General features: G+C 41.0%; 8 protein-coding genes across 25 annotated transcripts in view; 4 read left to right on the forward strand and 4 right to left on the reverse strand.

Moving 5' to 3' along the window:
* Positions 1–229: 229 nt before the first annotated feature.
* Positions 230–8,975, reverse strand: etsrp (ETS1-related protein). Of its 5 annotated transcripts, XM_061777195.1 has the most exons (8): positions 8,769–8,975; positions 8,600–8,681; positions 6,813–6,914; positions 6,649–6,723; positions 4,328–4,741; positions 4,118–4,236; positions 3,089–3,388; positions 230–370 (listed from the first exon to the last, which is right to left on the reverse strand). In XM_061777195.1, the coding sequence occupies exons 1-7, from the start codon at positions 8,808–8,810 to the stop codon at positions 3,131–3,133; spliced, it is 1,092 nt and encodes a 363-aa protein (XP_061633179.1). In that variant the 5' UTR covers positions 8,811–8,975; the 3' UTR covers positions 230–370; positions 3,089–3,130. The 5 variants fall into 5 exon arrangements, with proteins under 5 accessions (XP_061633179.1, XP_061633180.1, XP_061633178.1 ...); XM_061777196.1 differs by lacking the exon at positions 230–370 and having other exon boundaries at positions 1,512–3,388; positions 6,813–6,881; XM_061777194.1 differs by lacking the exon at positions 230–370 and having other exon boundaries at positions 1,512–3,388; positions 8,769–8,974.
* A 6,769-nt stretch (positions 8,976–15,744) lies between these two features.
* fli1rs (Fli-1 proto-oncogene, ETS transcription factor-related sequence) lies at positions 15,745–42,599 on the forward strand. Of its 4 annotated transcripts, none has more exons than XM_061776935.1 (10): positions 15,745–15,964; positions 28,436–28,620; positions 30,175–30,344; positions 33,302–33,505; positions 33,777–33,863; positions 36,179–36,247; positions 36,319–36,378; positions 38,791–38,838; positions 39,022–39,108; positions 41,508–42,599. In XM_061776935.1, exons 1-10 carry the CDS (start codon positions 15,947–15,949, stop codon positions 42,035–42,037), a joined length of 1,458 nt encoding a protein of 485 aa, XP_061632919.1. In that variant the 5' UTR covers positions 15,745–15,946; the 3' UTR covers positions 42,038–42,599. The 4 variants fall into 4 exon arrangements, with proteins under 4 accessions (XP_061632919.1, XP_061632921.1, XP_061632920.1 ...); XM_061776936.1 differs by lacking the exon at positions 15,745–15,964 and adding an exon at positions 16,099–16,467; XM_061776937.1 differs by lacking the exon at positions 39,022–39,108 and having other exon boundaries at positions 15,748–15,964.
* A 4-nt stretch (positions 42,600–42,603) lies between these two features.
* Positions 42,604–51,594, reverse strand: zp3d.2 (zona pellucida glycoprotein 3d tandem duplicate 2). Its single transcript, XM_061776933.1, has 9 exons — positions 50,955–51,594; positions 46,692–46,807; positions 46,506–46,609; positions 46,182–46,356; positions 45,992–46,097; positions 45,836–45,921; positions 44,175–44,248; positions 43,744–44,061; positions 42,604–42,823 (listed from the first exon to the last, which is right to left on the reverse strand). The coding sequence occupies exons 1-9, from the start codon at positions 51,456–51,458 to the stop codon at positions 42,609–42,611; spliced, it is 1,698 nt and encodes a 565-aa protein (XP_061632917.1). The 5' UTR covers positions 51,459–51,594; the 3' UTR covers positions 42,604–42,608.
* Positions 51,595–54,814: 3,220 nt separating this feature from the next.
* Positions 54,815–56,938, forward strand: LOC133479516 (transcription factor HES-7.1-like). Of its 4 annotated transcripts, none has more exons than XR_009788976.1 (4): positions 54,815–54,912; positions 55,075–55,173; positions 56,054–56,678; positions 56,764–56,938. XR_009788976.1 is itself a non-coding variant. In XM_061776626.1 (3 exons), the coding sequence occupies exons 1-3, from the start codon at positions 54,868–54,870 to the stop codon at positions 56,480–56,482; spliced, it is 573 nt and encodes a 190-aa protein (XP_061632610.1). In that variant the 5' UTR covers positions 54,847–54,867; the 3' UTR covers positions 56,483–56,938. The 4 variants fall into 4 exon arrangements, 1 of the variants encoding a protein (XP_061632610.1); XR_009788977.1 differs by having other exon boundaries at positions 54,825–54,907; XR_009788978.1 differs by lacking the exon at positions 55,075–55,173 and having other exon boundaries at positions 54,825–54,912.
* Positions 56,939–61,520: 4,582 nt separating this feature from the next.
* On the forward strand, positions 61,521–64,107 carry LOC133479969 (transcription factor HES-7.1-A-like). The gene is made up of 3 exons (XM_061777549.1): positions 61,521–61,877; positions 62,002–62,088; positions 63,597–64,107. Exons 1-3 carry the CDS (start codon positions 61,728–61,730, stop codon positions 63,936–63,938), a joined length of 579 nt encoding a protein of 192 aa, XP_061633533.1. The 5' UTR covers positions 61,521–61,727; the 3' UTR covers positions 63,939–64,107.
* Positions 64,108–68,480: 4,373 nt separating this feature from the next.
* rpp25l (ribonuclease P/MRP 25 subunit-like) lies at positions 68,481–71,643 on the reverse strand. 3 transcript variants are annotated; one of them, XM_061777547.1, is made up of 3 exons: positions 71,499–71,587; positions 70,807–70,874; positions 68,481–70,078 (listed from the first exon to the last, which is right to left on the reverse strand). In XM_061777547.1, the coding sequence occupies exon 3, from the start codon at positions 70,076–70,078 to the stop codon at positions 69,467–69,469; it is 612 nt and encodes a 203-aa protein (XP_061633531.1). In that variant the 5' UTR covers positions 70,807–70,874; positions 71,499–71,587; the 3' UTR covers positions 68,481–69,466. The 3 variants fall into 3 exon arrangements, with proteins under 3 accessions (XP_061633531.1, XP_061633529.1, XP_061633530.1); XM_061777545.1 differs by lacking the exon at positions 70,807–70,874 and having other exon boundaries at positions 71,499–71,643; XM_061777546.1 differs by lacking the exons at positions 70,807–70,874; positions 71,499–71,587 and adding an exon at positions 71,170–71,481.
* Positions 71,644–73,449: 1,806 nt separating this feature from the next.
* On the forward strand, positions 73,450–114,946 carry col6a4a (collagen, type VI, alpha 4a). Of its 4 annotated transcripts, none has more exons than XM_061775435.1 (41): positions 73,451–73,512; positions 85,213–85,303; positions 87,413–88,021; positions 90,298–90,885; positions 94,391–94,963; positions 96,643–97,263; positions 97,557–98,117; positions 98,486–99,043; positions 99,332–99,910; positions 101,547–102,125; positions 102,705–103,066; positions 103,775–103,853; positions 103,935–104,080; positions 104,185–104,277; positions 104,345–104,398; positions 105,313–105,384; positions 105,828–105,854; positions 105,930–105,974; positions 106,057–106,110; positions 106,250–106,312; positions 106,385–106,450; positions 106,980–107,033; positions 107,121–107,156; positions 107,275–107,337; positions 107,417–107,479; positions 107,569–107,631; positions 107,700–107,762; positions 108,010–108,060; positions 108,141–108,176; positions 108,272–108,334; positions 108,587–108,649; positions 109,183–109,218; positions 109,309–109,345; positions 109,450–109,461; positions 109,843–110,336; positions 111,567–111,657; positions 112,179–112,829; positions 112,974–113,058; positions 113,123–113,229; positions 114,125–114,169; positions 114,243–114,946. In XM_061775435.1, exons 2-41 carry the CDS (start codon positions 85,228–85,230, stop codon positions 114,416–114,418), a joined length of 8,094 nt encoding a protein of 2,697 aa, XP_061631419.1. In that variant the 5' UTR covers positions 73,451–73,512; positions 85,213–85,227; the 3' UTR covers positions 114,419–114,946. The 4 variants fall into 4 exon arrangements, with proteins under 4 accessions (XP_061631422.1, XP_061631419.1, XP_061631418.1 ...); XM_061775434.1 differs by lacking the exon at positions 73,451–73,512 and adding an exon at positions 80,092–81,918; XM_061775438.1 differs by lacking the exon at positions 87,413–88,021 and having other exon boundaries at positions 73,450–73,512.
* A 701-nt stretch (positions 114,947–115,647) lies between these two features.
* pik3r4 (phosphoinositide-3-kinase, regulatory subunit 4) overlaps positions 115,648–127,620 on the reverse strand; it is a 21,032-nt gene continuing 9,059 nt past the window's right edge. For 2 of the 3 annotated variants that reach the window (XM_061775440.1, XM_061775439.1), the window contains exons 9-20: positions 127,110–127,255; positions 126,841–127,044; positions 125,572–125,773; positions 125,091–125,200; positions 123,406–123,628; positions 121,840–122,170; positions 120,815–121,026; positions 119,245–119,376; positions 119,059–119,159; positions 117,592–117,680; positions 116,324–116,444; positions 115,648–116,105 (exon numbers count right to left, since the gene is read on the reverse strand). In XM_061775440.1, the coding sequence (XP_061631424.1) occupies positions 115,935–116,105; positions 116,324–116,444; positions 117,592–117,680; positions 119,059–119,159; positions 119,245–119,376; positions 120,815–121,026; positions 121,840–122,170; positions 123,406–123,628; positions 125,091–125,200; positions 125,572–125,773; positions 126,841–127,044; positions 127,110–127,255 (2,042 nt within the window). In that variant the 3' untranslated portion in view covers positions 115,648–115,934. Of the gene's footprint in view, positions 116,106–116,323; positions 116,445–117,591; positions 117,681–119,058; positions 119,160–119,244; positions 119,377–119,445; positions 119,520–120,814; positions 121,027–121,839; positions 122,171–123,405; positions 123,629–125,090; positions 125,201–125,571; positions 125,774–126,840; positions 127,045–127,109; positions 127,256–127,620 lie in introns of those variants that run through there. The other variant, XM_061775441.1, reaches the window with a different exon arrangement.

Here is a 127,620-nt window from a genome sequence, read left to right on the forward strand (position 1 = left end):
CTTCGTCTTCTTGACTTGGCGAAGCTCGTTTTCCTGCTTCCTCCACTTGCTAACCATGGATTCGTTGATCTTGAATTCTCTCGCGGCTGCTCGATTCCCATGTTCCTCCGCGTAACTGATAGCCTGCAGTTTAAACTGTGCTTCGTAAGCATGTCTCTTCGTAGGTGCCGTTTTCGGGGGGGGGGGGGGTCCTTAGCCAAACCGATGTTGTTTTGCACCATGCACATACCGGCGCTATATACCTACTGGGCGCGTGCCTTTCACGCGCACCCTTCCCCCTTTAACGTCCACATGCTGTCCTCAGTCACGTCCGCCTTTCCTCTATATAAGCAGTGTGTCGGCAGGAAATGCTCCCAGTCAGTCAAGCAGACTGCAATAAGCATGAAATATTATGGATTTAAAGCCATAACTAAAAAAATGTATTTCCACATTTTTTTATCAGTCAGAATACATACTTAGATCAATAGATTTGGTAATACTGTTGGAAAAAAGAAAGCACTTCCTGGTTACGTAAATGAGAAAAGAAGATGTCACTTTCGCAACAAACACGGTAAAATGAAAATATAAAACCAAGCATGATCATTTCTACTAAAGCAACAAATAAATATTTACCATGTTAGCTTCGTAAACTAGTAACTGGAGGATCTCAAAATTGACATTTTACATCACTTTATCACGTTTCCCCATGTCTTTAATTATTTCCGGGTTGTATAATCACGTGACATACACATTAAAGAAGAAATATTGTAATTTTTTTTTTTCAGTTCAAAACAATCCCCAGGTGTCTTAATAACATACCTGCGGTATGCTTTTGCCAAAGTACCCCAAAGATCCTATGTCGACAACTCAGCTGATCATTATTATAACGTTATCATCAGAGGCTAATGCTGGTAACACTGTTCCCAAACACTGCAGCGACTTTAACCTCGTAAAATCGAATTCGTTCACGTGAAATTGGATTTGTGATTTTTAATGTATTCCCACTTTTTAAAAAAATGGTCACATAAAATTGCGACTCATCTCAGAAAATAGCAACGCTACTCGTAAAATATATATTTTTTTAAATTTGTGTTGTTTTGTTGTTATAATGCGAATTAACAAACTTTTTGTGTTTTATTCAGACTTCATTTACAAAATGAGTTTTTTTTTCTCGGAAGAATTAAGGCTTTATTCTCGGAATATGGTGATTTTACTCACGTAGAATTACGTTATTGGTGGAGAAACTCGGTGTGGGGTGGCTATTATGCAAATTAGCTAAAATGCAGAAAGGCTCGCTCAGACAGACTTTCACAAATAGGCCGATGGCAAAAAATGTACTCGGTTGTGTGTTGTTACACAACCCCAACCATTTGTATGCACACAATATAAAGTTACTTTTACATACAACAGTTTGTCCCCTTCCAAAACAGTACATCTATTCACATTTCACCAAGTTTACAAAAATAACATTTCTAACCAATGGCAATCATAACTGGTGTTATTTGTTAACACATATTGTAAACTCACATAAGTGTTTGTTTATAGACATTTTATTGGCATGGAACAGTCATCACACAGGCTGGAAACTCACACAGCAAATGTGGGAAACGGTTCAATTTATTTACTGTAATTAGAAAACAGAGGTAGACCTGAGTTCTGTATATATATAAAAAAATATAATAAATGCACAAAACTCCACCGTATCAACACTATTTACAAAGACTTTTGTTTAGAGAAATACCAGTAAATTCTACGGAGTATTAGGGTCTTACATTAATAAGACTAAGTCAGACATTTATAAAAAAAAATTTTTTTTAAATAAATCTCAATTTTGCACGAATACAATCTTGAAAATTTCGTAAATTTGCAACTATTCTCGGAAAATAGAAAAATGTAAAATTGTAAAAAAAAAATTGTCATGTTTTGTCATGTTTGTTTATATTTTTGCCAAATTTCTAATTCTTGTCGTAATAAAATAACATATTTTCTTCCTTATAAAAATTGACAGTATATTCTCAGAATTCTCTTTTTTTTTCGTAAGAGTGCCAATTTTTGTCATGTTACTGTGAATGTATTCACAAAATTAAGTTTTTCTCATAAAATGTTTAGTTTTTGTCTCATTATTTCTAAATGTGTTCACTTTTTAAAATTATCCCTTTTCTAGTGAAATTACACCTTTATTTTTGGCAAACAGCAACATTTTTTATGACTTGTCATCTTATTGCAACTTTATTCACAAAATACCCCATTTTTGTCTCTTAACAGTAAAAAAAAAAAAAAAAAAAAGCATTCTCAGAATTTGATGACAATCCACTCACGTAATATTACACTTTTTTTTAGTTTCAGAAAATGACACTTTTTTCATAAAAATTAGACAATTCTTGGAAAAGGGCAATTTACAAACGTAAAAGAAATAGTGGAAAATTGTAACGTTGCAAATGTTTTTTGTAAAACTGCATTTTTTTTCATATTATTGCGATGTTATTCTAAAATAATATTCTTGTGACTTGTTGGAATTTATTTTGCATAGAATTGCAACTTTTTGTTATTGTGAATGTATTCATGAAAAAACAATCGTATTAGTTTTGGAAAATGACATTCTCCTGTAAAATTGACACTATTCTCTGAAAATTTCAAATTTACCCATGTGAAATGACATGTTTTTTTTGTGGAAATTTAAATTTTGGTTGTAGTTCATTAAAAATATAAAGTTGTTTTTTTTCCCTGGGAAATTAAAATTGTGGGAAATTGTGACTTTTGTTGCATTTTTTTTCTCATGAAATTGCAATTTTGTGTGTGTATGTGTTTTTTTAACCCTTTTTCTCATAAAATTCTGAATTTTCCTTGCAATATCCATCCACATAATTCTACTGTATGACTTCAACCCCATGGTCGAAGCATTTTTTTATCTTGGTCTTTTCGGTGTGGCCCTAATACTCATTGGTTATTTACCGTTGTTCGAGATGTGGCTTCACGTTCCTCTTTGTAGTGCTTCAAATGCCTCCTTGGCCCTGAGCTGGACATGCTGAACTTTCCCACCACAAATTCTCCTCGCCTCGTGGTGAATTTATACACAAATGTCACTTATTGTGTACATGACATTACTCACACGCTAAGCGGTCCATAGTACTCCATTTTGATTTGTTTTTTTTCACTCCCATCGCTCGCTGCTGAACTCCGACGCCGTCGACTCCGTGCTGCCGGCGGTGGGCAGAATGTTCAGGCTGCTCAGCACCTCCTGCGCCGTCTTTCCCAGCATGCCCTGCATGTCGCAGACGAAGCGGTAGACGTAGCGCTTGCCCGCTGTCTTGTGGATGATGTTCTTGTGGTAGTAGTAGCGAAGGCCCCGGCTCAGCTTCTCGTAGTTCATCTTGGGCTTGTTCTTACACTGGCCCCAGCGCTTGGCCACCTGTGGAGGGAAAGACAAGGTTGAGTCAAAAAACAAAAAACAAAAAAAACAAAACAAAAACAAAAACACCTCCCCTCAAAATGGACGCCTCGCTCCATCTGGATTTGAGTAACTAAACACCCCTGGACACCACGACGGAGTTGAGTAATGAATATTGCTTCATATTATTTCAAAAATGCTTTTGTAAAAATAAAGGCCTCCTCCGAATGGATGCCTACATTTGAGTAGATATATGAGGAAATACAGTAAATAATATGGTTTATCCATCCATCCATCCATTTTCTGAGCCGCTTCTCCTCACCAGGTTCGCGGGCGTGCTGGAGCCTATCCCAGCTGTCATCGGGCAGGAGGCGGGGTACACCCTGAACTGGTTGCCAGCCCATCGCAGGGCACATACAAACAAACAACCATTCGCACTCACAGTCATGCCTACGGGCAATTTACAGTCTTAATATGGTTTATATGATTTCAAAAACATTGTTTGTAAAAATAATGACCTCTCCTATAGTTGACGCCGCCCTCCATCCACATTTGAGTAAATAAACACCCATTATATGAGGAAACAGTGAAAGTAAGTAAACTCTGTCGTTATGACAAACAAAATGCTCGATAACCTTGTTTATTGATATTCCAAAAAGCATTTTGTAAAAAAAAAAATAATAATAATAAAGGCCTCCCCTGGAATTGATGTGTCCCTTTATGAGGTTATATATGAGTGACAAGTCTTACCTCAGTGGGGTCGGACATCTTAAACTCCCAGCCGTCCCCGGTCCAGGAGATGAAGGTGCGACAGGAGGAGTCCAGAAGAAGCTCCAGTAGAAACTGCCACAGCTGAATAGGGCCAGAACCTTTCGAAAATGGATGTCAAAATACTTCTATTACTGTTACCATGGCAACTACAAGCTTTGCATTAACCTCAAAAACCAAAGCAGTAGAAACCTGGGTAAGCGGCCATCGCGGCCATGTGACTGTCCCTCTCAGGCCGCTGCATGTTTTTGCGCTTGGCCACACGGGGGTAGTAGTGGTCTGACGGCTGAGGGTTGGCGGTGGCGGCAGCGTTGGTGGGGGCGGGGCAGATGGCAGTGGTGGGCGGGTGCGGCAGTGGGCCGCCGAAGCCGCCCGGGGAGTATTCGGACCAGAAGGCTCTCCTTTGGCCGTCCGAGTCCGGGTAGAGGTCGGCCGAGTGGCGAGAGTAGCCGGACTCTGCCTCGCTTTTCCCGCTCAGGAAGGGACTGTGGCTGCCCTCCACGGCCGGGCTGAACTGCCCGCTCTGGGGCACCAGGCTCTGGTAGCTCTGGGGGGCTCCTGGCTCCTGGTAGCCGCCCGCTTGGGGCTGCTCCACCAACAGCCCATCTACCAGAGACAAAACCATAGGTTAGTACCTTTGAAAACTTGACATAAACATCTTTACACGGTAGTGCCTTGACTTAAGAGTTGAATTCATTCCATGACCAGGCTTGTAACTCAAAACACCCATATTTCAAATCAGCTTTCCGCAACAAAATGAATGGGAATGCCATTAATGTGTTTTAGCCTCCTCAATAATCCCATAAATGTTTTAAATATGTTTTAATCAAGAAAATAGCACTCTATAAAATCAGATTGTTTTTAGCATACGTGTATTTTTTTAAATCAATAAAAAAATTAATGGGCACCCCCCCCCAAAAAATATATATATATTATTATTATTTTATTATTATTATTATTGGGGGGAACATCCATATATTTTTTTAGATATTGTTAGGACAAATCAATCTAAAGAAAAATGTACAACCCCAATTCCAATGAAGTTGGGATGTTGTGTTACAGAATACAATGAGTTGCAAATCATGTCCGACCTATGTTTAATTGAATACACTACAAAGACAAGATATTTAATGTTCAAACTGATAAACTTGATTGTTTTTAGCAAATAATCATTAACTTAGAATTTTATGGCTGCAACACCTTCCAAAATAGACTGAGAAAGTTGAGGAATGCTCATCAAACACCTGTTTGGAACATCCCACAGGTGAACAGGCTAATTGGGAACAGGTGGGTGCCATGATTGGGTGTAAAAGGAGCTTCCCTGAATTGCTCAGTCATTCACAAACAAAGATGGGGCGAGGTTCACCTCTTTGTGAACAAGTGCGTGAGAAAGTAGTCGCACAGTTTAAGGACAATGTTCCTCAACGTACAAATGCAAGGAATTTCTGGATTTCATCATCTACGGTCCATAATATCATCAAAAGGTTCAGCGAATCTGGAGAAATCCCTGCATGTAAGCGGCAAGGCCGAAAACCAACATTGAATGCCCGTGACCTTCGATCCCTCAGGTGGCACTGCATCAAAAACCGACATCAATGTGTAAAGGATATCACCACATGGGCTCAGGAACACTTCAGAAAAAAAATGTCAGTAAATACAGTTCGGCGCTACATCCGTAAGTGCAACTTGAAACTCTACTATGCAAAGCAAAAGCCATTTATCAACAACACCCAGAAATGCTGCCGGCTTCTCTGGGCCCAAGCTCATCTAAGATGGACTGATACAAAGTGGAAAAGTGTTCTGTGGTCCGACGAGTCCACATTTCAAATTGTTTTTGGAAATTGTGGACGTTGTGTCCTCCGGGCCAAAGAGGAAAAGAACCATCCGGACTGCTATGGAAGCAAAGTTCAAAAGCCAGCATCTGTGATGGTATGGGTCTGTGTTAGTGCCAATGGCATGGGTAACTTACACATCTGTGAAGGCACCATTAATGCTGAAATGCACATACAGGTTTTAGAGAAACATATGCTGCCATCCAAGCAACGTCTTTTTCACGAACGCCCCTGCTTATTTCACCAAGACAATGCCAAACCACATTCTGCATGTGGCTTTGTAGTAAAAGAGTGCGGGTACTAGACTGGCCTGCCTGCACTCCAGATCTCTCTCCCATTGAAAATGTGTGGCGCATTATGAAGCGTAAAATACGACAACGTATTCTAAAGCTGTACATCAAGCAAGAATGGGAAAGAATTCCACCTACAAAGCTCCAACAATTAGTGTCCTCAGTTCCCAAACATTTATTGAATGTTGTGAAAAGAAAAGGTGATGTAACACAGTGGTAAACATTCATTGTATTCTGTTTTTATTTATGTTTAACGCAACGTTCCAACTTCATTGGAATTGGGGTTGTAGGAAACAACAATATTTTTTATAGTAGTTCTGTTTTTGAGGTGTGGTGCAAGTCAAAATCCAATTTGATTTATTTATATATTTATATAGAAGCAAAAACTCACCTGGTGGATAAGACGTCCACCAGCTGAACTCCTGGAATGAGTCCAGGTTGAAGAGGCCCATGTCACTTGAGTTAACTGTGGGGATAAAAACAAAAACAGCTAATATGAATTTGAATGCATCATATATTACAAATTATATTTTTACATATATATTTCGTATTGACCTTTTTGCGGCTCCGCATAGCAGCTGTCGAGCGGATACTGCTGCGGCTGCGTGGACGCCTTGCTGCTGTCTAACAGAAAAGACACATCTTCACCAGGGTAGTCTAGAGGTTACACACACACACAAAAGTATTGTAAAAAAAATATATATATATATATTTGACAATAAAAACAATTTAAAAATTAGGGAAAAATTCATAAATGTAACAAAAAATACAAATATTTGAAGTGCACAGAAATGGAGGGTTAATGGGTGTGATGATAACCATAGAACAAGATATGCTAACAAGTACATGCTAATGTAAAGACACTTATTACACACTAGCTATAAAACACCACTAGGTGACAATACCACTCTGCAAACACATTCTGTGACAGCGTCAGAGGCTGAACAGTTTTTACTTCATTTGACATTTATTTAGTTCAATTTTGAGTGTTGCATGACCGTAAGGGATGTTCAAATGTAATATAAAACATGGCCTGTACAGTTAATAAAGCTTTGATCGATTGGAATGGCTTAACTGTGAGTATTTTTTACTTTATTTGACTTTTATTTAGTCATTTTATTAATTTTTTATTAATGTCATTTTCTTTTGACATCAAACATGGCCAGTACAGTTAATAAACGAATCCAACCGGCGTAACCAAGTATTTGACCTGTACTTCATTACATTTTGACAGTGTTTAGCTTACTTTTACACTGCTAAAGCCATCGGGGATGTTGAAGTGTGACTTAAAACATGGCCTGTACAGTTTAGAAAGCTTGTATTAATGCAACCAGTGTTACTGCAAGTATTTTCTTTCTTTATTTATTTTTTACCGAATTTTTTGTAATTTTTTTTTAACTTGTATGACCCTAAGGAATGGTAAAATGTGACCTAAAACATGGCCTGTAAAGTTAATAAAGCTTCTACGATGGCCACATAAAAAAACAAAGTCAACCAGCGAGTGATTTTTACTCTATTTTGCTTTTATTTAGTTGGGTTTTCACACCATTTAACTTCTCTTGACACTTTAATGACCATTAGGAGTAGACAAATGTGACTTTGAAACATATAGCCTGTACTGTCAATAAAGTGTTGAATGATCAAATGAATTCACTGTACGTTATTTCTTAGTTGGGGTAAAAAAGGGAAGAACTTCAAAATCGATGTCACTGAAGTCGTCGCGCTCCACTTTGGAGGTTCCGCTGCAAAGTGAAACTGTACCTAATGAAGTGTCCGGTGACCTTGCACTCAAACAACAATCCACGCGTGATGAGTAGGGGGCGAACCTGCTGTTAGAGCAATTAGACTAAACACTTATTAGTGAGGTTGGGCGGAAGAGGAATTTGTTTACCATCCAATCAGCCACTTTTTTTTTGTGTCTGTGTGCTTTTTTTCTTCTTTTTACAGCTCAATGGATGGAGGAAACTGGTGAGGAAAAGCGTGGAGGAAACGCCAGCGGAGGGAGTGTGACAGCGTAGTGATGGAGGGACGTGGGGGGGGGGGGGGCATGCACTCTAAATCTGTTGGAGGAGGAAGTCTGGAGGAAAGGATTAGCGAGGGGAGGGTATCTTTAACCTGACCACCCTGATTCACTCACACACACACACACACAACTACGTGTGTCAAGGCCTCGTCGCCAGAAAAACTGACAGATGTGATGACGATGCTGATGCTGACTGGGAAACGATTTCCTGTGTCCTTCAAGGCTCACAGGAAGCCGGCTGCATAAACAATTGGACCTTCATCATCCTCATTAAAAGCATCATCATCATCGTCATCCAAATCAACCCAAATAAACTCACCAAAAGATGCAAAGTCAAAGCCTGCCGGCACCTCCTGGGTCCTAAAGTCCTCCGAGTAAAAGCCACTCTGGCACACCTCCATCTGGCGGTAAAGCGAAAATTAAATAAAATACAAGTCCACATTTCTTACCTTTTAAAGGATCATTTGCGGGTATTAAAGACATCATGCCTTTATTTTTGCTTCAGGCTTGATGGCGGAGTCCCAGTACATGTTTGTCCGTGTCCCGGCGTGAAGTGAAGTGAAGGCTCCTCCGTGGTGGGACGGGTCCGTTATAAGAGCAGGGGTGCGAGGGGAGGGGCAGCCAGAGTCGTGACCACCGCAGCCGTGACGTCACAGACAGCCAACCAACCCCACCCCCGCTCCACAGCCCCCAAAAAACTTTCATTCATAAACATTGTAGAGATGACGAGAGTAAACATTGCTGTCTGTCATTTTTAAAAAAAATCATTTTCAAAACAAAGATGGTATACATTTGTAGGAGACAACTATTAAAAGTTTGAAAGAGAATTTTTTTTTTTTTAAATAGAATGTATGTGACTCTTTTACAATTACTTTGAGATGATTAAGAATAGTTTCTCAGGACAAAACTAGATATATATTTTGGGCTTAGATATATGTACTTATCTATATCTGAAGTTATTTTATTGGTGGAAAAGCCACGATATTTTTTCTTCTAAATACTGGGTAATATTTATTTATTATTATATATGTTTTCAATTGTTGGGACGTTTTTTGTTTTTTTTAATTCAAACGTGTGGTAATTTCATATCGTTTGGACAAATATGTTTGAATTCAATCAAAACAATATATAATATTTATATTAAATTGTGGTTAAAACTAGATAATTATTTATATATTTTGTAATAATATACAATCCGTTTATCACATTACATAGATTTTCACTGTAATCTAATCTAAATGTGTTTATAGAGCACATTTAAAACACGAGGGTTTTTTAAAACACACATGGGCTATAAAGTTCCAATTAAAACTAATAAAACACTGAATATGAATAAATAAAACACCAAGCTCACACCTATTTAGGATAGCTTTAACTGAGAATACTTTTTTTTTTCGTTTTATATGCTTGGTGAAAACCTATATATAAATTAAAAAAACAAATCACTTGTTCGTTGTTGCCTTTAATGTATTGGACAAACGAAATTTTGGGGGGAAAGAGTTGGGTAAGAACTTAGTTCCAGAATTATGGTGAGAAATTATTTTGATTCAGTTTGGAAAACTTTATTTTGTCACATTTTCTTTCTCGACTTGCTACGAATGTCTCTCAATTGCGCTAGAAAAATTCAAGTTGACCACAATATCCCACAATAAACCCAGATAGTCAGTAGTAATAAACGCCGTGTAGTCAATTCAAATCCTAACCAGTTGAAAAAGTTTATTTATTTATTTTGTATTTTTTTAAATGACAAGCCCAACGACTGCGCCATAATAAGAGTGTGTGCGGATATGAAGTGCGGCCTTTTCAAATCAGAGATCGTTTTTTTCTAATGAGGTGGAAAACAAAGAGAGAGAGAGAGAGAGAGAGAGAGAGAAAGAGAAAAAAAATCAGGGTGTATCTTTAGGAGTCATTGGGCTGAAACAATGGCCCGTATAACACACACGCACACACAGCGACTGGTTGATGAAGAAAGTCTTGAAATCACAGCGTGAGTGGACGCTGCAGATAAGGCCTGCTCCAGGGTCTTGTGTAAACAAACAGCACTCTGCTATTCTCTCGCGCACGCACGCACGCACGCACACACACACACACTCCATCTGGAAAAGTGGACTCTCGGGTGAAATCGTGCGCGTCGCTGAGTCGTGATTGGGGAGCCCCACCTCGGCCTGCCTGCCGGCGGGGGCAACCTGCCGGCTAAGGTTACACAAGAGGCGGCCGCTGATTAACTGCCGTCTGCCGGCGACTATCAGCTCAGGAATCCGAGCAGAGTACCGACACGGACGGACCAAGCAAAATTGGACTTTGGGGCCCCTCCGTTTCTCCCAATACTATTCATTATTGAATATTATTATTTGAATTTCCCTTTGGGAAACTATAATGAGTATAAATTAAACAATAAGAATTAAAAAAAAAAATAATAATAATAATAATGACGCTACAAGTGTGGACTGGCGTTGGTTTACAGTACATGCAGCGTAACAAGAGATACACAGGATAACGAATATCATCTAAAACCTTTCACACCAAGTGCCACCTTAAAAATAAATAAGTAAAGAAACTGAGCTCTCCAAGTACCTCATTACCAACATATAGTGTAGTAGGCCTAAGTGTTTATAAAATAAAATAAAAAAAGGAAGGTTTTCGTATATGTCCCTGTAGGGTGGAAAGCTCCTGTCCCAATTTGTTCAGTTCCATATTTTGCGGGTCTGTTATTCAAAAACTGGAGCTAGCTTGACAACTTTAACAATACAATGTTCAATAACTCGTAAGATGTTCTTTTTCAAAAATTTCCTGAAAAATAGTTTTGGAGATGAGAGGATTCCGCCCGACAGCGACCATATTTAATATTATTGTAAGCCACTGTAACATTAAACCCAGTTTGAACAATAATGCTGCACTAAATTAAAGAAACATTTAAAATTATAGTTACAAATAATTCAATTTAAAGATATTGCCCACAAGTAAATGTTTAACTGTTTGAAAATAAAATAAAAACAATCTAAAACATTACATATAAATGTATTAAACTAAAAAGTTAAATACAACCGAATGGTACTGAACAAATATACAGTACTGGATTTATAAAAAAAAAAAAAAAAAAAAAAAAGTTTAAGCCTCTGTGGAGGGAGTTATGCACAATTTGAACATGAACACTGTACTTAATTAAGGAAAAATAAAAATAAAAAATATTGAAATGATTAAAATAAAATGGAATCCACAAAAGTCAAACTTTTTCCTGTTTGAAAACAAACAGTTTAAAAAGGTTGAATGCAACTGTCTTCTACTTTAAAGTTAAGTATAATTGAACTGCAACCAGTTCAGGGTGTACCCCGCCTCCTGCCCGATGATAGCTGGGATAGGCTCCAGCACTCCCGCGACCCTTGTGATGATACACGGCTCAGAGATAATTGAACTGTACTTAACAAATCAACAGGATTAAGAAAAATGTAACACGCCCAGTTGAAATGTTCATTCACGTTTTGTTTCTCAATACATATATACGTTTGAAGGTAAGAACTGAAAACGTGCAAAGACTGAGACGAATTTAGGCCTGAATTATTGAGATATACTGTACCTTAAAACTCTTTTGCATCTCTTTTGGACATATTGTTTTGGGTGCGGCTAAAGCTAGCCTTGTGACGACAATAGCCTGAGCTTGGCAAGCTAATGTGCTAGCCCTCGAGATAACGAGCTGGCTCGACCATGGCGGTATCGCAGACTACAGACACTGAGCCCATACCAACAGACGTATTTGACTGACAGGTGAAGCATTAGTTTCCAGCGGTTCCAGAGGTTACACACTGATGTTGGACGAGAAGGCCTGGCTTTTAGTCTCTGCTCTAATTGATCCAAAAGTGTTCTACAGGCTTGAGGTCAGGATTGTGCAGGCCAGTCAAGTTCATCCATATCAAACTCTCTCATCCGTGTCTTTATAAACCTTGATTTATGCACTGACACACAAAGGAGGGGCCATCTCCAAACTTCCCACATTGTTGGAAATGTCCAAAATATTAGCCCCTGAGCTCCAGTGAAAGGAACTCAGAATGCTTCAGCATACCAAGGGATTTTGGACAGTCAAACCGTTTGGGAATGACCCCTTCCTGTTCCAACATGTCTGTGCACCAGTGCATAAAAGCAATTTTGGAAGGCCGTCCAGTTCTGGGTAATGTCACTGTTGTGCCATATTTTCTCCACTTGATCATGACTGTCTTCAGTGAGTTCCATGGTTTATTTAATGCCTTGGAAATACTTTTGTACCCTCTGATGCTGTGGAAGTAACATGCAACATGCAACAACAAAATTGTCAGGAAAAGCCTACGAGAACATCTGAGCTTTATTTGGGGTCAACCAGAGGCACTTTACAAGGTGGCGGGTGTGTGCTGACTCCCATTTAACATGACTTTCAATGTGAGTGGTTAATTCTGAACACAGCCACATCCCCAGTTAAAAGGGTGTGCACACTTGTGCAACCACATCTCAGTTTATTTTTTTTTCCCTCTCACAAATTTTTTTTTCATTTAAGTTGTAGAGTTTAAAGGTACATTAATGGTGGAGAAAAGTGTGTGAAAGAGGGTATAGGTCAATAGATGCAACATCCCGTCTTCGCTGTGTTATGTGTGAACGGCTAAGGTGGCTAAGTGCAGAATCTTCTGTTACAGCTACCAATTTGGCACAATCTCCGTGTGAATGAGGATTTTGATAGCTAGATAGCCAGCTAGCATCAATATGTCACCTTCACTGTAATATATGTAGAATGTCGGATCGTCTGTCACAGCTGTGATTTGGAACACTTGCTTGCTTGTGTGAAAGTGGCTATCGCTAGCAAGCTAGTGGCAAAATGCCTCCTTCACTGCATTAAATGTAAATGAGTTATCGCTCTGATTTGGAAATTCTGCAGGGTCTCTATGTGAAAAAGGCTATTGATACCTATCTTGCTACAAAATGCTGCCTTCACTGGATTATGTGAAAATGAGCTGTGTCTGCAATTCTGCAATTTTTCAGCATCTTTATGTGAAAAAGGTCATAGGTCGATGCACTATCCGGCCTTCACTGTGTTATATGTAAAAGGCAAAGCGTGAATGCCAGATGTTCAGTAACAGCGGCTAATTTTACAGCCTCTCTGCGTCAAAGATACTATTGATACTGTAGATAGATCATTCTCCTGATTATGTGTAAAAGGCGGCTAAAAGCCGTATCTCCTGTTACAGCCGTCCATTTTTGAAGGACTTCCATGTGAAAAAGCCTGTAGACAGACAGATGGACAGAGGGCATGAGTCAGTGGAGTCAAGAGGATCACAAAGCAAAAGAAGTTGCTCGGGAATGTTCCTTCATTGTGTCTGACAGGAAAGCTGGGATCAACACAAGGCAACAAAAGCGATCACCTGGAAAAAGACGACGCACATAAACATCCAACGAGCTATTCTGGGAACACTCAAGATATATTTTATCATGACCAGTCAGTTGTGTGCTTTGATACACGGCCAGAAATTTTGGTTACTTACCTATCAAAGTTTAGAGTCACAAATATTATTTGGAAAAACAATCATTTGTAATTTGCACATCCTTTGGGGAGCTGGTTGGCCTGGGTGCGGGTGACGTTTACGTGTCATCATTGCCCTGTGACCGTCTCACCTCACCTCCACCAGTCTCCCCAATTTTAATGCACAACACCCCACCACACACGATCACACTACAGGGATAATGGTTGCCAGTCGGGGGCCTGGTAACCATAGTAATCGGGTGTGTAGTGCGTCTTCACATTTCTCTTGGCTTGACTCCTGGGGCCTGCCCCCTTCGATTGTTGGGCCGCGGAGGGATGGGGATGGCTTCCAACCCCGCCCCGGCTCAGCAACTCCGTACACCAGTTGACTAACATGCATGTGATATGGTGTTCATTCACTAATAAGTTTGATAGACATGCTATAGGCTTTAATTGCTTGTGCTGGGACCACTAGCAACAACACAGGTTATAGTAACATATCAACTCACAGGTTCTTACAGGTGTTTAGACACGAAAAAGAATCCCATCACACCACTCATCAGTAACACTGCCTTGCTCATTTCCCACACCCTGTCCTGTACGATTCTGTCCTGTCTCATTTTGTTCTCTTGGTTAGTTATTGCATGTCCTCACCGGGTCTCGCCCCCCCCAGTCCCCTCCCATCCACAAATAAGAACACAATTTGACTGTTGCAAATTTGCTTGTGCTCAAATATCTACAGGGTGATTGAAAAGTAACTCCCTATTTTAAAAGACTTATAATTTATTCATATGTTGTAATATTTTTCTCAATTTTTTTTGGTGCATGAGTGGCCAGCCTGACTGAAGACCCTGCGACTTTTTTTTCTGTGGGGTTGGTTAAAGGAGCAAGTCTATTCTACCAAACCAACAACTTTGGAAGAACTTGAAGGGCGAATTACGACAGATCAGCTAATGCGATTCCCAGCCGGCTTGAGAAACTGGTGGTTAATGCTGGCGCCCATATCGAATTTTAAATAAAACTACATTTTCTTCTCATGTTCATTTCTTGTAAGAATTATAGTTCAGAAATAAATTACAAGTACTTAAAAATAGGCAGTTACTTTTCAATCACCCTGTAGACTTTCGCACTATTGTTCTACTGTGGTTCGTACCCCTATTCCCCTTGTCCACTCTGTCCCTCTGTCTGTCCCCTACAACCCTTTTATGTCCAGCTGCATTTTCAATAAACATCAGAATAACTTAAAAATTAAAAAAATAAGCACAGGGAGTGTTTCAAACTCCCCCGTTGCACAGCAAAAGTGTTCCACCACAAAAGGCATACAGACCCACCATTCTACGAGGCCATGCAGCTGAACAGGACAGGTTTAAAAAAAATAAAAAATAATAATAAATATTACAGGGAAAAGTAATTTTATGAGAATTACGTTAAAATATTACAAGAAATACGATGTTTTTGCTATATGGATATTTTCATAACGATTTTGTTTTCCTTGTATCTATTTTTTTTAAATGTATTTAATACGTTTTACATACAAAAGACAGCTGACCCAGGATGAGCGGTACAGAAAATGGGTGAATCGATTTATTTATTCCTGTACACATCTTACATTTAAAAATATATATATATATTTGCTCTGCACAAATTTTAAAAACTGCGATGGCTGGCAAGTAGTCCAAGGTGTACCCAGCCTGTCCCCAAAAGTCAGCTGTTATAGGCTTCAGCTTACCTGTGTATAGAAAATGGATGAATGACATTTTTTTTTTAACTCATAAAACTACGCTTTTTTTTGGTCTAATTTTATTCCGAAGATTTGTCATACCATTTTGATTTGAATCCTACTACTGTAATTTCATTGTCGTAGATTTCACTGACTCATCGCGACAATAATGTTCAATCTAAATGTGGAAATGTGGAGATCACGTGGCTTCTTGCCCTAAAAAGTGCTGTTTGAATGCAAGGGTGACTTCACTTCCCACTTTAAAGAGAGAGCGAGAGAGAAAGAGAGAGAGCGCTTGTCATCCGGTTTATGGTGTGCGAGAAAAAAAAAAAAAAACTAGAAAAAAAAAGAAGAGCACTACAATGGTTTGCGCCATCGAGCCAATGCACCTCGACGAGAATTGAAGTCCGCAATTAATTGAACAGCAAAAACGACCAGACGCGTTCAATGAGCAAGCTGCTTCCAATATGGACTGCACCATAAAGGTAAGTACCTGGAAGTGCTCGTTGTTGTGGACTTTCCACGCGCGCGACTCGAAGGCTTCTTCCACCCACACCGCGAGTGAGAGAGTCCCCTGCACTCTTTCCTTCTTGTACAAAATTTCCTCTTCCTTCCCGTTCGTGGTTGTATGTCGACTCTCGAATAACACAACTTAACCGCCGCATCTTTTTCTTTCCCTTCACGCTCTCCGTGAAAAAGGCGTACTAATTAGCGGGCGCAAAGAAACAAACAGCCGTTTCCCCCCCCACTCTTCTTTCTCTCTGCGCGTCGATATATTTAGTCATTTTTGTTTGTGGTTTTTGCCACATCGCAACCGAACCGAGCCACAGGCAAGGACACCACGCGTGGACTTCTTTTTTTTTCTTCTTTTTTTTTTTTTTTAGGCGCACAATTTAGAAAGACGCGTCTAAGCTGCGCGCATCGGAGCGGCAGGTGTCCCTGAAGGCACCATGGATGGGCACCGGGAGGTGATTCATTTGCAAAACCGGTATTTTACAGATTTGTATCATTCTATTTTCTTATCTGATGACTATTTGACGAATATGTGAGGTTAAAACTATCTTGAATTTTGCTTATTCTACATTAAAAACAAAAAAAGGACGCTTGATTTATAAAAAATATCCTTTGAATGCGTTAACTGATTTAAAAAACGACACTAACTTAAGAGTGCTCTTATCCAACGACCATTTTAGACGCCATTTGAACGCAAAAACAACAAAATGGACGCTTGATGATTAAAAATATCCCTCGAATAAATGTTAATTCATTATAAACGACACCAAATCAAAAGTGGTGATTTCTAACGAAAATGTTCTGTATTTGATTTTAAGTGTAAAACGACTTCTGGTTTTACAAAAAAAAGCCTCTGTCTAGATTGAGGAAGTCATATTTGGGATATATTCAAATTATAGGCGGGTCTCGTGTGATAAAGTATGACATAAATGTGACAAATTCATGTTATTATATTAACGAATATAACGGTGGAAGAACCGTTTTAATTATAACGGGTCTTCGTGTTAACCAAGTAAGTGTCACATGCACATTCTCTTGCACACAATGGCCTGCACACAGTTATTTCTCGTGTCGATTGTGTGCGTGTGTGCGTGTGTTTCGTGGAGTTTATTTTAAGTCTAATTTATAGCTGCAAACGGGAGCGCTCGTCAGGTGTCGTTATCTCAACTCTGCAGGCTTCCTGTCTCAAACCTCAGACTTTCCGCACATATTTCCGGCTGCCTGGACCATAGAGACAGAGAGTTTAAAACATACCCCAAAAAAAGGGCAAAAAGAAGCAACAAATATATATATATAATATTATAATGTTCTCCAGCAAAATAAAAATGTTTGGTCCACTACTGCAGGAAAAGTTTCAGCAGAGTGGGGGGCGGGGGGAACACACTGTTTGCAAAATCAGCTCAAGTTAACTTTTACTTCTGCTTTTTGGTGGGCCTCAGACATGCTCACAACCTTTGCACAACTTCATCTACTTGCAAAAAAAAAAAAAAAAAAAAACAACAGCAGCTCATTATATGGATAGCGTGGCTATAATAAAAAAAAAAAACACAAAAGGATGTGGATTTCGTAATGTTAAAGTAAGATTCTACAACTAAAATATAGGCTCCTCACAGCTAAGAATTGAGCAGAATTTCAACTTTCAACTTCATTATTCATTTTGGGAATGAGTAAAATCAAAACGACCAATATGGTGAAATCTCAACAAAAAGTAGCAAAATAGCAAAAATAGAAACAACTTTTTTTTTTGGATGATTGTGTCATGTTGCTAAAAAGAATAACTGTTCATATTTTGTAAAAATGTCCCACTTCTTTTTATTCTCACAAATTTGCAAAGTCTTTTTTAAGTCTTTTTTTCCCCCTAAGTGTGCAACTATGCTGTTATTCTGGTAATAGTTCGACATTATTCTTGTGAAAATACACCTTTATTCTCATAATGTGTCAAATGTATTGCGAAAATAAAAAAATAAAGATTTTTCGAGTATGATACAGTTTTAACTGACTATTTTTGTTACAAAAAACTCAATTACCTCTTTATTCTTGTTAAATGTTTATATAGCATGCAGTTACAAATATTTTTGCAACCTTTTGACTTCTCGTGGAAATTTTATTTTTGTCCAATTGTCTTTATTCCCATAGTTTTAAAAGTACAATTATGTCTTTTTTGTAAAAAAAAAAAAAAAGTGTGCACAATTATGTCATCCTCGTAATGTTTTGACTTCATTCTTATGAAAAGACGTCTTTATTCTCATAATGTTTCAAATTATTGCCTCGAATGAAATTAGAAAAATATCTGGTACAATAAAGTTTTAATTCTCTCATCATTTTCACTATTGTTGTTACAAACAGTTGTGACAATTACGCCTACTTGTAAATAAAAAAAGAAATTTTATCTTTTCTTTTTCTTAAATTAATTTACAACTTTATTCTCCCAACTTATTGTATGTTACCATTTTCTACACAACTTTAACACAATTTTGTATAACATCTTTATTTTATTTTTGTAAAATATAAGACTATTGTAATGTTTGATTTTTCTTCTTGTACGATTACATCGATTTTTTTTTATCATTTTCAACTTAATTCTGTTAAAATCTGTATTTTTCATAAAATTATCATTCTTGAAAAATATTTTTGGAATATAGCACATATATTTTGTAAAATTATAGCATTTTCACTTCATGTTCAAACTTTTTTTTTTAATTCTGACTATTGACGTAAAAATAGTTTTTTTTCCTCATAAATTTACAAGTTTCGAGTACTTTTTTTCCCCACGTTACCTCCAAAAGTAATTCCTGTGAAAAATATCACAAAAGTTTTCCTTGCAGAAGTGTACATTTATAGCCACAATGCCCCATGTTGCTGTTATGTATAAACAAGACCACGATTTTCCACCTTGGGAGGTGGAATTCAGACGTGGGAATTCCGGAAAGGCGGAACAGGGGTGTGAATTTTAACACCTGACAATCACTTCTCCCGCCCTGTTGTGTCGAAAGCGATAGCTGCTGTCAACAACTATTTTGTAAGTCATCTCAGAACGCTGGCTCTGACGTCATCTGACTACAGTGGTAACTTGACTTACAAGTTAAATTTGTTACATCAAGTAACTCGTATATCAAATAACGTGACATCAGCTGCTGAAGACAGGTTGGCGGATTAGTCTGCGTGCGAGCGTTTGTGCGTGAGTTGTGGCCTACAGCAGCTCCTTGCAAATTGTCTCGTTTTGTAATTGTGTGTTTGACTTTTTGTCCCTTTCAACAGTGTACATGCGGAAGCAACTTCGGCATTCTGCAAAACTGGTGAAAGCACTTACTTCCGGCACGGGTAAATGCCGGAACCCTATAGCAGGAGAACGGGAATGTCTTTTGTTTAACACGAGATGTCACCACAGAGCAACCAAAAATCACAATGTCCGATGTTTCGGCTTCGTTCGTGTTTGCATAAATAAACGATTTACATGTGAGACTGAGTCTTTGGCCTTCGGTGTCCAAGCTCTTCAGTTTTGGGCAAGTCTGCGTGATGCAATGCATAGCTGCTGACTTGTGTGGAAGTTGCGCTCTCACAGAACAACACGCAACGCTCGTCACAGATTTTTAGAGCTCAAAAAGGCGGTCCCAGCTCCACTCGGTCTTGGAAGCCGTTGCATTAGCTGTGGTTTTTGTGCAGCTTTGTGGTTTAAGCGAGAGAGTGATGTGCGGCTGACGATCGAAAAACAACTGCTGTCTCTCCTCTTGAGAATTAGCGGCCTCGCTAGCCGTTTGGTGCCACTTTCAGGCCGCTGTTTCACTTCTGCACATTAAAATTCGTCTGATGTAATCACTATGAGTGAGAGAGATAGAGAGAGAGAGAGAGCGGGAGAGAGAGTCAGCTGAGGGAGCAAAGAGGATATAAAGGCCTGCTTTGCTGTATGCCATTTTTTCTTAGATTAGTAAATTAACACTTGTTCGTGTAAGTCACAAAACGATATCGTAATATTTCACTAACGATAAGATCAGAGTGCAACTCTAATCCACATCAGGGGAAAACATTTACGTAACATTGCGATATGCATCTTCCACTTTATTCTGATAAAAATGCTTTTCTCATCTAATTATGTGTCTAGTTTTGACTTTATTCTAAAAAAAAAAAAATGCATGTTTTTAAAATATAATTGAGTCTATCTTCTTGTAACTTGTCACTTTATACTCGTAATGCTTCGACTCAATTGTTAAAACGAAAAAGAATTCTCATACAATGTCTGTACATCTTTATTTTCATAATGTTTCGACCTTATTCTCAAAATAAGACTCTCGCACCATTACGTCTTTACTCTCCTAACATATCAACTTTACACGTAAAAATAAATAAATAAATAAATAATTGTCACCCAATTTCATACAACCCCGATTCCAATGAAGTTGGGACGTTGTGTTAAGCAGAAATAAAAACAGAATACAATGATTTGCAAATCCTATTCGACCTATATTTAATTGAATACACTACATAGACAAGATATTTAATGTTCAAACTGATAAACTGTATTGTTTTTAGGAAATAATCATTAACTTAGAATTTTATGGCTGCAACACGTTCCAAAAAAGCTGGGACAGGGGGCGAAAAAGACTGAGAAAGTTGAGGAATGCTCATCAAACACCTGTTTGGAACCTCCCACAGGTGAACAGGCTAATTGGGAAAAGGTGGGTGCCATGATTGGGTATCAAAGGAGCTTCCCTGAATTGGCTATTGTGTCATTCACAAGCAAAGATGGGGCGGGGTTCACCTCTTTATGAACAAGTGCATGTGAAAATAGTCGAACAGTTTAAGGACAATGTTCCTCAACGTACAAGTGCAAGGAATTTAGGGATTTCATCATCTACGGTCCATAATATCATCAAAAGGTTCAGAGAATCTGGAGAAATCACTGCATGTAAGCGGCAAGGCCGAAAACCAACATTGAATGCCCGTGGCCTTCGATCCCTCAGGTGGCACTGCATCAAAAACCGACATCAATGTGTAAAGGATATCACCACATGGGCTCAGGAACACTTCAGAAAAAAAATGTCAGTAAATACAGTTCGGCACTACATCTGTAAGTGCAACTTGAAACTCTACTATGCAAAGCAAAAGCCATTTATCAACAACACCCAGAAACGCCGCCGGCTTCTCTGGGCCCGAGCTCATCTATGATGGACTGATGAAAAGGGGAAAAGTGTTTTGTGGTCCAACGAGTCCACATTTCAAATTGTTTTTGGAAATTGTGGACATCGTCTCCTCCGGGCCAGAGAAGAAAAGAACCAACCGGACTGTTATGGACGCAAAGTTCAAAAGCCAGCATCTGTGATGGTATGGGGCTGTGTTAGTGCCAATGGCATGGGTAACTTACGCATCTGTGAAGGCACCAGTAATGCTGAAAGGTACATACAGGTTTTGGAGAAACATATGCTGCCATCCAAGCAAAGTCGTTTTCATGGACGCCCCTGCTTATTTTAGCAAAACAATGCCAAACCACATTCTACACATGTTACAACAGCGTAGCTTCGTAGTAAAAGAGTGCGGGTAGTAGACTGGCCTGCCTGCAGTCCAGACCTGTCTCCCGTTGAAAATGTGTGGCGCATTATGAAGCGTAAAATACGACAATGAAGACCCCGGACTGTTGAACAGCTGAAGCTGTACATCAAGCAAGAATGGGAAAGAATTCCACCTACAAAGCTTCAACAATTAGTGTCCTCAGTTCCCAAACGTTTATTGAATGTTGTTAAAAGAAAAGGTGATCTAACACAGTGGTAAACATGACCCTGTCTCAGCTTTTTTTGGAACGCGTTGCAGCCATAAAATTCAAAGTTAATTATTATTTGCTATAATTAAATATAGGTCGAACATGATTTGCAAATCATTGCATTCTGTTTTTATTTATGTTTAACACAACGTCCCAACTTCATTGGAATTAGGGTTGTATTTATTGTTGTAATGTTTTGAGCTGAGAAGAATGGAGCGGGAGATCGAAAGACGGATCGGTGCAGCATCTGCATTGATGCAAACTCTGTATCGGTCTGTCATGGTGAAGAAGGATTCGATTTACCGGTCGATCTACGTTCCCACCCTCAAGAGTTGCGGGTCGTGACCGAAAGAACATGATCGCGAATGCAAGCGGCCGAAATGAGTTTCCTCAGTAGTGTGTCCGGGCTCTCCCTTAGCGATAGGGTGAGAAGCTCGGTCATCCAGGAGGGCGTCAGAGTCTAGCCGCTGCTCCTCAGCATCGAGAAGAGCCAGATGAGGTGGTTCGGGCATCTGGTTAGGATGCCTCCCCGGAAGAGCTGGACGTAGTGGTTGGGGAGAGGGAAGTCTGGGCTTTCCTACTTAAGCTACTGCCCCCGCAACCCAACACTGGATAAGCAGAAGAAAATGGATGGATGGATGTTTTGAGTTATTCTCGTGAAAATATATAATATTTTCTTGTATAGTTATGGCTTTACTCACATTTTAACGTTATACTCGTAAGAAAGACTTTTCGTACAATTACATTTTTATCTTAACGTCTCAACATTATCGTTAGATTGCAACTTTTTTTCTGCATAAAAGGTTATAAGTCTCGTAATGCTTTGACTTAATTTTTGTAAAAAGTTTTGACCAGTATATTTTTACAACACAGCTACAATCAACAAACTGGGACAAACACATCACAATATTCTTGTGTAAAAAAAACAAAAAACAAAAAACAAAAAAACACTTTCTTGTACAATTGCATCGTTATTCTCAATACCTATTTGTTTGTCAATGTTTGAACATCCCCAAAAAAATTCTCAGATAACTAACTAACTAGCTAGCTAGCTTGCCAACTAATGAGCTATCTAACTAAAATGCCACTTGTTTTGCATTTTCGTGCCTGTTAACAAACCAACTCACTAATGTTGATTAAAACCATACTGCTTGGCCTTGATGTTCAAATTGTTGATGATATTTTATGTTATAATCGGCATAATTCAAAGTTTTGCGATCAATTTACCCACATAGATTATCAAAGGTTGTCAGCCATGTGTATTAGAAGAAAGTAACGACCAGCTCTGTTCTTGACTGTGGGTTGCGATTCCTTCTTCATCGTAGCTGACTTACAGAACAGTCGTCGTTGTAAAGCATGCTTTTCTTGCTCGTTTTGATGCAATGTGTTGACAGTATGCTGTGAATAGCAAGATTTCTTCAAGTTGTGTGTTTTTATGGCATATTTGAATCGGGTGCTTATTCTGTGAGAGTGCGAGACTGAATTTTAGTTGTGGATGACTTGAATAACAAACTTCCTTCTTTCAAGGTGATGGATGACGATAGTGGTGTAAGAATATGTGGTACGTGGAAAGCAAGTTCAGTTACTGCTGTACTTACTTTTCTTTCATTCGGTTATAGTTATGGCCTACAGGGGTTTTTTGTACAAATATTTACTGACTTAGCGTAGGTTAGTGATGGACTACGACGGGGCATTCTGAATTGCGTACAAACAGAATTCCATTGTAAACCGAGGACCCCCCCCCCAATCAAAATTTGGTTCCAAACCGACTTAAGAGTGCATAAGCTGACAATGGTAAAGTTTATTTAAGGAGCTAATATTGGATGCGAAAACAAAAATTAGGAATGTTAGCAAACGGACACCTTTTGCTTGGGATTTCTTGAATCAGCATCAAAGCTAAAATCCGAAACGTTTCTTGTTTAAAGAGTTAAGCTAGCGTTTTTTTTTGTTTTTTTTTAAGTTTCCAAAGTGATTTTTAGCAAACAATTGTTTGTTTGTGATCATGTGTTGGCTCCAGATCGAGGACAGGTGCAACAACTGCTGCAGTGTTAGAGGACGTTGTTTCTTGCATTCTGTGCGTCTGCCCTTGGGCTGGACATCCATCCATCCATTTTCTGAGCCGCTTATCCTCACAAGGGTCGCGGGAGTGCTGGAGCCTATCCAAGCTATCATCTTTTGGGGGGTTAGAAAGTCAATATTTATATATTTTTTGGTTCTGTAAAATATTTAGCAAAGGTCGCTTTGGCTCACCTATACAACTACATTAGAAAATAGTGTTTCGGTGTTACTTTAAAATGTGAGGCGTATGTATGGTTAAATTGTTTAACATTTAAAATGTAAATTTATTAAGGATCTGCTGAATGTTTTGACAAAAGGGATTTTTTTTCCCCAAAAGGAAGCACTTAGTTTCATCTTATCTGTAAAATAAACTATATTCATTTCCATTATTTCTGTGGAAGTTGAAGGTTAATGCTGGAGAGGTTGGGGTGGGTGGGACTGTTTCAAAGCTGTTTTAATATCAGGAGAAATAAAGGAAATCGAACCATGCATTTTATTTTCCTTATTAGGGTCACAGGTGAGCTAGACCCCATCCCAGCTGACTTTGAGAGGCGGGTACATCCTGGACTGGTCGCCAGTCATTTGCAAGGCTAAAGCAAATCCCAGAATGGAAGAAAAAAAACAATAAGCAAATCCAGTACCATTTGCCTTTTCTATAAGTGAGGGGTGGGTGGGGGTGGGGTCCATTAAAATCATCATCATAAAACAACCTTGAAAGATAACGCTTGGTGTTTTCCCAGTGTTTTTTATGTTATCACAATAGAAGGCATTATTAGTCGTCGCAATAGAGCTACAAGACAAGCGAAATCAACAACAACAATCGTTTTGCTGTCCAATGACCTTGCCTTCCCACTACCGCCACCACCCTTGACCACGGGGTGTTTTGCAGATTTCAAATGACCCACATCTTTTCAACTTCCTCTCCGTGGGCCCGTGCCAAAAGGTTTTGCCGCACATGGCGGCCAGGTTTCCTGTCGGCCGCTGAAAAAGCACAGCGCTGACGTACGAGGCCCAAAAGACAATGCTCGGCTCCTCTAAACAAACACGCTTCTCAGGCTCCGGATGTCGTCGTAGTTGTTGTGGTCTCCGCGCAGGCGCATCAACACGCCGTGCCATCTTAAGCTTGGTCAGCAAGCGCTGAAGGGACTGAAATCCACCGCAAACCCAACCTTATCGACAACGCGCCTAAAGCGCCAAATCAACTTTTCTAGTATTTGGGATGTAACATTGTCTCTTTGGTGCCTCAGTAAACATGTGAAATATGAATTAAAATCATCCACGCATTCCTGAGTTTCAGACGCTTTTTTGCAGAGAGGCCTTAAATCAGGTCATTCAAATTTCTTGAGCTTATCTACGTCACTAGCGAAGCTCACCGCCTTTCCGCTCGCGAGCTAGCGCCGTCAACATAAACACGTGTGCTCTCACAAGTGGGTCTTCTAGACGGAGACAACCAATCAGTGGAAGGGGGGGCGGGCTTAGCCAAATATGGACAAAACTGGATCAAACAGAAGTAGGTTTCAAAGGGGCCTTTTCTGGACACTTGTACATGACAAAACCGAGGTGTTTTTTTTTTTTTTTTTTAATTAAATTGACACTTTTATAGTAAGTCCATGTTAGCGAGTTACTCTAAGGAAGTCTAAATAGCCAAAATACGGGACCTTTAAAATGCGGTCAAAGACTACTGATGCTTTTCAAAGACTATGTCATCTCACACCTTGACACGTCTTCAGATCTTTTCTGACATCAGTTTAGTAGGAAATCTTGAGGGGAAAAAAACAAAAACCGAGTTGCTAAGATTGTGGAGTAAGCATTTTATATATATATTTTTAAAAGAATATGCTTTTTTTTTTTAACCAGCAACATTTTTATATTGATCACAGCATAGACATGATTGCACAAAATCCTACTGAACTGAAAGTGCAAAAAGTGTTTTTTGTTATTGCAAGCCTGATTTACTCATTTATTTCTTCGTTATTGACTTTCTATTGATGGCCAGGACTCTACAATTTGTATTATGAAGGCAGGGATGAGATCCATAGAGGCAAAAATAAAGGTGTAGATATTGTACTGCGGGCGTCACGGTGGACGACTGATTAGCACATCTGCCTCACAGTTCTGAGAACCGGGTTCAAATCCGGCCTCGTCTGTGTGGAGTTTGCACGTTCTCCCCGTGCCTGCGTGGGTTTTCTCTGGCTACTCTGGTTTCCTCCCATATCCCCAAAACACGCATGGTAGGTTAATTGAAGACTCTAAATTGCCTGTAGGTGTGAATCTGAGTGTGAATGGTTGTCTGTTTATATGTGACCTGCGATTGGTAGGCGACCAGTTCAGGGTGTACCCTGCCTCTTGCCCAAAGATAGCTGGGATAGGTTCCACCGTTTGTGATTAAATATCCGTTGAGATTAAATATCCGTTGCTTAAAGGCTTACAATACCGCAATACTGATGCCATTCTTAAACCGGTCTAAGGCATTTTGCATTATTTGTTAGCATGAAGCTAAACACACTTTCTAAGGCAAAGCTACGTGTTTGTTTTAAATACACAACATGTAATTCTTTGTTTTATGTTTAGTATGACAGTAAACTTCAGCTGGAAGTGACAAATAGCTTGAAGTCTCTTTAAAAAGAAAATAAAACAATTCTGCCAAACTGCTACTTGTTGTAAAGTGAGTTGAGCTGAATTCACTTCCGAATACAGTGTTCGTATCTCATTTTTGTTTTCGCAAGTCAAAGCAAACAAAATCGGCCGGACAACGGCTCTTATCTCGAAAAACCTGTTCGTCGGGTCACTCGTATCTCAAGGCACCACTGTAAGAAGAAAAAAAAACATTCTACTAAATTCTCATGAAAACACGCACAAAACACAAATAGATTTTTCAGGTGGTTTAACAAGCCACTTCCTGGTGCAGAAGATAAGGCCATGGGACAGTACCATTTTTGATGGGTGGCAAGCTGGTTAGAGCGTCAGCCTCACAGTTCTGAGGATTTTGTTATCCTCCTTGTCATGTGCACAATTTTTTCAGCAATTTTTTGCAGCAATTAGTGGTGGTTACTTGAACAAAAGTGTGTGTGTGTGTGTGTGTGTGTGTGTGTGTGTGTGGAGGGTGGGGTCATATTTGTCCTTTTGTAGATTAGCAGGTCACTTTCTGGTTCATAGACAATGAGATGCCGGGATCGTACATTTTTTATTCTGGGGCGGGGAGGTGGTTACCTGAACAAAATTGGGGGGGAAAAAATCATAGCGCACCATATAAGACTATCATTTGCTCCCTGGGGCATGGACAAAATCCCAATGCCTGTTTAGCAAAGGATTGTACTGGGACTGTACCAGTTTTTATTCTGGGCTGAAAAAATTTTGGAGCTCCATATTTGTCATCCATTTTTTAACGTAACTTTCTGGTTCATGTTTTGACAGGATGAAAACTGCAAAAAGTGAAAATTAATGTGAGAAACATTATGACCAATGAAATAATTGTAACATAATTAGATTTTTATGTATTAATTTTAAGGATAAATAAATACATTTTATTACTTCTTAATTTTAATAACATTGATGATATTCGGGGTGAGTATTCGTCTGACCAACTATAGGCAAAATGAATGATCAATCAATACATTTGTAAACATTTTTGTAGTTTACTATTAATGAATTTTGGGTAATTTACTATAAATACTAGGGATAACCATTTGATTATGATCAACAATGAAGAAAATATGTACTTTTCCATTGAGTAATTTTAGCTTACTTAATACTAGGGATACACATTTGATAAGATCAACTACAGGAAAATGATATTTGATTTTTGTTAAGTTAGCAATATGAGCATTTGACTATGATCAACTATGGGGAATATTACTGATATTTTTATTAAATAATTTTAGTTAAGTTACTTTACTCATACTATGGATAAGTATTTGACAATGATCTACTGTGGCGGAAAACTAATGACCAAGTAATTTGTTTATGTATTTTTTATTGATCAATTTTAATTAAAGACTATTAATTCTTACTTTTTTAATGAAGACAATTTGAACAAGCCCACAACCCTAGTGAGGATAAACAGTAAGGAAAATGGATGGATGGAAAATTCTAACAAAATAAACTGTTCTTCGAATGACAAAGTCATTACGACCAACTCAGCAGTGCCTCTGCTGGTTGTGGCCGAGAAGTGCAGCTCCATTTTTCCTCAGCATTGTTGTTCTTGTCGCAACTTTTGGCTTCTCCTATTAGAGGTCGCCACAGCGAGTCACTCGCATGTTTGAGTTTCACAGTTTTACAGATTCACACAATTCATAATTTACACAATTGACAGGATTCTTTACAATCAATCACTATATAGTGCCTTCTAGTTCATTAAAAGTATTGTAATAAATGTGAAATGGGATCCTACCATTTCTGGGATTGGGTGAAAACTGTGAAAAGTTAAAAATAATTCCTGAACTCACAACTTTGAGAGTCTTAGCAAGAATGTAATGCTTCCTCCTTGGTGGATGCCACACATCCTTGTGGAAATTGGTGGTGTTGCTTTGGTGAAACCCTGCTAACAAACCAACAAATGGCAATCAAAACAATACTTGAAGGTAACCAGGAAGCACATTAAAATAGCCACTGACCCAGCGGCCGTGTTGCACAGGAAGCGCTGTCTGTGGTGAGTGAGGACCAGCCCATATACGAGCCGCCCTACACCGCCACCATGCACATGAAGGCGGAGATGACGTCGCCAGGCGGATTCAAGCAGAGTCCAGAGCCCGCCGAGTCCAACTGGCTGCCCGCCGCCCTCACCGCGCAGAAGAGGAGCGAACACGTCAACGGAACTAAGTGAGTCAGGGCGGGCCATGGGGGAACCCGACAAGGACGGGAGAGGGGGCTTTGTCACAGTCCAGGGTTTTTCCATTGACTAAAACATTCCCTGATCCTGTTCCGAATGCATTACTATTACGGCACAACTTGCCCATTTAGTTTAAAATTGGAGTCATTGCATTCCAAAGAAAATACATCTCCAGAATTTGAATTAAATTACGAACAGTGCAGAAAAGCTTTTGACTCTGAAGGACTAAGACAAAATCTTTTTTAAAATTATTAATCTTAATTTACTGTGTATTGTCTATAAATATATCTGTTATTAGAAACAAGTAATATTTTCTATGTACTAAATTTGCTACATTTATTTTATGAAGACTGAAGATAAGCATTTAAATACATTTGACCATGGGGAAATAAATGAATAGATTTTTTGAATAGATTTTTTTAACATACAGTATTTAAAATAATTTTAGCCAAAAATCAATGATCAATGACCCATTTTTAAAACCCATTTTTTAAGGGTTTTACATTTGTTATGTATTCATTTTGATAAAATAATTTTATCAATAATGACAAACTTGACTATGATTGACGAGTGAAAATGAATGATCAAAGAATAATGTTTTTCAAATAATTTTTATTTCATTTATGACACTCTTTTGCGATTAAGGACCATACAAACAAACCTGACTTGACATTAATTCATTTTAAATAATGACATTAAATATTTTAAAATTTTTTAAATAAATTAAAATTATTAATTGTAATAACATAGTCATACTTGGGATGAGAATTTGACAATAATCCACAAGGGGGGAAATGAATGATTAATCATTAAAAAAAAATATATATATATATACACTATTTTTTTTCATTGTAAATTTCCTGGATATTTACCTGTATACAACTTAACTATAAAAAAAAGTACAAATATGTATTTATTATTTATTTAAGATAATAGTTTGTTTTTTGTCCACCAAGATAACATTTGCAATCAAAAATTAAAAACCTTCGGCAAACTAAACTGTTCACCAATTACAACTTTCATTACAACTGACTCAACAGCACCTCTGCTGGCTGCAGCCAAGAAGTACAGCTCTATCTTGCCTCACTGTCGTTGTTGTGACTTTCCCATCAGTGGTCGCCACAGTGAGTCACTCGAGTGATTTTTACAGTTTCTTGTCTATGTATTTTTATTTACTTTTATTTTGCTTTGTCTTAATCTATCAGCTGCCCTTTCGGCATGGGAATTGAGAAGCTGTTCTCTATTGCCTAAATAATACATTTGTTTGGCATAGATTTACAGCTTCACACAATTGACACTCCCTACAATCAATTAATCAACTAATATCTTATAATGTCCATCCCTACTAAACTGAACTGAACTTAATGTACTGTATACGGTGGGTTGACATGCTAAAAAGAGGTACAGGCAACCTACGGCCTGTGGACCATATCTGGCCTTCAAGAGCATTTGATTCAGCCCTAGAGGAAAAAAAATAAAATAAAAATTATTTAGTATGGCACTGATGCTAAAACATAATTCCAGTGTCCCTCCATGTGTTGTAGCCACGAGTCCCCAGTGGACTGCAGCGTCACAAAGCGCTCCCGGCACATGAGCAACGACGGTGTCCCGATGGCATACCAGTCTTCGTACCCGGAACCCCGCGTCAGCCCGCCGAACGTCACCTCGCCCAGCATTACCACCACGGAGGAGAAGCGTGTCATTGTACCTGCAGGTGAGCAGACCACCCGCAGTCACTCTCCAACCCAGAATACCAGAAGTTAGATGCCTTCCTAAAGTACATGGATCCAGACCAACAATGGATACAAGAAGTCTCCACACCCCTGTTCAAATGCCAGGTGTTTGTGATGATGATGATGATTAAAAAAATTAAAATAAAAAATACCAAGCTAAATCATTTCAAAACTTTTGGGATGTGGTTGTGTTAAAAATTAGCCAATCACATTTAAATTCATGTAAAATGGGGGTCAGCACACACCTGCTACCAGTTAAAGTACCTCTGATTAACCCCAAATAAAGTTCAGATGTTCTAGTAGGCTCTTTCTTACATTTCTGTAGTCACATCTTGCATCACAAGCCATGGTCCACAAAGAGAGCTTCCATAGCAACAGGGACGTCATTATTTAAAGGTATCAGTCAGGAGAAGGGTAGAAAAGAATTCCCAAGGAATTAAATGTACCATGGAAAGACAGTCAACATCAAGTGGAGAAAATATGGCACATCAGTGGAATTACCAAGAATCTGATATCCCCCCAAAATGAAATGAAAACTGATCAGGGAGTCTGCCAAGAGGCTGACAGAAAAATCGAAGGAACTGCGCCAATATCTGGCAAGTGCTGACTGTTTAGTATGTCTGACAACAATCTTCCGTCTTCATCATACGCCTGGGCAAGGGGGGTAGGGTGGGAAGACGGAAGCCTTACAAAGAAAAACATGCAAGCCTGGCTACATTTTGCAAAAACAATTAAAATCTCCCAAACGCATGTGGGAAAATGTGTTATGGTCCGAGGGGAGACAGGGGAGGGAAAATGAATTTAAAAAAAAAATACAAATAAAAAAAAAGTGGAACTTTTTGGCCATAATTCCGAAAGGTATGTTTGGCACAAGCAGCATGGTGGGCGACTGGTTAGAGCGTCTGCCTCGCAGTTCCGAGGACCGGGATTTTGGGCTGATTATCTTCAGCTGGAACTGGGGCCAGCTCCGTACACCTCCACTAATAAGAGGGTGTGCACACATGTGAAACCACATTATTTCAGTTGGTTATTTTTACTTCCACTTGAAAAGATAAACAAACAATAATAAAGTTGAACAGTATAACTGCTGTGGCGGCACGGTGACGACTGGTTAGCACATCTGCCTCACAGTTCTGAGGAACTGCGTTCAAACCCAGCCTTGCCTGTGTGGAGTTTGCATGTTCTCCCCGTGCCAGCGTAGGTTTTCTCCAGGTACTCCGCTTTCCTCCCACATCCCAAAAACATGCATTTTGATTATACACCATTTTGATATGATTTACCTTAAACCTTTTTTAATACCTATGACACCTGGTGTTAATGTGGGGCCATTAACATTGCATCGTCAAAGAGAGCAAGCCATTTTAAACACTTTATTTTGGTGAATAACTAAAAATAAATATCAATAAAAAATACATACCCACATGAGGACTGACCAATAGTATCGATTTGTGAAAAAATATTACATTTGCCAAATTTGGACCTAGGAGGCGTCGGCCCGACGCAAGCAATTCGTTTATTATGCAGAGTTCAAAAAACATTTTATAATTTGATAAATGTTAGTTTGTATCCTTCCAGCTCAGTGTGAAAATCAAAAGCAAATACCAAAAAATGTTATTTTATTCGATAGTAAATTTACAACCAAATCCTAAAATACCACAGTATGTTTTAGGTTATTGAGACTGTTTGAGCTCATTCAGTAATTCTATAATTTTTTGATACCGCTCTTGCATTGGACCTAACAGACTGTGCAGAGATGGTTGCTGGTGCGCATTTCAGTGAGTCAGTCGGATTTTCCCCCATTCAAGTCTTGAGGAATCTGACGAGACTCGCCAGGGAGTCAGCAATTGCGTTATAATACGTGGATATTGCCTCAGAGCGGTGTGTATTTGAACAATTGGGAACACCTAAAAGATTTGTGAGGACGGCATCTCCAGCACATTATTACGGGCACCGCAAAGGTGCGCTCATTGTTTTGCTACTGGAAATGACTCACCCTTTCCTGAGGTGACACATTTTGTTTGGGGACATCATCAATTCATTAGGTTTCTGTCTGACATATTAACAGATTACTATGCACAAGACTCGTGTAGCTGCCACTACAACTAAACTTTGTTAAAAGGCTACATACTGTACTTTTCCCTATTGTTTATACTGGGCTAAGTAGCATAGAATGATGTCACCATAAAATAGAGTCAAATTTGAAATAGATATGACCTTTAACATGGACACGTAACATTCAACATGCTCAGAAACTTGAGGGAATCTGCAGTTTTGAGGAAACCACATTTGAGACTAAAAAAATAAATTTAAGCCCACTTTGATAAAGTTTAAGATGTATCATTCACTAAATATGAGTGGGCGACATGGGCTCAATAATAAAGTATATGACAATATAAGACCTTCGAAACATTAGATTTAAGGATGATGTGTCATTTTTAAAAATAATTAAGGCCTTAATTTTGTAAAATAATAATTATATCCACTATCAAATCCTCATAAGTATCTGATATTTAGTACCCTTTTATTAAACTTTAGAAATAGGCAAAGCCCAAAATGTCCTAAATTGATTAATTTTGAAAATTAATGATTGATTGTTTTGTTTTTTGAAAAAATCCTCATCATTATAATGATCCCTGGGGGAGTTTTGTAAAAGCAGTTGTCTGTCTGGCTGTAGCGCAACTTCCCGAGGTTGACCACTTGCTGTCCTGCTTTATATCGCAAACTAGTTTAAACTGAAACAACAGTGCCTCTGCTGGTTACAGCCAAGTACCGCACTCTATTTCACCTCAATTTCTTCAATCAACAATCAATTCCACACAAAAGCTCAAACCTTAATGAGCCGTTTACACTGTCTATCCCAACTTTGGCTGTCACTGACAGTTGAGAAATATGCGGTATTTGCCCTTTATCAATGCTTCACTATCATCCTCCCTGTCAGATCCCGAGGTGTGGACACAGGACCACGTGCGTCAGTGGCTGGACTGGGCCATCAAAGAGTACGTCTTGGAGGAAGTGGACGTCATGCTCTTCCAAGCGCTGGACGGCAAGGCCCTGTGCAAGTTGACAAAAGAGGACATGATGCACCTCACCTCCGCCTACAATGCCGACATCCTGCTCTCGCACCTCAATTACCTCCGGCAGAGTATGGCCTCGCCCTTCCTCCCTCCTGCTATTTTTTTATTTTTACTTGAAATTGGACAGCCAAATAATTTCATGCTTCCAATAAATAAGGCGATAATGATTATATTGGTTGCGGCCAAGGAGTGGACTCCATTGTGCCTCAATTGTTTCAAGAGAGAATTGAATCAACAATTAACCAATTACTTTGCACATTCCTAGCAGCAATTTCATATGTATTGACTATATTTGTATCACACCGAACATAAAACTGACAGTCTTGATCTTGTCTTCAGGTAGTCCGACTTTCTCGTACTCCTCAAATGCCTCCACCAACACGCCGCAACCACCCCCACCGCAGCCTCGGCTTCAGGTCAAAACAGGTGAGACGCCAAATTTTACATGTAATCAATAAAATTTACTACCTACCTATTTAAAAGCCTCAAAAACTTGACCATTGAGATTTTAAGATGGCAACATGTTAATCAAAGGTTTGCCTCATCGGTTTGCACAAATTGGCTTAATTGTTTAAATGTGAGTAAACACCTCTCCAAATGTTCTTTCAATCCATCAAGCTAGCATTTATAGACAATCTTATGAAGTCAATACTTGAAGTTAGGTTTCAGTCAGTACATTTACATGTGCTGGCGAAAACCCTAACTTTTACATTAAATTGATTCAAACTCGAATTATTTCAAATTAGGGGTTGTAACGGGAGACAAAAATATTGCGATTCGACAGTGTAAACAAACTCACTTTATTGTAGTTCATGCAGACATAGTAGACATACTTCCAATAGCATAATCACCCCTGACCTCCACCCCCAAAGACTGAACTGCACTGTTCGTTTACAATGTAGATCTTTATCTAATCTGTTCATTGTGATCACTCGGTGCGCCTCTATATCATATCCCAAAAAAAATTTAAAACACATGTATCGTTAACATACTGTGAAAGCTGTAAATTTTACTGCGATAGATTTTCTACGTACTAAAAGCCGTAAAACCACACACAGACTATTCGATTGGATAATGCACGCAACATTTCCGCGTTTGGGGTACGTCCGCGTGCTAACATCCGGGCACCAGGAAAATGCATAGCGATAACAATGACAGCATCAAACCCGTCGAAGTACACTCGCTTTCGGCTGGAGCTACATAAAGTTACTGTGAATGAGGCATTAGTTGTATAATTGCTATAGTTCTCCAATCAAAAGGTTCCAAAGCCGTTCGCAGTTTCACAGTACATGCAACGTACTTTTGTACGTGTGTACTTAAGACTTGCATGGCTTAACCACGGCTTAAGAACAATCACAACCGTAACAAAGTGCTGTAAATAAAGATTGAACATAAACAGAATATAAAGCCTTTATTGTCATTGTATGGTGCAGATACAACGAAATCGGGGTTATGAAGACATAAAACAATAAATAAAATAATATTGACAAGCATATACCACGGGCAGCATCAATGTTCTCGCGGCTCGAATATTTCTTGATCTCTCTTTGTAGCGGGAGCGGCTGGCAGTGGATCAGCCAGCCAATGTGGGTTTCTCCATTAAAATAATACGATGTGTGGTGATGAGCGCCAATTGTTTTCAACCCAAAGGTGTGTGGGCAGTGAGTCTTGAAGCTAAAATTCTCACTCTGGTCGCAGCTGGTGGTGTTGCGCCTCTGATGTGTCGGAAGCCGGTAAATGGCCAGGTCAATTTCGTCTCCCCATCCCGCATTCGGAAGTAGGCTTCAGATATGCCACCACTAGATGGCGGCAGCGAATGTCACAACATCCGCCCAGAAGATGTAACTGTCGTAAGATCAAAGACGGGCTGCGATGGGCATCGAGCAGTGTCCAAAATGGAGAGAAAGCCTGCCTCTTTGCCGATGGTTTCTAGAATTTTGACCCGATAGTGGTAGTGTTCAGAGGTGCATTGAATCGGGTAAATTCCCACTAAAGGCCTTGGCACCAAATGCACGGCCCGCCACTGTAACTACATCCCGTCAGTCTAGATTAGAACAGCATTTTGTACACAAATTTGAATGAAAATAAGTGTTCATACATGACAATTTCAGTACATAAGTCAGCTAAAGTGTGGTGTTTTTCAACTCTTGTTCACCAACTAAAGTCACACCCTGAACAAACGGTAACCTTTAGAGGTTTTGAGCTGTTTTTTCCAACCATGGTTCTACATCGCATCAGTCACATCCAGTCTCAGTTTAAACTCCAAATTCTCATCTTATCGCAAACAAACAAGAGAGCGGGAACGACAGAGGCGTCTCGAAACAATGTGCTGAGAGTTCAGAGCCGTGTTACATAGTTTCACGAGTCTAAAGAGGTTCCTTGGCACAACACTGGCCTCAACTGATGAATCCCAAACTCAACAGGCCGTTTCAGGCAGGAAGCAGCTGCAATGGCACAGGAAGTGGGGGTGGGGGGGTTGGCAGTGGGTGGGGTATAGGTCGCACTGCTGGGACACAACTCACAATCTGGTGGAGACAGAGGTGGCCTAAACAAAAGAACGCTCACCCAAGAAACTACGGGGTCATCGCAAGACCTCTCGACTTCTTATCGTCTTACACGTCCATTTACGGGCTTCCTTCCCACTGCAGCTTCAATGGTCACTTCAAAAGATTTTGCTGATGCTTAACAACCACAAGTCTCGTTCCTCGTACTCATCAGTCTCATTGTCTTGTTCTGCGCAGAGAGCAGTTTTGATGAGATCGGCCGCAGGAACAGCTGGACTACCAACAGCATGACGGTAGTGCCCAAAGGTAAGAAAAGACATCGGACTCGTGTATGGACAAGATTCATTTCAACACCGCTGCGGTCTTCTTCTTGGTAGGTTCCACCATGGAGCACCAACACAGCAGAGTGACGGAACCAGCGCCAAGAATCGGCCAAGGTGTGATTTGTCACAAGCCATTTAAACCTACTGAAAGGAACGCATAATGAAGTGCAGCCAATGCTAACATAGCCATGATAAAATGGAAACTAAGATGGCACCAGCTGGTATGAAAGCTTACACATAACCTAACAGCGGAACCTCCAAGACCAAACCATCCATTCAGTGACACTGTTGACTGTCAAGTTGTTCCAATTTCCAAACTATTTTACCAAAAGGAAATAATGTAAAGTGAATTCTGTTTCCATCGTAAAAACCTTCATTAAGTCTACAGCCGTGTTTTACAGCCCTGTAAAGTGAAAACATCTGCAGAATTCGACACACTACAGAGAAGAGTGTTGTTAACAACCCTGTTACATTTTAATATTGGGAGGGGAAAAAAATAAATTTAAAAAATCTAAATAAATTAATAAAATCAAGCCATTGTCTCTGCTCTCAAATGCTGTGGGTGTATCCACTGAATATGTGAAACCACGCACCACTGAAAAAAATAGTCGTGCATCTTTCTTATGGCTATCCATCCCTACATGTTTGAGCCGTGAAAATATATCCTCTTACAGCCTCCAGTGGCTGGATTATATATCACGTTTGCATTGCGGGGCTTTTCCATGCAACGATGAGAGGCGCTAGCCACCAGCTAGCTTGTAAACTAACAGGTTAGTGCCTAGTAATAACAACTAGAGGTCTATTCACAAATTCTATCTAAAGGCCATTACCCTACTCTGAAAGTGCGAGTGATCAGAGAGGAAATTTTGAGTTGAATTGTGTGAGATACTGTATTACAGTGGCGGCTGGTGTTTTCTACAGGGGGCGCTACATACACACACATAAACACATATCCATCCATCCATTTTCTCTACTGCTTATCCTCAGTATTGTCGCGGGCGTGCTGGAGTCTATCCCAGCTATCTTCGGGTGAGAAGGGGGGTACACCCTGAACTGGTCGCCAGCTAATTGCAGGGCTCATATAAACAAACAACCAGTCGCACTCACATTCACACCTACGGGCAATTTAGAGTCCTCAATCAACCTACCACGCATGTTTTTGGGATGTAGGAGGAAACCGGAGTACCCGGCGAAACCCACGCAGGCACAGGGAGAACATGCAAACTCCACACAGGCGAGATGTATATATAATTATTTAACTTTTTTTCTTATTCAAGGTAGTGACTCACCTGACCGGTAGGGCGGCGCCCCTAGTGCTCTTATTGACCAGCCGCCACTGCTGTATTATAAAACTACAATACAGTCAAACTTAACCCTTTGAAGACATCTGACAAACATTTAACAGGGAGAAGGTGCAATACTGACACCTACTGGAGTTTTTCAGTACTGCTGGAATTAATAGATCTTAATCAGTAGCAAGCCCACGATTTTTGTTTCGTTTGACTTTTGATGCCTCTTTTTCCCACAAAATTTGATAGACCCGCAAATTTTACAGCTATTTCAATGTTTAAATTTGAATGTGTATATAAGCACCATTGGCACAGTTGATTCAATCTCAACTAATTTGCTGTCAAAAGACAACATGATGTCAGCTATGGGAAGTTGAAATACTGTACATCTGTAGGTATCCTCAGGGCATTATTCTCAACACAACTTTATTTATAGAGCACTTTAAAAAACAGCAGCTGCAACAAAGTGCAGTACATAATCGAAAACAGAAAAATTAATGAAAAATAATGAATACATTAAAAAATATTGACTGGTTAGCACATCTGCCTCACAGTTCTGAGGACCGGGGTTCAAATCCCAGCCCCGCCTGTGTGGAGTTTGGATGTTCTCCCCGTGCCTGCGTGGGTTTTCTCCGGGTTCTCCGGTTTCCTCACACATCCCAAAAACATGCATGCTAGTTTGATCGGAAACTCAAAATTGCCCTAAAGTGTGAATGCGTGTGCGAATGGTTGGTTATTTATATGTGCCCTGCAATTGGCGGGCGACCAGTTTAGGGTGCACCCCGCCTCTCGCCCGAAGACAGCTGGGATAGGCTCCAGCACGACCGTGACCCTTGTGAGAATAAAGCGGTACAGAAAATTGATGGATAGAAATTTTCCCGAGTAAATAAACAAACTCCTGCAGTGCCTCCTGTGTGCCTTTAGGCCAAACTGTCACAGTCCTAATGTCGCCACCTGCTGTTCTGCCAGCGGCCCTGTTGGTGGTCTCAAGGCTTATGAAGAAGTTGTCAGAATCCCAAGAGGAGGAAGGGAAGAGCCATATGCTCCCTAAACATTGGCCTGAGAGAGTGGCAAATATTCTCCCAGCCCATCAAATATGATAACAGACACAACGTCTAGGCTAGCACTATGCATTCTCCACTGTACTTTTGTATTTACCACAGTGGTTTTTAAAAGTCAACACAGTGTACACCTGCTTCCTCCACTGTTAACTTTGTCTTTTTCGTCTTCTCTACAGACCCTTATCAGACATTAGGGCCCATAAGCAGCCGGCTAGCAAACCCAGGTAAGGAGATGATTGCAGAATAAGACAGACAAAAGTAAGTGGGTGACACAAATGAGGCCTTAGCACTGTCTGTGTTGGCAAAGCGAGAAGAAACAAAACAAAACACAAAAAAAAAGAGCCTGGCATAAAAGTGATCGGCGGAGGTGATGTCTGTGACCGTTTGCCTTGCTGTTTTCCTCACAGAAGGCCAAGCCGTCCGCTCGTCCAAGAACCGAACAGGCAGGCAAAGTTCGTACAAGCTGCCTGACCTCAGCGCCCAAAGGCCTGTGGGTAGGTCACTGTCCAGAAATACTGTATATCCCCTTACTCCAAGCCACACAGTGAAAAGGTCCCATTTGTTTACTCAAAGTTTGTGTCGAAAAAGTCTAATTTTTTGGGCCTCCTTCATAATGTGCTCCAAAATCCAATTTTCAAGGTAATATTGTGTATTTACGAATAAGAAAAGGACATAAGTATGTTTTTTGAAATGCTATTTTTGACGAGTGTGCTTTTTTTTTTTTTTTACTTTCTCAGGTGCCAAGGCAGAAACCCTTAGAGATTCTCTGTTTGAAAACATGTTTTGCACCCTGACACAATTACTAGGATTGGAAACCACATTTTTCAGTGGCCATTTAGTCATGACCCACTTTTATACATCACTCCAAGGAAATGTAAGCTACTGTATGTCAAACATAGCTTTGGAAAACACATTTTCAACATTTTAACAAATGAAAAATTAGGACATAAAACTGAGGAGGAAAATAATGAATGAATAAATAAGGCTGCATGCAGCAATGCACAGGCCCTCGAAATGATCCAACTTTGACACCATGCACCTACCACATTCATACCAAAACAGCTGACTTCCCGTTCAATTTTGGACAAAGGTGCTTGAGACTATTTTGTGCGGCTTGTTATGATAAACATGTTCACCCATTTTCATGTCCATCGATTAAAACTAGTGTCAGGGGCTGTTTTTCTCATATGAATGGACAAATTGACCCCTAAAGGGCTGCTTCAAAGAAAAATGGCCAACTTCATGTTCAATTTTGGGAATGGGTTCTTGTGACTTTTTCCATCCAACCAGTTACGATAGGCATGTCCACCCAATTTCGTTTCCATCGGTGAAAGTGGTGTTCGGGCCTGATTTTTCAAATTTGAATGAATGGACAAATTGATCTTAAATGCCTGCTTCATACCAAAATGGTCAACTTCCTGTTAAATTTTGGACGTGGGTCACTGAGCGTTTTTCATGACTCCTGTTACAATCGACATGTCCTCCCAATTTCAAGTCCATCGGTGAAACGTGACGGTGGCTAATTTTATTTTAGTTTTTACTTTTCCTTGCGGCAGGGGGCATTACTGAGTGAGTCATGCTCAGGACACCACAATAGCCCCTGAAAAGACCATTCATTTGTTGGAAGAAGAGTAGTAAACACAATGATTTCAAGAGGGCCTGTGCCTGGTGTTCAGGGCCAATTACTAAAGTGTACCCAAAATAATTAGTGTCTTTTGGATGCTCAAGGGGCACATTTGATTTTTAAAACAAACCCATGGGCCAGGTCATTCATAGATGTTTAACTTTTTATTTTATTTTTTGAAGGTGTATATATAAAATATGGAAAACAAATTGATCAATTACATATGTAATGTAATCAATTTAATTATAACCAATTTACCATCCATCTATTTTCTATATTGCTTACCCTCATTAGTATCTTGGGTGGGCTGGAGCCAATCCCAGCTGACTTTGGGCAAGAGGCGGGCGACACACTGAACTGGTCACCAGTCAATCGTAGGGCACATATACACAAACAAGGATTCACACTCGCATTCTCACCTGAGGAAATTAAATTGACCTAAAAAGCATGTTTTTGGAATGTGGGAGAAGCCAAGGTCCCGGAGAAAACTGTGTACTCCAGCAAACATGCAAACTCCACACAGGAGTGAGACGTGTTTTAATAAGGAAAATAGCACTATAATATTGTACATCATAAAAAAAGTAATAGTTAAAAAGGATTAGAGTTAAACAGTCTGTGCAACATGATAAATTCATTCATCTCCTTCTGGTGTGTGCGATTTGGCCACCAGGGGGCATTATAATACAGTCATGCAAACAAACTGGGCAGTGTTTCATAACACCTCTTAAGTGACTCAATAAGCTGCTGTAATAGTCGTTTTTCCATAGAGGAAAAAGAATATACGCCTGCGAGTGACGTTACAGATGTGTTAATACAGCATTAGTGTTCAAACATCAGTTGCTTAAAACGTTTAAACACTGTCACACAGATGCTATACGTTAACCCGTCCATGGCGTTTTGCATTGTTTGTTAGGATTAACCTCAAGGACATTCCTAAGGCAAAGCTATGTGGTTGTTTTAACTCTACACTATGTATTTCTCTTTGCTTTGTTTATTTTGACAGTAAACCTAAACTGGGCGTGGCAATAAACAGCTAGAAACCTCTTATTTTGAAGAATTATTCACTTTCTGCCAAACTGCTGCTTGTTGTGTGTCGAGTTGAGTTCAACGCCCTCATACAGCGCTCGTATCTCTCAGCGAGTCATATCTCAAAAAGCTTAAGTCGGGTCACGGGTTATTCGTATCTCAAGGCACCACTGTATTTTGTTGACAATCACTTGTGTTTAAAGTCCACAGCGTGATACTTATACACAAACTGTCTCCGGACAGGCTCGGGCCAGATCCAACTGTGGCAGTTCCTGCTGGAGCTGCTGTCGGATAGCAACAACGCCAGCATCATCACCTGGGAGGGCACAAACGGCGAGTTCAAGATGACCGACCCTGACGAGGTGGCCAAGCGCTGGGGCGAGCGCAAGAGCAAGCCCAACATGAACTACGACAAGCTGAGTCGCGCCCTGCGCTACTACTACGACAAGAACATCATGACCAAGGTGCACGGCAAACGCTACGCCTACAAGTTTGACTTCCAGGGCATCTCTCAGACGCATCAGAGCCACCAGGCGGCCGACGGCGGCGGTGTGGTCAAGTATCAGACGGAGATGTCCTATATGCAGCCATATCACAGCCACCAGCCCAAAATGAACTTCATGGCGGGCCACCCGCCACCCATGCCCGTCTCACCCGGGAACTTTTTTGGCCCGCCGTCCACGTACTGGAACTCACCCAGCAGCCCCATCTACCCCGGGGCGGCCATGAACAGACATCCCGCCACCCACTCCCACCTCAGCTCGTACTACTGAGTACACACACACACACAAACACCCCCACACACACACACACAAAGGGGATGATGATTTTATTATTATTTTTTATTTCTTTTTAAAGGGCATTATGATGTAGGCTGCACAAACAGAAGAGATGGACAGATTGATGTATACGCTTCCCAGGATATTACGAATATACTGATGACACGTATTTACTGTATTCCGTTGTTTTGGAACCAAGTTTCTCGTCCCAATGTATGGTGGTTATAAAGACCCTCGGAATCTTTTTTCCAATTGAGATGTACAGGTTATAGTTCACATAAACTGTGGAGAAAAAAATGTTTTAAATGATTTAACTTGGTCTCATTTTTTCATATCACAAAAACTTAGCATTTGAAAAGGGGTGTGTAGACTTTTAATACCCACTGTAAGTATCATGTTTGATAGTTGGCGGAAACTTTTTGTAAGTGAAAGAAACTTGACTTCAAAGACATTTGTAAAAGAAATTGTACAGAATGTTCCATTATGTAGCAACGCGACATTTACTCATGTTAATAAATGTTCCCTGTAACTAACAATGGGACTCCTGTGGTAGAGACCTTAGGCTTTATTCGTCAAACTCAAAGATATCTTCAAAAGTTCGGCGATGTTCTTTGACCTCCTCCACCACAGCAGAACCCTTCTTCTCCCATTCCCAGTCCACCACCTTACCCATTATTTCAGGCTTCGTTGTCTCTGTGGTGGTCTTCTGTGTTGGCGGCAGCACTGTGGAGGTGGAGGGCATCTTCATCTTGGATTTTTTGACAGTTTGCACTTCAGGCTCTGGAAAAGAACAGGAACATCACAATATTTATTGTCTAAACCAAGAGTGTCCAAAGTCTGTCCAGCCAGCTGCATGTTTTAGTGGCTCGCCACATATTCTAATAATACGATTTACACGTCCCACATCAAAAGGTTGTGAAAATAAGTACAAATGTTCAAAGATAGCACATCGTTTTCTTAAATAAAAAATTAAAATGCAACAGTTCAACGTTGCAAATACCACACCTTTAATTTTGATGGAAAAATTGTCAGTTGTAAATACATTTTCCATGTTAGATATCACACTTGTTTAAAAAATTCAAAAAAAAAAAAATGTTTTAATGGCAAATGTATCTTAATGTTAAAAGATATACCCTTTAATTTTAAATTGTTTAATTAAGAACTGTGGCACAGTTTTTTTATTTCAAACTTTTTAAGCAGATAAACCTTTTAAATTAGTATTATTTTTTAGTTTAATAAAAAAAAATACAATTATTACATTTAAAATTGGAAATACAAGATATCACACTATTTGAAAATATTTTTAAATTGAATGTTTCAAGCTACCCCACTTTTTTTTTAACGTAACCTTTTCACTTTGTCACAGATAATTGATATTTAGACAGCTGTTTTCTCTATGAACACGTGCTTAACATATGTTAACCTGCAGCATATTAACTTGGTTTTAGCATGTTACATGACCACAAAGTGTGAAATGATCCCAAACTTTGAACATTTTCTGTCTTTTACAGACTCTTTCCTCCTGGCTCGCAGCCATCGCGCCATCTTATTTCTATACAAAGTTGTCCATACGACTAGTAAAATCAGTCCGTGTGGAAAAAGATCAGTGCTTTGAGGCAGAGATTTTCCTTAAACCTTTTTTTTTTTATGATGGAATTATTTTAGTTCTTCAATGAATCGTTGCAGCCCTAGTTTGATACCTTCAAAGGCTAGATGAGCTTCCAGGACGTCCTCCTCCACAACAGCATTGCCTTTCACCTGCTGCTCCTCTTCCTCTTCCACCCACTCCACTCCTCTGCCTCCAAACGGCCACTTCAACTCAGTGGTATCATCTGTGTCTACAACTGGATCAGGCCACGGTGTGGTCGGGCTTTGAATGGCCTCAGTGGTGGTCTTCACTGCTGATGCAGCTGCTGCTGTTGTTTTGGCAGAGGAGAACAATCTCTTCCTCTTGTGGTTTTTGAAGAATTGCCCCCTGGGCTGCACTTTCCACCCTCTGCTGCTGGTTATTTCACTCACTGAAAATTGAGAAGAAATGTATCAATGATATTGTGTAATTGTTTTAATGAGGAAGGGGAAACACGACAGATATTAAAAGTAAGTAATAAATAGGTGTAGTGATATTTCTCACATGGAGCAGTAGCAGAGCCACAGTTGGAGTCGCAGCAGGCGCACACCCAGTCCCAGCCATGCAGCTCCACCCATCTTAAGGAGGAAAAAAAGACAAGCGAGATAGTTGGTTTTAAAATCAAACATGTTTTAAAATGTATCCCTATTGATTTCTGTGATCATTCTACAATTTTTATCATAAAATTATGACTCAAATTTTACTCACAATTTTGTGAATTAAATCTTTCATTAATTCATTCATTTTCCGTACCGCTAATCCTCACTAGGGTCGCGGGCCTTCTGGAACCTATCCCAGCTATCTTTGGGCGAGAGGCAGGGTACACCCTGAACTGGTCGCCACCCAATCGCAGGGCACATATAAAGAAACAACCATTCGCACTCACATTCACACCTACGGGCAATTGAGAGTCTTCAATTAACCTACCATGCATGTTTTTGGGATGTGAGCCGAAACCAGAGTACCCGAAGCCACACAGGCAAGCGGGAGAGAACATGAAAACTCCACACAGGTGATGCCAGATTTGAACCCGGGTCCTCAGAAATGTGTGGCGGATGTGCTAACCAGTCGTCCACCATGCCGCTGAATTAAATCTTTTAAAAAATATATATATATATTTTTTTTTTTTTTTAAACATAATTTGACTTCTCTCTTAAAATGTGGATTCCCCCCCCCACTATAGGGACGGAGTCCAGTCATGAATCGTGAAAAGTCGCTGACTCCCACTCAAAAAGGTTTGTAATTGCCTATAGTTTCCACAAGGGAGCAAGCACTTTTTCTATTAGGCAAGGCTGCGGCCTGAATATATTCAGCTCCCCTCCTCAGTTAAATACCAAGTTGCCACCAGATGGTGCCAAACCAATATTTATATATTAGAAATGGCTTTGGCCTGAGTATAAAAATAACTAATAGGTTTGTTTTTCACCAAATAACAGAGGTTAGCTTCCAGCAAAAAAACAAAACAAAAAAAAAAACAAAAAAACAAAAAAAACTGCCAAAACACGCACATAAAATTTGTTTTTGCACTTCAATTATGACTTTTTTCAGAAGGCAATATTTTTCCTCAAAGAAATCATAAAATTCATCATAAATATTTTCGGTCACACTGTGACTACATTTTCTGCCTTATAAAACAGTTTTTTTTTAACACGTGCAACTTGAATTAGAGACCTTTGCTAGTAATATTAAAACTTTATTCCCATATCAATTTTTAAAATATATCCCCAATTATTCATTTCATATCATATCAATTTGTAATATTTAAATGTATTTATTTATTTATTTTTATTTATTTTTTTTAAGTATTTTATTCCTCAGATTACAACTGTATCCTTATGCTAATATTTTTTCTCATATTCAGAATGGCTCAGACTTTTTTCCCACACCTGTTTACTGTTCAATTAACTAATTTTCCTGTTTGTAAAATTAACTTTTCTCCACATGAATTATGAATTGAATGAACTGACCTTGTACAACTTTGTCATAAAATTTAGACTATCTTGTAAATTACCTTTTATTGTTATTTTTTTTCCTTGAAGCTGTTTTGTAATTTTCAAAATGTTCAAATTTTTTCTATTACGATTTGCTTTTCTCCCCCCAATATGTCTCAAGTGATCCTAGTAAATTGTTTAAAAAATAAATAAAATAAACAAATAAACACTGACCTTCCCATGTTTGTGTCATAGTTGCAGGACTTTGCCGTGGGAGTGGGAACATCACTTTCTACCGACATGGTGCAGTGCATGTAGAGCTGCAGTGAATGAAAGTCAGTGTTGGTTTAGTAGTTGCCTTCCTGGCAGAGGTAACCAAATGTTACTCACTTGGGCCGGCATTCCTTGGAACAAGAAAGCATCCACAGAAAATCGGACAATGTTGTTCTTGTAGGGGATGAATCTAGAGCGACTGTACTTGCTTTCAATCATGCACCTTCATCATTGGAGAAAGATGTGTTAAAAAGTACACATCCATTTCTGCTTTACAAAATCAGTATATTTCTTTGTTTCCTTTTACCCAAAGTCTTTCACGACCAGAAATTGAGGCGTGGAGGTGCGTGACTTATTAGGTGTGGCGTAACACAAGTGGACGTACAGCCTCATGTCTTGGGGAATGGACGGACCCTCAGCCTCGAAAAACATGGGCTCGCCGAGTACGTACTGATCCAATGGGGCAAGCCTTTGCCACTGAGCTGTTGATTACAACACAAGGAAATTCACCTTTAGAGGAATCCCATCTCTAGTTCACACAGCAACCTTGTCCCCTCACCCAACCCCCCATGTTTATGTACTTTTCAAAGTCATTTAAAATGGTAAAATACATTATTTCCTCAGAATTTACCGTTCCTTGGCGTCAGAATGAAATTGGCTCTGTTCCTCATTGGTTTGAAGATGTGGCGCATGCGCATCTTCGGAAGATATCCGATTTTGTAGGAATATTGATACCTACGAAGACCAAAGAAAGTCACACTTTTTAATAACACCGCGCATAATGTCACTGGATCTAGACACGTCTTGTGGCAGTCACCTGGTGTAATTGCAGGCAACGGCCAACGCAAAGGGCACAGATCTCCTTATGGGGCCTTGAACCATCCCCGGGTCATACTGCAGTGTGTTTGAATAGGTCATCTGACCATTAATCATCTGTAAAGAAATAGGTTAGCGATTAGGAACAAGAGACATGCTAAATATACACACCAACATTGTATCAAAAAAGGTAAAGTACTTAAGGACCCCGGGAGACAACATGAATGCGTTTTGTATTTTATGTCGCACCTCACGAAGCTTGTGTGCGAGCGCGTTATACGAAGCACCGAAGCGTTAGCAGTCAGAGGACAAAGATGTCATGGGGTCAGTTAATATTAATTTGCATTGTTTGGATGTTATGTAATACAAGCACGTTATTTCTAGTTGTCAACCACAATTTAGCTAAAGATGAGGTTTTTGCGTAAGGCTTGGGTTAGATTACACTGAGTTCAATGTAAAATATGAATAAATCTTAACTTTAGCTCCAGTGGGCATAAAACAAGTACTGATCATTAAAAGGAGCAGGAGAGAGGGAGAGAAATCAGTAAAGGGTATTGCAATTTACCAAGTTGCGCTCCCGAATTACATAAAGCTTACGTACACGACATGAAAAAATAAAACAAATGCCTGTCACAAGGCTGCATATTTTCCTGTAGCTGCAAGACCAGGAAAGATGTTAGATCTCTATGTGGTGCCATGCAAAATACAACCATAATATTTAAAGGTCCAATGCCATTAAAATCCTCTTTTTTTGACTATTTCATGCATAACATAGGTCAAAATTAGTCTGTGACAAGGTTCAAGTTTGACATCCAAGCAGTTTTCCGATTGAATGCAAAAGACAATAAACAGCATAAGGCTTGCAAAATGGGTGGATTTGAAATTGCCGTCATTCTGATGCAGTTTCGTCAATTAATGTATAAGTGGCTGCCAACTTCGTGGTTGGTACCCACCCACTCAATTCTGCTGAACGGAACTGCATTTCCGGATTTTAAGATATTTTCACGACCATAAGGCACACCGTATTAAAAGGCGCAGTCTCAGTTACGGGGGCTATTTCTGTATTTAACACATACATAAGGCGCACCGTATTATTGGGCGCAGGCATGGTAAAACATACGCTAGCTCAAAACATACGGTAGCATGCATGCATGCTAAAACAATGTTTTTGAAAAGGCAGCGGGAGCAAAACTGTGTTCGGTTGTACTTTATTGAAGTATTTAACAATGTACTCACGTTATTTTTTGATCAATCCTCATCCACAAATCCATCAAAGTCCTCATCTTCTGTATCCGAAATGAACAGCTGGGCAAGTTCTCAATCAAATACGCCAGGTGCCCTCTGGTCATTGTCGGAGTCAGTCTCATTGTCGTGCGGCTCCTCAGAAATGATGCCGGCTTTTGCAAAGACTCGAACAACAGTGCAAGCAGACACGTTAGCCCAAGCATCCACAACCCATTCACAAATTGTGGCGCAACTCTCCCAGCGCTGCCTCCGAGTCTTCGTAAAGCTGTGTTCGCCATCTGTCATCCATCACTCCCACGCCACTCACAACTTCACTGTGAACCCCCCGTTTACACGGATGTCCAGCGGTTCGTCAAGCCTCCCGGAATGATGCAAGCTCCGAGTTATTGCACTCAGTCGAATGTTGACTGTAGAGACGCTTCTCCCGGCTGTTCTTTGCTCATTAATCCATTGGTCTTCCAACTCGGGCCACCTCGCCTTGTTTCCGCGGAAACTCAGCTTCGCTTTCTTGACTTGGCGATGCTCGTTTTCCTGCTTCCTCCACTTGCGAACCATGGATTAGTTGATCCTGAATTCTCTCGCGGCTGCTCGATTCCCATGTTCCTCTGTGTAACTGATAGCCTGCAGTTTAAACTGTGCTTCGTAAGAGTGTGTCTTCGTTGGTGCCGTTTTCGGCTGCGGTCAAGCCAGCCGTAAAGTAACAGTCAAGCCAGCCACCCCTTATTTTGTTCATACTAGGCATTACGGTAATAGGTCGCCAACTCGTGGCGAAAGCCACCTTCAAAATAAAAGCTTCCCAATAATACGGACGTCAGTGCTCTTCGGTTAAGGAATGCAACCAGCAAAGTTAATTTGAATCTTGAGATACATTAAAAAATGTAGTTTATTTGATATCTTAGGAAAAATAAATGGTAAATGGACTGCACTTACATAGCACTTTATCTACATCATCACAGTGCCCAAAGCGCTTTACAAAGCCTCACATTCACACACACATTCATAAACCAATGGGCGACTGCTGCCATGCGAGGCGCTGCCAAGCCCACTGGGAGCAAATTAGGGTTCAGTGTCTTGCCCAAGGACACTTTGACACGCGGACAGTCGTAGCAGGGATTCGAACCTGTTCTACCTACTGAGCCAAAGTCACCCCAACATAATCCCATTGGTATCGCAAGACAAGTCCAGATCTGTGTGACAGACCACCAAGGACTCCACTAAAAGAGGTTTGATGAAGATCTGATATTGTATTTCAAAATAAAAGTCTCCGAAAACTAATAAACTACATTTTTTAATGCATCTCGAGATTCAAATTGACCTTGCTGGTTGCATTCCTTAACCGAAGAGCATTGACGTCCGTATTATTGGAAATCTTTTATTTTGAAGGTGGCTTTCGCCGCGAGTGGGGGACTTATTACCGTAATGCCTAGTATTAACAAAATTAGGGGCGGTTGGCTTGATTGCTACTTTACGAGTGGAGGCTGGCTTGACCGCAGTCGTTTTCGGGGGTCCTTAGCCAAACCGATGTTTTACACAATGCACATACCGGCGCTATATACCTACTGGGGGCGTGCCTTTAGTGTTCTCCTTCACGCGCACCATTCCCCCTTTAACGGCCGCATGCTGTCCTCAGCCACGTCCGCTTTTCCTCTGTATAAGCAGTGTGTCGGCAAGAAATGCTCCCAGTCAGTCAAGCGAAGCACTCATCACACAACATTTATAGATTTTGGAACTCTGTGCACACGAGGCGCGCCGCATTATAAGGCGCCCCGTCCATTTTGGAGAAAATGTAAGACTTTTAAGTGCGGCTTATGGTCGTGAAAATACGGTAATTATATTTATTATTTTAATCTAACTGCATGAAATAGCGACGCTTGCATATATTATCGCCAGCGATAAACATCACTCGCAGGTTCAACTCAAGTGAAGTGGAACGGATGACGAGCCTAACCTCAAAATATCCCCCTCTCTTTTTATTTTCACCCACATCCTCTTTCAGCTCACGTTCCTTACACAAAAAGTGGGCCAACAATCCAACGCTTGGGGAATTCTGCTTCACAATGATAGTAAGACCCCGTATCGAAGAATTCAAACGCAACATCGCAAGGTCGCCACAAGATGCCGTGATATCGTATCGCCAAGAACCAATCAGAGCAAAGCTGTTTTCCATATGTAATTAAGACAAAAAGCAATCCAATCAGAGCAAAGATTACTTGCATATCAAATATTAAGAAATCCAGCCATCTCAACTGCCAGGCTTAAAAGACCAACTAGAATATCTTTCCAACCCAAATTATTTTGCAAACCTGATAATAGGTCATCACAGATAAATGGGGAAAAAAAATCAGAGACCTTGAACACATCCTTAAATTTAAACAATGAAAAATGTGAAATTATGTATCCTCGTAAAGGTAGAATGCTTGATACAGCTCTTGTACAGCACCACACACAAAAGACTTGTATAAAGAAAAATATGGATGAATACAAAAAAAGTAAATGTACAGTTTTTTTGTCATTAAAATTGTATACAATTGTGATTTCAAGTAGTCCAGTTGATAAAAATTAATAAAAGTTGTGTTTTAAGATTGCTTTTGGAGCACAGGTGTATCTAATGATGTAGGCAAGTGAGTGTGTTGTGTCGCACATACTGTAGATGACAGAGTTCCATAATTAATCCAGGAAAATATTAGTCAAAAATCACAAATATCATACTTAGTCTCGAGACCGACTATTACGATACATACAGTACATATTGTGTGAGCTATAAAAGCCACATCGAACGAAGAGCAAAGAAAGAAAAAAAGTGAACCTTCTGTAAGATTTGTGTCTTCACCTGCCTTTTGTGAGCTTGTTAGCTAATTGGGAGTGATGCTAGTCGTTAGCAATTTGCTCCAAGTTGAAACATGTGATACAATTACATTTGCCCATTTATGCACTATGTGATCAACTGTGGTCAAAATAAATGAATGTACAATGATACATGGGGTCCCATACGTCACAAATGAAAGGTTTACTAGCTTACCTGGCGTTTGGTTCCACACTGGTCGAGACCATTTAGAAAATAAACGTAATTCTTCGACGACTTTTTAGCTCGACATGTTCCCAGTTTGAGCCGATAATTGATTTCACCATCGCCCAGAATGCTCTTGGACACCCGGACGAGCATTTTGTCCATTTTGCACGCCGTCCTCACGGAGTCATCATCCGACGGGCCCGGTGGCCTCCAGCCAGGCCGCGCCGGGAGCAGGCGCTCTCGGACGGGCCCGGGGAGAGGCTCCAGGCCGCTGCCCCTGGCCGGGGACAAGTGGCGCTTCTCCAGCGGTGGCAGCTTGGAGTGGACGACCACGGGTAGTTTGAGGTAAGCCTGCGGCAAAGTCGAGCTTTCTCTTCGGAAAATCTTCGCCATGCTACGGTTTGCCAGGGTTAAAGCCCTCGGGAATGGGGGAAAGGCACTCTGTAATGGCGGCTTCTCTCCTTGGTAGGAGGCAAACAGCAACCAAAAGGTAAGGAATGAGAAATAAACCATATCGAGGGCGCTGAGAATGTTGTAAATTAGTTTAACTCTTGAAATAAGGGACAGTTTTGCTGATGAGCAGCTTGCTGGCGGCCCTCAAATTACACTCAGGTAGAAGTTGAATAGCGCCATCCTCTGCTTGCTTCTTGTACGACAGCTAAGCCTCCGTTCAAAAAACGCAAACCTCGATATAATGGTCTTTTGATCAATTTAAAACAAATTTGTCATTTTAATCTAACAAAATTATTATTTTGTTAATTCCACCGTTTTATTGTGTATAAAATGAACAGGCCAACAATTTCTTAGCAAAATTATGTTACGATTATTTTGATTTCGCGTTTTATTTTTTTAAATTTAATAATTGAAAATAACCTGTTCCATTATATAATAATATAACAATGATATTTACTCAACTAACTTTTTTGCGTAAATTACTCTTTTTCAGCCTCTTAACAAATGAAAGCATTGTTTTAATTGAAATTGTTTATAAAGAATAATAACATATACATGCATATACAGTTTGACTTTCCTTTAAAGAATTGTTGTTGTTTTTACATTTTTATGCTTCCAGACAGCTAGCGAATCCTTAAAATAGCTGCAGTGTGCTCTTTCCTGCATAATGTGTATAGTAATACATAAGAATGAAGGTTAAATACAAGGCAAAATATAATCCAATTAGAAAACGTGATAAAAGTGTATACAAACATTTTGAGAACACCAACAGGCCAAAATTAGGACTTTGACAGTTTGGTCTAAAGACCGATGCGGCGATGCAGGTGTTGGTTTTTAAATACATTTATTTTTTTATTTTAAAAAAGAATATTTCATGTATTTCTAATAATAACTATTATAATTATTACTACTATTATTATTATATTCATGTAAATATAATAATAATTATTGTTATTTTATTATTATTATTTCATTATTTATGTTGTAAAAGCTGCAGGTTTTTTTTTTATCTTAGAGAAATAAAGTTGAATTTAGTATTCACAGTTCTTATAAATCATTAGATTTAGTTCTAAAACATTTAATACATGTTTTAACATAAACAGTACAACTACACTTTTTATATTAAAGCTAATAGGTGGAGGATGCTACGGAGCATCCGGTGCAGGACCACCAGGCTGGGGAACAACATCTTTCTGGAAGCTGTTAAACTGTAGCACCAATATCAGCCCCCCTTTTCCCCCCATACCTATTCATCCCTGCACTTTGAACCCTTTATTCATTTTTAGCACAAATTCTTGTTTTCTTATTCTATTTATATTTTGCAAGTCTCAAGAGTTATTGGGCTAATCTGGGATGATGACCTTTATGTTTTCATATCTCGGTGCTATGAAACATACACGTGATCAATACTGATAAAGATAATAATCAAGGGGTCGACGTACCTTCCTATCTGTGTTTACATGCTGGCAATGCTGAGGCATCTTCATGACTGCAGTCCAACGGGGTGAGAGTTGAATGTGGCCCCTCAGGCCTGACTGGACCGAAAAAGACTCACCACAGGCTCCACCCACTCACTCTCCACTCATCTAATTGTGTGTCATACTATATTCGTCAACAAACACTCTTCTGTTTTTTTTTTTATATATAAAGGCAGAGAAGAACACGTGAAAAAAAATTTCGACTTCAAGTTATTTCCCAGCATGTTCCTTAATGTGGCAATAAGGCTTTCATTTTTAGGAAGGCTCTTATCCAAATTATGATTTGTATGCTTTGGTCGTCTTCATGATTGTTGTTGAACACTTTTGTTTTTTTGTTTTTCGGGGGGGGGGGGAGGGGTGCATGTGCCAACAGGACCCTTCGCTAATCAAGGGCACGTGGACGTAACCCCCACCCTTGTGCAGACCCCCACCCACGCGACACGCGACCCCCGAGAGGTGAGAAAAGCTCGTGTTATATTAACATATGTGGGGGGGGGGGGGGGGGGGGGGGCGGCACGGGGGGGGATTCGTCGTGTCAAGCATCCGGCAGAAAACAGCGTGAAGCTCAGACAAATGCATGACCAAACACCTCCTAAAGCAAGACCGCCACAACCCAAAGCTGCGCTAAAACATGCGTCAAAGTTTCTACGTCAGTCATTTTAAACCACCCAAATTATGTAATCATGTCATTTCAAGTACATTATATAGTTCTAGTTGTGTCTGTGGGTGCGTTTCATTGGCAAACACAACATTGTGCAAATGACGATGTACAAAAGAAATCAAGGAATGTAGTTTTTAATCGATACAACATGATAAAACGCGCCCACATTCTTCTTCTTCTTCTTCTTCTTCTTCTTATTATTATTATTATTTTCCTTCCTGTACCGTTTCTCCGTAATGAACTTTATTGAGCCCGGCGCCCCGCGGAGTGACGCGTGCACGCCATTTCAATTCGAGTGCGAACGTGTCCCACTTGCACGACGAGAAGCGTCTGCTGGTCGCTCTCCCACAGTCGCACCTTTGGGGGTCTTCGGCGCCGTGGCGTCGCTCTCCCACGGTCGCGCTTCCACTTCAAAGGGTTTCGCACGCACGCGTGGACGTTTTGGAGCGCCAGCACGCGGCACGCATGCAGATGGCACGCGCGGGTGTTCAGTGGTCCCGCGCGCATTTGTCTGTTAGTTATTATTCGTTGGTACAGTGTGGAAATGAACTTCAAATGATTTAGTTTCTATTACATTTACAGTATTTTGAACAAGTTTAGGTGCTCTTGCCATGTATAAAAGAGCAGAAATTCCATTTAATTTCCTGTCATTCTCTCGTACATTTTCTGCTATTCTAGGCACGCAGATTATGTTCAATTTGAATTTGACATCAGTCACATCATCAACATGAGTTTGGCTGCATAGTCACATCGCTCTGAGTCTCTATCTTGTAATTACGCGGATTTGTTATTTATTGATTTTTTTTTTCTTCCGTTTGCTTTTTTGTTTTTCAGCTTCCAACATTCTTAAGTAGGGTTTTGGAAAATTGCTCTGAACATGAAATAAAATAAAATAAATAAATCAGAATTGAATGGGCCGTGTCAGCGTGTGTCCGACTTGAGGCCACTCTTGGCGGGGAACATTTTGAGTTTGCCTGCACGGACACTTCGCTTTTCTGGAGCTTTCCTATCCTATCGAGGCCTACAGCAACTCTCATAAAATAAGCGGATTTATTGCACTAAACTGAGACAATTAGTGGCAGCTAAATTAATGTAGTAGAAAATACAATGTAAAAACTCGTGCATGCGGGCGGGCGCACGTGTGGCAACGCACCACCCACCGGACAAAATCATGAGCGACGTGACATGTGATTGGCTGTTTCGTGGGTGGGCGGGGCGAGGGCGGACCGTGAGGTCGGCTATAATAAGCGCAGCCAGCTTGATTTAAACTCTTTTTCCGACGATTGCCGAAACCCCCCGAGGAAGCCAACAATCGGACGAAGATCGAATCATGAAGCTCATGCAGGAAGCAGAGGATGCAAACCGAGACAGTAAGGTATAGAAGCATTTCCAACCCAGTATTCTTTTACTTGCAGTACTGTATTTAAGTCATTTAAGTATTCATCTAGTTTTGAAATAATTAAAAGTAATATACTTAAGCATGTTTTTTTTGGGAAGAGTTAACTTTTAAAAAAAAAAAAAAAAAAACTCTTTCCAGCTTATAAAATCACAAGTGGAGAAACGTCGACGTGAGCGAATGAACTACAGTCTGGAGCGTTTGAGGAGCATGTTGATGCAGGAGCTGCAACAGCAGCAGGTATTTATAAAAAAAAAAACGCAATATTAGCTCAAATGAACTCGTGGTTGCCACGTCTGCCTCAGTTCTGAGTTAAAACCTCATGTCGGGCCTGTGAGCAATTGTATGTTCTGTAAAAAGAAGTGTTTTGATAATTGTATGTTTGCATGTCTACTTCTTTGTTTATTTCAGAGAGGCAAATTGGGAGATGTCCAAATGATTTTCATAGTTCCTGTGAGAGTGACAATAAAGCTCTATTGTATTCTGTTCTTTTCTATTCGATTCAATTCTATTCTATTCTTGCACGGGTTTCCTCTGGGTAATCTGGCTTCCTCCCACATTACAAAAGCATGCATGTCAGCGTTATCCAGTATTTCCTCGCTATATTGCAGTTCACCTATTCCAGTCAGTGCATTGCAGATTTTTTTTCTTTCATATCCGTATCATGCATAGTTTGTTATATTGTGGGATTTTGAGTGTATGCTGTAATTCTTTCGTGTTAAAATAAACACTTTCTAACCTCAAACATTAAAACAGTTTTTACAAAAATTCAAACGTGTTCCAAGGAGTAAAATGTACATAGTGTACAGTACTACTATGCATTACTCTATGCATTCAAATCTTGAGTTTGTTTTCTCCAGGTGCTCCGGCTTGCTCCCACATCCCCAAAAAACATGCATGTTGAAGATTCTTAATTGTCCGTAGGTGTGAAATTGAATGCTTGTTTGTCTGTATGTGGCCTGAGAATGACAGGTGACCAGTCCATGGTGTACCCCACCTCTTGCCCAAAGTCTGCCTGGATGGACTCCAACTCACCCACGACCCTAATAAGGATAAGCGCGATAGAAAATGGATGGTATTCAATTAAGAGTGTTAAATAAACGTACATGTGTTGCTCCAGGGTGCAGCTCAGCGTCGTGTGGAGAAGACCGACATTCTGGAGCACACGGTCGTGTTCCTGCACAACACCAGCAAAGCAGCAAGTGGACCTCAACCACAACAACATTCCTTCCAAGACGGCTTCCACACCTGCCTGCAAAGGGCCGCCCACTTCCTGGGGCCCGGGGGCAAAGGCCTGTGGCTGGCCCTGGATGCCTCCTTCATCCCCTGCTCCTCCTCCTCTTCTTCCTCCTCTTCTTCCTCCTCCTCTTCCCCCTCCTCTTCCTCCATCCTCCACATGCTGAGACACAAGTCCAAGCATAACAGGCGAGCGGTGGCTCAGCCCCCCAGGACCCCCGCGCAGGGGCAAAACTGGCTGGAGACGTGCATGGAGAACCCCCCGGCAGAGGGCCCCTCGCTCGGCCAGAGCGTGTGGAGGCCTTGGCCCTGAACAGTGAACTTTGAACCCCCCCTCCCCCCCGTCAATGTATGCATTAACTGTCGAGTTGATGGTGTAAATAGTTTAAAGACGTATTTGTACGCTGCTGTGTATATATGTGAACCATTCGACCCACTATAGATCAGTATATAGTGCCACTCAGGATGTGAGCTGGATCCTGCAGCCCCCCCATGTGTCCACCTCAGAGGTGAGTTGTCTCACGCACACACAAAGATACACACAACACTAAGAGATGTGTTGATCATAATAAAGTGCCCCTGTCTTATTTCCAGCTGCTTTGAAATATGAGGGGCCCACCCTCACATCCACAAGTCATGAACAACCTCCGTCATCCCTCCCAATCATAATATATAACTTGTATATTTTGCACACTAACTTATTGCACATTTCTCCCTATGGTGAGCTTCTACTGTTGTTATTTGTCACGAATAAACACATTCCATTCCAGTCCAATCAAATGGCTTTCTTGTTGTCGTGGGTGTGGAGCGTGACCTCCTGCAGGGTGACTAAAAGATTTGCTGTCCCCTCAGAGACATCAAACAGTTCATGCCTTGTTCTTGGAATGAAACAAAGCAGTTTATATATGAGCACTCTCATACACTAGGGATGGGTGGGCAAACTTTTGTGCTCAAGAGTCGCATGTGGTAACCCACATCTGTCAAACTCAAAGCCTGGGGGCCAGAGCTAGCCTGACGTATCGTACTATGTGGCCCGTGTTATAGTAAGTAAGTAGTAAGTATTATCCTTGACTTCTGATTTCAAAACTAGTTATCCATCAATTTGTTGTGTCATATTATGAGGAGCCAGTTAAACATTTGTACCTATCTTGTACTGGAAACCTTAACTACAAAAATGAGTTTGACGCCTCTGCATCCCAATACTTTTGTCCATATACAGTATGAAAAGTCTACACGCTCCTGTTCAAATGTTAGGTTTATATATATATATATATATATATATACATATACACATTCCGAATTTGCTTCCACCATTAAGGTGACCTACCCATACAACTCAATAAAAAAAAAAAATAATAATTTTCAGAGGGCAACTAAAAATAAACAATTGAGATAATGTGATTACAGAAGTGTGCACACTCTCATAATACAAATCACATTCAAACTCATTTTAAATGGGGGTCAGCACACACCTGCCACCATTTGAAGTGCATCTGATTAACTGTAAATAATGTTCACTTGTTCTAGTAGGTGTTTCCTTACATTTCTTTTTTTTTTTTAGCTTTCTGGCAGAAGCCTGAAGGTTTTGTGCGAACACTGACTGCTATTTGGAACTGTTTATAATTCCCTCCGCTTTAACTAAGGTCCAAGTTCCAGCTGATGGAAAACAGGCCCAAATTATGACACTGCCACCATTCTTGTTTTTTTTTTTTTTGGGGGGGGGGGGGGGAGTAGCAGTGTTGTGTTTGCAGCAAACCTACCTTTAAGAATTATGGTTCAAAAGTTCAACCCTGGTTTCATTGGACTATAACCCAATCTCCCAAACATGTGTGGGAAACCCCTCCCATTAGAACAGGGGTGTGTAGACTTTTTATACCCACTGCAGTGCACCTAAAAAGGCTGGTAGTAGGAACCACGCAGAAACCCTGAAATCCCTTACTTTGAAACATTAACCCTGGCTTGAAACCCTTCTCACTCCAACCTCATTAGCACCAACTAGCCCCCCTTTGACGACCCCCAGGGAAAGGGAAGCAGAGGGTCCTTGCACCTGGTCCCTTTGAGGTTTAGGGGGATGCGGATATTTCTTTCTTGTAAAAAGTACCTGAAAGTGATATGCAAGTACTCAACAGAAAATGACTTCAATGAATCATTTGTTACACTGAAGTATACAAAGTCAATTTCTGATATTAATTCTATTGGAAGTAAAGTTAAATGTATTACATAAAGTGAGTGGTTAGAATTTAGATTATTTTGAAATTTCTTTCAAATAAATTTGTGCTTAAACTGGTGGCTTGAGATCTGAGTTTCAATTCATCCCAGGACCGTGCTCATAACTTAAAGCACTCTTATCGCAAATCAGCTTTTGCGAAATACCACTACAGTGGAAACCCACATACGGTTACGGTTCTGCAGCCGTGGATTCACCTATTCACTCATTTTTTTCAGCTTTTTTTGGGAAGCTTTTTTTCCAATTTTTGTTCTACTTTTTAACATTTCTTTGCGGGGGGTAACCAACTCACAAACGCTTATTTGCGGTTCTATTAATATATATATATATATATATATATATATATATTTCATATATTTCATTTTTTTCTTCAGTGCAATTATGATGGGTGTCAATTATCCACAGATTTTCACTATTTGCGGCCCGGCAAGGGCCACTGTAAAACCAAAAAACATCCATTTTTTTTTTAACAAGAAAAATGGCACTCTATAACATTCTACTTCGTAACAACATTGAGTAATGACATTATTAGAATATAAAGAATTAAACCATTTTTGCCACCATTTTTTTTTGGTTCAATTCAATGGCCCTTGTGCCACTCATGGTGTCTGGTGTGCATACTTTGGCCCTCAACGCTTCTAAAAAATAAACCATAATGTCGATTACTAAATTAATTGTCGACGATTTAGTTTGTCGACGTCGTCCTGACCAGTCGACTAATCTTGGCAGCCCTATTGGCAATACGTCACAAGGCATGCGGCACCACTAAACATAAACTATATAAACTATATTTCGGATTCAAACAAACACGACGGCTGTGCGGAACATCCCCTGGAGAAATTGAGATTGTGTTTGCTGTAATATCTTATTTCGCAGATCTGATGGGCGAATTAAGACATTACAGCCGTTCACAAAATTTGCATCCAATTCAAAACAGATCAACTATACAGTAGTTGATCAGATTGCTCGAAAGACGAGTTGAGTTCACTGCCACCATACAACACCAGTAAAAAATGTATACAGTATTCAAATGGGTGTTGAAGCGTCAGTCAATGTTCCCGCAGTTTTATTATTATTATTTTTTATTTTTTGGGATCTTCTATTTTTATTGGTGGAACTAGTTACATCGTTAATAGTAATGTGTGAGTGTGTGAGAAGTTGCTGGGGTTCTCACACACGCACCGACGGATGCAAATGGTCGTGCATATGTCCATTGTGTGTGTGTGTGTGCGCGTGTGTATTGCGTCGTTGACACCTCCGTGGAAAGACGCGGACAATGAAAGTGTGTCCCGTGGGAACGCCACTCGACGACCATTCTCATTCCTCCAGTGCAGGAAGCCATAAATGAGGTGTTAGTCTTTGGGTCAAGTACCAAAGAGTAAATATGAAGGGCTGTTTGCACCAAATACACAGAGTACAGATCATTCGAATGTGAAAGAATTAAATTGTCCCCGAATTTGTTGAATTGTGAACTATAACGTCAATGGCATGAAATTCATATTTTTATAAATGGATGCCATTCAAAATGAATACATGTCCTTAAGTGGCTAATAATGCCATTCATTAAATATAAATGTCATGAAATAAAGTAACAACTATTCATAAAATCATATTCGACCAATGGCATGAAATGAAATAATTAAAAATCGCAAATGGCAATAAATAAAAACCTACACAAAATAATTGAAAATCCTATGACATAAATAAAACTGCCATTAAATTAAAATGCTACTCAGTAATTACAAAGGCTATGAAACAACTGATTCTTAAATAGGTTCAATTAAATTAAAATTATGTTTTTTACATTTAAATTTACATTTTAATAAGTTATGTAATTGCCTTTTTATATATATATATATATATATATATATATATATATATATACTTACTTTGGCACCAACAACCTTCCAAATCCTACAACTAAAGGACCATTATAGTGAGACTCCACATAAGGACAGTACATTTAATTCTCATCTACTAACATATTCTTTCCCCCCCAAACAATTTTAGTCAAAAATTAATTTGGGAAGTAGTCTAAGTCACAATAATTGAAAAAAAAATCTAATAAAAATAAAAATAAAAAAATCTACATCGTTGAGTGTTTAAACCTTTTAGAATAGTGAGGGTGACATTATATGCAAACGTTGGCTGCGGGGTGCGACGGTGGGAGAACGGCCAGCAGACGTTTCTCGTGGCGGGCACAGGTGTGAGTGAACACGTTGCGTGAATGACTTCAGTCACACGTTCATTCACATTTGAATTGAAAAGGCACGCACGTGGCATTCCACGGGGCGCCAGCTTCGCACGCGAGGACAAGAATGTTTATTAAGGAGAAATGTTACAAGAATGAAAAAAAATCATCTGAATGTGTTCATACATTGTTTGACAACTGATCACGTTCAGTGACAGTTTGCACAATTGTCTTGTTTGTCAATGACACGCAACCACAGACACAAATGTATATTCAAAGTATTGTATCTACTTCTTGACCTGATTACATCATTTCATTAGATTAAATGACTGCGGTTGGTGTTGTGGAGCACAAACGCTTGCGGGAGAAATGACCTCAAAAGTCTCTCGTGGGAAACTTGTCCACACTTTAGCTGCATTTGATCGTGTGCCGTTTGCCTTCCAACGCTTTTGGCGTCAGTTGTGTTTCTTCACGAATCCACGGATGCGCAAAAACCATCCTTATCGCTTTCATTAAATCATGTAGAAAGTCTAGTTTTTAAATGAAATACACAATACAGCAAGATGTGCTATGCATTGTAGTTTATTGTTGAGTTGGGTGCAGGTAAAACACTTTTACGCACGTTTTTACGCACAACGTTTGGTTGCTGTTTGGTCATGCATGTGTCTGAGCTTCACGCTGTTTTCTGCCGGATGCTTGACACGACTAATCCCCCCGCCCCCCCCCCCCCCCCCCCCCCCCCCCGCCCTCACGTATGTTAATATTACACGAGCTGCTCTCACCTCTCAAGGGGGCGCGTGTCGCGTGGGTGGGGGTTACGTCCACGTGCCCTTGATCGGAGAAGGGTGCACTTGCACCCCCCCACCCCCCAAAAAAAGTGTTGAACATTAATCATTCAGACGACTATCAGAAGATGGATGACAGTGCAGACCAATTCCTACTAATTTGGATTAGAACTTTACTCGAAACAAACAAACAAAAACAATCATTATTAATAGAGGAAGGAACATGCAAGGAAATAACTCAAGAAAATGGAAAGTCGAATAAACATTTCACTTATTCTTCTCTGCCTCTAGGAAAAAAAAGAGAAGAGAGTTTGTCGACGAACGTAATATGACACACAATTAGATCATTTGAAAGATGAGGAGTGTGGCGAGTGAGTGGGTGGAGCCTGTGGTGAGTCTTTTTAAGGTCCAGTGGGGCCCGAGGGGCCACATTCAACTTTCACTCTGTTGGACTGCAGTCATGAAGATGCCTCAGCATTGCCAGCATGCAAACACAGATAGGAAGGTACGTCGACCCCTTGATTATTACCATTGTTGATATTTATCACGTGTATATGTATTATAGCATCGAGGTATGACATCGTAATAATGATGAAAATGTCACTATTTACTGTATATATTTTCCACAGAGCTTAAAACCTCAGGTCGAAAGACGACGACGAGAAAGAATAAACAGAAGCTTGGAGAACCTCAAAACTCTTTTGCTTACACCTCAAGTAAATATAACCCTTTTACAGAATGTTACTGCTGTACTACTTTATCAATAACTTAACTAAAGTTATGTGCTTGAAAATACTTCAAACTCAGGGCCAGACTACAGTTTTCAAACTAATTTATTACTATGATGATAATAATAATTTGACTATTATGTATTATAAGCATCAGGGTTAAATGTGTTGGGGCTTCCTTTAACAGTAATTACTATATTTTTATTTTGTTTCTAAGTCTGTCTTTTCATATTTTGTAACTTTTATTTTCAATTGTTGCTATTTCTTATTATTGATTTACATTTCATCAAATTTGGGGGTATGTTTTTTTTTTACGTTTGGTAGCTTCTTTTGGTTTACATTTTTGGTCATTTTTTTAAGTTAAATATTTTGTAGAATTTTTGGCATTTTTTATTCTACATTTATTGTATTTTTTATTTGTATTGTATGTTTTTTTTTATTTTATTATATTATAAATCTTTATTTCTTTTAAGTTTTAGTATTTTTTCAGGGTTTTTTTGTTGCATTTTTATTTTTTCATGTTATACATTCTTTTTTTTTTTTTCCTCTCCAATTTTTTAATTGGCTGCCTGCTTTGAAAGCTGGTAGGTTGCCCATCCCTGCTACGAAGACTTGAAATGAGTTTGTTTTGCTGTAGAACAGTGAATCTCAGTGTGGTACGAAGCCTCCCTCTAGTGGTACGGAAATGAACTTACTGAAATAATTGTTCAAACTACAACCCCAATTCCAGTGAAGTTGGGACGTTGTGATAAACATAAATAAAAACAAAATACAATGATTTGCAAATCATGTTCAACCTATTTTTAATTGAATACACTAAAAAGACAATATCTTTAATGTTCAAACTGGTAAAACTTTTGTGTTTTTTAGCAAATAATCATTAACTTGGAATTTTATGGGAATTTATGGCAACATCTCTTTCATGGACGCCCCTGCTCATTTCAGCAAGACAATGCCAAACCACATTCTGCACGTGTTCCAACAGCGTGGCTTCGTAGTAAAAGAGTGGGGGTACTAGACTGGCCTGCCTGCACTCCAGACCTGTCTCCCATTGAAATCATTGTATTCTGTTTTTATTTATGTTTAACACAACGTCCCAACTTCATTGGAATTGGGGTTGTACATGTTACCGTGGCTTGAATTATTTATTTTTAAATCCAGTAAGGTGCATTTGTTAGGTACAATTCAGTTGTATTTAGCTTTAAAGTACAATATATGCATTTAATCATTTAAAAATGTTGGTAATTAAGGTGATACTCGAGGGCAAAGTATTTTTTGAGGTGGTAATAAGAAGTTTAATAACCACTGCTGTAGAACACTAAAGTTGGCCAGTAGACATTCAAAGTACTTTTGGGGTGGAAACTGAAAACAGTTTAAATTCATCCTATTAAAAAAAAAAAAAAAAAAAAAAAAAAAAAAAGCTAGTGTGTTTAAAAGTGTGTGCATGCATGTGTATTTAAAACAGTGTGTGTGCCACTGCCTGGCGTGTTTGACAGGGAGCTAGCGGGCGCAGGTTGGAGAAAGCAGAGATCTTGGAGCACACGGTCGTCTTCCTGCAGCAACACACCAACAAAGTCCGCGAGAAGCAGGTGCTGCCCTCCTACCAACATGGCTTCTCCTCCTGCCTCCAGAGAGCTGTCCACTTTCTGCAAACTGAGGGCAAAGGCCTCTCTGACTCCTCTTCCTCCTCATCCACCGCTTCTTCTTCTTCACCATCTTCTTCGTGGCCCTCCGGCTCCCCTCCAGCTCTTGGGGGCCCATCCAGCAGCGTCCTTCGCAACACGACGCCCCAAAAGAGGCCGAGCATGGCGGGGAGCTTGTGGAGACCCTTTTCCTGATCTCCAACTTGAGTGGACAATGTCTGTGCAATAGAATGTAAGAATCTGTGTGTACATACTGTCATTTTATTAAGGACCAAAATCCACCTGGTCGATGTTTATACAAAGCATGTTTGCACCTTAAATTTATTTATGTTGTGTGTAAATAAACCAACAAGAAACAAACATTCACATCAGTTGCTCTCATTTTACTTCATTTACTTTACTTTAATTTAAAAAAAAAATTGCTGGCAACTGCCCTTGAAAGGAGCATCAGGTGGTTTCCTTTCATAAAACTAAGATTAATTTACATAAAAATGGTGCTCATACACACCACGCTTTTCCAATTTCCTTTATTAAGATAATAAAACATATGAAAAAGTATGTCCTATGAACAACAGGGGACGTATCACCTCATTTCTTACTTTAAAAAAAATCAAAACAAATTTATGAACTCCTATAAAATGATGACCAATATAACACAAACTACACTTTTACAATTTCATTACTTTCTTTTTTTTTAAGGCAAATTTATTGACCCATATAAAATCACAGCACACACCATGCGTTTTTACAATTTCGTGTATTGACTGAATAACAAACTAAAATAACATAAAAATTAATTCATACGATACAAAGCAACGTGGCGGCTCCAAAATGGCGGAAGCAGCAATCACAAATAAGCGTGCGTAAACGCTGTAAAAAAAGGGCTCGCCTCGTTCTCGTCACCCACTCGAATCGCCTTCCTTTGCACTTCAAAGCAAGGATATACGCGTGTGTATGTGTGACCGTGGGAAATGTGCCCTCGCCACTCACACTTGAAGATGACTTTTAGCAGCCCGTAAAACTGTAAAAATACGACAAGGCTCCCACGAGTCAATCAAATGTATTGGAGGCTTTCTACGGCGGCCGAAGAGCATGAGAAAAAGTAAAATCAAAAATTAAATATTTTTTTTTATAAATAGAAAATGTACAACACATGAGTTCTTCACATTTTCGACATAAATGTGTTTAACAAAAAAAGATAGAAAATCCGCACCGTTTCGGCGTTTGTGAAATGTTTTGAAGGATTTTTATATCGCGTTGTAAAAATACTTCTCGGCCACCGTAATTACCCGGCTATTAGTGCAGTCCGTACATTCATACGCATCATCAAATGTATAACTTTCTTTTTTTGTGTGTGTCTATCAATAAACTCAATCCTAATTGTGACTTATGCATTCATTTAATTCCTGACTTCACTTAATTTTTTCACCCATTTTCCTTTTATAATACCTCCATGTTATTACAGAGAGATGATCAAATTTTAATAGTATGGGAGGTGTAAACGTTTATTTTCAGTTACCATTGAAATGTTTTTGGGAACATTTCCTATGAATTCTTGTCTAAACCAAATATTACTTGTGTAGGGTTGTTAGGGCCAAAGTAATGAAGATAGTTAAATACAATCCAACTGTATTTAAGAAATGTACTTTAGACTAGATTAAAAAAAATGTTTAAGCTACTGTACAAGGGTACAAAAAGTATTCAGACCCCCTTAAATGTTTTCACTCTTTGTTATATTGCCACCATTTGCTAAAATCGTTGTTTCCTCATTAATTGTACACGCAGCACCCCATATTGACAGAAAAAAACGGAATTGTTGAATTTTTTTCAGATTTATTAAAAAGAAAAATATCACACAGCCATAAGTATTCAGACCCTTTGCTCAGTATTTAGTAGAAGCACCCTTTTGACCTAATACAGCCATGAGTATTTTTGGGAATGTTTTTCACACCTGGATTTGGGGATCCTCTCCAGTTCTGTCAGGTTGGATGGTGAACGTTGGTGGACAGCCATTTTCAGGTCTCTCCAGAGATGTTCAATTGGGTTTAAGTCAGGGCTCTAGCTGGGCCATTCAAGAACAGTCACAAAGTTGTTCTGAAGCCACTCCTTCATTATTGTAACTATTTGCTTAGGGTCATTGCCTTGTTGGAAGGTGAACCTTTGGCCCAGTCTGAGGTCCTGAGCACTCTGGAGAAGGTTTTCATCCAGGATATCCCTGTACTTGGCCGCATTCATCTTTCCTTCGATTGCAACCAGTCGTCCTGTCCCTGCAGCTGAAAAACACCCCCACAGCATGATGCTGCTACCACCATGCTTCATTGTTGGGACTGTATTGGACAGGTGATGAGCAGTGCCTGCTTTTCACCACACATACCGCTTAGAATTAAGGCCAAAAAGTTCGATCTTGGTCTAATCAGACAAAATAATATAATTTTTCACCATCTTTGAGTCCTTCAGGTGCTTTTTTTTTTTTTTTTTTTTTTAGCAAACTCCATACAGGCTTTCATGTATCTTGCACTGAGGAGAGGCTTCCGTCGGGCCACTCTGCCATAAAGCCCCGACTGGTGGAGGGCTGCAGTGATGGTCAACTTTCTAGAACTTTCTCCCATCTCCCGACTGCATCTCTGGAGCTCAGCCACAGTGATCTTTGGGTTCTTCTTTACCTCTTTCACCAAGGCTCTTCTCCCCCGATTACTCAGTTTGGCCGGACAGCCAGCACTAGGAAGGGTTCTGGTCGTTCCAAACGTCTTCCATTTAAGGATGATGGCAGCCACTGTGCTCTTAGGAACCTTAAGTGCAGCAGAATTTTTTTTGTAACCTTGGCCACATCTGTGCCTTGCCACAATTCTGTCTCTGAGCTCTTCAGGCAGTTCCTTTGACCTCATGATTTTCATTTGCTCTGACATGCACTGTGAGCTGTAAGGTCTTATATAGACAGGTGTGTGGCTTTCCTAATCAAGTCCAATCAATAACAAAGAGTGAAAATTTGAAGGGGGTCTGAATACTTTCCGTACCTACTGTATGTAACATTATGTAGTTTAAACATTTACTAAGTTGACCCTTTAAAGTACCACTAAAGGGAGCTCGCCTACCACTAGTGGTGCTTGTAACCCACAAGACTGTTAAACTGACAACCAAGGTTTTTGCCAAAAGGGGGGTTGTATGCGCATAAATCTGGACCACTAGTTACAAGACACGTCACGGTTTTCGTTCTTGTTAGATTAGTGTAAAAAAAAAAATATAATAATAAAAAAATAAATAAAATCAAATAAAAAGCTGATTCTTCCTCAATGCTTGCTCTTTGTATTTGTGTTTACTTCGCATGAGGTTAAATGAGTGAACGTGACAATTTAATTTCCCCCCACAGTATGAATAAAATATCTTTCAACGCATGTACTATATCTATCAATCCATCTACTTACTGGTCTGAAAAGGATTTAGTTACTTCAAATAATGTACAGTATCTTTGTTCATATCAATGCCAGCGACGTATAGCGACACGAAGAACAATAACATGTTCTTCCACTAGATGGCAGAAGGTACTTAATTGGCCTGTGTTATGCAGTTTTTGTGACATTTTTGGGCTCCACTGAGGTTGGGAATCACTGCTCTAATGCGACAGGAATATAGTGTAACAGATCCTAACAGTGTAACACAGTGTAACCTATAGTAGTAACATGGTAACAAAGTAACATACTGTTACTACAGGTTACAATGTCTTACATATCTTTTGAAGACAATTTGTTATGCTGTTACATTATTTCACCATGTAACCATATGCTACAGTATGGTAACTTATGGTAACTTAGGACATAATATGCACTATTACGTGTAATATTAATACATGACAGTCACATGAATTTTAATTTAGTGTCTATTTTTATTTTTTGCTAAAATTTTCTGACTTAATTAGCAGTGTCTCCAGATGACTACAGTTCAATTGAGGTGTTGTGTCACTGTCTAAAACAGATAAATAACTGGATGAGACAAAATTTTCTTCAATGAAACCACAACAAAAGAATTGTTTTTGCAATAAAGAGGACTGCTGTTAGTAAATACCTGGAGTCACTCACTTTAAAAACCAAAGACCAAGTCCGAAACCTTGGTGTTCTGATAGATTCTGACCTGAATTTCAAGTCATATCAAATCAATTACTAAAACTGCCTTCTACCATCTGAAGAATATATCCAGAGTGAAGGCTTGCATGTGTCAAGCAGACCAGGAGAAGCTCATCCATGCTTTTATCTCATGTAGACTTGACTATTGTAATGGTCTTCTGACTGGACTCCCTAAAAAGAGCATTAAACAGCTGCAGCTCTTTCAGAATGCTGCAGCTCAGGTTCTGACCAGAACAAAGAGGTCAGAGCATATTACTCCAATTCTCAAGTCTTTACACTGGCTTCCAGTCAGCTTTAGAATAGATTTTAAAGTTCTGCTACTGGTCTATAAATCACTAAACGGTTTAGGTCCTGAATACATGAATGAAATGCTAATGGAGTATAAACCCAGTAGGGCTCTGAGATCGACAGACTCGGGTCAAACAGTGGAGCAGAGTCCAAAGCAAACATGGTGAAGCAGCATTTAGCTATTATGCTGCACACAAATGGAAGAAGTTGCCAACAGAAGTGACGTCAGCCCCAAGTGTGCATGTTTTTAAGTCCAGGTTAAAAACTCTTCTTCCCCCCACCTGCTTTTTAGAGCATTTCCACTTTTAAATGATATTTCTTGCACTGTATGCTGATTTAATTGAATTTTTATTTGTTCTCTTTGTTTTAAATGTTTATAAGCTGTTTTTTTCTTTGTTTTTAAAATGTTTTTAATCATGTAAAGCACACTGAGTTACATTGTGTATGAAATGCGCTATATAAATACATTTGCTTTGCTTTGCTTTAGCAGTGGTTACGGGGTCACACTAAGAAATATGTATTCACATGTAATACATCCATCCATCTATCCATTTTCTGAGCCGCTTATCCTCACAAGGGTCGCTGTAAACATAATTGACCAATATACACTTAAAAGTAATCACACTGTAATGGAACCACAAATCAAAGCCAAGTCGCAACAGTAACAAGAGATGGTAACGAGTCACATGATGTTACCATGACTGTCACGAAACGCTGCGTTTCCAGTCTGATGGGAGGTGTAAGACATTTTTAAAATAACTATGCATTTCTATTTTCCACTCAAATGTTTTAAAGAATTTCTCCTATAGTGTTTGTGCGGTCACTGCAATGAATACACATTTTAGGGACTGGACTCTGCCTCAAATAGCGAAGATCTGCGAGTAACTGACACCCTTTCTAAAAAGGTTGATAATTGCCTATAGGAGTAGATGCCACAAGACGACAGCAATGCACTACTTTTCAATTAGTGCAACTTTGGCCTGTCTAATAAGTATTTATATTCTTGATAACACAAACTAAGAGTTGCAACCCAATTTTGTATTAGCTGCACTATTCAATGACAAAGTGATGGTGGCAGGATTTTGACTAGTTCGCTGTCACCATCTAGGGGCGGACTGACTGAAGCTCACTTGTAAGTCTAATTTTGCCCCCCCACCCCTCAAAAAGAAACACACCAAACCACTGCTCACAGCTCAAACAACTGCTAAGTTGGGCTAAGTTTAAGTCAAGGTACCACAGTAATCCCCAGAATTCCCAAACTTTACTTCCCATGGAAAATTTCCACCCTTTTTGCTGTTTTATTTTTTATTTTTATCATCAACTGGGTGCTTTGAAGTCTCGGGAACGTCCTGTGTGACGCCCTCCGCCCCTTCCTCTGCCACCCCCGCCCCCACCTCTCTTCCTCTTGTGTGCTCCCCCCTCCTCTTTTTCATAGAGAGTCCAAAGGTTGTCGCAGCGTCCGGGGGCCTGGTACCCGGGAAGGCTTTGGTCCAGAGGGTCCTTGGAGAGGAGGATCCAGATGACAGGCAGCTTCCTGCTGACGGTGAGGCTGTCGAGGCCGACGGCCACCTCCAGGGGCTCCCACACGTCCGTCAGCATGGCGCTGGCCAGCGAGGTGAGCTGATGGAGGCCGCGGACGCGCCGCTTCATCAGCTCAGCGCAAGTGATGGCTTTCGACACGCCCTTGCCGCTCGCCGTGAACACCAGCTGGCGGCAGAGGGGACGGGCCGGCGGACCCTCGTCGACCTCACCTTCAGCTCCTCCGCCCTTCTCCGCCCGGGGTTTGGCCTCCATGCGGCTTAGGGCGTAGCGCAGCAGGTTGCGGATCTTGCTGCCGTCTTTGACGCGCACCTCCGGTGTGTCGGCGGCAGGGTTGAACGGACATACGGACGGATGCTCCACACTGCGAACCTTACTGTAGTTCTCCATCTGCGCGCGCACACACACACAGACACAACACACAGTGAACATCAAAACACTTTTGTTGACAGGTACTCTCTATCTTGCTATACATCTTAATTAGAGATAGACCGATATGTTTTTTTTCAGGGCCAATACCAATGATTAGTACTCAAGGAGGCTAATAACCAATATTTGCAGGCAATACTCATTTGCAGTCAAAGATAAAATACTGATATTAAAATTTTGAAGAATACAAACTCCAACAGTTTACTTAGTTAAAATGCCTGTAAGCTACTTTTATAAAATAGCTTCTAAGATTGGCAACATGTTAAAGCTTTTTTTTAAATGTGTTATCTTAGACAACATGTATCTCTTGGTTTTAAAATTCTAACAAAAAGTGCAGGGAGCTCCCATAGATAAACCAAAAAAATCTCCCTATAGTTTTCTGCAGTAAATCATTTTCGCAAATTTAAATACAACTGAAATGTTAAGCTTTTGCTTATTTTTTTTAGTTTTTAGTTGTTAACAAAAACAAAAAGTGCAGGGCTAAGCGGGAAACAAATTGATGGATATAAACAGTTCCCTGAATTTTAGCCAGTTTTAAATGTATTTTTTTATAGGCCGTCAGATATATAAAAAGGCAGGTGCCGATATGCATCAACGGCGTCAAAAATCGGCACAGATTCCAGGCTGATAATTGGTCTATCCCTAATGTTAATTGATAAAAAAGTATTTATTTAATACAAATAATGCACCTGTATCTTTGTTCACCAATCTTCGGCAGCAACAGCAAAATAAATGTCCTTCCACTAGCTCGCAGAAGCTACATAATGAATGTTTAATGACATTTTTATTTGTTGGTGTGTCTTGAGATTTATTTATTTCTTTTCCCCCCTCATGTAAAATATGTGAGTTAGCGCACTAAAAGGTGGGAAACACTGATTCTGAGATAACATTTTGTAATATAGTGCAACATATCCTAACGTAGTTTAACACACCGTAATCTTTTATAACATACTGGTAACAAAGTCACAGTGTGTTACATTATGTTCAGATATGTTACTATATATTAGTATGTTAAACGATGTCACCATGCTACCATGAACAACTTGACTCACCCGAGGCGAACGATGTTAACTTTTCAACAACTCGGTGCCTCTGTTGCTGGAAATGGTTTGGATTGAGTCGTATCATAAAGTAAATGCAAAATTGACGGCACAATAATTGAGACTTTTATTTAGTGGCTAGCAGGTTAACAATGTAGACGAGGTGACGACTAAGCTACTTCAAATGGCCACTGCGTTGCAAACGTACACGAACTGGTTAGCTAGTAGATTTCAAAAGGCTTCCTTGTAATTCTACTCGGTTGTGCCCAAAGCAACATCACAGCCACGCTCGGGAACGAGAGAACTTGTGTGCTCGCACTGAATGTGAAACGCTAACTCACTTGGAATCTTCCTTTTCGTTTTCTTTCCTTTTATTTTCTTCCGAGGTTTTCCTTCACATGTTTGGGTGCGCTTCTCACGCTGCCGTAAAGTGGAAACGAGTGACGCAAACGACACCGACTTGGCGGCGGTGTGTGGAGGGGGGCGTGGCTCTGTGTGCGTGCTTTTGCGTGGGTGTGAAGGAATGAAGATGATGATGATGATGATGATGCTGTTGGGGATAAAGAGGGCGCAGGTAGTGACTGGTACATGTTGAGTCTGCGATTAAAGTTTATGTAGACAGGTTGAACAAATTAACTTTTGGCCTTTTCTCTTAGGGAGGAATATGTCTCCAAATAATTTGCCATTTTGAGGAGTTCCCACTTACAGTGAACGTTTGCTATAGGTGAAAATCCACGATATAGAGAGACCATTATCGAAATATTTTCCATCTTACCCCTCCGACACACATTAAACTTATTAAACACTTAAAGTTTTAAAGAGAAACTTTTTTTGAGTATTCCTTTGCACCTGCTGTCACTCTCACTCAAAACAGTTCTCCAAATAAGATGCAAGTTCAAGTTGTTTATTTATCGCTTCCAGTTAAAGTTTACTGTAAAACTGACACATAAAAACCATAAAAGTGAAATTTGGACTTTTTTCTCTCAGGGAGGTGATTTGTGTCCAAATAATTTGGCATTTTTCCATATCATGAAAGTCCACCGGCTTAATGCCAACATATAATGTAAAACGCATAGACAGACTAATATACCAGGGGTGCGAACTATGAACGGCAATAAAGATGGGATTCATTGTATTCAAAATCTCCTCCTGACGAATGTTTGATAAGGTTTCCAGGTATGTACCCCAAAAACTGGTTCATAAATTTTGTAAAAATCCATCCCACAAAGTCAGTTTGACTTAACAGTACAAAATTGGGTAGGATATGTCTATCATGAGTAGACACACAAAAATGTCTCAAGAACCCATGTCCAAAAAGACACAGGAAGTCTGCCATGTTGGTTTGAAACAACCACTTTAGAGTCAATTTGGCTATTTCCAAGGGTCCGTCAAAGACGAACTGGTCCTGGAGATTTTGTCTTAATGCTACTAAATTTACACCACATATCCAAGAAAACATCCACCCTGACAAGCATGGGTGTGCACGGGCCTGCAACTCTCGCAACATTATTCGTTGTTTGGTTCTGGCTCGGACCAGCAGGCAGTGTGAAGCCCCTCTTGTAATGATTGTGTTTATTATCCTTTTGACAAGTCAATGAGTGAATGAGAGAACGGTCTTTTGGGGGGTCTCAACATGCCTGAGAACCCTTTTTTTTTTTTTGGGGGGGGGTGGGCAGGGGGCCAAAAAAAAAAAGCGACCCATACTAGTTTCACAGATGGGGACAATATTGGGAGGGCATGTCTATCATAACAAGACGCAAAAAAAAAAAAATAATAATAATTCCCTCAGTAGTGCCGCCTGGAAAGTTTACAAAATTCTGCCACGAACACTACTTTCACAAATGGACACAAAATTGAGTGGACATATTTGTCATAGCAGGAGGCACGAAAAAGTGTCAAGGATCCATGCCTATAATTGAAGAGGAAGTCCCCCATTCTGGTCCGAAGCAGCCTTTTGGGGGGAAATTCCAGAGCTCGACTTTAATAAACTATTAGGGAATTCGTCCAAATGAGCCTCAATTGGAAACAGGTAAACAGATGTCTAACGCTATATTATGAAGCTGTTTTTATTTTTATCTTTTGCGTACGCCATGTAAAGTTTGATGACCTTGGGGATAAATGGGGCTGTGAGGGCCCCCTCATGCTTGCAGCTTTAATTTCATTTAATGAAGTTGTGCAAATACGAAAATACTTTTCTTCTTCACTCTTTTACGTGTGTGTGCGTGTGTGTGTGTGTGTGTGTAGGAAGGGGTGGTCTTGGGGGGGGGGTGTGTCCACCAGGACCCAGGCTGCACCACCCTACAAGGCCGTTTTATCGCAGAATTTGGCGTGCAGCGGACGTCCGAGCTGTGACTTGTAAGTGTCTCTCTCCTCTCTTTTGTTTGTGCATGACATTAGCGTTTTGTGTGTGTTGGAGTTTGACGATGATGATCATATTGATGATGACGATGATAAAGGTCATAATTGAACTGAATGTAATGAGGAAAGCCTCTCAGGTGCTTCTCATGTGTACTTGGTAAATATTTTAAATACATTTTGAGTTATTTCATGACGGTGATCAAACAAATCTTATTAATTATGTTTACTACGAAACTTTCAAGACAAAAAAATTGAAATTAATAACATCCATGTGATGTTATGAATTTCACACGATGATGGATGGAATGTTTCTAAGGAAATATGAGCAGGAAGATTCTTTCAAGTTCCGACCACTTGAAATGTGGTTTACATAAATGTGAAAATGAAAACCTTTGTTGATGGCAAAAGCATATTAAGTGCAAGTGGAACCAGAAGGATGTATGGTGGTGGAGGGGGTGGGTGTGGGGGGCTTGTGGCACGGCGCCCTGTCCCACAGACCCCCACACGTCTGCAAATGTTTGTGAGTTGGACTTTTTAATCACCGTGTTTGGCATCTTTTCATTTGCTGCATCAATGTTGTGTGACTATAAAAATGGCCGTTGAAAATGTCTTTCTGATTCTAATGCTCTACTTAAATTACTATCACTAATATTTTTTAATTGCACTTTGTTTTATCATGTAGAAGACTCTTAGTGCTTCAATGATGTGATGTAACAGGACCAAAATTGGACAAAATGACGGTATTGAAAAAAAGAGAATGAGCGTTTAAGCATACTTTTGATCTTTTGCCAGCATTTGTCTTCTATAGTTTGAGGCAGCAGCCTGTGAATTCCTGCTGGTGCAGCTCATTTGTTTTCACTTGTACATGTTTAAGTTTTATATACACGATATGCACGTTTTACATTTACATCCACTACGTCATGCTCTATGGCCCGGGGGCCACGTATTAATCTGGCCCACTGAGCAGTTTACATGATCAAGAGGTGGTTAATTGATTGACTGTAAAAAATATATAATCTATTTTTGATTGCATTAAATAATTGGTTCATTATCCATTCTTCTATTTTCCATACCGCTTCAATTCTAATTAAATTAACATAAAAAAAGTATAAAACTAGAACGCCTCATTATTTTATTACGAAAATAACTGTTTTCAACATTTTACTTGCACATTTGAACTATTCATTCTAGACATTCCCTCGATAGGTGTCGTATACAGAGGCCATCCGTTTTTTTAAATATAGTCTCCCAGGCTTTTTAAACATATTTAAACCTCTTAGAATTTTTTTTTTCAAGTATCGCTTAGTGCCTGTTTTCACTCTCTTGCTGTCAAGAAATGGGAGCATATCGTATGACGTCAGCTGGGGGAAAAGAAGAAAACTCTCTTGCTTGCACAATTCTCCAAATAGGAGACAAAGCGTGCTTGCTTCAAGCATTTTTTTGTCACTCCCAGATGAAGTTCACCTTAATATTCACACATAAAACTCAAGAGAATTAATCATGGTATATTTAAACCTCCAAAATGTTTAACCAAACCATATAATTTCATCCAAAGAAAGCCTTTAGCTTAATGTGAACATACTGTACATTGAAAAATGCCAGAGACAGGCTAACAGAAATTAGCATAGATTTTACAGTATTATAAACCTTCAAACAACTGCTACTTGAACACACGTGGCGCAGCAACGCATACAAACAGAACATACTGCAATACAAACAGGCCTATAGTCTCTCTTCTCCGTGGGAACGACGACTATTACTGGAGCTTAGTTGAGGACCTTCTCTGCCTCTTCTTTTGGCTCGTCATTGTGCTGCATCTCTTCTAGTAGACCAGTGTGCAGTCTTTCCCTTGCTCCAAGTGGGAAAAAAAACAAAAAAACCTTTTTTTTCCACGAGGCTCATTGCAGTGCTGCTGGGGCCGTCCGGCTGGCTGGATGGCTGCTTGGCATGGGGGCTCCCCTCTCATGCCCCGTGACTTCTCCCCGGGTTGCCCCCCTTATCGTTCCCTTGTCGGGCGTCCCTATTCGCCCCCCTTTCCACCAAACAGGGGACACCGTCTCGCTCTCGGGCTGGGCGGGGACTGGCTGCATTGTGGGGATTAAAAAAAAAAAAAAAAAGAAAGAAAGTGGGCCCCGCCCCTCGGAGTGTTCGACACTCACATGCAGAATGGTATCAAGGTGCCTCCCCTACAGCAGGGGGCGACATTACTTACTATTAAAAATATTAAAAGCGTTACGCGTGTGTTCTTGTGTCCCTTGAAATGCGCTTTATAAAAAGTTATTATTATTGTTTTAAAAACATATTTGTTTGTACTTAATTTCAGCTGTTAGTCAACTTCTTCTACTTCCTGTCAAATAAGGGAAGTAGAAGAAGACAAGGCCATATGACAACACATCACTTTAACAGTTTTCATGATGACCAGATGCAACTTTTCAAACACACAAAAAGAAAATGACGCACACGCTTAAATGTTTCGTGTGTCAAATGTAAACAGACCACACACACTCAAACGAGCACACGCACACGACCTTCTACTTGACGATAATACGACCACTGCCCTTTTTCCGCTTTAGTCCTTCATATGCAAGAATAGAAAAGTTATTTTCATTATTCTTAATGATATGAACGGCACCAATTCATTACACATACTTTACATTCTCATCAAGATTAGTAAAACAGACAATTTAACATATACATTAAAAAAATTGTTTATTATTAAATAATTTGTTAATTTATTGTGATACAATATCATACTAGTAGATTATATAATTTTACATGTATCTGTTAAACTAATTATATTTAAAAAAAAATAATTTATGTTAGTTCAAAATATTAGTAATAAATATAAATACATAACATTTTTGTGTTAACTTCGTTCAATAATTGGGTAATTTATTATAATTTATTTCATTAGAAAAAAATTCTATTTTAAATTCAAATGAATAATGTATATACAAATGTATTTTTAAGCTTCTACCTTATCTACAAATGACCTGTCGCATCTGGTCCGTTTTAAATATCAAAGGTGGCCTTTGAGCACAAACGTTTTCCCACCCCTGCTCTAGGCTTCTATATCGTGGTTGAGTCATTTGTTGACTCTCTAGGCTCTAGTGTTGCAGATCACTCCCTCTCCTTAATGCCTGGATCAAACAACCTTGGTCTCTCACGATGGGAATATGTGAAACTACTGCCGTAAAATCCTGCCGTGTCTTGGACCGTCACTGGCAACACTACACGACATGTATTACGATATCCCCGTATCCTGTCTTTTACAATCATTGAGCTACATCTTGTCAAATCATATGATGTCACTAGCTAATGTTAGGAGTAACGTGTCTACAGAAACATGCCGGTGTTCTGTCAATTCATGCAAACATTGGTTTGCGCGCGTAAAAAAATGTGGACAACGGCGAGCAAGGGAGGAAATATTTGAGTTGTGGATGGTTGGTCATCTGTCCTAACTGAATAATTTTTTAAAATGGTATTTCTCATTATTATTACACAGCAACTTTTAATCTTGCACCTGGCAACAACACTCTGTTATTAGAAAAACTAAAACTACATTAAAAAAAAAATGTAAAACTAACAAACACAGTCAAAAAAATGATTAAAACAGAGTTTTTTAAAACAAAAAGTAAAAACTAAAGCTAATGAAAAATCCCAAACTATTATAACCTTGGTAGGGAGGTGCCTCCCATACAGCAGGGGGTGACATCACTTAGTATAAAATTCATAAAAGCGCCAAGCGTCCTTTTGTCCCTTGAAAGGCACTCTAAAAATATATAATAATGACAATAATAATAATCATAATAATTGCCTAATTTCATCTGCCACAAGATGGTGCCGAAACATTACTTTTGTATTAGACAGGGTTTTACGTATAGGTGAGTTTTTCAGCAAATAACTGAGGATAGGTTCCCCCAAATTCTTGTGAATACACGTTTACACAGGGCTTCACTTCATGTTTCTCGCTAAAAGGAGTTGTTCCTTTCTTTTTGGCAGAATATATTTTGGAAATTAGCAAATTTTCTTCATTAGAAGAAAAAGAAAGAAAGAAAAAAAATGTGGTATTGTGCCTTTTATACTGTCGTTAGTGACAAGTTCTTTTAATGCTTTTATATACAAATCCATACCATGCTTATTTTTTAATAAGTATGATGAGGTGATTTTACATTTATGTGATGTTCACAGACATCCCGGCCTGCTGAGGGAAACCAGAACTACGATGTGGCCCGCGACAAAAAATGAGTTTAATGTCCTTGCTCTCGGCTCTCATGTCGCAGTCGACTCTGTAGGTTCTCAAAACAGAACGATAACGTTACATAAATATTATTCAAAGAGAAAAAAAAGTAGAAATATTTATGCGGTTGGCATCCACTCAAAGTCGGCGGGGCGTGTTGATGATTTATTTATTTATTTTATTTTTTTGGAGGGGTGTCTTTGGTGAAATCCTGTAGTATGCTGTCTCAGCTCAACATTCCGTCTGGCTTCCTGCGCTCTAGAAACCCAAGAAGAGGAATTTCCTGGAGATGTTCTATCTAGAAGGTCTTGAAGGCCCCAGCAGGAATGTGGACATTGTTAGCGTTGACATTGACCAAATAAGGCAAAGAAGGCTGAGCAGGAAGAAACGTGTGAGGACGTGTCCTGGCCAACCAACCAATAAACCAACCAACCAACCAAATAACATTCCCTTCGGCAGCAATTAGTCATGTCCTCAGTGATTTAGATCAGGAATAAACTTTATCCTTGGTTGAGTCACACGTCTAAACATCAAACTCATCTGCCAAAAACTACAAACGGAAAAAAAAAATGTCTCTTTGAAACAAAACACAATCCTTTATCAATTGACTTTTTAAATATTATTATACAGTCCAGTGGTTGTCAAACTTAAATAATGATTCAATTAAAAAATGTTTGTAAAAGTTTGAAAACAGTTATTCAAAATGAAAACTGTATATGTATAGTAATAATATGATAGTATTATTACTATAGATATACAGTTTTTTATACAGATATTATTATTATATAGTATATAATGTAAAATGTTAAATACAACTGAACTGTACTCGCGCAGTGATTCTTTCGTGTACCACTCGCGAGAGCCCGTGTACCACACTTTGAGAATCACTGTCATTTACAGCATCTCACAAAAGTGAGAACACCCCTAACATTTTTGTAAATATTATATTCTGCTGGCCTTGGGTGGAATCTTCACATCTCCAAAACATCACTTTTCTTCGGAAACCAAAAACCGGCATGTTTGTTGAGCCATTAACATTGCATCATCAAAGGCAGAGCTAGCCATTTTCAATCATTTGTGAACAAAAAAAAACAACCTAATAACAGACTAAAAAATAACAGGCCCACGTGGGGACTGACGAATAATATCAATTTGTGAGAAAATATGTGTGCAATACAGTGACGATATTTTAATGGAACAACACTGAAGAAATTACACTTCGCTACAATGTAATGTATCCTGTGTGCAGCTTGTACATTGATTTTAGATTATTGTCCCCTAAAAATAACTCAACACACAGCCATTAATATCTAAACTGGCAACAAAAGTGAATAGACCCCTGAGTAAAACTGTCTAAATTGTCCCGAAAGTATTGCTATTTTGTGATTCCATCGTTATTTTCCAGCACTGCCTCAACCCTCTGATGAAATATTTACCAAATGTGTACTCACCTTTTAAAGATACACATATGTACTCATACGTACAGTATGTGTGTCGTGAACGCACACGCAATGTCATTTAAATATCAACTAAAATAAAAGTGATGGTACATTGTTCAAGTCTGTGGATAATAGCTCGCAAGAACACCCGAATGTTAACGTTGTCATAATGGTATTCATGTGGTAAAAATAATAGCAATCTAGTCATAATATTAATGTAGTTATACTATAATTAGTGTAGTCGTAGTAATAATATTGTCATAATATGAATGTAGTCATAATATAAATGTATTCATAATACTGATGTGGCCATAGGAATAATATTATAGTCATAATAATAATGCAGGCATAGTAGTACTCATGGAGTCATAATAATATTAATGTAGTGTTAGTAATAAAATATAATACATATAAATATATATCAATGTATGATAACCTTGTTGTCATAGTCATAATACTATTGTTGGCACAATAGTACTCATTGGGTCATTATAATATCAATGTAGTTGTGATATTAATAATGATAATAACGTAGTCACAGTAGTAATATAGTCATTATAGTCATCTACTCTAGCCCTAATATCAATGCATTCATAATAATTATGTAGTCATAGTCATAATGTATTAATAATAATAATGTAGTCGTAATAATAACTTAAAGTAGTCAAAATAATAATGTAGTAAAAGGGAGAGAGTGGACTTTGTGTTAAATGCGTGCAGCCAAGAACAAGACTAATGGCGGTAAGTGTGGCCATGATGTGTGAAGTTGACTTCACTTCATAAGCCATCTTAAGTCCATAAGTATCAAAACCGGGCCAAGGCGCAGTATGACTTTGGTGTGTGTCAATAAATCAATTTTCACTTACAGCAACAAGCCGAAAAGGTGGCGCTCAGTGTCGGCTGAGACAAGGAGGAAGTGGCCAAGGACACATCTGTTGTCCAGATGGCTCTCTGGCGTGGGCCCGGTACGAGCTTGGTTCTGTTTCTGCGCCTCCTGGAGGATTTGAGCAGACGAGAGGAGCTGTAATGAATCTCTAAGACAAGCTGACGTTTTACAGGTTTCTGGATTAAAGTTGGTGACTCCAGCCCAAGTCCCACATGGCTCCAGCTGGCTCTGTTCTGCCGCTGGTTCTACTCCAAACGGACTCGACTTGAATGACTATGTTCTGCTAATGGCTTTCTAAGAATAAATGCCATGACATAATACCACTGCAGACACAACAGGAATAATCAGAAGAAGAACAGGAACTAAAGAACAAGAACAGGAGCAGGAACAAGAGCAATAACAGGACCAGGAACAAGAACAAGAATAGTCACATAAACGACAGCAAGAACAGGAACAATAACCAGAACAATAGAAAAAGAACAGGAAAGGGGACCAAAAACAGGATCAAGAAGAAGAAAATAATTACAGGAACAGTAACAAGAGTAAGCAAAAAGAACAAGAACAAAAAAAACAGAACAAGAACAAGAGAAAGAATGAGAAAAAGAACAAGGATAGAAACCGGACCAAGAACAGGATCAAGAAGAATAAGAACGAGAGGAATAGAAACAAGATTGAGCAAAAGAACAAGAAAAAAGACCCAGCATAGGAACAAGAGCAAGAGAAAGAACGAGAACAAGAACACAAGAACAAGAATAGGAACAGGAACAAGAGCAATAACAGGAACAACAGCAAGAGCGAGACCACGAAGAGGACCCAGAACCAGAACAATAATGAGAACCAAAAAAAGAACAGATACAGGACCAAGAACAATAAGAAGAAAAAGAGCAACATGAATAGAAACAAAAGTAAGTAAAAGAACAAGAAAAAAAGAAGAATAGGAACATGTGCAAGAGAAAACAACAACAACAAAAAGAACAAAAGAAAAGGACCAAAAACAGCAGCAAGAACAAGAACAAGGACAAAAAAAGAGTAAGAGAAAGCACAAGAAGAATGAAACAAAAGGAGAGGGAACAAGAACAAGACAAAAATCTAGAACAAAAACAAGAGCTAGAAAGAGGACCAGTAACAGGAACAATAACAAGAACAAAAGAAAAAGAACAGAAACATGACATAGAACAGGATAAAGAAGGAGAAGAACAGGAACAAGAGCAAGAATTACAGCAAGAACAAAAGAACAGGACAACAGCAAGAAAAAGAATGGGAATAAGGAGAAGAGCAAGGGAAAAAACAAGAACAGCAATGAAAGCAACAGCTAAAACAAGGCCAAGAACAAGAACATAAGAAAAAGAACAGGAACAGGTTCAAGAACAAGAACAGCACCAAATAAAAGAACAAGAAATAGAATAAGAACAAAAGAACAGGAACAAGAATTAGGGCAAAACTAGAACCACAACAAAAGACCAAGAACCGAAATAAGAACAAGAGCTAGCATAAAAACAGACCAGGAACAAGAACAGGAACAATAACAAGAAGATGAATGATCAGAAGTTTTCACCTGTTTCACTGAGCTGTCCTTTGACCCTTCAAGGCCGGCTTTCGCTCTTCAGATGCTCTCAATCATCCAATCAGATGCCGCGTCTCCCCCCAAACCCCCAGATCCCTGAACCCAACTCCCCAAAACCCCTCCCAGCCTCCAAGCATTGCAGCGTGACCTTGAGCAAAGGCAGATATTTGATCTCTGCAAGTAAACAAAGTCAATCAAGTTGACTCGCTGTGATTACGACCACATGCTTCACATTAGCGGGGCCCCTTTCCTTGGAGGAGGTCCATCCCGCCTGGCAAGTGATTATACGCAGACCTGAAACCTATATACACACCTTAATGTACACATCACAAAGACACACACGCACAACCTACTGTATAGACCCCTTAATATACACATCAGGCACACATTGACACACACACCAATCCAATATGCACATCACATGGTTGAGTCTTTAGGTTCTCATGTCGCGGTTGACACCATGCATCTAGACACACAAACACACACACACACACACGTTGCATAAAAACATTATATACACACACCTTTATGTGTGTACACATGACATGTAGACTTAACTTATACACGCCTTCATGTACAGATGACATACACACACACATACACATGCACATCAGATGACATACACGACATATACAAATATATCACATCCACACGTTTTTATATAGATCACATACGTACACAGATGTTTCATGTACTGGTACTTAGTCCTCCTCATCCTCACATTCCCGTAATACAGTCGGACCTGGCTGGCATAGACGTGTGTTAACCAGCCACACACACACACACACAGACACGCATTCCAGCACAGTTCTGCTGATTTATGAACATCTCAGTCCCATCTGTAACCTCTCAACTGTAATAAATACAATAGGCACCATTAACTTTTCAAAGGCTCACACTCTTTCTCTGGCATGCTAACAACATCCATCCATCCGTTAATGGAGCATAAATTAATTCAGCTCATCAAGAATGTTTATTAGAGTTCTGGGTAGTATTTAGTACCAGATGTTAATAAAGGTTTCTTCCATCCATTCATTTTTTTAAGATTGCTTGTCCTCAAAAGGTCGCGTTAGGGCATGGGTATGTAGGTATGGTTTATCTCAGATGGCCCCCTATGACTGTGAAACCATATCAATGTTTCATCATATTACATGTACACAACAAATTGATGGATAATTAGTTATGAAATCAGATGTCAAGGATAATAGTTGGTTCAGCTATTGTTCAAGTTACTGTAAAAATGGTTTTGATAACAAACAAAAAAAAAGCTATATCTCAATGTTATTATTTATTACATATGACGATTTGAAATTTTGGTGAAAATTTTAGTAGAATCACAGAAAGTGACACATATGATTTGCTTTTGTGGGGCACATAAAATGATGTGGTGGGCCAGATTTGGCCCCTGGCCTTTGAGTTTGGGTTACCACATCTACAAATGACGTGACCCTATTGTTCCAGTTACGTTAAAAAGGGGTTTGGCAACAAAAAATGCTTACTATTTTTATGTTACTACGTTATTATTTATCATTATGTTATAATTTATTACATATTGTTAAAAAACCTCGCATCTTCAAAACTATCACATTTCCAGCTGACTAAAAAAAAGAGCATATTTGTTGAGCCATTAAACAATGCATCGTCAGCAAGCCATTTTCAACACTGTAGTTGGTCAAGTAAATTGTAAGTATAACACATACATACAGTAACCAAATTGCAACACAGCAGGTTTTGGCTTGACGGCAGCGAAATGATGATTTTGAAATTTTGGTACAAATTTTTAGCAACAATTACAAAAGTTGATGCACCTGATTTGCTTTCGCCCGCCACATAAAAGGATGTGGTGGGCCGGATCTGCCCCCCGGGCCTTCAGTTTGACACCTGTGCATTAGGGTGAGTTGGAGTCTATCCTAGTTGACTTTTGGTGAGTGAAATGGGGTACCGGGCACATATCAACAAATAAGCATTCATACTCAAGAATCCACCACGCTACCAGTGGTCCTTTTTGAATAAGAACCTAATCAAATTGTTGTTCTAGTCGCATTGACCTGGAGCTTCTCCTTCTTTCTTCTTCATCTTTTTCTGACACCCGTCACGCACATGACATTCCAAAGAGTTCCTCCGCCATTTGCCGATTGATGTGGTTGGCGTGGGTCTGCAGGAAACACAACCGTCGGTTTAAACGCAAGCAGATGGGCCACTGTTTCCTCTTTCTCTTCTGATAGCGGACAGCTGCTCATACTCAAACACAACAGGAAGTGACTGAGGGCTCCTCGCAAACACAAAATTTCATCATCATCATCATCATTTTCCCATCTTTAACGACCAATGAACGTAACGGGGAGTACGTGCAAATTCCACACATGAAGGCCTAAGATTCAAACCCAGAACCTCTTGACTGTGAGGCAGATGTGCCGCGTCCTCATTAGGGTTTCAAGTGAGCTGGAGCCTATTCCAGCTGATTGTGGGAGAAAGGAAAGCAAAGGGGTACACTCTGCACCGTTTGCCAGTCAATGTCAGGGCCCATACTACGGTGGCCCTGAAGTGCAAAATACAACAGCAAATAACTAAACACAACCACAAGTTAAAAAAGCACAACAGCAAATAACTAAACACAACGGCAAGTTAAAAAAACACAACGCCATTAAGCTACCGGAAGAGATAGGTACTGGTCGGGGATGAGACTCATCGCTGATTGGACGCTTTGACCAGGAAATTATTGGCTTCTGGCGTGGTTTTCGAAATGAGCCTTATTGGTACTTCAAACGTAGCTGCTGCTATGAAATATTATTTTGACTCATACAGTATGTAACCCATTTGATTTTGCGGCTCTGCGTTACGTAACAACCGCGACGCTTCCTGGGGGGGTCGACCACATCAGGGTTCAAATCCACGCTGTCATTGTGTCATGTATTGGGAGACGAGAGGCCGGGCCGCTAACTCAGCGGCCAGCGGCCTCTTTGAAGGATTGGGGAGTTGGGTGTCTTAACATACATCTGCACCGCCTAGCTTGCATACATGAGTTGATAGTGGGTAGATATGCTCAGGATTCTAAATTGCCCTTAGGTGTGAATGCGTGCGCGAATGGTTGTTTGTTTCTATGTGCCCTGCGATTGGCTGGCAACCAATTCAGGGTGTACCCTGCCTCTCGCCCGAAGATTGCTTGGATAGGCTCCAGCATGCCCGCGACCCCAGTGAGGATAAGCGGAACGGAAGATGAATGAATGAATGTTTAGTTATTTGCTGTTCTGTTTTGCACTTCAGGCCCACCGTACCGTACGCTGAAAAAAGTATAAGAAAGCTGTCATTTGTTTAATAATTCAACAAAAAAAATCAAATTGTTGAAATATATTAGTTTCCTCGCTTCATGTGATCTAAATCTATTTTCTTTTCTGTTGTTTAAATATACAGCCGGGCACTGAACTGAGGCAGTTCCACGGTGCTGCTTGTATGAATAGTTTATGTAACTATAACGAATGTGAGGCTGAGCAAAGCATCTCAACTTTTGTGTTTATTTAATATTGACTTCAATAAAGACAACATGGCTGCTACTGCCCTCTCGTTGCAGGAGAAAGAAATCATCATGGCGGGGGGCCAGAATCTTCTCCTCGTTCTCATGGTGGCCGTCTGTTTCCATGGCAATGCTGCACAGAGGACAGGTGGGTGCCATTATGGAGATATGACCTCACTTCCTTCATTCCAGCATGTACAGGACATCGGCGCGCACACACACACAGACACACACACACACACACACACACACACACACACACATCTGGCACCTTAGTCATTCTCACGAATATCACCTATACTAACATCACAGTGTGTGTGTGTGTGTGTGTGTGTGTGTCTGTGTGTGTGCGTGTCCTGTGCTCTTTCACGCACTAATGCCTCACGTGCTTCCACAATTTACGTCGTGGTCCTCTTTCCTCAATGACTCAAGAGTGCGTTAAAAAAGTGGAAGATGTTATCATGGCAATGATCTGATTACGTGTATTCTTGGAAGCAAACCAAAAAAACAACAAGAAAATCCAAAAGCCTTTCAGTGAGTTGTGTCTTCTTCTTTCTTTTAACAACATTCAATCAACGTTTGGGAACTGAGGACACTAATTGTTGAAGCTTTGAAGCCTGTTCCCAATTAGCCTGTGGCATGTTCCGAACAGATGTTTGATGAGCATTCCTCAACTTTCTCAGTCTTTTTTGGCACCTGTCCCAACTTCATTGGAATTGGGGTTGTACTAAAAGATACGGAAAGTGATCTTGATCTTCTAACTGGGCGAACCCAGGATTTTGTCTGCCAAACAGGCAAAACAGCCATGCAATTCATTTCTTCTCGAATGCGCAAAATACTATAATAGGTGTCAATGCAAATACTGTAGATTAATTTAGCACACGCGATGTGGTTTATCAAACTTTAGATGCATTGCGGCGGCTGATTTTGTGTCTTTAAATATCGTGTCTGAAAGGCAGGTGCAAACCTGTAACACTGTGCATAACTATGACCATGGTGAGGAGGAGGCATAGGCAAAATGAGAGGCGACAGAGAGAAATCGTCTTTTCCGCACATATAAATGTTTTGTGAAATGCCAGAAGCAGAAATTATCAAGCCATATCATCTATTCAGCAATGGAATTTTGGAGTATCTTCTTTCTTCTTCATCTTCTTCTTCTTGCTATCGTATATCACCTATGACAAAACTCCTTTCACCTCTGCATTTCCTTGTATCTGGGTCATTTCACCGCATTGTGACAATTGGTGATGGGCTCTCCTTGAGTAGTTGTCTGGGTGTGCTTTCCGAATTACGCAATGTTACGCAAGATGTGCAGATACATGCTATTACCAAATTCTCGGGACAAGTTAACTAAAACAAATCATGGCTTTTATGCAGTTACTGGCTTCCCAAAAATGATCAGAATGATAGACTGCACTCATGAACAACTTGTTCCCCCCCCCCTCAGACAGGGAGTTTATATACCAGAATCGTAATCCCACACATTATTTAATTGTACAAACTGTGTGATTCAAAAGGGGTCATAACAAACATGCCCAATGACAGTGGAACATGCAATTTAGCACCGCTATTTGGGATCTTTGTAAATCTGGTCCATTGTCTCAGCGTGCAAATCTTCTTGGAGATTTCTCCAGGAGCTTAAAAGATTCCACATGAGCCCATGAAGACACAAAAGCTTAAAAAAGGTCAAGAAGTTCCAGGGCAACTGGACTCTTCATGTTTATTCGACTTTTACTCCAAAAGGCTTCAGTTCTTCAGTTCTTGTGACACCTCCCAGGGGACACACCCACCAGAGACATAAATGGGGAACTCCATGCCAAATATTTAGAAGCCTTTTGGATTAAAAGTGAAATGTCTTCAAAAACCAAGAAGACTCCAGTTTCCTCCATTCAGCTTTTACAGATTACCATGACCTGGATGACTGACAATCTACACAGACGCAAACACTTCACGTGAGCTGAAGGCCACACAGCTTGGATGTTCTTCACGCTTTTGCACTGCCAGTCACAGCAGATTTGTTTATGTCTTCTCATATGGAAAGCCGTTTGAGTGTTTATTCAGTTTCCTTGCTATCCATCTTAAGAACACACCTTGTGGACCTTAAACTGGATATCAACAATATGTAATAATTGCTTAAACTTGCATTGCTTCTACATGTCACCTGCGCTAGCAAAGCACTTGCTCTTGACTCGCACATCTTCCGAAACCGCCGCTTTATCATGTAACCCTTAGTGACCTGCGCCCCCATCATTGTCAGTGTGCACTCAAGAAGCCGTGGCCGACCTGGTCTTCATGGTGGACGGGTCGTGGAGCATCGGCGCAGAGAATTTCAAGCAGATCCGCCAGTTTTTGTCCACACTGGTCAACAGCTTTGACATAGGCCCTGACCGGGTCCGTATCGCTCTGCTCCAGTACAGCAACACACCGAGAACAGAGTTCCTGCTCAACACCTTCCAGAAGAAGGCCGACATCCTCCGGTACATCAGCACGCTGCCCTACATGGGTGGCGGCACCCACACGGGTCAAGGCCTAGACTTCATGTTGAGTAATCATTTTGTGGAAGAGGCCGGGAGCAGGGCGAGCCAGAATGTGCCCCAGATCGCTGTGGTTATCACGGACGGAAAATCGCAAGATAACGTGGATTCTCAAGCTCTGGAGCTCAAGAGGAAAGGAATCATCTTGTATGCTATCGGGATTAAAGACGCGGACGTAGATCAGCTAAGGGATATCGCCAATGAACCGCACAGTCAGCACGTCTACAGCGTGTCTGACTTTGCCGCACTCCAGGGAATTTCTCAGAGCATCGCACAAACCTTGTGCACAACGGTGGAGGAAGTCAAACGACAACTTCTACAGTTGTCTCAAGGTAACATGCGTCTCGCCACATACCTCGCGGTGGCAATGAGACCCAAAACATGGCATCGCTGCATCCCAGACACAAACGTTGGGTGGTCTGCTTAACATTGGTGTCTTCTCCAGAGTAAATTCTACCTACAGTTGCTAACTTTGTTATATATTATTAAAGACACTATAAAGTGAATTCAGAGACCTAATTCTGAATACTTTACATGTTTGAATATAATTGCTAGAAACGTGCAAAGACTGCTAGACTGTGTGGAGTTTGCATGCTCTCCCCGTGCCTGCGTGGGTTTTCTCAGAGTACTCCAGTTTCCTCCCACATACCAAAAACATGCAGGGTAGGTTAATTGAAAACTCTAAATTTCCTGTACGTGTGAATGTTGTGCAAATGGTTGTTTGTTTATACAGTATGTGCCCTGCGATTGGCTGTGGATGTGGTTTAAACGGGCCCACTGACTCACTTAGACATCCAGCATGAGTCGCCCCCGCTCCAGTATAACTTGAGTGCTGCCCGATGATAGCTGGGATAGGCTCAGGCACCCCCCCCCCACCCCGCACCCCCCACGACCCTAGTGAGGAGAAGCGGCTCAGAAAATGGATGGATGGATGCCTTTATTCGCAAAAGCGGTATTCTGGTGCAATTGCAGTTAGCTAGCTAGCTATAACTACACTTCGAAAATGCAAATTCCCTTTGGATAGTCCCCTGGTGTGGCAACTTTAGAGTGCCTCGTTGTCAGCTATCAGTCTGTGCACAGCGAGAGGGGGAAAGTTAATAGTCCGACATTACGGCCAGCTTGTGGAACACGGTTTTGGGCTGGCGTGGCCACTTTAGAGTGCCTCGTTCTTGCAGTGTGGTAAAGCACTGTGACAACCGATTGGGCTATATTCCAGTCACTAGAGACTTTCAACAGATATATTTTCGTGGCTCAAACATATAGTTTTCTGTAGGCATAAGAAAGATGCTAAATAAAATAGCATACATTTTTCCAGGTTGTAGCAGTGGTATTTATGCGGTACGTGATTTCAGCTTCAGATTTCTGACTGCAGAGAGAATGGCTTGATAAATTTACAATTTTGAAGCCTCATTTTATATACTTGGTGATTTTTTTTTACCATTCAAATTTGGCAGGGGTGTTAACAACATTCCTCTCTGTGGTGTGTCAAATTTACAATTCATTTATTTTCAGTTTGGAGAGACTTTAAGTGTTGTCTTGGTCTCATGACATCAAAATGTGAACAGCCAAATGAAGAGGACTGTTTTGAAATACCATTTCTAAATGATGCAGGAAATGCTTTGCTTTGTTCATCAAAAACGTCTCATGAATTTTGCCCTATAGCTCCACTGTGAAACGACAGCGAGTTGTGCAAAAACTAACCCTAACCACATTGAACAGATTGACATGGGCATTCAAAACTTTAGAGACGATAAACTTAAGTTCACCTGTAAATGTTACAGTGCATTTTAGGTTAATCCTCAAATTTCACCTGAAAGTCAAATATTCCTAGCTTTTTGTGAGTAGTGTATTCCTTAGAATGAAATATGGAAAAATGCAAAGCAGCCCTTCTATTGTATAAAAAAAAAAAAAAAAAATAAAAAAACTTGGGCAATTTCAGATTCTGAAACGATTGTTCTTTGTCGTACACCCCATCAAAGCTGTATAAAATGAGCTTGAAGGATGACAGTAAATGCATTAAATGCAGTGCTGGCTAGTGAAGGAACTATGCTCCATTTGTTGTGGGACTGTAATAAAATCAAAGGAATTTAGTTGGGAAAAACAAGCAAGTAATGAAAGGTACAACTACAGTCATTCTACTCCCACCACAAACCAGTATACTGGGAGATCTGCATAACTTCCGTGTTTCTTCAAAGAGTAAAAATAATCATTCATCATCTTCAATCAATCATGAAAAACTGGATTTCTGTAAAGCTACCAACTCAGAGAGAACGGCTCATCGAAGCAATGTAAATGATTCAGTTGGAGAAGATTGCCTTTTGTCAAACTTTTATGACAGTGCTTCAAAGAATGTTACCTGTGCACAATAAGTGCATGTTTGTTTCTGTATTCTGTGTATGGAATATTTGAAATTTCATTGCGGCCAGGAGGACCGATCATGTCCTCCAATTCTGGAATTATTCTATTATGTTCCCTGTGATTGGCTGCCGACCAGTTCAGGGTGTACCGCGCGTAGGCTCCAGCTCACACTCGACCCTAATTATGATAAATATTATAGAAAATGGATGGATGAAAAAAAAGATGCTAACTTTGTTCTCTCCTTTCCCAGAATGTGCCAAAGCCTCAGTGGCTGATGTAGTCTTCCTGGTGGATGGATCTTCTAGCATTGGTATTGCCAACTTCCAGGAGGTCCGAGGGTTTCTCCGAACCGTGGTGGCCGGTTTTGACATTGGTCCCGACAAGGTCCGCGTAGGTTTGGCGCAATACAGTGACGAAACCTTTCAAGAGTTCCTGTTGAAAGATCACATGGACAAGAAGTCTCTACTGGCAGAACTGGACAAGTTCCCCTATCGGACGGGGGGCACGGAGACGGGCAAGGCCATGGACTTTGTGCGGACGCAGTTTTTCACGAAAAGCGCCGGTAGCCGAGCGAACCAGAGAGTGCCCCAGATCGCTGTGGTCATCACGGATGGAGACTCAACTGACGACGTGGTGGCTGCCGCTCAGCGCCTCAGACAACACGGGGTCATCGTCTTCGCGATCGGAGTTGGACAAGCCAACATGGTCGAGCTGGAGGCCATCGCCAACAGACCATCTGATCACTTCCGCTTCTTCATTGACAGCTTCCAAGCTCTTCAGAGGCTGAGCGAGAGTCTACTGCAAACTGTGTGCACCTCCATGGACAACCAGAGGCAAGGTGAGTCATGGAAGTAGATTTAGGGACTCCTCGGTTTAGGTTTCCAGGTTACAAACTGAACGCAGGGAAATAGTTTGATAGGTGCCATCAGAATACTTCTTAGGAAAGGCGTTTGAGCATATAAGTATCCTTAATACAGAGCTTAACGTCCATCTACTAGTACGCTCTCTGTCCTAACTCATAGGACAATTCAGTGTACTGGTAGACTGATTGGTGTGCACTAGTAGAGGGACTGTATTTTACTAGTTACATTTTTTTCCCTGACTGCCTTCCACTTCTTTATGACATTTCAGCACACTAGTTAGGGATGGAAATTTACAAGAATTTAACATTATCTGCTTATCAATCTGTTTTCTTATCGATTCTCTTATGAGTTCTCATTGGGTGAGTCAATGAAATAATACAAATTATATATGATATAATCTATTTCATTATATGATAATACACAAGATGTGTCTACATAGCATAGTGCTGTGCGATATGGACAAAATTGATATCCTGATATACTCTAGATAATTTTGTATCACGATAACGATATATATCCCAATGTTGGATTTTTCTTTAAAATCTCATGAAATTAAAATAATGCTCGAAAGGCTTATGCATAGATCAGACTACAGGATTTTCGCCACGATATTGGCCCGATTAGCTATCGTAGCCGATTTCCTAGATTGGGCCCGACATATTTTGCCGGGAACAACAAAATTTCAACAATTTGGCCCTATGATAGCCCTATTGCGGCAAAAAGAAAAGTCTAGCATGTTTGTTTTTTTGGGATATCTTCCATGTAGTGTGACATATCAACAACAACTCTTCGAGAGCGCACCTCGACGTCAACCAACAGGATTGAGTATTGTGACCGGCCCATCGCCTCCCATGCTTGCCGTTGTCAACATACTTGCACGCCATTGTCAATACTTATTCACGCGCACAAATCAATGTGCATTCGACAGAACGCCAGCATGTTTACGTACAACTGTTAGTGGTAGCACTAGCTTGCTAGGCTATATAACGTTTTGTTGCCTGCTTGCGAGTGGTATCATATTAAAAGTACGTGAACATACCTCAAGCAGTCCTTGAATGAACGTTCCCTCCCTAGCACCAGCGATGACCACCACACGTTTTTCCTCATTTTGTTCTTTTTTCACCCGACGCAGTACATTGCCACATTGGCAACATCGTTGTTGTTGTCGCCATGGTAAAGTGTATCCGGTCGCGTTGACCGTCACGTTTTCTGGTTACGCCTCTCCAACAATTTTTTATTGGACAAGATCAAGCCCCGTGATCGTAAAAGACGGGATGGGGTGGTACCGGAATCCGCCGTGTAGTGTTGCCACTGTTTGACCGAGATAAGGAAAGATTTCATCTCAGTAGTCTGACATAGTGCAATCGGGAAAGACCAAATTTGTCTTGTAGTCTGCTCCAGGCGTTAATGCCTAGATCAAACTACAGGATTTTAGCCCCGATATTTGCCCGATTAACTATCGCAGCCGATTTCCCAGATCGGGCCCGGCGTATTTTGTTGGGAACGCCAAAACTTCTTGTCGTGTGACATAATCCACGACCAACGATTTGGCCCTACAATAAACTTACGACACCAAAATTAAAAGTCTAGCATGTTTGATTTTTGGGATATCTTCCATGTAGTGTGACATATCAACGACAATTCGGAGAATGTCACACTACATGGAAGATATCCCAAAAATCAAACATGCAACCCTATTGGTCGACGTGCACCTTGACGTCGACCAATAGGGTTCCGTATTATGATTGGCACATTGCCTCCCGTGCATGCCATTGTCAACATTTGTTCACCCGCACAACAAATGTTTATCGAAGCTTTAGAGCAGTGATTCTCAACCAATGTGCCGTGAGCGCTCTTCAGGTGTGCTGTGGGAAATAAAAAAATTTACCCAATTGCTCAAAAAAAAAAATTATTTACAAGAAATAATGTATCTTTGTTCATCTATTTATGCCAGTGAGCCATAGTGACAGACAGAACAAATAAATACAGTAGTACAAACAGTAATTAATGTATCATTTTTGTTTGTTGGTGCGCCGTGAGATTTTTCAATTGTAAAATATGTGCCTTGGCTCCATAAAGGTTGGAAATCACTGTTTTAGAGCATGACTTGACAGAATGTTTACTTACAACCACTAGCTTGCTAGGCTGCATAACATTTTGTCGCATGCTTGTGAGCTGTATTGTATTAAATGTACGTGAACATATCTCAAGCAATCCTTGAATGAACGTCCTCTCCCTAACACCAGTGACGACCACCACACATTTTTCTTCAATTTGTCACCCCCCCACACACACTACTTTGGCATGGCGCTTTGTTGATGTCATTGCCATGGTAACAAGTTTATCTGGAAGCGTTGACCGGTGACACGTTTTCTGGTTCCACCTCTCCGACAAAGTGTGCTAGTACAATATCGAGGATATGGAATAAATGGTAAAACGGCTTCCATATACGTGGGGCACAAGAAGTTTTTCATTTGATTTTTATGACCTACAAGTGTTTTTCATACAACTATTTATTGTAATTATGACCCGCTGACCTTCTAGACTTTGAATTGATGATGAGGACCCGATGTACAGCTCAAATGAACAATTCATGTTGTGCGACGGTTACGCAACATAGTCTCGTTCCAGCCCACAACAATGTAGACCAAAACAAGATGTGTGACGCCGGCCAAAACACACAAGACAAACAATTCTGTGGAAGAGCAGAATTTACTGCAATGCATGTTTGCTGTGGGAAGTTTCCACAGAAATGAATCCCCAGTCAGTTATTAAAAGTCTGGAAGTAACAAGTCGTTAGATCTGCTTTTGGCAGGCAGGGATAATTACTTTCAGCTCCTGGATGCCTCTTAAGAGCAATAAACATGGGAGGTTAAAATTCGGTCCTGTTCTCCCCCTAGAAATCCCCATTGTAGCCTGAACTAGTCTGCAGTTCAGCTTTGCGTGGCCAAAACTAACATGGGCCAGAATATTAGCGGAATTGCTAACATCCTAAGCATTAGCTCACACTTCCAGACAGAGACGATTTTGAGTTGACTTCACCTTTCAAATCTTGTTGTCTCTTCTTGTAATTGTATGACTATTACTGTAGCATAGTTAGACTGCTTACCAGATAACTATTAACTCTTTATTGCTCAGTGACTGTTTTTTGTCAATGTCTTTATGTCTCAAAAGTGTTCTCTGTCAATTGACTGTCTGTTGTCGTACTAGAGCGGCTCCAACTACCGGAGACAAATTCCTTGTGTGTTTTTTGGACATACTTGGCAAATAAAGATGATTCTGATTCTGATTCTGATATACCAACATGCAGCATCAGTTTAGCAACTTTAGCAGATTGAATGTACTGTAAAGTTATCTATCGACCTACCTACCTACCTACATACCTACCTAGCTAACTTTTCAACTCAAAATTAGGACTTGCATGTATACTGTAGAAACCAATTTTAAAAAAAATGCTTAAAAATCTATCTTGTTTTTCAGCTTTGTCTGAAAGGTTTTCGGACATATTTTTCCTGGTGGACAGCGGCGTGAATCAAACCGCGTTCCAGCAAGTCCGCACCCTCCTGCTCCGACTGGCCAACCAACTCAAATTCGGAATCTCGGCACATCGCCTCGGCCTGGCACAGTACGGTCAAGACACCAAGGTGGCGTTCAACTTGAATACTCACCAGACCAAAGACAAGATCATCGCCGCCATACGCCGCTTCTCCAAGGATACACTGCAGCCCAATGAGCCGCGCAACCTGGGTGCAGCCATGGAGTACGCCGGCTCGCACTTCTTCACCAGCCAAGCGGGAAGCCGGGCTGACCAAGGCGTCCGACAGTTCCTGGTTGTTCTCAGTGGGAAAGATTCCGACGACAAAGTCTACAAGCAGTCCCGCTTACTCAAGTCACAGGGCGTGAACGTGGTGGGTCTGAGCCTCGGCGCGTCCATGACGCAGATGCGGGTCGTAGCCTCGAGTGCTTCCAATGTCTACCAGTCCACCGCCAATGTCCTTCCTTCTTTGAAGACAGCCTTTGAAGACCAGGAGCTGAAGGTCAATCTTACTGGTGGTAAGAGGAAGTCTTCTTTTGTCCTTTGAGTTCTGGGAGTTTGAGCATCAAAGTTGTTGAGATGATGCAGAAAAAAGATCTAGCGCTTTCCGGTGGAGGATAAATGGTAAATGGGTTTTCATTCATACAGTTGTACCTGACTTACAATTGCCCCAGTTTATGAGCTTTTCAAATAATAAAATAAAAAGATAAAGTGAAAAAATAATAATAAAATAAATCAACTGTATACATTGTGTATTTAAACAATCTACATAACCTTTTTTTTCCCTCCCCAAAAGTCTGCTAGCTTAATGCTAACATATAGTGTGAAACGCAATAGACTGGATAACGAAGCTAACATTGATGCTGCAGTAGTTACTATATACTGTAAATGGTGCATGACACATACAGACAGAGCATATAACAATACTGACAGGCATATACCTGTATCCTCCACGCTCTGTAAGAAACGATTAATCGTACTGCTGTTCAAAATTTTTAATTATGAACTGAACAACTTCATTTTTGGAATGCTGAACTAAACTTTGAACTAGTTCGCGTAGAAATTTTACTTTCCCAACACTGCCAGAAGGAGCAGCACAATGTACATTGAATGAACACATTAAATATGATAACAATGTGTTTAGTTATTTACATTCTATTAATTGTTACTACTGTATGTTTTTATACAGTACAATACTGTGTCGAGTGTCACCTTCTGATGACGTAGCATAGGAACAACTCAGGGATTAAGTATTTTGGTCAAATACACTTCGGCATCGCCACAACCTTTGGTTTGAGAGATGACCACTCTACCACATGAGCCATGCAGAGGTTGCTTCTCAAATTCCTGAAACTGAATTCCAGGGAGCCTCAGACTGAGGCCTTTGCTGGTGGGGTTAACTTCATGTCACATCGAGTTGTGAGACAGAGAAAAAGAATTTTGTTGAAGGTTGAAAGAAAACTAAGAATTATTTTTGTCTGTGGCTTAACCCTTAGATCGGGTGTGTCAAACTAATATTTGTTACGGGCCACATTGTAACACACCTGCTCCCCATTCACACATGAGACCTTGTAACACTAATAAGTCATGTGACACTGGAGAGAGGAAATGGCTTATTGGCGTTAATTTGAACAGTTTCACTTAGGGGTTTACTCACTTTTGTTGCCAGCTGTCTATGCTACATTAACAGCTGTGTGATGCGTTGCGGTATTTTGAGGGGACAGTAAGGACTTATTTATACAAGCTGTACATGACTACTTTATATTGTAGCAAAGTGAAATTTATTCAGTGTTGTCCCATGAAAAGATATAATAAAATATTTACAAAAATGTAAGCATTGTACATTACTCAATTTTGTGAGATACTGTACTGTATGTTTAGAAGGGAATTTGTGAAAAAAATTCTTGTAATATCTGTTAAAATTGAAGAACAATTTTCAAATTTGGTACAGATGTTTTACCAGAAATTAAAACAAATCCATTTAGCAAGAAATAATAAGAAATATAATCAAGAAATCGTCTTTACACTGTTTGCTTTAGGGCCATCGACAATGATGTGGTGGGTCAGATTGGGCCCCCGGCCTTGAGTTTGACCCCTGCGCCTTAGTTGAACTTGAACTGTAACAAATTCCACTTTCATTACATTAAAACATTCAGCTCACTTAGAGAATTCATCTTTTTTGTTGCTTTTTCCACAGAATGCAAAGGAGCCAAACTGGCAGACATCGTTTTTGTCATCGATGAGTCCGGAAGCATCGGAACTCCAAACTTCCAGCTGGTACGCACGTTCCTGCACTCGGTCGTTAGCGGCCTGCACGTGGCTCCGTCCAAGGTGCGAGTGGGCATCGTGATGTACAGTGACAAAGCGAAAGCACAGGTCTACCTCAACACCTTCAACGACAAGAGCGAGTTGCTTAGTTTTATCAAAATAATGCCATACCATGGCGGCGGCACTAATACAGGAGTCGCCCTCAATTTCACACGGGACCACGTGTTCACCAAAGAAAGAGGCAGCAGGAAGGACAAGGGCGTCCAGCAGGTGGCGGTAGTGATCACCGACGGGAAATCCCAAGATGACGTGAGCAACGCTGCGGTGGCCCTCCGTCGGGCGGGCGTCACCATCTACACGGTGGGCGTCAAAAACGCCAACCATGCTCAGTTGGTGAAAATGGCGTCCCACCCCCCCAGCAAGCACATTTTCACCGTGGACAGTTTTGGCAAACTACAGGGGCTGGAGCAGAAGCTGCAGAACATTGTTTGCCACAACATCCTGCGACAAGCGGTCAGCGTTAATATGAGAAGAAGTAGCATCAAGGAAGGTTTGCATCGTCGCATTTGGTTAATGAAACACATTAACACTTAGAATCACTGCCTAAGTACAGGTCAGTTGTATTTAAGTTTTAAGTTCAATACATTTACATTTAATCAGCAAAGCAAAAGAACTGTTCATTTTAAAACAAATTTTTCACTTTGAGAATCACTGCACTATATAGCCCGATATAAAAAAAAAAAAAGCTACGAAGTGATAAGTAAGAAATAGTTGTGAAAACAGCTAGAATCAAAACAATTCTACCAAATGCAATCTATTCTAATTTATTCTATTCTGTTCTAGGCTGCTTGCAAACTGATGAGGCAGACATCTTCTTCTTAATCGACCACTCTGGAAGCATCTACCCCACCGACTTTTACGACATGAAGAAGTTCATCATCGAGTTCATCAGTACCTTCCGCATCGGGCCTCAGCACGTCCGGTTGGGCGTCGCCAAGTACGCAGATGCACCCAACTTGGAATTTGATCTGACGGCCTACGCGGACGCCGGAAGCCTGGAGAAGGCGGTGGAGGCCATCGTGCAGGTGGGGGGTGGGACGGAAACTGGAAGAGCACTGGAGTTCATGAGCCCACAGTTTGATCGGGCCGTCGCCACTCGAGGTGAGAAGGTGCCGGAATATCTGGTGGTCATCACGGATGGGAAATCCTCGGATGAGGTCAAGGTGCCTGCAGAGAAGCTACGAGCAAAGGGTGTCACCATCTACGCAATCGGAGTGAAGAACGCCGACATGGATGAACTTCAGGAGATTTCCGGTGACCCTAAGAAGACGTTCTTTGTCAATAATTTCGATGCTCTGAACCCCATCAAGGATGACATCATCACTGACATCTGCACCACAGATGGTGAGACCAAAATTTTTCCAGCCACCAGAACATTAAATGTTTTTCTTTGTAAAGTACAACCACATGTCGAAACATCCATTCACACTCCAGAAGTCTAAGTTGTACCCTGCCTCTTGCCCAGAGTCAGATGGGATAGGCTCCAGCTGACCCACTATAGAAACCCCTATAGCGTTATAGGAAATGGATAGATGGGTACATATTCCCCAGTAAGAAACAGATGCGGGGGTCCACATTTTGCAAATTTTGTTGAGGGCAGTGGAGAATTTTGGCATGTGCGATATGTGCCACCACACAGGGCACAATTTGGCTGTGTGAATTTAGTGCACCACAAAGGAAGGATTAACATGCTCTGTGTTGTGTGTCTGCAGTTTGTAAAGACATACCCGGAGACCTCCTGTTCTTGATTGACAGCTCTGGGAGCATCTACCCACAGGACTATGAGAAAATGAAAAACTTCATAAAATCTGTGGTCAGCAAGTCCAACGTCGGGCAGAACGACGTCCATGTGGGAGTCATGCAGTTCAGCACCATCCAACAGCTGGTGTTCCCCCTCAACCGCCATTTCACAAAAGACCAAATGCTGCAAGCCATCGATGGCATGCAGCAGATCGGAGGAGGTACGCACACGGGAGAAGCTATCGCAGTTTTATCGCCGTACTTTGATGCGTCCCAAGGCGGGCGCCCTAGCGTAGGGAAGAGGATGGTGGTGATTACCGATGGAGAAGCTCAAGATAATGTCAAAATCCCCGCTGTGGCCATGAGGCGCAAGGGTGTCGTGGTCTATGCCATCGGGGTGGTGGACGCTAACACCACCCAGCTGCTGGAGATCAGCGGATCACCAGAACGCGTCTACGCCGAGAGGGACTTTGATGCGCTGAAGGACTTGGAGAGCCAGGTGGCTTTGGAGATCTGCGATCCAGAAAGAGGTCCTTCGTAACACACTGCTCACCATTCACATTCAGTGAACCCCAGTTTATCGAGGGGGATACGTTCCAGACCCACCGGCGATATAGATAGACCATATAAAGAACTTCTTCCACATGCTTTAAACACATTTAAATGTATTTTTAAAACACACTTGAACTTTCCAAAACAATTGCTTAAAAATCAGCAATACCGCGGGGGCGTGAAAAATGAACCGCAACATAGTGGAGGGTCGCTGTACTCTGCTGGTTCTTACAGGAAATAAAGCTGATTCTTTTCTCCTCCACCAGACTGCAAGAAGACTGAGAAGGCAGACATCATCTTCTTGGTGGATGGCTCCACAAGCATCACCTTGGACAAGTTCAGAAGCATGCAAAAGTTCATGTCATCCATGGTCAACCAAACCACGGTCGGCAAAGACCTAACTTCGTTTGGAGTCATTCTGTTTTCCTCAGACCCCAAATCAGTATTTACTCTCAACCAATACAAGTCCAAGCGAGAAGTTCTTCAAGCAATATCGGCTCTCAAGTCACCATATGGAGACACCTACACAGGAAAAGCCTTGCAATATGCTTTGTCGTTCTTCAATGCCGAGTACGGTGGTCGGGCAGCGCTCAATGTGCCTCAGATTCTGATGGTAATCACAGACGGTGATGCCACAGATCGGAACAATCTGCGTCAACCATCCACCGCACTAAGAGAAAAAGGCATCAGCGTGTTCAGTATCGGAGTGGAGGGTGCCATCAGGAACCAGCTGGAGATCATGGCTGGGCATGACTCAAGCAGAGTCTTCTACGTGGACAATTTTGCCGCTCTGGAAACTTTGGACAAGAACATCACAAACGTTCTTTGCACCTCCACAAAACCAGGTAGAAGACACAATAGACCTTTTCATCTCTTCACCATACTCGTACTTGCAGGTATAAATTGACAGTGTTTTCTCTGATGGCACCACAAGTAAAGAAACTCTTCCATGTCATGTGACCAAGGCAGAGCGATTGAGAAAACAGGGGAAATGCATTGAATGATGATTTTACCCTTCTTCTCTACTGACGTAGTTTGATGTGTGAAGTGTCAGTCGAAAAGAAGATGTTAAGTGAGGCAAATGACTTCCAAGGGAAATGTAGCCTAATTAAGGTAAAATGATCATTGAGGGACTGGCTATTTAATTGACTTTTCTGTTGCTTGGATTAATGGCAAAGATGTACTCTTTTGATTGTGAAATGGATAACATGCTATAGAGCTAAAGTTAGCTTGCAGGCTAGCTATTATGTTTTGCTAAATTGCTCAAAGACAACCCAACCAAATGTTTTATACAGGCCTGGTGAGGAAATGTCTTACAACTATTTACGACATCCACTTGATTAATCCTCTTGACCCACAGGTTCCTCTTGATTAATTTGGATTTTTTTTTTAAGGAAGTAGGAAAAAATACCTAAACCTTTTGGGGTATTTTTGGTGGCGCAACCCCAAACATATCTAGTTTTATTTCAGGTCAGTGGTAATCAGTCACTTTTCTGCCACCAGGAAGTACCCTCGTTGTCTACTGTTTGCAAGTAATATGAAAAGGTCTATTCAACATCAAACTGAGGAGATGATTCAGATAATATTTCATACTTTTTGTAAACAATAGGTGTCAGAGTACTTCCGGGTGGCAGAACGCGAGTGACTACCACTCACCTCAACTGAAAATGCTGACAAAAAGAGAAACAGTATTCAAAAGTTTTAGTTTTTTTTTTTTAGTTAAAAAAAATATCTTTACAAAAAACTAAATGAATCTGGTGGACTAGTGGGTGATGAGGACAAATGGAGTGTATGTCATAAATAGTTGCAAAGAGAAGATGGCAAGACCGCCAAGAGGCGGAGTAGCTTTTTCTAACAAGACAGAATGGGTAACAAACCTCTATCATCAGGTTTGTGGAAGACATTTTTACACGGGCTTGTATAAAATGTTTGGTTGTGTTGCCTGAGTAATTGAGCAAAACATAATGGCTAGCTAGAAGATAACAGTACAATATGCACTTCACTGTGAAAACAGCATACCTGTTCCATTAATCCGAGCAACAGAAAAGTCAATTTATTAGTCACTCCCTCAATGATTAACAATGTCTGAATTTTCACCACGTCTATTTTTGAATGAACTTACCCTGTTGGAATGTAAATTTCGACTGGCATTCCGTCTCCCTTCCAAGCAATTTGCTTATTGTAGCATCATCTTTTCGACTGACATGTCACACATTCATACTATGGCACTAGAGAAGAAGGCTAAAAGCAAAATTCAAGACATTTACCCTGTTTTCTCCATCTTGGTCAAATGCTATGGAAGGGTTTGTTGACTAGTCGCCCCATCGGAGAAACCTTAGGCCATTGCCACCCGGAAGCATATGTGCTCTCATGGTGAGACGGTCCACTGGTTCACTAATCAGATGATGTGATCGCTAAGAGATGGACATGATCTTGTAAGACTGTAAATTTTCTTCAATGGTGTTCTCTTTGCTTTTGCAGCCTGCGAGAAGCAGAAAGCCGACCTGATCTTCCTGATCGATCAGTCGGGCAGCATCCGCCCTCAAGACTACACCATCATGAAGAGCTTCACCACACAACTGGTGGCCAGCTTCAAAGTCAGCCAGGACTTAGTACGCGTCGGAATGGCGCAGTTCAGTGACATTTTCCAGCACGAGTTCTACCTGAACCAGTTCTTCACTAACGAGTCGGTGACCAAGCACATCATGGGTATGAACCAGCGCGGCGGGGGAACCCTGATCGGACTCGCCCTGGATGCCATAAGGGGTCACTTTGAGGACTCGCACGGCTGCCGCCGGTCAGCCGGTGTCTCCCAGAACTTGGTACTGATCACGGACGGCGAGTCCCAGGATGAGGTGCAGGATGCCGCGGACCGCCTCAAAGCTCTCGGGGTGGAGGTGTTCGTCATCGGCATTGGTGACGTCCACGACCTGCAGCTCCTGCAGATCACAGGCACCCACGACAGGCTCTTCACTGTCGAGAACTTTGATAGTTTGGACAGGATCAGACAAAAGGTGGTCGACACCATCTGTAAATCCAAACCTCCCAAAGAGCTGTCAAGTGCGTTCCATATTCCTACTTTTTAAATTCCTTCCTTCCTTCCTTCCTTCCTTCCTTCTTTCCTTCCTTCCTTCACGCTTACCTTTCCTCCTTGCTTTTTTGTTTCTTTCCTTCTCTTTTCCTGCTTATTTCCTTCCTTCTCTTTCTTCTTTTCTAACCTCCTTTGTTCATTCCTTTCTTCTTTCTTTTAGTCTTTCTTCCTCGCCTCCTTGCTTCCTTCGCTCCGTATTGCTTTTCTTTTTTCTTCCTTGGTTTTTTCTTCTCTTCCTTCCTTTGTTCTCATCTTTTTTCCTTCCTTCTCTCCTACCTTTTAACAATCTTTTCTTCCTTCTTACTCGTGTTACTTCCTTGCTTCTTTCCTTCCTTTCTTTTTCCTTCCTTCATTTGTTCTGTCCTCTTTTTCCCCTTCCTTCCTTTTTTCCTCTTGCTTTTTTCTTTAATTTTCTTTCATTCTTTACTTCTTTCCTATGTATCTTCCTTTTCCCTTCTTTCTTTTCCTTCTTCATTCCTTTTATTTTCTTCAGGTGCGTTCACAGGTGTGTTTGACTTGTTTATGCTTTTTGCCTAACATTGTTTCAGGCTGCAGCATCGACATCGCCATGGGCTTCGACATTTCTCAAAGAACTGGACTTCCCGGTGAGATGTTGGTCAGCGGTCATAGCAAGCTCAGGACCTTCTTGCCCGAGATCGTCCATTACGCTTCCACCATCCAGGGGCTGTGCTGCATCGGCCCCGCCCCGATCAAGACCAAAATCGGTTACAGGGTGGTGGGCCAGGACGGCCGACCCCTCTACGACTTCAAGTTCAAACCCGAGGACCCCAACGATGATGTGATGACCAAGGTCATGACTTTGAATTTGAACGTTCCCACGCGTCTCAACAGCGCCATGCTCAGGTCCTTCGGGGAGAAGTTTAAGAACGACTCCCGAGGTGGAGTGAAGGTGAGTCACAAGTCCTCTGCGTGCATTTTGTGTGGGCCTCGAGTCAAATGACTTGACTCTAGTCAGACTTAAGATTTAAGGACTTGGGACTTGCTTGGCTAAAACTTATGAAAGACTCGACTTGCCTTTGACTTGAACTACATGAAGTCTTGCCTGTTTACTTTTGAAAATCTGCCATTGGTTTTGTTTTTGAAAGAAGACTTCTTTTGTATAGTGTAAAGAACTCTGGCAACGTATGGAACAATCATGGCGGTAGCTCTGAAGATGATTAGATTTTGATTCAAGGATTACGTTTTGATTAAATCTAGCAAAAGACAATGGCAAGATGCAAGTTTTGCAACTCAAAGACAAAAGACACAGCAACAATGACATGGAAATCTATCTTTCACTATAAAACCCACAAAGACAGGTAAGCTACGTTAACGTCACAGTTTACTTAACCGATACCTGCTCAAACATTAACTAAGCTTCATGTTGGTTATGCGAGAAGACATTAAAGTAATAGACAATGCAGAGACTGGTTTGAAAAATGACAATTGTATGACTTGATTTATGACTCCCTTCCCTGACTCGACTCAACTTGATTAAAATTTAGTTGGTGGTGGAGTTGACTTGCTTGACTTTTTCCACATTAACTTGGGACATGCTTGAAACCTGATGGTCAAGACTTGAGTCTTACTCTTATGTAAATATGTTTTCTTCCTTTAGGTTCTGATCATCTTCTCAGATGGGTTAGATGAAGATGTGGTGAAACTGGAGTACGAGTCAGACCTGCTGCGACAGTCTGGTAAAAAAAAAAAAAAAAAATCGGTTCAACTTGTGTTTTTATTGATTGGAACATGGAAGTAAGGCAGGGGACTTCCCACAGGTGTGGACGCACTGCTGATGGTGGGCCTGGAGGGGGCGCCGGACCTGGCTCAGCTGCAGATGTTGGAGTTCGGCCGAGGCTTCGGCTACAAACTTCCGCTCAGCATCGGCATGCAGAGTGTGGGCAGCACCGTACTCAAGCAGATCGTGAGTTCGACAGGAATTCTAAAGCCTGCTGACACTGCATTGTTACATGTCTTACAACAACAACAACAACATGACTGCTCGATGTTGATGTCGTGTTGCGACAGGACATGGTGTCCAACCGCAAGTGCTGCAACGTCATGTGCAAATGTTCAGGACACGAAGGCGTCCGCGGATCTCGGGGTCCCCTGGGGACAAAGGTAATCATCATGGTCATCATCGTCATCCTCATCATCGTCATCATCATGTGACGTTTTTGTCTTTTAGGGGGCGGCAGGCCAAAGAGGTTACCCTGGGTTCCCAGGAGAGGAGGGCGTGCCTGTAAGTACTCTCATCTTGTTTCCTTTCGTCTTTTTTACCTTTCTTAGGTTCCTTCATTCCTTCAAGTCTTCTGGCCTTTCTTTCTTTCCCTCTTTCCTTTCTTCCTTCATTCCCCTTTTCTTTCCTCCTTTCCTTCCTTCCTTCTTTCATTTTCCCATTCTTCCTTCTACATTTCTTCCCTTTATATTTTCCTGACTTCAGTCCTCCATTCATTCCTTCCTTCCTGGCTTTTTTCCCTCCTTTAAATGAAGCAAGTCAACATGCTTCCTTCCTTCCTTGCATTTTCTTTTCCCCAAGGAAATAAGGATCATTCCTTGGTTCATTGTTTCCTTCCTTCTTTTCTCCTTTACTTCCTTATTTCATTCCTTTGTTTCGTCTTTCCATCTCTCCTTGCTTTTTCTTTCCCATTTTCCTTCCCTCCTTCCATTTTTTCTTTCCCCCTGTCCTTCCCTATTTCCTTTCCTCCTTCCTTTTTCATTCCATTGTCCTTCCTTCCCTTTCTTCCTTTTTTCTTCATTATTTCCTTCCTTCCCTCTGTGTTTACTGTTTCTTCCTTCCTTCTTTTTCTTCTTCAAAGGAAGCAAGAAAGTAAAGATCCTTCCTTGTTGTCTTCATTTCCACCTTTGATCTGTGCTTCTTTGCTTCCTTCTTTCCTCCATTTTTCCTTCCTTGCTCCCATCCTTACTTCCTTATACCTCCCTACTTTCTTACTTTTTTCTTCCTTCCCTTCTTACTACCTTCTTTTCTCCTTCCTTATGTCTTTCCTTCCTTGCACTTTCTGTGGCTCCTTCAAAAGAACCAAGGAAGCAAATATCCTTCCTTGCTTCATTCTTTCCTTCCTTCCTTCTTTCCTCCCTGGCTTGCTTCCTTGCTTGTCGTGTTGACGATGCAGCTGTGGTGTCGTTGTGTTTCAGGGTGATCGTGGCGGTCCTGGACCGAGTGGACCTCAGGGGGTTCAGGGCTGCGCTGGGCTCCGAGGACCGAAGGTACTCTCTGATGAAACAGAAAAAATGCCTATACAGCAAATGAAACCAACATAAAAATAGGTGACCATACATGCTAGCTTCCTGTGATAGCCAAAAGCTACATATCTTATTCAAAAAGAACTTAAAGGTCCTTATAAAACAAAGAAATCTAAGCAGTAGGAGAAAAAAAAGGGTCTCAGTCAATGCAACCATGAACAAAAATTGTTACTCCTACCTTGGATGTCTTCTTTAGAAACAAACCGTTTCAGAAAAGATACTCCGTAGCTGTGTGGCTAAATGCTAACCCGGAAATCTTCCCAAAGAACAATATTTTCTGTACCTTCCTATATAACACCAAACTCGAGAAATAATTTGTAAGCGCGCGTGTGTGTGTGTGCGTTGTGTGTTCCGCACTTCATGACGGGACATGCTGAGCGTCACTGACATTTTTTGTTTGTGTTCAGGGCTACCGAGGCCTCCGAGGCAATCGGGTGAGTGACATCGACGAAACGTCGGCCCCGGAAGTTCACCTTGACAAATATGACGTCATGTGACTGTTTTTGCAGGGCGAGGACGGAGAAGTGGGGCTGGACGGCGTCAACGGGGAACAGGTAGACAGTCGGAGAGTCTCATCATCATCATCGTCATCATCTGCAGGTGTGATGAAGGCTGGTCTTGCGTTTGTGCGTGCAGGGCGTGTCGGGACAAGATGGCGGTCGAGGAGAGCGAGGACATCCAGGAAATCCGGTAAACTCTACTCAGACATGATGTGAATTCCATTCATTAGTGCGAGTTGCGTTGTGTGTGGAATTGGCCCCGCGGGCGTGTTGACCTCTGAACTCCAGCCAGTCGACTGACAGGCGCGATCTTGTCCGTCCCTCCGCAGGGCATTCCCGGCATCCGAGGTGAGGCGGGGCTGAAGGGACAGCGAGGCCTGAGAGGCGATCCGGTAAGTTGAGCGTCTCCTTGCCGACCAATCAGAACTGGCCGGTCACGTGACCCGCCATCTCGCGTCTTTCAGGGAAAACCGGGACGGGACAACACCGTGCCGGGACCCGTGGGAGACGTCGGGAATCCCGGTTTGCCGGTCAGCGACGTCCCACAATGCAACGCTGCTGATGTCGTTGTCGTCATGGCTACTTTGACGTGTGGACTTTCTTGATATTCTTTGCTCCCTTCTTCCTTTTCTTTTTTGATTCCTTCCTTCTTTTCTTCCATTTTGCCTTCCTTCTTGCCTCCTTCCTGGCTTCCCATCTTCCTCCCTTCCCTGCTTCTTTCTTTCCTTTCTTCCATCTTTACATCTTTCATTTCTTGCTTTTTTCCTTTGCTTGTCTCCTACCTTCATTCATTTATTCCTTGCGTCCTTTATTCTTTCCTTTCACCTTCCCTCATCCTTACATCCTGCTTCCTTTCTATCTTTCCTTCCTTCCATCTTTGCATCTTTCATCCCTTGCTTTTTTTCTATTTCTTTGCTTAAATTCCTTCATTTGGTCCTTGGTTCATTCCATCTTTGCTTCCTTCCTTGTTTTCTTCATTCCTTACTCCCTTCTTTCCTCCTCTTCTTCCTTCCTTCCTTCCTCCCGTGCTTCCTGCTTTCCTTCCTTCCATGTCCACAGGGAGAACCGGGTCAAGACGGGAGGGCTGGAGAAGCCGGCATCCTCGGGAACGCCGTGAGTTTTTTTCTTCTTCTGTTTGTCGCCATTTTACTTCACTTCCTCTTACACTTGAGTGTGTGTGTGTGTGTGTGTGTGTGTCAGGGTCCTGATGGAAGACGAGGACCCCTTGGGGAGAAGGTGGGAGACATCCCAGAATAACATAATATTTTGCTATATGTCACCAGTACAGACACACTGAGAATCGTGTTTGTGTGTGTGTGTGCGTGCGTGCGTGTGTGTGTGTATGCTCCCCCAGGGTGCCGCGGGAGCTCCTGGAGATCCTGGCGTGTCAGGAAGTCCTGGTGCTTCAGGTCCTCAGGTGAGTGACAAGCAGGAAGTGATGTCAGTGCTGAAAACATTTTTGTATTTTTTTTCACTGATCGCTAATGCCGGTCCAGGGCCCCAGAGGGGTCAGAGGCCAACCCGGACCAAGAGGGATCCCTGGACTTCCTGGGCCGCAGGTGAGCGAGCCGTCAGACTTATCGCCATGGCAATGGCGTCACGGGGCATAAAGTTGTGTGCTTACGAGCATTCTTGTGGTGTCCTGCAGGGGGGGCCGGGCTCACCAGGTGGGGCGGGCTCCACGGGACGACGCGGTGGTAACGGTCAGAAGGTGAGCCATTGACAACTTCGCCTTGGTGTCGTGTCGCGTGGTAACGACGGAGGTGTTTGTCGTTAAAGGGACAACCTGGAGATCCGGGGGTGAGGGGGGTCCAGGGAACGCCGGGACCGCGAGGGGCGCCGGTGAGTGTTTTTGCCTCCTGATCAGCAGGGGACGACGTGGTACATATGCTAACTTCCTTAGCATAAACATCTGCTTTGCATAAATGTGACTGAAAAGCGTTCGTTTACATTCATGACCCTAATGAGAACAAGCGCCATACAAAACGGATGTGTGTGTACGTGAATGTTTTTGGAGGTGTCTACGTGTGTCACATGTGAGAGTGCAGCTGTGTGTACTCGTCATGTAAACTGTTGATACCTCCTCCAGGGTCAGGACGGCAGAGACGGATACGGGCCGGCTGGACCCAAAGGCATCAAGGTAACCAGGGGACCTTCACGCAAGATTACGCACACGCTCCAAACTTGTGTTGACCTCACGTTGTGTGCGTGTGTGTGTAGGGAGATCAAGGCTTCCCCGGTTATCCTGGTTTAGTGGTGAGTGCATCCCTCTTCATTGACGGGAAGTCCTTTAATTTGAAAAAGCCGCCTGAGAAAGTGCTGACTGGCCAAGTCCACTTCTCTCTTCTCAGGGCGAGAGCGGCCTGGAAGGTTCTAAAGGTCTCCCAGGATACAAAGGCAACCGAGGTCGTGGGGTAAGTCGCCACATAAACCAACATACATACACGCACACACACACACACACACACAGAACCATGTTTGGGGTTATGTTGTTAGTGCAAACAGTTCAGCGCAGCAGAAATGCGCTTTGAACTACAGAAGCTGCAAATACATTTTAAATATCACCCTGAGCAATAAAATCAAATTGATTATTCACCCAGCCCTAAAATTCAATTTTTAATGAAATGACTTTTGAGTATTTTGAATTTGTTGTGCGCCCCCTGCAGGGTAACTCAGGTCGTCCTGGGAACGCGGGTCAGCCCGGAGAGCCAGGTTACGAGGGACACAAGGTGAGACAGGACGTCTCCTTTTACACAACACCGATGAATGAATGAAAGAAAGTATAACTGAAAGAATGAATTAATTAAAGAATGAACACATAAATTAAAGATTGAATTGATTGAAGGAAAAAGATGAATGAAATGAAAACTGAATTCAAGACTGAATACCAGTAGATCAATGGATGAATGAATTTATGAATACATGAAAGAATTTTAATGAATTTATGAATGGGGGGAAAAAATATATAAATGAAAACATTAATGAACAAAAGACCAAAATAGTGAATGAAATCTTGAATGAAAAAATGAATGACTAAATGAATAAATAAATGAATAAACGAATGAATGGAAGAATGAAAAAATTCATGAAAATGAAAGTATGAATGTCTAAATGAATGAAAGAAATAAAAAGAATAATGAATGAAGAAAGAATCAAGAAATAAATGAGTAAATAAAGCAATGAAAAAACATGAATGAAAGCTAGAATGAATACATTTAGGAATGGAAGAATGAATGATGTTGTCTTGCTGTGGTCCCGACAGGGCCCTCGAGGTTCCCCCGGAGGTAAAGGCAAGACGGTAAGTGTTGGGCTCATTGTCGTATTGTCACTCAAGTGTGTGGTGTTAAATTGTGTCGTGTTTATTCAAATGTGTCGTGTTGTTGTGCAGGAGTGCGAGCTGATCACGTTCATCCGCGACAACTGCGGTGAGTCCAATATCGTGTCGCCGAGGCCACGCACACCGTGTCACGTTCTCATCCAATCAGTTGTAAGTGTCTCTCTCCCTCTCTGTGTTTGTGATGTCTTTCAGCTTGCGCCACTGGTACGTATGTGTCACTTCCTGTTTCAGTTGACCACCAGATTTTGGACAGTCAAGACAAACGGCATTATTGTTTGGACTGGAACCAACGAATCGTTGGACAAACGAACCAATGAACGATTCAATTCATAAGTGTGTGACTAAATGAGTGAGTGAATGAATTCCAATGATTGAATGTAAAAATGAAAAACGAGAGAATGAATGAATGGATGAACCAATGAATGTGAATGAAAAAAACATTGAATTAAAGAACAAGTACAAGTATTAATAATGATATGAACAAATGTACTAATGAACCAATGTGAATGACTGAATGAGCAAATGAACGAAGCTTTGGGTTTTGGTAGCCATCTTACTGTGTTCTGTCGGTTGGTGGTTGTTCAGACTTGGGCTCTTGCCCCGCCCTCCCCACGGAGCTGGTGGTGGCGCTGGACATGTCTGAGGACGTGACACCGGTGGCCTTCGAGCGCCAGCGCGGGGCGCTCCTGTCCCTCCTGGAGGACATCACCGTGGCCGAAAGCAACTGCCCCACGGGGGCCCGCGTGGCCGTGGTGGCGTACAGCGCCCACACCAAGTACCTGATCCGCTTCCACGACTACCGCCGCAAGACGCAGCTGCTGGAGGCCGTGAGGAACGTGGCCCTGGAGCGCACGTCCAACCGGCGCCAGCTGGGCGCCGCCATGCGCTTCGTGGCCCACAACGTACTGAAGCGCGTGCGCTCGGGCGCCATGATGAGGAAGGTGGCCGTGTTCTTCTCCAACGGGCCGCCGCAGGACGTCAGCGACGTGGTGACGGCCGTCATGGAGTACCGCGCCCAGGACGTGGTGCCCGCAGTCATCTCCCTGAGGAACGCCCCCGCCGTCAGTCGCGCCATGGAGGCAAGTTTGACCTCAGGGGTTCAGGCCGTGGTGGGGTAGTACTTCAGTACAAATAATTTGTCACTGTACTAATGTTGATTGTTGATTGTTTTTGCTTAGGTCAAATTAGTCCTTAAGTGCCATCTTGTGGCATCTTGGTGCCAAGGAACTATGTTTAAGCCAGTTGAATAGCTTCATTTAGACACAAGTATTGCTTGTTGTACCAAGGAACTCTGTTGCAGTGAGTTGACGAGCTTCATTGAGTTATAAGTATTGCTTTTCCGCCATCTTGTGGCCTAGGAACTTCCATTTAGATAGAAGTAGTGCTTTGGAATTTGCAAATTTTAGGGGGAACCTCATTTTTTTGTGCTCAAGCCAAAGTATTGGTCATGTCGCATCTTGGTGCTAAGAAACTATGTTGAAGTCAGTTGAGGACCTGCAGTTAGATACAAGTAGTGCTTTGACAAGGTACCAAGGAACTGTGTGTAATTGAGTTGAGGAGTTTCATTGAGATAAAAGTAGGGATTCATCGCCATCTTGATGTTGAAGCGAGTTGAGGAGCTACATGTCATGTATTGCATATAACATGCAGTTATAAATATTCTGGTGTGGGGGTGTCTACTTGTCTATTCATGGCACGGGGGAACACTGAACAAATACTTTACAATACTTAGGTCAACTTTTCAGTTCCAGTGAATACGACATGCAGTCACCTATTCGACTTTTTTTTTTTTTTTTGCAACCTAGCCACCCTTATTCGCTGTTTCGGTGCTCAGGCCAGAGCAATAAAAGTACAGTGATAATAACCGAGCCCTGCTGCAAATGGCTAAAATCTTCGCAAAAAGGTTTGCAATTACCTATAGATGCCACAAAATGGCAGCAAAGCACAATTTTCCATGAGACAAGGCTATTGTCTTAACTAAATGAAGCTCCTCCCCTCAGTTCGTCATAGTTCCTTGGCTCCAAGTTGTCACCAGTGCACAATATTTTAGATTTTAGATTTAGAAACGGCGAAAAGGCTAGTTATTAGGAAATAAGAGCGGATACGTTCCCAAAGAAAAATGGCAACTAAACTGGGGTTCACTGTCTTGTTTTGGCACCATCTTGTGGCATCTTTGTTCCAAGGAAATATGTTAAAATAATTGAGGAGCTTCATTAGAACCGAAGTAGCGCTTTGAGTGCTTTTCTCACCTCTAGTCTCGGGTGAGCATTTTATTGTGAAAATGAGTTTGAAGGAGTGTTTCCTCTCAGCTGGACGACACGGGAAACTCCATCTTCACTGTGCTGGGAAGGGACGCTGCCGCCAACCTGAGAAAGGTGAAGAACTGCGCCATCTGTTACGGTAAGCAGCCAGGCTCGCCATTATTATGTTAACACATTAGCCTAGCTGTTAGCTGTACTGTTAGCGTTTGTCGTAGTTGTCAAATGACAGTGCCACCTGGGCGTTTAGTGGGGACTTACCAGACGTACGAGTTTTTTTGAGATACGAGCCGTCTTTTCTTTTTGCTTTGACTTGGGGCTAAAAATTCGAGATACGAGCTACAGTTTGGCAGAAATTGAACAATAAGTTTACTGTCAAACTAAACGTAAAACAAAGAGAATTACACATTATGTATTTAAAAAAACCCATAGCTTAAATTTATTTAGCTGAATGCTAATAATGTAAAACACTATAGATGTTCTAACTATAGCATTTGTGTTGCAGTGTTACAACCCTTTAAGCAACGGATATTTGAACACAAACACCTGAAACAATACGTAGACCGATAATATGACATTACTCACGGGTATATATTCTTTATCTTCTGGGACGAATAATATTACTGCGGCTTACTGAGGTGTAAATTGAGACCGTGTGCACAGACCCATGCCGCCGTGCGCAGGAGTGCGCGTTCATCCAGGAGACGCCGGGCCTGCAGGAAGTGGAGGCGGACGTGGTGATGCTGGTGGACGGCTCCCGCGAGATGCAGGCCGATGAGTACGCCGGCGCCCAGCAACTTCTGGGCTCCGTGGTGGAGCAACTGGCGGTCAGTCCCGAGCCAGGTCGGTCCGACACCCGCGCCCGCGTGGCCGTGGTCCAGCAGAGCGGCGCCCGCGGCACCAAGGTGGAGTTCGGCCTGCGGGCCTACCGGGACCGGCGCCTCATGAGCTCCCACCTGCTACACGACATGCGCCAACAGGGCGGCTCCTCCGCTCTGGGGCATGCCCTGAACCTCGGCCTGAGGGAGGCGATGACTGCCGGCCACGCCCGCAGGAGCAGGGTGCTACTGGCCGTGGTGGGCACCCGGACGGCGCCTGAGGACCGGGAAGTGCTGCGCGCTGCTGCCCAGAAGGCCAAGTGCCAGGGGGTGGCGGTGTTCGTGGTGACGGTGGGCGAGCGCTACGACCGCGAGGAGGTGGAGGCTTTGGCCAGCGAGCCCACACAGCAGCACCTGCTGCACCTGGGACGACTTCAGCACGAAGAGCAGGACTACGCAAGAAGGTTCTTCAGGGTCTTCATGGCCGCGCTCAACAGTAAGACGCAACACTTGAGGAAATATTTTGAATTCGTGTGTCATGCGTTGCTTCCATTTTCAATTTGGCAATCAAAAAACGGACTCATTATTTTGTTATTTGTGTCGGTGTGTGTGTGTCTTTGCCCGTATTTGTGTGTTACAGAGGGCTTCAACTCATACCCGCTGCCATCTTTAAAGCTCATTTGCCAGCGGACGGGTCAAGATGGTGGACAGATCCTTGTTGACGGGTAAGACAGTCATATCATCATCATCATCATCATCATGTTGTCATATAACCGACATGGCGTCCAGTCAGGGGTACACGGAAGAGTTTGCCGACCAGCCGCAGGATAAGCCAAGCGACCAATTTCAGGAACAGACGGGACAGACGGACGCCGTCCACATGCTGAGCCCAGAAGGTTAGGAATGATGCAAAAACACCTGATTATCATTTCCAACTCGTCTTGGAAATGAATGGCTTATAGCTACACATAGTCTACTCACTTTTCACTTACTAAGACTAAAATACTAAAATAAAGTTAACCCGATATGTACAGTATGTGTATTAATTAGGAAAGGTTTGCCAGGGCATTTAGCAGGGCGACATCTTAGGACTACACAAAAAGAGCACAAATATATGCAGATGGGGGCCAATAGGCTCCTGTTTCCGCAAATAGTTTTGGCGAAGGTTGACTGTTTTTCTGGGAAAAAAGTTGTATATCGTGTATATTTCCAAAAGCTGTACGTATTTTTCTAAAAGTCATGTATTTGCAAAATAGTCATTTCCCCAAAAGTTATACATTTCTGAAAAAGGTTGGCTATTTCCCCCAAAAGTAAAAAAAATCAAATAAACAAATAAAATTGGAATATTTGTAATAGAATTAGTAGAAAAAATCCTAAAAACATTTTTGGGGAAAAAAAGTTATTTCCAAAGTTCACATAGTTTTGAGAAAAATAGTAAATTTTGAAACATCTTAAAAACAAGTATTTCCCAAAAAAGAAGGTTGTATATTTCAGTTGTACATTCCACCCTCCAGTCTTTTTTTCCCCAACATTTTATATTCATATTGCCAAACGTATATTTTCAAGAAAAGTCGTAAATTTGCAAAGATCATATTTAAAAAATATATATATATATTTCTGCAAATTTTTTATATTTCCAAAGATTTATATTTTTGAGAATGTTGTAAATTGGCAAAAATAACATGATAAAAAAGTTGCATATTTTGAAAAACAGTAGTATATCTTTCATGAATTAAACATTATTAATAACTTGAATGAATTTCTTTCTTGATCACGCGTCAAACATGACAGAAGACGACGAACTGATGCCGCAGTCGACCGACGCCAACGCCGCAGGTAAAACCCACGATTTCACCACGCGCTTGTGCCCAGCAGATACCTGACCTCTTCCTGCCCCGCCTCCACGCAGACCCCTGCCTGCTGGGCGAGGACGCGGGCGGCTGCGAGGACTACGCCATGATGTGGTTCTACGACAGCAAGCGGCGGCAGTGCGAGCGCTTCTGGTATGGCGGCTGCGGTGGAAACGCTAACCGCTTTAGCACCCTGGAGGCCTGCCAAGACGCCTGCGTGGCTGACACGGCCTGAAGGGGGGCCTGCAGCCAAATGTGACATTTTGCCAACTTGAAACCTTCTCAACTTGATTGTTATTGTTTACGTGCTCGTGTGACCTGACCAACATTCATTCATTGTTTTATATACGCTAACGTTTGTCCACTTTGCATTCCAAAACATTCCAGAAAATTCGGGATTCCTACTGTCTGTATAATGCTGCCCCCTGGTGGGCAAGGCACACACACTAGAATGAGGAACATTGATTATCATGATGCGCATACTGTTGAACGGGAGCTCAAACTTGACATCATAATTGTTAGTATTAATGATTATACAGTGAACCCCCGTTTATCGCAGTAGGTTCCAGAACCATCCGGAATAGTTGAAGTGCGATATAATGAGACCATTTAAAAACTACAATTGGTTGTTGTTTTATGTGCTTGTGTGTTTTTTGTTTTGTGTCATTCCTGCTATGGAGTACATGGCTGTTTGCATTGAATTTGCCCCCTGTCGGACACCGCAAAAAAAAAACTGTTTTAAAATAAAGTTTTACCCCTCCCACATGCTTCGCATTTATTTAAATGTATTCCAAATTCGAGGCAAAGCGTTTGTGCTGTAAAATGTTTTTTTTTTTTTTGTCACTCCCAGTTGAAGCCAACACTGACATAAAACAAAATAGAATTAATGTGGATTTAAAACGTAAAAATGTCCAACAAAACTATCATTTCAGATAGCTTAATGCTGACATACAATGCAAAACTCCATATGCAGGTTAACAGGTAATGAAAATCTTTCAAACAACTGCTACTTTAACACATATGGAGCAGCAATACATAGTAACAGAGCAAGCCTCTTGCTCTTAATTGCACTGCATCTCTTCCAGTAGACCTCAGTACTTAGTACAACTTAAATTTGAACTTTCCTGTATACTGTAAGAACCCTTCCGAATCTGTGATATAGCAGGGATCCTAAATAAATCTAGCAGGGGTTCACTGTATTATTAATCATCACAGTGACATCAAGAATGCAAAAACAAGATGAAACATTGGGAAATACTAAAGTTTCCCGTTGGAGGAAAACAAATTTGTTTGAGTATTGTAAAATAAGAAATAAAGGAATAAAGAATTAAAAGTCAATCAATTTGTGTTGGTTGCAGGTCTCAGGTTCTGTAATCGCGGCTAGTGCTAGCATGCTAACAAAATGAATGCGTAGCTGAATATTTCTCCTGTGGGGAAGGAAGAAGTAGGAGCCGTTATTCACAATCAGGATGACAATTTTGACAGCGTTTATTGAGCACGCGCTGGTCACATGACTTGTTCGGCATCACGTGATCAAACTATAAAACAAAAATGTACAAGATGACATCAGAGTGACATCATCAGAGGTTACTCATGTCATCATCGCAGGCTGATATGAGCACACCATGGTGGGAAATCACAGGAAATGAGGAGAGTCTTTGTACATTACCATAGAAACCAGCAGAATTTTGTGTCTGAGTGAGCGTGTGTGTGAGATTGAATGAGTGTGAAAGTGAGCGTGTGTGTGTGTGTCACTTCCACACTTTGATGATGCCGTCTCTGGACGAGGTGACGATGAATCCTTGCGTGGTCTGGAAGGTGGCGATGTCCGTGACGATGTCATGGTGTCCCACGGGCAGCGACTCGGGTCCTCGGCGTGGCGAGTCCTCGGCCGTGCCGCTCTTCTGCTTGCTGTGAATCTCCTGCGAGGGGAGCGAACGTCAGGGAAAGCCACAAACACACCTAATGGAAATGAACAATTCTGGAGCATGCTTCAGCCTCTCGTTTTCACTAGTGGTGGAAGTACTACTGTCCCCAAATAGGTCTTTCAGGTATTTGTACTCAAGAGTATTTCTCAGATGACTTTTTACATTTGCCCCGCTACATTTGAAAACTGATCTGCGTGCGCAGCCTCCCTTACCTGCACCACCTCGGTCCCTTCAATGATCTTCCTGCTGTACAGGACGGACGGGCAGTGCAGCGAGTCATTGGCGCATCCTGCCACGATGTACGATCTCTCCGGGTACGCCAGATCCCAGAACCTGCGCCGCACAAAGTCACAGTGTCACTTAGTTTGGAATTTTCATTTCTATGACTGAATTTTTTTTTTACCATCCCAAAAAATTCTGTGTCAAAATTTTGTGTCTTAAATTCAAATTCAAACTGAGATGGCACAAAAACAGCACTCGTTATATCTGTGCTGAAATTTGTTGATGGTCAAAAAATATTGGGGTTAAAATTTGATTGTAAAACAATTAGTCATAAAATCAGAAGGCACAGATATAGCTTGTGGTATTTTTGTGTCATCTGAGTTTGAATTTGAATTCAAGATGTTGAATTTTTTGACAGAATTTTTTTGATGAAAAAAAAAATTTGATTATTAGAAATTACATACTACAAAAACAGTTTTAGAAATTCTAATTCAATCTTAGTCGGTACAGATATAGTATATATGAATTTGAATTAAAACATGGAAGTTGTTATACTTTTTTTACCATGATATTTCTAACTGATTTTTTTTTAACCATAAAAAACAGTGTTAAAAATTTCTAGGTAAAAAAAACAAAACAAATCTGTTAGAAATTCAAAAATAAAGAAATTCTGTGTTAGACAATTCATGGTTAAAAATTTCAAACAAAAACAATTATCCAACATGGCACATCTTGTGGTGTTATATATCTGAGTTTGAATTTGAATTGAAGACAGAATTTTTGTAAGCTAGAAATGACTAACTCTGTTTTTTCTTTTTGAATTTTAAACTGGCCCGCGACCCTAGTGAGGAGAAGCGGCTCAGAAAATGGATGGATGGATGAATTTTAAACTGACTTTTTTTTTTTTTTTTACCATGAAATTTCAAACTGATTTTTTTTAATGGTAACAAAAAAAAATCAGCAGAAATTCAAATTCAAACTTAGATAGAACAGATATATCTTGTGGTGTTTTTTGCTATTTGAGGTTGAATTTGAATTTAAGATGTTTTGAAGAGAATTTTTTTTATGATTAAAGAATGTTTTTTAAATGTTTCTGTTTTAGAAATTCAAATTCTAACTCAGATGGCAGAGACATACATTAACGTGGTATTTTTGTGCCATCTGAATTTGAATTTAAATTTCAAGAGTTGTATTTTTGAACCATAGACAATAGTATTTTTGACACTGAATTACTATATGGTAAAAAACCTGATCACACCTGATCCTCATGTCGGAGCCGGCGGTCAGCAGCAGTGGGTTCCCGTCTGCCGGACTGCAGTAGATCCCGTGCACGCTGTGAGGCGACGGCTGCAACACAGAAACGCGCACCATGACAGCCCGCAGACTCAACTGCCATCAAATTTGGAAAATGCAGTACAAGTGCGAGGACACTAGCGTCTATGCTGCCACTTAACAACCTCTATAAACACCAATTACTAGTTGTACTTTCATTTTCTTCGAGAAATATTCTTTTAGTATAACTTTTAATTTATACAGTGGTACGTTCAAATGAACTGAAATGCCATTAATCCCTTCTAGCCCACCCCCCCAAAAAAACACAATTTGATGTTATGTTTTTTTTCAATGAAGAAAAATAGAATGGTACGCCCCCTCAAAAAAGGTTTTAAAAAAGCCTATATATGCCCAAAGAGGGCAGCAAATCACATCCTTGGTCTAAATCAGGGGTGTCAAACTCATTTTTGTCGTGGGCCACATTGTAGTTACGGTTTCCCTCAGAGGGCTGTTATGACTGTGAAACCATAAAAATCAGCTCATCATAATATTAGATGTACACAACAAATCAATGGATAACTAGTTTTGAAATCAGAGGTCAAGGATAACAGTTTATTCAAGTTACTCTAAAAGGTCTTTGGTAACAACAAAAGCTTGCAATATCTCAACATTATTTATGTTGACAATTAGAAATTTTGGTACAGATTGTAATAATAATCAAAGAAGTTCATGTACATGATTTGCCACGGGCCACATAAAATGATGTGGCGGGCCAGATCTGGCCCCCTGGCCTTGAGTTTGACACCTGTGGTCTAAATGAAGCTCCTCAGCTTGCCTCAACATAGTTCCTTGTCACCAAGATGCCACAAGATGGCAAAAAAGCAATACTTTTACACATTTGGCCTACGCACAAAGACAGCAAATTAGGTGATTATTTTTTAGCCAATTACAAAGGACAGGTTTAAAAAAAATATATAGCGAATCTGTAAATTAGTGAATGCCAAAATGTGAACATATGGAGATTTGCTGTATTGTATAGAACACAATAAAACATAATAATAGCGAATGTAAATACATATACTGGTTTTATAACGTGTAATTGCGGTTTGTATTGTTGATGCGTGCCTTTAAGGAGTGTGGCCTGGTGGGTGATGTCAGGTGTTAGTCTGCGTGTGAGCATCTGGGTGTGAGTTGTGGCCTACGGCAGCTCCTTGTGAGTGTTCTCATTTTGCATTTGTGTGATTGCCTGTTTGTCCCGTTCAATAAACATCTGTGAGTGCATCAGCGACTGTGGCTTTCCTTGCCCACATTTTTTTTTTTAATTCACTCCACTAACACTGTTATTCATTATTATTGACCGTTATTGATCAGATTATATGAAAATACAAAATAATAAAAATAATGAAAATACCGTTAATATAAGCTATTATTATTGCCAAATGATGCTTCTCACCTGCAACTCGGACAGCGGCGGCGCCGAACTGGCCCATAGCGTGAACTTACGGTCTCCCGTCTCCATGTCCCACATGGAAACCTCGTTGTTGCCCTGCACAGCTGCGCAAAAGCGTGTCACATGACCAGGAAGTCAACAGCGAGTCAACAGGAAGTGAGTGAACGATAGAAAGGAGGGCTCTCTCACCGGCGATGACGGACGACTGGTAGAGCGGGTGCATGAGCAGGCGTCGGATGCGGGCGCGTGCCGGGTGCGTGTGGTTGGAGATGGGGAGCTGGAAGCGCATATCCCAGCATGCCATGGTGCCGCTGCTCGTACCTGCAAGGGACGCACGCTCAGGTTGTGTTCGGAATCAGTCCCTAACCACTGTATAGTGAGTGAGTTCACCATTTTATAGAGATGTTCCAATGTGCAGTGAGTATAGATTGTCCTCTCTCTCTCTCTCTCTCTCTCTCTCAATCCTACAAGTAGTGAACAACCAATGGACTGTTTTGGAAATCCTTCACACATTCTCTACTCCCTAATAACAATACAGTGGTGCCTTAAGATGCATATTTAATTCGTTCCATGACCACGCTCGTCACGCAAAACAATCGCATCGCAAATCATCTTTCCCCATTGAAATGCAATAATCTGTTCCAGCCTTCCACAACCGACTCTGTAAAATGCAGTAATAGTTCTCTTTTTTCATAAAGGATAAAGACTATGTCTGCAGGTATTCTTATATTGTCTGTCTACACCTGTTGCTCCACTGTTTGTGTTCAAATATGTGTGGCTTACAGGGGTTATAACACCAACACACAAATGTTATTCATTAGCAGTCACTGCATCCGGAATCATCATTCCCTACTCCCTAATAACTAAACAGAGATTTTTATGTAGCGGACCATGTAGTTCAATTAAAAAGGCTACTTAAATTCCCTATATAGTGATTAGTAGTGCTGTGAACAAATCAGTGCCAAATAAAAACAAAAAACAAAAAATGAACGCCGAGTCAGAATTGTCGGATTTGAATGAAAACGAATCAATGAATAAGATCCTATGACATGATGCTGCCCTGCTGTATTTACTTTGTTTTACGCCCACCATTTTGACTTACTGGGCGTGCTCTTATGCGCAGTTGTACAGTATCCTCCTGTAGCTCTATAAGTCCTGTAGCTTATCATGAATCACAAATAAACATAGCCCTCTCCCCAGAGACGATAGCCTCCGCGGAACGAGTTATCCGATTGTACGGGCCTGAAGAGCTGCGCGGATGATCATGACGGTGACCGTGGCAGATTGAATGGGAGAAAGTTGTGCAAGATTGATTCATCACATCGTGGCAGATGATTGCTGCCAGCAAACTAGTGGCTAATGTTCTTAGCCAGTGTGGATTTACGTATTTTCTGCACCGAGATGATACGGCGAGGGATCCTGGTCAAACTAAGCCATTTTAAACGTTTGGGCCACCTCTTTTTGGAGGTTGCGAAAAAATCTGCGACCCCCCCCAAAATAGCTGCCAGGATGTAACCAGGAGACTATAGAAAGTTTTCAAATAATCAAATTGGATTTTTCATATGTCGTACAATAGCATCTTTACTTTGGAATAGTACAAGGAGTAATGATTCGATTGTGATTCACTAGTCATTCGTTACTGTAAATGCAAATAGCGATTGGAGATTGAGACAGCGAGTCCGACCTCTAGTAATTAGGGAGTAAGAAATGAGTAGTGAATGATTCCCACCACATTAAGTATGGCATGCTCCGTGCTCACCGAGGCATAGCCAACACTGGTGCATGTCCACGCTGAAGGAGGTGATGAGTCCCAGGCGCAGGTCGTGTCGAAGCGTCCAGGCGTTGGAGTTGGAGCGAAGGTCCCAGCCCACCAGCGAGCCGTTGACGGTGGCGTACGCCAGCACGGCCTGAGCGCCAGAGTTAAAATGGTGGATGTCCACGGCACAGCCGTCCTCCTGGAGGTCCAGAGACCTGGAAGGAAGTACCAAATATTGGTCAAAGAAGAAATTTTGCAAAACTAGCCTCTTTTTTTTGGTTTTGTTTAAGAGCAAAAAAGTTTAGATACGACTGCATTGCGGACACCCCACCCCTAGATATTGGCAACAAAAAACCTTTTTAAAAACAAATTTGGTGGGTTTTTTTGGGGGGCGGGGGGTGACGCTTAAAGGCACTGCCATTCATTTCAAAGGGGAAAGATTATTTGAGACGAGTGTTTTGTTTTTATTAAACTCATAGAGTAAGGCCCCACTATATTCTCAATTAACTCTAAATAAATTGTAATCTGCCTCACAGTTCTGAGGTGCAGGGTTCAATCCCCGGCCCCACCTGTTTGGAGTTTGCATGCTCTCCCCGTACCTGCGTGGGTTTTCTCCGGGCACTCCGGTTTCCTCCCACATCCCAAAAACATGCAGTGTGGATGTGAGCGCGAATGGTTGTTTGTTTATATGTGCCCTGCGATTGGCTGGCAACCAGTTCAGGGTGTACCCCACCTCTCGCCCGAATATAGCTGAGATAGGCTCCAGCACGCCCGCGACCCTTGTGAGGATAAAGCGGTACAGAAAATGGATGGATGGATGATGCACTGCTGCCATCTAGTGTCCGTTTTTATGGGCATTAAAATTGCTCTCAGGCCTAATTCTATGGTGAGGAGTGACGTCAGCCCCCTCTGAAACCTATGGCGCAAAAAAAAAACGTAAAAGACGTAAAACTACGTCTTTTGGATTAGGTGATCAAGTTTTAAAAGACGCAAAACGACGTTTTAAACTATTTTCCATCTGAAGTTACCTGGTCTGGAAGGGTTGCACTTTGGGCGATTTTGGTGGTTTGTTGGCTTCAACCGCCAGCAGCTGGATGGCGCCGTTGTCCGACGCCACGGCCAAGTAATGCGAGCCCTGGCAGAAGGTCAGCGTCTTGACGTGGCCGCCGATGCGCGAGTACGTCAACACCGACCTGGTGGTGGTGGTCTTGCCCTCCATCTTCTGACTGTCCCACACTTTGACGGTACCGTCGTTGGACGCCGTGGCGAAGATGGCGTGCTCGTCCGACACGCGGATGCGGTTGACGGCCGCTTTGTGCTCGTGGAGGTGGGCCACCAGCAGCCCCTTCGGGTGCCACCCTGAAACACTCTCAAGCGTCACACGCCTATAGCAAGCCGTTTGAGCATTAATTCCATATCCTACTAGTACACTGAATTGTCCAGGTACTAGTACTCTTTTAGTCGTCACTAGTAATACAATTAAGCGCACTAATAGAACGACTAGGGTGCACTAGTAGAACAACTACATGTGAGGCAAAGCTGTGCACTATTTCATGTACTGCTCATGACATTCTACTAGTTTACATTGAGCGCTTGAATAATAGTGTGTTGATGTCCAGTCAACTTTCCCTCATTGGTAACACGTAATTGTCCTCGTAGTGCACAGAAATGTCATACAGTCGTGGAAGTCAGTAGCGGAGAAAAACATCACTAGAAAGACAGTTGTTCTCCTAGTGCACCCTAGTATAACAACTAGTGAGGGATAACTGTGCTCTAGTTGACAAGTGCGTGACACATGTGCCACTAGTGACATTCTACTAAATATTTAGGGCTTTAGTAGTGGAAGACAGTCGGTGAAAAATGTCACTAGTATGACATAGTTGTTCTGCTATTGCGCACTTGTAGAACAACTAGTATAACAACTACATGTTACTAGTGTGGCAAAACTGTGCAGTAGTTGACAACTGCATGCTACTAGTACTACATTACTTGTGACATTCTACTAGTTAATGTGTAGTGGTTCAATAGTAGTGCACAGAGGTCAACTAGTGCATTTTTGCCTCACTAGTCATAGCCATAGTCATTCTACTAGTGCGTGCTAATTGTTCTACTCGAGTGGAGAGATGTCACAGAGTAATGGACAATAGTAGACGAAAAATGTCGCTAGTAAGACAGTCGTTCTACTAGTGCGCTCTAATCGTAGTACTAGTTGCACATAGATTTCAACTACTGCACAGTTTTGCCTAATTAGTAATATGCAGTTCTTCTCGTGCGCCGTAGTCATTCCACTAGTGTGCAGAAGTGACACAGTAGTGGAAGACGTCACCAGTAAGACATTCGTTTTACTAGTGTGCCCTAATTGTAGTACTAGTTGCAAATAGATTCCAACTATTGGATATTTTTGCCTTACTAGTAACATGCAGCTGTTAACTTCTACTAGTTAACATCTAGCGCTTTACTCGGAGTACTAACGGCACACAGATGTCAACCAGTGCACAGTCTTGCCTAACTAGTAACATGTTTTCACAGTCACATTTAATTTGTATTTCTTCTATTAAAGTGGGTGACAAGAGAAGAGAAGCGGTGGGAGTTACCGGGTGGCGGCGGGCGACTCTCCCACTCAGCGCTCTCCATCATCTGCTTGGCCATGCGCTCGGCGCTGCATTGGTCACGCTTCTGTTGCACCAGCTGCTGCAGCTCCACCTTGCACGTGTTGACGCGGCGCTGGTAGCTCAGGCCGCTCGTCGCAGACTGCTGCACGGTGATCGCCGGCGAAGCCGCGTTCTTCCGGGACTGACTCGATGGCCCGTCGGGCGCCTGCAGGAGAGGCCGTTGACAGTGGCACAAAGCACATACTTCCAGTATTTGAGTCAAAGTAAATTAAAATCCTCGTGGTCAAATATTACTCCAATAAGCCAAAGTACTGTAGTTCAGCCAAATTATGAATTGAGTAAAAGTAAAAGAAGTACAGCGGTGCCTTGAGATATGGGTTTAACTCATTCTGTGACCACACTACCATCTCAAATCATCTTTCCCTATTGAAATGAATAGAAATCCGTTCCAGTTCTCCAATAAACACCAACACAAAATGTTGTGACGTGTTTTTAATCATCTACAGTAGAGTGGATCATCAATGATCATGCTTTAATTCAAGGGGAGAGTATATTACTGACATAGATATGTAATATGAAGTGTAACACGATGACGACCATCGTAACATAGCTGAAGTAATGTTAGTCATTTTTTTATAGAGGATAAGAATACATACCTCTGAGTATTGATATATTTTGGTCTGGCTATATGTGTTGCTATATTGTTTGTGTTCAAATACCCATTGCTTGAAGGGTTATAACTGCCGCAACATCAATGCTAGTTTCGTTAGCCCATCTATGGAGTTTTGCATCATGAGTTAGCATTAAGCTAGCATACTTTTGTAAGTAAATGTGGTATTTGGTTGGATACACAATTTATCATTTTCTTTGTTTTATGTATTTTATTGATTTAAAAGTGGTTGAATACACAATGTATAATTTTCTTTGTTTTATGTATTTTACTGATTTAAAAGATTTTAAATACTACTTACTAACATTCACCTTTCAAACATTTAGTGTTAGTTAAAACAGTTTTTTAATACTTTCACAAGTCTGAATTTAGAGTTTAGAGTTTCTTGTACCACAATGTGACAACTTGTCAGTCAGCACTGAGGCCTACTAGGAGATGTAGCGTAGTTAAGAACAAGAAGAGGCAGATAAGGCCCCTGACTAAACTCCAGTAAGACGTTCCCAGAGAGAAGACAGAATATACTCCATGCCTGTGAATATTGTTGTATACTCTGTTTGGATGTCCTGCTGCTCCGTGTCGTAAAGTAGCAGTTGTTTGAAGGTTCATAATGTTAATAAAGTTCATTTCCGTTAGCCTGTCTACAGGGTTCCGCATTTTTTGTGGGCGACTTTTGTGAGAGAAAATTATACGGTTTGGTTTTGGTGTTTAAATATTTAATGTTTATTTCTCGTTTTTGTTAGTTTTACAGTAAACTTCCACTGGTAGTGACATATAAACAGTTTAATGGAAATTTTATGGAAATAGATTTTTGAATTTTGTTGTTATTTTGTTGAGAAGGACAAATAAAGGCATTGCTGTCAATTATTTAATGATTAAGGCTTTATCAGGCCAAGTACAGAACGTATTTAGTAAACCGAGTTTGTTACTAGCCACCACTGTCCATTAATAAGTAAACAGCGGCAGTGATTAGTCGGACACATATGAGAGCGAGCATTACCGTGGAGGCTTGCGTGGTGGCGGCAGTGGCGGTGGAGGCGGGCTCCTGAGATCCAAACATGCTCTTCCACTCCTCGTTCATGATGGAGTCCTGCTTGGTGTGCTTCCTCGCTGCGGCAGACAAAAAGTTAGCTTAGGTGAACTAAATTTGACCTTCTCTAATCTATTGAATGCACTTGTTCAACTGTTTGATGTTTCAATACATTTTGCACAACTCGCTGAGCAGAGCCGCAAAACAAAATGGGTTTGATGAATTTAAATTTGTAAGGTTGTCCAATTCTATGCCTTTCTGTGACTCTTCCTGTCTCTCTGTTGAAACCTGCTGGTGAAACTCTGTGACACTCTAAGCTCAGTGGCCACTTTGATTAGGCCTGCAAGGAAAATGACTTTGACACCCCTGATCTAGAGAATTCTGTGCAAGAGGAGCAGTGAGTGAACCCCACAAGGATCATCTAAATGGGGAAAATTAATGTGAGCCTCACCTCGCTTGTCATCCACCTCGCCTTTGGGCTTGGCAAGGTCCACTTGGCGTCCGGTGATGCCGAGCATGGCCAGGTCGATGACGCCGGTCTGGGCCGCCTCCCCCAGGTGCGTCTGTTCACCCATGTTGGCTTTGGCCTTGTTGGACTTGAGCATGAAATCTCGGAGCGCCAGCAGCTTGTCTTCCTCCGCCTCCGTCATTCCCTGCACGAGGCACAAAAACACAAAATAAACTAATTTGTACTCATCCATCATATCGTGTATCCCAAATATCTTTCCCCATTAAAATGAATGGAAATGCCATGAATCAGAACACCCACAAAAATGTTTCAAGTTTTTTAATTAGGAAATACATAAATACATACAGTAATAATGAAATTTAAAAGAATGTAAAGAACTACACAGTTTGTGCATCATGATAATTTAGTGGACACAAGCTGCTTCTTGTGTCCATGCTTTGGCCACCAGGGGACAGTACAAAACATACATATAATACAAAAAGATGGTCACAACTAAGTGACTCAGAAAGCTACAGTAACATTAGTTTTGTTTTTGTTTTTTAAACAGAGGATTAAGAATATATACACCTGCAAGAATTGTTATATTGTCTGCCTGAATAAGTTGCTGTACCATTTGTGTTCAAATATCTGTTGTTTAAAGGGTTACAACTACCGCAACATCAATGTTAGTTTTGTTAGCCCGTCTATGGCATTTTCCATTGGGTGTTAGTGTTAGCATTAAGCTCGGGGAAAAAAATTGTCCGCGCAACAGCTCATATCTTGAAAAGCTTGTAAGTCAGGTCACCCGTAAATCAAGGTACCACTGCAGTGACAGGCAAAACAATTAAATGCTCTTCCACTAGATCCTAGCAGAAGGTATTATTAACTTGTGTATCCACCTGTTGACATTCATACAACAAACTAAAAGCTTTGTGTTTAACTAAATTTCACACAAAGAAAGTAAATGTGAGTGTGAAAGTAGCAGTTGTTTGAAGACTTACAATTACCATAACGTCAATGTTAATTTAATGTTAGCCCATCTTTGGCATTTCACAGCATACATGTACGTATGTTAGCATTAAGCTGCCATACTTTCATTAGACGAAATTATATTGTTTGTTTGAACATTTTGGTGTTTAAATTTGCAACGTTTAATTCTTTTGATTCATGTGTCAGTTTTATAGTAAACAGCCTTTCATTTCGTTTTTACTCTGGTACAAACAAAGTGACAAAAAAAGGGATTTGATTTGATCATGGCTCGGGTGTGTTCACCTGTGAGAGCAGCTTCTTGAACAGCTGGGCAATGGCGGGGTCCTCGGGCGGCGGGCACTCAGGAATGGAGCCAGCGCGCTTCTTCTGCCGCAGCAGCAGGTGGCGGAAGAGGCTGGCGATGTCTTTGGAGCGCAGCGCATAATCAAAGATAGAGCGACTCAGTGGCTCCTTCAGGACGCTCAGCAGGACCAGCTCCTTGTCGATCTGAGGACACGGCCAGCGCACGTGAGCAAGGAGGACAGAGACGAAAACGATGAGGACGCGCTCACCTGAATGATGGGCTGCGTGACGAAGGGGTTGAGGTGCGGCATCAGCTTGCAGTAGACGTCGGCCACGTTGAGGTGCTGAGCAACCACCGTGATGAAGCCCACAGCACCGTAACGGATCCACAGGTTGGGGTGGCACAGGAATGGAGCTACGTCGAGGAAACAAGTACAGTGAAGGGACCAAGGAATCAAGACGTGCCACGAAGTGGAAATCTGAAAGTACTTCTGTGCTCAAGGGCTACATTTGATTAATGCAAAGACAGATGGGCAAGGCTATTTGTAGATTAGGTTAAAAAAATAATAATTAAAAATATTTGCAATTCACTACTCTTGAATTCACCTATTCACTATTTTTATTTTTATTTTTTTGCGAGGGGGCTATTCTCTGTTGTTGTACTCAGGCCAAACCTCTGTCTAATATAAAAGTAGTGTCAGGTTCTCCCAGGAAAAATCACTGAATAGGTGAATTCGCGAAGGCCAAACAGCGAATATGCGAAGGTCCACTTTATTTATA

Source organism: Phyllopteryx taeniolatus, chromosome 6 (genome assembly GCF_024500385.1).
Source record: "Phyllopteryx taeniolatus isolate TA_2022b chromosome 6, UOR_Ptae_1.2, whole genome shotgun sequence".
In the NCBI taxonomy this organism is placed as follows: domain Eukaryota; kingdom Metazoa; phylum Chordata; class Actinopteri; order Syngnathiformes; family Syngnathidae; genus Phyllopteryx; species Phyllopteryx taeniolatus.

Bases quoted from the DNA above. Each gene is read 5' to 3' on its own strand.
- etsrp (XM_061777195.1), bottom strand. From the start codon at position 8,810: ATGTACTGGGACTCCGCCATCAAGCCTGAAGCAAAAATAAAG. The intron at 6,915-8,599 runs GTGAGTTTATTT...TGTAACCTCTAG, and splicing joins CTTTGACTTTGCATCTTTTG to ACTACCCTGGTGAAGATGTG. The intron at 4,742-6,648 runs GTGAGTTTTTGC...TGTCTCTGGTAG, and splicing joins GTGGACGTCTTATCCACCAG to ATGGGCTGTTGGTGGAGCAG.
- fli1rs (XM_061776935.1), top strand. The intron at 33,506-33,776 runs GTATGGCCTCGC...TCTTGTCTTCAG, and splicing joins CCTCAATTACCTCCGGCAGA to GTAGTCCGACTTTCTCGTAC. The intron at 39,109-41,507 runs GTAGGTCACTGT...GTCTCCGGACAG, and splicing joins CAGCGCCCAAAGGCCTGTGG to GCTCGGGCCAGATCCAACTG.
- zp3d.2 (XM_061776933.1), bottom strand. From the start codon at position 51,458: ATGGTTTATTTCTCATTCCTTACCTTTTGGTTGCTGTTTGCCTCCTAC. The intron at 46,610-46,691 runs GTGACTGCCACA...TGGTCTTCGTAG, and splicing joins GTTGCCTGCAATTACACCAG to GTATCAATATTCCTACAAAA. The intron at 46,357-46,505 runs GTAAATTCTGAG...TGTAATCAACAG, and splicing joins CATTCTGACGCCAAGGAACG to CTCAGTGGCAAAGGCTTGCC.
- LOC133479516 (XM_061776626.1), top strand. From the start codon at position 54,868: ATGAAGCTCATGCAGGAAGCAGAGGATGCAAACCGAGACAGTAAG. The intron at 54,913-55,074 runs GTATAGAAGCAT...AACTCTTTCCAG, and splicing joins ATGCAAACCGAGACAGTAAG to CTTATAAAATCACAAGTGGA. The intron at 55,174-56,053 runs GTATTTATAAAA...GTGTTGCTCCAG, and splicing joins AGGAGCTGCAACAGCAGCAG to GGTGCAGCTCAGCGTCGTGT.
- LOC133479969 (XM_061777549.1), top strand. From the start codon at position 61,728: ATGAGGAGTGTGGCGAGTGAGTGGGTGGAGCCTGTGGTGAGTCTTTTT. The intron at 61,878-62,001 runs GTACGTCGACCC...TATTTTCCACAG, and splicing joins ATGCAAACACAGATAGGAAG to AGCTTAAAACCTCAGGTCGA. The intron at 62,089-63,596 runs GTAAATATAACC...CGTGTTTGACAG, and splicing joins CTCTTTTGCTTACACCTCAA to GGAGCTAGCGGGCGCAGGTT.
- rpp25l (XM_061777545.1), bottom strand. From the start codon at position 70,078: ATGGAGAACTACAGTAAGGTTCGCAGTGTGGAGCATCCGTCCGTATGT.
- col6a4a (XM_061775434.1), top strand. From the start codon at position 81,868: ATGCTTCACATTAGCGGGGCCCCTTTCCTTGGAGGAGGTCCATCCCGC. The intron at 85,304-87,412 runs GTGGGTGCCATT...CATCATTGTCAG, and splicing joins CAATGCTGCACAGAGGACAG to TGTGCACTCAAGAAGCCGTG. The intron at 113,230-114,124 runs GTTAGGAATGAT...CAAACATGACAG, and splicing joins CCACATGCTGAGCCCAGAAG to AAGACGACGAACTGATGCCG.